This window comes from Chelmon rostratus, chromosome 1 (assembly GCF_017976325.1).
Source record: "Chelmon rostratus isolate fCheRos1 chromosome 1, fCheRos1.pri, whole genome shotgun sequence".
Taxonomy (NCBI): domain Eukaryota; kingdom Metazoa; phylum Chordata; class Actinopteri; order Chaetodontiformes; family Chaetodontidae; genus Chelmon; species Chelmon rostratus.
Window position 1 is genome coordinate 13607131 of NC_055658.1, and position 144179 is coordinate 13751309.

A 144179-nucleotide genomic window follows, 5' to 3' on the forward strand; every position below is an offset into this window, starting at 1 on the left:
TTCCTGTGTATTGTGGGTTAAAACAGACAAGGAGGTAATAGGTAACCCTAAAAACAACAATATGAAATCCCCTTAAGGGAGGAAGTCTACTGTCAGTGCATTCTTCCACTAAATTACCCTCCATCACCTACCTGAGGTTTAAAAAAGCACCTGCACTTTAAAAACACCTTTTTTAACTTGTGAATATTAGGTAATCATAATTGCTGGTGATCTCTATTCTATAACGTGTTATTAAATCTATTTATTTTGCAGTATTTTGTTATTTCTTGACATCCCATTGACAGGGCACATACGGATACCTGGATTATCCGAGCACACTTAATGTGATCTCCACTGAACTGCGGAACTGTGAATCTCCTCAATTACCCACCACATTATGTCAGTGTGAAAAACTACAGCTATAAAATACTGTAAGTAAAAGTAATTATACTTTATTTACTAACATGTACTTTGCTCCATTAAAGGGAACAAATACAAGATGAGGAACAGTTATACTTTTCCACTACATTAATTGTATTGTGGGCTATACACTGCATCAAATGAGGCTTAATACTTAGATAAACCAGGTCAAGATACCAAGTACAAACGAGGCTAAAGACCAGATTAAATAGTGATTCAAACCAGGATAAATATATTCCAGCACATTTATTGAATTGTTCATACAATAAACATATGATAACATATTTGAATTTGATGCATTGCTGTGTAAGAGTAAATACTTGAGCCAGACATTCAGAGTTAAACCAGGCTAAATACTGAGTTCTAAACCAAGATGAATACTGAGTCATATACCAGGTAGACTCAAATTCAAACTCACACAAATAAAGTTGTCTGTTACTAATGTGAAAAGTGAAAATTTGAATGCACGGCATTGAGTTGTAATTTACTCTTATTTACAGTGTGATATTACCTTTAGAATCTGATTATGTCTGCACTGATGAGTGTTATCAAAAATTGCTTAAATAATATGAAAACCTGTATGAGCAAGGCTGGCTTACAAACTGGGAAAAGCAGGTAAATGCCATAAGACTCCAGAACACCAGACACTGTACCAGCCTCAGGTCCATGCTGTGTCACGGTAATGTAATCAGCTGCTAATTTGTTTAGGAATTTGCACCACTGTAGTAAAATTTAAATTATTGTTGGTTCCATAATTGTAATTGTGCATAAAATGTAATTGTGGTCCTGTCTTGTAGTAGGGCACTTTGTCAAAGGTCTATTTTTCATTCTTAATTTTAGTTAATATTGTGTTCACGTGATACATATTCCTGAATAAAGTTGTGTTTACTGAAATTGCCTCAAACTAACTGACACGCTGACAGTAAGCAGCCTCGTTACCATTCTTCAAGCAAAGAAGTACACAAAGGGGGGGAAAGAGGGTCAAAAGGAGCCCAACAGCAAATATTTGACCCATTAACCTCTAACAGTTTATCCAACCATGTGTGTGAGGGTTGAAATTTACAATTCAAAGAGAAACAAAGACAAAGCAAAACAAAAAACCTAATTGGGCTTCTGAAAGGCACAGCAGTGGTTGCACAGTTGTGGAAAGTAACTATGTGCATGTAGTCAAGTACTGCATTTAATAACAGTTTTGAGGTACTTGTATTTCACTTGAGTGTTTACATTTTCTGCTACTTTATTCTTGTACCCCACTTACATTAAGAGGAGCAGATTGAGATTACTGATGCAAAATGCAATCAACAAATAGATGATAATTAGAGGTTAAAATAGGACAAGACTTTATTGATAATTTCATAAGATACCAATCAATAAAGTAATCAAAATTACCTGCACTTTGACCAAGGGCAACATTAAAGTGGGAGAAATGTGACTGCATCAGTAATTATAATCCAGTAACATACATTATTCTGAAATGTGTCATTCTGCATGATGAGTATTTTTATTTTTTGGTACTTTGGGTATATTTTTATGCTAATACTTTTGCACTTTTACTCCAGCAAGATTTTAAATGCAGGACATCGAGTGTGACAGAGTATTTTCAAACTGTGGTATTGCTACTTTTACCGAAGTAAAAGATCTGAGGACTTCTTCCACCACTGAGAGATGTTCTGTTAGAAGCAAAAGTCATACATTCAAATATATACTTAATTGAAAGAATATACAAAGTACCCGAAAGTAAAAATACTCATTATGTAGAATGGCATATTCAACTAACCCATCAAAATGCATGACATGATTTGATAATATTCTGAATCTGCAAAGTAACTAGTAACTAATGTTGTCAAATACATGTAATGGAATTAAAAGTATAATCATGGCTTCCTAAATGTAGTGCAGTATGAGTAATCGCTCAAATAAAGTACTAGTTAATCAAAACTGTACTTAAGTGCTTGAGTAAGTGTGGTATTGTTACTTTTACCTCGGTAAAAGATTCGAGTATTTTTACCACATCACAATGTATGCAAAATCCACTACAACACCGGAAAACTGGCTTTTGAAACGAGGTAAACAGTTGTGTTGCAATGACTGCGCTGGTCACTGGCCACGCTGGACCTTGCTCCATGCGTGATCACTTTTACCTGACTTTGAACGCAGCTCGGAGCTGGCGAGTGTGCCGCCTCTGACGTCGTGGTGCAGGTTTCACTGTTGCACAGGCCGGGCCCAGTGCTGCAGGTTGTCCGGTAGGGTGCCTGCCGAGCTACAAGCATGCCGTTGATGTCGGGAGCAGAGGAGGGGAACGTGAGGAATGGCTGAAAACTGACGGTGATCTCCTGTTAGGAAACACACCAGGACGGTCAAAAAGCCCGTCCGGTGCGTTCAACTGAGGATTTCACTGTCCCCGGATCAGCCGCGTAGCGACGCATTAACAGGCACCGCTCGTTTTTTGTGGTTATTTAATGGGACAACGAAAACGCAAAAAACGCAAGGTACGCTACCGCTCCTGTCGCCAGCCCTGCTACTTTATTTTCATGGACTAATACGACACGCAGGGGGGTTGAAAAATGTTTCACGGCGAGGTAAAGCGCTCGTCTTCGAAGGCAATGTTTGCTTGTTAACACTAGCTAGCCGTTAACGTGGAGGTTTTCCGGTCGGGCTCGCGAATGTATGAAGTGCTCGGACTTTATATCTTGTTTTGAAAAGCGTCGGTTAGCCTTCATCTCTTCATGCCTCAACCGACCGACCACATGAGAAGTCGACGTCCGGAATAGATTGAACCACAAAACAAAAGGCCCCCCCTCCGCTTTTTTATTGAACCCGCTTTCACCTGAACCGACGAGGAGAAAAATGCGTGTGGATTTGTTTTGGATATGTTTGTGGTGCTTCCTTCGCCCCGGTGCCACCGGTCAAGGGCAGTCGACGGCCGTTTGTTCGCCCTCATGCAGCTGCGATGAAGATGGGGGCGCAGACTGCTCCGGGAGAGGGCTGACCACCGTCCCAACTGGGCTCAGTGCTTTCACCTACTACCTGTAAGTATTAGCCAACATCCACAGTGAAATATAACCTCAAAACACGTCTATGCGCCCCTGAACGCCTCACTGTAAAGGCCTGAGTATGGGATATTTGTTGTGTTTACATCCCAAGTGAATGAGGGACATGCACCATCACGGGGGGGGGGTGAACTTTCCACACATGGCTCGCCAGAGAAAAATGTCCTAATGAAGATGTTAGACAATTTCCTGCTTAGCAAGAGTTTCTAGTCATTTTTTTTTAATGTGTCATAACTCTCAAGGTCTTTCCAGAGTTCAGCTCAACAACACACACAGTTGAAGCTTGACAACTTGTCACCAGCTTTCCATTGCAGCCAAAAAGTTAAATCCTTTCCTGAAACAGTATTAAAGCAACTGCCAGTTTCTCCTCACACTGTGATGCAGGGCTGCAACTAATCATCATCTACATCGTCAGTTATCCTTTGGAGTAATCGATCAATCATTTGAGAGCTGAAACAACACGGTAGCCTGTAATCAATCTGTAGAAATCTAACCAGCAGCTGTTTTGATCGTCGATTAATCATTATATGGCATTATTCAAGCAGCATTTTTTGCGGTCCGGAATCTCAAACGTGCAGATTTGATTCTTTTCTTTTGTCACATGTGAGAGTGAACTGAATATTTTAAGGGTTAGCTCTTGTTGCTCACATAAATTGGCAGTTTGAATATTATAACAATGTTAAAATTTACTTTTTTGATGATTTATAGACTGAACAATTATAATTGGCAGATTGATTGATAATGAGCATAATTGTCAGTTGCCACATTTATTGTACAAAATGCCAAAAAAGTGAAAAATGCCCATCACTAGTTCCCAGAACTTGTCCACAAGCTGCTTGCTTTCTCCAAAAAGTATATAAAATGTAGAAACACAGCAAAACCTCACATTTGACAGTGTGGAGCCAGTGAATGTTGAGCAGTTTGGCTTGATTAAAAACTAAATGATTAATCAGTTATCAGAATTTTCTATTAATGGACAAATCTTTTCAGTTCTGGAAAATGTTGATGAGTTGTTTTTCTTTTCCACTCAGTGATCAGCATGGTTTGGTTTTGTCCTATTTGTGACCTCAGCAGTCCATGTGTTACCTCAAACAGTTGTTATTTACCTGTTGTCCAGCAGCAGGTTGCATCCTCAAAGGTATTTTTGTGACCTCAAAGATGTTTACTTTTGTTAGGGATGATAAAATGTTTGTCTGGGTCTGTTTAAATCCAGTATTTCCTCAGTTCGAGCCTCTATGCACTGCATTCCTTCTTTAATGGAACTGAAAGTCTTCTGCGTAAGCTGCTGTAGTGCAGTCAATGGAAATATTGGGTTTAAACATTGGGTTGGCCCTTGACAAACATTTTACTTTTACGGGCAAACAGAAGATGTATCAGGGAGCACAAAAGTACCTTCTGAGGACGCACCGTGCTGCTGGATAACAGGCTGAAACATAACATTTAGATTTTTCCCCCAAAGGTTTGGGTTGGAAATGCTATGTGACCGAATCACAAGGTAATGTAAGTGCTGAGGTCACAAATACGGCCAGATTTGGGTGAGTAATGCTACATGGATTGTAGCCAAGAGTGCCTTGTTCCTAGTGCTGTTTGTGTAGTACAAAATAATCAGAAGTCAAGCTTGTGCCATTAACACATTCTCACCACAAGTCTAACTTAACTACGGCTTCCAGCAGGGCCACTAATTTTTCTAAAATGTGGAGCAAATGGGCTCCAGGTAAGTTAGATCTTTCATGGAGTGGTGCAGATACAGTTGATGATTGCCCCATGAAGAAACTCCTCAGTTTGTTTCACAACCTCTGGGTTAATCATAAACTAAAGTAACCACCTTGGCAACAGCATTGAAAAAAACAGCAACTTATTGTGGCTTTTTGTAATGACCGTGCCCCCTCAAAAGAGAAAAAGAAGACATTATGACTTAAGTTTACATATTCACCCGTCTATTTAAAATGTGTTATTTGGGTGGGAAAAGAACATGTGTTTCGCCGTCATGTTGCGTGAAAGTATAAAGGTTCTGGTTTGTGGAAACCTCGGTGCCGATTCGCCACCTTTTAAGAATGGTGACTCAAGCCTTGCTGCACCAGAACCAACCAAAACTGTGCCTCTTGGAATCAACATTATTAAGAAAGCATCAGGTACACGGGGGAAGTGGATCCATATACCACGCTGTCAAGACATGTCACACTAGGCCTAGCGCATACAGCTCAAGCTCTCAGCGTACGACTCTGGGAAAACATACAGCAATTTATTATGGGCAGTCTGGCATCTCAATCACAACATTAAACAATGTTTTCACAAATGATATCATAGCGGTTACTGCCATTCAGCTTTTCTATTCTATGCCAAAATGGAAAATAATATGTTGTTTTGAAGATTGTGCTATCGTCTTGTCTCGCAGTCGGTTATCTAAATGCTCTGTGACAGGTTTTAAACACTCAACTGCCTAACGTATTCACTTCAAACTCTTAAAAGTGTGTGAAAGGTTGTTTGTCCCTCTCTCTGTCCTACTCTCATTTGTTCTCCTGGTCTCTTGAACTTAAGTTGTCCTCTCCCACTCCCTCCGTCTTTTGTATGTGGAGCACTGGGGTTAGGGATCATGATGGATTAGTGAGACATATTGCAGCTGCAAGAGCTCCTTCTCTCAGGGCTAACGCACCCACAATGGTCTGCTGGTGTATAAATGAAAAATCACATCTACAAGTGTTTTGTCATTAAAGTATTTGAACTGAACTTGTTCAAATTTGCGTGCAGTTATCACGTCTTTAGTATCAGTATGATTGAATAGAGATACTGAGGACAAAACCCAGTCTAACAACAGGAAGGGAGATATGTAAATTGAAGTTACACACACATACAGTATGTATAGACACACATTATAGCAGAAACAGATTCAAGGGAGTTGTTTTGTAAGCATAACAATGCCCAAAGGTCAGGAAAATTCCTCATACAAGGATGAGTGTTTTGGGCTATTTACTCTGTTGTTGTCTACTGCTGACTTGTACCTTTGCTTTAGAAGAAAACAAAAGGTTTACACATTTTACAATAAATCATATGACAACGTTGGAGTGGACTCTTACCTCCAGCCCACAGGGGCTTGAGTTTTGGCATCTGCAATGGAAACAGCCCTCTCACAGAAAAGCAGATGAGAGAAAAGACGAGGCCCCTCAGCCAGTAACAAAGTAAACACTCCTTTTGAAGGTATGTAGTTTACCTGCCACTGAATCACGGCACACGTTTCTGCTATCATGTCTGCATGAACTCTTGTGTACTTTCAGGGAGCAGGAAGGGGTTATTGCAGCCTGCATCTCAGTTGTGTTAGGTCCTTCATAGCGGGAACAAGGTTGAGACTTGGGGAAGAAGGAGGGGTGGCGTCAGGGGTCTTGCACTCTGCTGGTAGAGCTTGCCGGCCTCACCATTGGTGCCCTGAATCCATTTTTAACTGAATGATACTTTTGTTCTTGGTCAGCAGAGGTGAAAGGAGCCAGTCAGTGGTTCCCACTCTCAAAACAAGATGACTTGCGGATGGGAGAATATTAATGCTCTCTCCCCCTCTCGGGTCCCCAACCCTGTCCTCCACTTGCTGGATGCTTGGAAGTTAATTTGAAACATGGCAAATATTTTTTGTGGGCAATGCTTGCCATACGGAGCGCATATTAAAGACTTGTGACCACAACTCTATAGGTGATCCGAGGTAGTTGACATTTATTCGGGTGGACTATGAAGAACTTAAGCTGCAAATTGCACGGCTACATTGAGTTCCAGAGCCAGAGCTGATTCCGACCATTCCAGACAATGCTTGTGATTCCACCAGATGCACTGTGGGGCGTTTCAGAAGCATCTTAGGAGCGGTTCTCCACTCTGCTCCGCGGACAATATGTGCCTCGTCTTTTTATGACGGAGGCCACGTCAAGTTAGACAGAGCAAATCGAGATGGACAGGAAGTCAGCCACAGCAACAGCAGAGACAGTCCGGTCAAGTTTCAAAATGAAACACCCTCTGCAGATTCATGATCATATATCAACAATAAGCGCAATCAAAACAGAAAAAAAAGAAACCCATTTACCTATGACAGAAGCACAAATATCAAGGAAAAATGACCAAATTAAGAAAATCTGAGCAAGTCAACAAAACTGCAGTCGGAACACGTTTTACATCCCACCATTCGTCCAGTAAATAACAGTGCAGAACCTTCCTTGTTTGTGTTATTAATGTGCTGTAATAACGATAGCTTTTAAATGTCCTCTTGCACAAATTGTGTACATGTTCAGGATGTGTTACATTACCTGTTACACTGTATGGTCTTTGGGTGTGCTTGAGCATCCTTAGATGTATATTTTGAGGAAATTATGATGCATTGCACTGTTGGCCTAATAGGGTGATATATTGTTTGCCAGGGTGACACAGTTAGTCTTGTCTTGTGTGCAGAGATAAGGCTAGTTGTGAATTAGTACCTGATTATTCATGACTCTGTTTGGCCAGATTTTCAAGGCAGAGTTTTTTCCAGAGTGATAGAAGACTTAGCCTGGAATGAAATGGAGACTAGGAGAGGTCTTCATCTTGTCAGTGTCATTTGCTTTACTTACTTTCAAAGTTTAAATTGTTGAGGAGACAAGGGAAAGCTCTGCCACCCCTGGTAATCAGGTTTCACATGTTTCATAAAGAGATAAAGTTAATAAAGTTAAAATAAAAACAAAGGAAGTGAACTTGTAATTTGCATTCCAAGATATGTAAATTCTACTATGAAGATGCAAATCCATTGCTAGTACTGTTAAAAATATTGTATGTAAATGCAACTTCCACTTAATTAAATTTAGATATCTGTATTAGGCTCTTCCTCCTCTTTCAGCATTAGATAATGATACATTTTTTGATACATTTCAGAAAACAGGGAAATAGTTAAAGGCCAAATTTCAGTCTTGATCAAAGTTAACTATATAGTCGAAAATCTTGAGCAATACTAAGATATTTGACCACCGAATGTTTACAGCTGTCCTTTAACACCATTGGCTGTGCAGTGACAGCAGCCCAGCAGTTGTCAGTTTACACTGGATCCATTCACCTGCAGTATTGCTGTGTACTCTGAGGCATCTGACAGAGCTCACAGCCCCGCATAAAGTGTTCAACTTCTATTCCTGAGTAAAAAGGGAGGAGGGGGGCAGTTGAGGTTAAACACACATTTCAGGTTGCAGACACACATGAAATGAAAGCTCTTCTACAGGCCAGTGTAGGCAGCTGTATTGGTTAAAATGATTAATTGTTCAAACTTTAAAACATCAGAAAATAGTGAAAAATGTCATTCATTCCCAGTAAAGTACCATCTTCAAATTAAGTCTGTGTGACCAACAGTCCAAAACCAAACAATAGTAATTTTACAATGATATGATATAGAGAAGAGTTGTTGTTTGCTCTGCTCCTGCTCTAAAACCTGCATATTCCTTTTTAACATGATAATAATGGCCTTCAAAGGAGCATACCATTGTGAGACACTGAATAAAAGAATGATAGAAAATAAAAAAAGGAATGTTTTAATTCCCAATGACTAGAATCCTCACATCTGAGCAGATGAAAACACTTATCCTTATTGCCCTTTTATCCATTACTAACAAACTGTGACTGAAACCTGAATGAGAACATGTGCCAGATCTTGCCAGGAATCTGTATTTGTAATGGCCTCTCTTGTAAATTAGATTTTTTTTCCCTGACATACTATAACTTTTTTACTTTTGATTGGCTGGCTGGGGTTCTATAAAATCATATAACACAACACATAGTACATTGTTCGCGTTAACAGCTTAACCACCGTCAGTGTGAAAGGTTTATACTGAAGATAAGCACAGCAGCAGGTCTTCTGCTTTGGTGAAACTGGCCTAGCCATGTGTTTAAGTCAGTATGACACGTGCATTTAGGTTAAATAAGGTTCGTTACAAGTCTTCACAATAAATGGAAAGGTGTGTGGAATGGACAGCCAGGAGCACTAACAAACCAGGTGGTATCAGTGACCTTGATAAGCACCACACAGGTTAAACACCTGGGACTCCCCACTGGTCAGTTAGAACTGGTATTCTTCTTCATGTGAATTTAAGGTGTCTCACACACACCTCTGAACACTATGAGAAGACACAGGTCAGTCACTTCCACATACTGGGAAAAAGCAGTGATGACAGAATGTACTGCATGTTTCACTTTCGCTTTCACAACAGGAGATTTAGTCTTGAGCAGCACGACACGCAGGAACAACAGGCCATCTAAGTCAGCAGAATATTCATGAATACAGCAAAAACTGGCTGCAGGTTTTTGTCGAAGGCTTTGGATGGGAAGTCATTGTTAAATTAGCCAAGTGATAAAAGTGCCCTCAATTGCTTTTTTTTCCTGTATTGTAAGCTCATTCAACTTGTTTATGCCCTATTGTTTTATATATGATTGTGCAACATTTTTTGAACATTTTTACACAACAGTGTGGGGTGGAGTTAGACGGGTGGATGTAGTTGCTGTGTCTGGTTTCTACTCGGCTTTGTCCTTTGCATAATGACTGAAGTGTTGTATTTTAGTTTTTAATCAGACCATAATATATTTCAAAGCATGTGCCTTTTTTCTAGGCGTGTGTTTTGTTTTGTCCACTCTGCCATGCAGGCCTGACTTATGACGTGATTGTTGTTGGCTCCCGTAGGACTGAGGCGAACTGTTGTTATTTCACTGCAGTTTCTGACATCTTGGATACAACCTCAGTCAGGTCCTTTCTTTGTTGCTTGGTTTGGTCAGGTGACTAGTTCTAGTAAGAGTCTAACTTAGTGTTTTTCTATCTCCACATAATGAAGTCTATTGTGCTTTTGGAATTGTAGTACACAGTTTCCCAACAAGCAGATGGTTGTCATATGGTTAAAGTGGCAGAACAACATTTACACCAATTAGTTATTAGGTGTAAATATTTAGGAACAACTAAGTTCTTTGTACAAGCTAATTTGTGTGGTTGTTTAATGACTCATGAATCTGTGCTTAGTAAACATGCTATGACCAGGACAAATTATAACTTACAAACAACAGGTGTAACTGGCTGCAGATCTGTGCTTCATTTCTGTGTTTATGTTCTGTGGACAGTTGCAATGTGCGCTGTCTTTTGTGGAAGGTAATGTGGTCATGTTTTATATTAAAATGTTATCCCGTAAACTGAATAGACCACAGGTCAGAACTGTAGCTTGAGCGAGGTCTCGAGAATGTTTCAGGAACAATTTGGAGTTTATTGTCTCCAGATTACTTACAAAGAAAAACCATTTTCAGATGATTTTATGTCAGGTTGTAGGACGTTTCAGAGATGTAACAGACGTGCAGAGATTAACCTACATGCTTTGCGGCAGGGTAGAAACAGATGACGGTTCAGTTGCATAACTACTGTAGATTCAGGACTAAAATGTATGCACAACAGCAGAAATATGCAAAGTTTAGGCAGCAGATTCATAAGGGCCCATTTTTATTAACTGTTCCCCACATTCATTCTGAGCACATTAACTGTATACTTTATCTAAGATAACAATGATATTAACAAGACGAGTGCACTCACTATAGTGCAGATCAAAATCCAGATAGTGATGTTCAGATTGCAGCTGCGGACTGGGCAGGTGGTGTCATAAAAATTAAAACATTCTGATAAATGGTGGGTGGGTTGTAGGTGGGTGAAATACTACATCATTAACGAGGAAAATATTAATTACATCACCTTCAGTAATCTTAGAAATGACAAGTACATTTCCCCATTAAGAGAGACACTGGCTGTGCTAATTAACGTACGAGGCACAGCAGCGTGACTTCACCGACACACCAACAGTTTCGATTAGGTTTCTTCTACACATGCAAAGCTCACTCGCACACAGTCCAGTTCCAATGATCAAACTGTTTGGAATAAAGGAGCCGTTCTACAGCTGAATCTTTCAGGTGCTAAAAGTGTAACCCTGTTGCACTTGACAGGACAGAGGAAACCTGTTGTTTGTTTGTTGTTTTGCTGCCTAAATGTCCCACGATATTTGCTGCAGTGACATTACTGTGCGCATGGAAACCAAAAGTACACACAATAAATAAGACACTGGAAACTCTCACTACTTGACATGATTTAAAAGGCAGTATAGCCAACGGAGACGGTAGAGGTGGAGTGAAATATGTTGGTGTGAGTCTTTAAATCAGAGAAAGTAAGCTGTTTGGTTGAGTGGTGGGTGGATGAATAATGTGTACATGCGATTTGATGACATCAGAGCAAACCTGATTTTACACTGTAGCTAGTGTTCTACACTATAAGTCAACGAGTTAGTAGTTAGATTTTAACCAGAGTGCAGGATGATATAAGCAGTGAGTCAATTTGCCAATCTACAGAAATCTATCGTGATCGATACATTTTTCAGGTAATTTTCGAAACATTCTCAAGTTCCCACCTCTCAGTTGTGAGAATTTGTTGCTCCTCTTCATCATATGTGATTGTACATTGATTAACTTTGAGGTTTATACTGTTGGTTTAACAAACCAAGCAATTTTGAAGATGATAAGACTGATTTATATAGTATTTAAAATCAGCATTTCAAGTCAATTACACACAGTTTTTAATGGCTGTGTGTGTGCTAGTGATTAAAAAATGTCATGTGTAGTATTTCTATGTTAACTAACCACAAGTTAAGGCAGTATATTTAAGGGGTTTATATTTTGACTTTTAGAACATGTTCATACTTCACTTTAGCTGTCATATTTTCCTTCTCTCAAAGCATGTCTGCTACTTTTGTCAGGTTCTCTGCTTCCTCTCTGCTAAAGCGAAGCCAAATGGCACATGGGATAGAAATTTACTGATACCTGTTTGTAGAAGCGTTTAGGCTTGTCACCATTTATCGCAGCTGCATTTTTAGTGTCCCCTTCAATCTGTCTTAGCAGGGACGGCCAGAACCTTGATGAGTAAAGCAGCCAGACGCAGAGGGAGGGAGGAAGTGTGATAGAGTCTTGCAGGCCTCCCATTCTCCCCAGCCCTGCATGTGGTTCAGACTAGTCAACAGTCTGCGGGAGATTTGGTCAGACAGTTTAAAATGTGGTTAGGGATGCATCCATTTGACCACCAGTGGTGGCAGATCTGCAGCAGTCCTTGCAGAACACCACCAGAGATGTTGTCAGGGTAGGGAAAAAAAAAGGTAAGTCGGTGGATGTTGATGGAAGTGTTGTTGTAGCTGCACAGTCTATCTGGTCTGGTAATTGGATAACCAGGTAAGTGGAGATGGGACATACAGTAGGTCGCAGGGATGATGAGGGTTCTGTCAGGGCCAGCCTTTTAAGGCCGCTGTGCCTCTGTGTGTGCGTGTGTAGTTGCGACTGCAGAGGAAGGGCAATATGATCCTTGTAGGATTCAGGGGCCCACACACAAGGTCCTAGAGAGATCTGGCAGTGAAATTCAAGATGGCCAGTTGGAGAGTGAAAGAGGAGGGGGGCAGGGGGTTGCTTCATTTGTGAATCCCGGATGTTTTTTCAGCCTTGATATGCGCCGTCTCTTTACACGAATTTCTTTGAAGCAGGTTAGTGGATTCCTAATCAAGATTAGATTGTATATGTCTCCTCAGTAGACCCAAGACAGCGTTTTGTCTCCTCTTTTACTGTGACAGTCCCTTACTTTTCACTGCCAGTTGAAAACACGGCACAGCTTTCCTATAGTTAACACATTTTCAGTAGCTAGCATATACCTATCAGTGTGGTTTTTTTAATTATCAGTATGAAGATGTAAACACATATACTTGTATTAGCTGTGGTGGGGAAGCAAATCAAGTCCTGTGTGCATATTTTTCATGCTGCTACATGCCTATCTTTACTTGAAGTTGGTTTGAGAAATGGAGATCCCTGGGGCTAAAGAGAAGGGCTTTTTCAAGGCTTTTTTTGTTGAGGTTATACTCATGCAGGCACAGTCAGAAGACATAAAAGTGTCATAAGGGGTGGGTGACGCAACTACCTTATTGTTTGTGTACATAGTTTACAATTACAGTTAAAAACCTCATTGTGTTAATTTAGTTCAAACTTTATTTCAGACTCAGGGTCCAGGTAAACAAAGTGATGTTTTATAGAACAGCTTATATCTTAATTACATTTTATTCTATGTTTTTTTTTTTTTTTGATGAAAGAAGGCTTCATTCACAGATGATTTCATTTTGAGACATTGGAGGATCAAGTCAATCAGAGAAAATCTTGTCACTAACACTAATTTAACATTCACACTTTCCAAATCAGGGTTAAAAAGCACTTCACAATAAGAAAAAAGGCGATTCAATGAAAGGCCTCTATATAAATATTTAAACCATAAGTGAGCTGTTGCTGGAAACGGTTCAAAAACTAGTTGCATGTTTTAAAATGTTTTTACTGTAATTAGAATATATAAAACAGATAGTTGTAGCAGTCTCCTGTGACAAAGTTTCTTTATCAAGATCTTAAAGGCAAGGCTAACAAATGCTGATTTAAAGGTTTCAATCAATGTTTCTAACTGATTTTTGGTTTCCACAGTGACCTGAGCATGAACAACATCACTGAGCTTCCAGCCTATGTATTCAAGAACTTCCCCTATCTGGAAGAACTGTGAGTACATGCCCCCTTTTTTTCCGTGGTTAATGATGTATTTACTCTGTACAATGTTGACATGAGGGCCGGGCTTTATGATATGCACCTGGATATTTGAGTTTGCACCACAAAGCACACAGTATAGGTGCACAACATGCCCTTCTTCTCAGCTGAAGGAGATAAGGGCAGCATTACGTGAGGTTACGAATCACCCGCTGTTCATGAGTTGAACAAGGGCAGTTATAAAAGGTGCAGTAAGGCTCAATTAAAAAGGTGAGGTGAGACGACATGTATTGAAGCTACAGTCATGTGACATCCTGTGTGGATTTTTGCTTTTAAAGGATTATCGGGGTGGTAACAGCACATTTATGCTCTGGGGGTTTGTTGAGTGGCATACATATAACCTTAGTGGGTGTTTGTTATTTCTTCGCTCTTTAAATAGTGCGCTGTCTGGCTCAGTGCTGCTGCGAGTTAGAGATAAAATCTGTCTACCTGATATCAGGTAACATGCAGCCCTGAGAAAACAAAATGACCAGTGAGTGAACATTATCCAGAGGTTCCAGCTCCACTTAGCCTTTCGCAGGCATGTTTTTTCAGCGCTCGTGCATCTTTCAGCCAGCCGAGTCTTCGCTCGCTTCTTTTCCATACACCACTCCAATCTGCTTTGTTGACAGGCAATTTACTTTTCATCGCATTGTGTGGAGGAATGCAAGGCAGGAAGGAAGAGGGCAAAACAATGGTTTCCACGGCAACACGGCTAAAAAACCCACCCAGTTTTGCTGCTACTTCTTTCTTGTCTCAGATCATCATAATGGATGGACTCTGGGGTCTGGTTTTGAAGAAAGCCACTTTGACTGACATGTGCCCACGGTTCATACGTGTTTTTGTGTAACCTTTTTCCCGGGAACAAATCTGCAGGCTTGTCTCAGTGAACTTTGGTGGATGACTTTTTCGCTCTAGGGCTGCAGCAGCGTCAGTGAACCAGAGCATGGGCCCTGAGGGCAGAGACAGTGAGAGAAGGAGTTGACAGAGAAAGAGATCAGGGAGAGAAAAGAGAGCGGGCCATCCTCTTACAGGACAGGAGGCGAGACGGAGGAATAATATTCCCTCCGTCGTAGTCACGCAATCTCCTCCGCTCTCTTTCTTTCTTGCCGAAGGCGCCACAAAGCTCAGCAGACGTGATGACAGGTATTCTCTGTCTTCTTTGTAGTTTGTTGATATTCTTGAAAATAACCTGTGACTGATAGGCACTCTATACATCTTAAGTGAATTACGGTAATGACACCTGCGTCGGCCTTCTCACGGCTTTATATTCGTTGACAGACTGGTTTAAAATATTTCTGCTAATTTTTTCTTGTTATTTTAATAATGTTTTTATGTTGCTTTTTGAGTTTCAATTCATATCAACTGTATTTTCTTGTCTTTTTTGGGGGGTTATTGCATCCATTTGTATGAAATTTGCTCTTTCAATAAAGATGAGGATGATCTATTGTACTATGTTAAATTGAAGAGGACCTCTACACTAACGTTTTTGTTTTTTTCTTTTTGGCATATGATGTTAATACAGATGATCCCTAACCCCCATCACACATTACATAGCCATGAAGCCACACCTCCTACAGTCATGGACCCCCCCATGGTGTTTTTGAATACATTGTGAGGGAGGCTTCTAGCTGAACTTTAGGGTGTAGTTCCTATGGACTCATTGATTGGTTTGACTTGCACTCAACAGTGTAATGAACATAATTAGTAGTAATGATGATTATTATAGAGTTAAGAAGTAGGAGGAACCACTGGTTCAGTGAGTGTTATTCCCAGCAAAATGTTCTTTTGCTGAACATTCAGTGTTACGTAACATAGTTTAATTTCTGAAAAATCATGTTTGTCTGTCCGTCTGTTATGGCAGATGGCTCCAAATATTACAATATCCAAGAGCCTCTGTCACTGTTGCCATGACAAAGCTAGTCAGAGGCATAAATCAGAGCTGTAGCAAATTTGAAATACTTAATTGTTGCAGTTGGGAATGAAGCAGAGGGCTATAGCTGCTGATTTGATCAAAAATGAAAAGAATTAATTTAAACTGCATATTGTGATAGATGTTTGTTCAACAGTGTAATATTTAGGTTACCGTTAACCTTACGTCAGTATTTTCAAGTTTGGTGATTTGGACGTTTCCTGCTCGAATGCACCTTGGGAGTCGTACTTCACTTCTTCCCCACAGTCTCGTACTTTAAACTCCTTTATCAAAGAACAAGATATTTTCATGTGTAACACAGCTGCTAATTTTTTGTACTGATGAAAGTTTCATACTGATCTAGGCCTTAGAAGGGCTCCAACCGGAACCCACGGAACATTGTCTGTGGGAAAAATGAACGTGACTTTTTACTTCTGGAACGATGGGCGCCTCGAATGTCTCCTCCCACTTCACAACTCTGTTATAATTATATGATTACTGAGATTTTGATTTGAACATTTTCTTTGGCAACATGAGCAAAGGAAATAAAGTCAAGGGCCAATCATCACAGCTACCAATACCAACAGTGGTAAAAAAGGTGTGTGTTGTACATGTGAGAGCATGTTGTGGGGGAGGGGTGCTTGTTTGGGTTTTGCCTGTATTGTTACAGCTATTTTTTTTGGTGGGAAACTTAGCAAACCACGTTTGTAGCCCTTTTCTGCTGTCAGAGTGCACTGCAGGGCTCTTTGTGAATTTGCTATTGACAGAGGTAGACCTGTGGGAGTGGTGTTGCACAAGGAGAGGATTTAGCCTTTCCTCAATGAGATTTAGCACATTCTTCTGTCCTCGTCGAAGCCTGGGGGGACATGTACTGCATTTGCTGAAAGACACAAGGGGAGGAGAAGCTCTTTATGTTGTGAAACCTGATGGATATCTGAACCATTTGTCAAACCATGTTTGCATGTGGTGGTTAGTGGCTCGTGTCAGTGATTGCAGGTTCAGGTTTGTGTGAGTTTCCAAGGAGTGAAGTCACATTGAGTTAGCCACACGGGTCACTGTGCTGGAAATGAACAAAAACGACTCAACAGCCACAGACAAGATTCGTTTTACATTTTGAATTCATAGGCCTCCATACGCGTGACAACTTGTACTATAGTAATGACTAAGTGCAGATTATGGTCTTGGAATTAAAGTCTATTCTCAAAAAGCTGTTGCAAGACACCCTCTTGACAAATTGTGGCTCAGTAGAGACACAAATGTTCACATTGATAGGTTGATTGTGTGGTTCTGTGAATTGTGGAATTCAGCTTTGGAAGCTGTTCACTGGGTTTGTCTTAAAGTCAAGTCAACCTGAGATGACAGCCTTTTTATGAAGCTGGCGAGCATTCACATCCCAATATGACAGCTTTTGTCGACTGCAGTAAATCAAGCAGTAAATAGGGCCTGCGATTGACAAAAATTTTTCATTTAATGTGGGTTCAAAGCATTTTTTCTACTGTTTATGGAGGCATCGGATTAAATTGTTTTTCACATGAATAGAGATACAGTACATCTTACTCACATGCTCTCCTGTCAAGCTCTTGGAAGATTTCAATTTAGAAGCACAGAAAGATTTAAGTCAAATGCTTCAAGCAATTTTAAGACTTCTAAAGCTCCTTTGGGGCTTGCCATCTTCTGTGAAACTGTTTCAGCTGACTCTGTCACTTCCATTTCTAAAGTCGACCAGAGATATGTATTTTGAATTTGTCTGAAACCAGGTCTCCATCCAAATGTAGGGGCATCGACTACTGTTATATGAATATTAGGAGTTGGTTCATTTAAATAAACATCTGATGGTGGTAATTCTCTAATTCGCCATTAAGCCATTGCAGAAGAAGAAGGTGACATAGTTAAAAGAGCGGCAGTTCAATCTTAAACAGTGGGAAATACTGTGGAAAACATGATGGATCGTGATGTTTGTGTTTGTTTCATATATTAATTTGAGGAAGGTTACAGCCTCCTCATCACTCCACGCAGACGAGGTGTTTTCATTTGCTGCCATTTTTCATCTCTTCAGTGGAATGGAAGCTTCAGTGGGCGTTTTAAGTCAAATGCTTCATGTAAGTCATGATTAATTCACTGAGTCTGTTTCCATTGCACTTTGTCACATTTTGCTTTTATTGATACACCAACTTTTCCTCCTCAGCCAAGACGTTTTTTTTTTTTTTTTTTTTCCAGCGTTTGCACACAGCTTTTCTTATGTGCAAGTTGAAAATGCAGATAAAAACAGGTGGATGGAAACCCACCTTGTGATAGCAAAACACAAGCCAGCACACAATCCTGTGGATTAAACGTTTTTGAAGCTTTGTACTGATCACTTGTCTGGCTGAATAACTCTGCACTGTAGACAGATAGTTAGAAACTCATAAGCCCAGCAACATTTAATGCTACAAAGAACCCACAAGACAACACTCTTAAAGTAACTGGTTTCAGTGCTTCCTCTTCATTGACATAATGGTGCAGATGATGCACAGCTGCCACGAGTGGTGGTGCATAATGGCACATTATGTTTTCTGCAGCATAAATGGAGTGGAGGTCAGATATGCCTTGATCAGGTTTAATTCTGATCTTGGATCCTGCACTCAACATCTGCAGCCTGGAGACACTTTGTGAACATTTATTTGGGTCAGCTTTTATTTATTTATTTATTTATGTTTTTTCCAGCATTTTTCAATGGTGGGCCAACCTAGTTTTACAGGCTCGGTGGAGGTGCCGCCTCATACCTTGTCAATGTTTTAAGTGAAGTGTTTTATTTTTGAGTATTTTATTTCTTATAACAATAAAACTTGTTTTAGGGGGCAAAGATGTCATTTTTCTTGTTAGCTAGTAAGAGCTGACAGAATTACAGCAGCTTATTTTATTGTAAAACTTGCTTGGCAAAAAAATACTCATATACACAAATGCATACACAAAATGTATGCTTTGTGTTGCACTGTGAGACCTAAAATGTAATTGATGGGTTATTCACACTTCTTATCAGCACAGGATGTCTATTAGACTGCTACTCACTTGTGTTGATTATACTTTTTGTGATTGTAACAAGGTAATGTTTATTGGGATTCCAACAAGCCTTTTTTTCCATTGTTGCCTACATTAGATGAAATATGTGTAAAAATAATGAAACCGTTTTGATCATAAACTTTAAAAGGGAAAGCTTTCGTCAGGCTGAATACGTTTATTGGAGGGCAGAATACAGTACGTACCTATGCAGCAAGTAATTCACTAACTATTTCAGCTCTGTTGGTCTCATCAGGGACTCACAGCTATTCATACCTGTCAACTCAAAGTTTTTGCCTTAAAATTCATGGCATACAAACAAAAGACCAGCTTTGAGTTTACATGATGGCTATATGGTCTTCTGACACAGTGAGCCTTGATTCTCAGGCTCACACCCAGCTTGTTGCAGGGACTTCAGCCTGACCTGACTCATGTTGCAGAGTGATAAATCTGCTGCTAATCTCTCAGGCCAGATATTCTTCTTGGGCTGTGTGTCCCAGTCAGCCTGCCCCGTGCTTATTTACACCCCTATTTCCTATACACTTCCTGTTCCCAACAGGAAAGGGAGGTGTCCCCTAAGCCCTAAAGTAATTCATTCAGGGACTGAAACAGCTGCCCAGTGATAAATGCTACAGGCAGTACAGCATGTATCAGCCCCCGAGGGGTGAATTAGTTTTTCACTCTCTCTTAAGGGAGCATTGAGCAGTGATGGTTGGGAGGCTCAGAAAGGGATCTAAGGAGGGGATATCCAGCAACAGTTCTAATCTCTTGTGGGTGACAGACGAAGTGACAACAGGCCATGGCACAGACTCATGTCTTTGACACCCCAGGCCCCATGTTCATCATCTGAGCTGGAACCTAATCTGTTGAGGGGTTGGGTGTGAAGACATTCTCAACACTATGCATTACTTTATTCAGAAATAAAATATACTCTGTGATCTTTTGCAGTGTGTTCTTCTTTTACATAAATGCCTCCTGGAACCTTTAAGCATTTGAGAAATCTTCAAAATATAAGTTTGACTCTCTCTCACCACAGACGACTTGCGGGGAATGACCTGTCATTCATCCACCCTGAAGCGCTGTCTGGACTCCATCAGCTCAAAGTCCTGTAAGCATACACCCTCCCTGCCACCACCACCACCGTCAACATACACACACACACACACACACACACACACACACACACACACACACACACACACACACACACACACTTAAGGCTGTGACAGCGTGAAGTTTTCCACACACTGGGGGAGAGAATAAATATTGCTGTTAGTGGTAACATTGTGCTACTGTCAGTTATTGTGACCCTAAACTTAGTCATAGAATTTACAACTACTTGGACTAGACAAAATGCACTTCTTCATCCCTTCCTCAGCCATATCTGTGTCTGTGAAAAACCCTAACAGAGCTTTGCATTCAAGCACTGTGTAAAAATTAGTTCTGCATAATTCCCATCGGCAGCACACCCTAGTGTGCTTGCACAAACTCGAACTCATTGAGCGCCACACAAAGCGCTTCCCTGTTGATTCTGCACTGAGCCAAAAGTTCAAAGTCCTGTTGATCTGCAGATGAGGTCTTGGTTACAGGACTGAAAACACAAACACTAGGACTGATCATATCAAGTGATTTATTCACATTGTTACTTGTAATTAAACAAGTGAAAACCAATTGAAGTATTTTGACTACATGCAGCTCAAACAAATCCATCAGATTTTAGTCAGTCCATGACCACCATTTTTATTTTATTTAATTTTTTCTCTTTTCTGACTTGAGCTAATAATTTGGTCTTCCTGCCTGCCAGTGTTGCATTACCGTATTAATATTCTATGCTGCCCGTGCTGTGAGGTTTATGTACAAGTGAAAATTGAGGCATAGTTATAATCTTTATGACTGAGCTTGTTTAAGGGGTGCATTGGTAAAGGGTTGGTTTAAATAGGTAATCTGATTTGGAAAAGGTTTATTTTATGTGCTCACAATGAACCACACTTTGAAACACAGAAATAAGAAGAATCAGGAAAACTCCATGAAGCAGTTGTGTCTTCCAAAGTGAATAAACCAGTGAACCAGTGTAGATTCACATTAACAACAAGATACAGATGAGACCTTCAGAAAGCTCACTAACACATGGAGTTAGCCTTGAATGTATCTGTCAATACATATTGTTTAAGATTTATGATAGAAGAGAAAGTGTTCATGTGAAATCATTATTTTGCCATTTTGCCTTCAGGATGCTCCAGAATAACCAGCTGAAGACTGTGCCCAGTGCAGCCCTGAAGAACCTTCATTCTCTCCAGTCTCTGTAAGTCATCTGTCATACGTACACACATGTATGTGCATGCATACACATGTGTGTGGGCTATTGTCTACTCAAGAAGCTGTTTAATTTCAAGTCCACCCCCCCCCCCCCCATGCATTTACCATATTAGGGAAACACTCACTGCTATTGTGGTAGAGACTGTGGTAGAGGTTTTGATGGATAAATGTTGTTTTACTAAGTTCTAAACTGCCAAATATGGAAGACAGGAACTACAGCATCTTTTGAATTGCTGATGCAACATGTAAATGATCAAAATGTGGCGGTGCTACTGCTGCTGCTGCAAAAAGCAGTCTTTCATTTTTACATGGAGGAAATCTCTATACTGTGACAGTCTCAAACGTAATATCACAGCAGCAATGTTGGTGAGTTTTATGAATAGCCCCTTTTCCCTAAAAGTTGCAGTTGATGAGAAAAGCTTTTTTTGTCCTGAATTCCTGGACAGGAAGATACGCTGCAGTCATCAGCGCTGTTGTCAGAGAAATCACTGCAGTGTATTTACACAGCCTTCTAACCACATTCTACACAGTTACTCACGAAGACAAAATACAAAAAGCAACAACAAGAGGAGCACTGCAGAACAGTTTATCTACTAATGTATGTAAAGATCTCAGCGTTTGGTGCTGAACATTTGCAAAACAAATTTATGCAAAAACAAGTCTATATGTAACAAAGAAGTTTAGTTTGAGGTCAGTGGCCACTGATTTCTCAGTGTGAATGACCAGTTGTGTTCTCGTGTTGAGGGTCAGGGTGTTGTACTTGCTATGTCGGTCGGTTCGTTCACCATTTTAGGCCAGACTAAAACATCAGTTTTAGCTACTGGATGATTCTCATGAAATGTTGAACAGACAGTCATGGTTTCCAGAGTGTGCAATATGTGTGTGAAGTAATTTACATGTATTAATCAACGTGTGAACGGATTGTAACAGAACAATGACACCTTCATAACTTTCTTCGTTTCCTATAACAGTGTTTGGACTGATTTCTATGTAAAGGATGTTTTGTTTTTTGTTTTTTTTTTTCAAAATGTGACCTTATGCATGCTCCTGCATGCCTCGCTTCTGCTCCGCGTCAGCGCAAACAGTGTGTAGCACTAGCTAACATCCACTACTGTCAAGTAACAACACAATGTCCGAAATCACATTACTGCAAAGCACGTGAAGTATAGTGTCAAATTGTGGTTTGACTAATGTAAGCTAACGTTAGCTTGCTTGCTAATGCAGATGAATTGTTAGCCAGCGAACCTTGCATGGATTACATCAACTAACTTGTCCAGATTCCTGGGGCTAATCCGGTGAGTAAATGGGCTAGTTTGCTGTTTGCAAATTCCTCTATCAGTTAATGTTACGAAGCAACCAACGACGGATCAATGCAGTGTAGCTAAGTTACAGCTAGCTGGCTAACCTTAGTTTGCTTCTTTGTTAACATCAGTGTTAGCAAAATGCTATCCAAACTAACTAATTTTTCTTTCTACTAGTCAAGAGCAATGCACAGCACTGTACAGTTACCTAGTTGGCCAGCTGTTTGTGGCTTGGCTATACAACGTGGGTCTGGCTTTGTTTGTGTCATGGATTTGGCTGATGGAGCCAAACTAGTTAGTATCATGGAACTAATGGGCCAAAGAAATATGGGCACATTACAGATAGCAATTTTATTCTAAATATGATTGGAATTTATTTTCCAGCATTTATTTCCTGTATATTGTTTTGGCAATACCCGCAGCTGATGCTTGCTCGTGCCTACAGAGTGTGAGTGTGAGCAACAGGATGCTGACTGCAATTTACTTAACAGCCACAGGTGTCATTAATAACAATGGTTTTCTAAAAGTTACATATATAACCGTTAAGATGTACTTTGTGTTCAGTGCTAATTACTAACATGCTGAAGTAAGATTGAGATTTTTAACACAGTACCTCTTGAAACTTTTCTGCTCCAGGAAACAGAAATATGCATTTGTGCCCCATGTTATTTGAATTAAACGTTCACCATGGAAACACCAAAATATATCGTGTCACAGTTATAGTTGGCAAACTTCAGCATTCATACAGAGTCTCCTCATCACTGCTGTTCCTGGTGGAGTCCTGCTCATGTAGAGATCAAATTCGGGCAGATATCTGACATTCATTATCAAAATTTCCCTGTTTAATATGTGACTGCATCACATACGGTGCAGTATTTCAAATGTTACACTCCTCTAAGATGGCATTATGATGAGAGTGAAGACTTTACTCTTCCTCCAAGCTGAGAATAATAGTTGAAATGTCCGTTATTTACTCAAGACATTGCTGATGTCATTTAGGGGCGGTGCCATTCATATCACATACTTTACTCCTGCTGCAGTGTTTGTTGTGCTGTAAGCCTAGCAGCCGTGTGCAAATGTAGGTCAGTCTTATTCAGCAGATCTGTAGCTAACTTTTTCTCTTTTTTACGCTGGATAGTTGGGTTTTCCAGGAGCCTCTGTGTTTCCACGTGTTTACTCGTAACTGTCAGCCCTCTCGCAATTTCCTACTCCATTCGCCCTCAGCCTTAGCATTGTTTCTTTACAACTGCTGAATGTCAGCTTCACTGAGACCAAATTGTGTACATGGCTCTATTTATGCTACCACCCTCCACCACTGTGCCTTTGAGTTTGACAGGGACTAATGGAGGAATGGATCCAGCTGGAGAAACGTGCTGAAAATCAAGTTTTTAGCTATTATCACCCCTTGATATCCCTCCCCTTGTCCCTTGCTTCCCCTCTTCTTTTTTCCTGCCTCTCTTCTTTCTATTTAACAGATGTCTTTTCTCTGTGAGGGTTTATAGGTCTGTAGCTGAAGTAATATGCTTTGGCAGAGCCAGGACTTGGTTTGTATAAAGCCTTGGAGAGCTAAATGTCAATCAAGACTGTTTTTCTTCCAGCCCAGACACTTGAGGAATTTTGAGGGAGGGCGAGACACCCAGTGAGGGAGGACAGCAGGAGAAAACAGTGTGGTGATGATGAAAAGAACACTTTTGCATTCATAATCTGCTTAAATAAAGAATATTTCCGTTTTTACCAAGGAGCTATTGGCTTCTGATCAGAATTTCATCAGTTTGCAGGGTCAATGGGGAGAATATCCACAGCATGTGATGTAAGATTTGGGAAGTCACCACTTAGAATAGGTCAAGTTAATATATCATATTTACCATAGTAGCCATTAAACATTTATATCATCCTACTTGGGGTACAATGTGTGTCGTTCAGTTGAAGAATGACGAGTTGGAATAAGTGGGTGATTTCAGGTGTTTTAGAATTTCTCAGAAGTGAGGGTAAAAAAAAAAAAACTGAGTTAGACCATTGCAGTGTTTGCAATAATGCAACCATTGTAGTGGAGGGTCTTTGCAACAGGAGAGGAACCACAGTAAGGCCCTTCAATTTTTACCAGTCCGGCTTTTGTCAAACCTTCGCTAAAAGTCACAAGTTGTTGCTAATGACCAAAGAATCAGATGAGTCCTCAAGAGTTTAGCAGGATTCTGAAGCTGAGCTCTACCTTCTGCATCGAGTGGAACCATTTAAGGCGTGAACACCAATCATGTGCCTTTTTTTTGGTGGTGAGAATGAGTTGTGCAGTGAGTGGGCATCAAAATTAGGTTCTGGTCATTGTATTAACAAACCCCCAAGACCTTTCAGTGCCTTGAAGAAGCCGAAACATTGGTGTTGAAATAATTGGAGCTTAGTTTGCACTTATCTGCTTTTTAAGTAATTGTGTGGAGACCAAAAGTAAAACCCAGGATAAACTAAATTGACCTTGTCTCCGAGATGGATTTGGAGCTGCAGGAGGAACTTTCTGGTAGAGGCTGTTTGCTGCTTGGCTTGCTTCAGATCCACCATGGCCTAGAAAAGTGGCAATAAAATGAATGGAAAGGTCGAGTTAAAAAGTTCAATATCATACCAATTTAATGAATGCTTTTTCCTTATTCCTCTGTTCTGCAGTCGCCTGGATGCAAACCATATTACCACAGTTCCAGACGACAGTTTTGAAGGACTTCAGCAGCTGCGCCACCTCTGGTTGGATGATAACAACCTGACGGAGATCCCTATCGGTTCTCTGAAACACCAAGCGAACCTTCAGGCTCTGACGTTGGCGCTCAACCGCATCTTGTACATACCAGACAACGCCTTTGCAAACCTCACCAGTCTCGTTGTGCTGTAAGTTATATTAAGCTACTGTTCTAATTGTGATTTAGAATGAAAATTTGCACTGCAGTGTTGAAGACCAAATGTTCATACTTGTTTCACTAATGTTTCTGTCCAGTCAGGCCTTTGCCTCAGTGTGCAGGGTGGATAAAAATGATGGCACCAAACCATCCATTGCATTCAGCTGTATGCACTGATCTCTTCAGGTGTACTAAAAATAGTATATAGATGGTCAATAGTCAATATAAACCTGAGTCAAAAACACTATGGTATTTAACATCACCGCTTAACAAAACCTAAAAAAATAACAAAGAAAAAAACAAAAACAAAAACAGAAACACGATGTTTGTAAATGGGAAAGTAGCCAGGTCATGAAACCATCAGTCATTGTATTAATGCAAAAGTTATTTTGACAATTACATACCATCATATTTCATCAATCTGTGCTGGTGAGAAGTCTTTTAAAACCAGTAACTATAACAGTTTCAGAGTCCCTAAAGTGAGCTTGCCCACAACACCCCAGGAGAACTTGCATGTAGTCTTCGTGGACCTATACTCTAAATAACTCAGCAGGAACAACCTGCTGGTGTGCTTTCTTAAAGCCTCAATTAACCAGACACACTGCCTGAAAACGTTCTCATGTTTACTGAAATGACCCGAGGGAGTAGCTGGAGTGAAAGTCATTGGGTGTTAGTAGATGAGAAGATTTCTCACGTTGAAAGCCAACACATGCAAATTCTCTGCAGTGTGACTACACAGTAATGTCTCTTTTGCTTCTGGTGTATGTTGTACACCATTATATGGTGTATAATGAGTGGATGGATTTTTATTTAATTATTTATTTTCGGTAATGTTCAGGATTTTTGGGGTTAATTTCTAAGTGAATAACTTAAAAATCTCCCATCTACCAGACAGCGTGGGTCACCATCCAGTTGGTAAAATACGACTGTGCTGCAGGTGCTCCCCTTTAAAGAGGCTGTAATTTCTATTTCGCTGTTCATAGATCATCTGCATTATACTGCCACCACACATTAATGCAAAGCACCTCTCCTTGTGTTCTGCTCGAGCTCTGAATGTATCCTCCGAGCGACTGCAAATCAGATTCCAAACACAAACATACTGTTGTATTTAGCTTACCGTTAATAAGTCAACAAAACGGCTTGCTACTCATACCCTGCTGCGTTTTTGCATGCAAGCGCTTTTACAGTGAAATGTGCCATTGGGGTTTGAATTTGAATGTTAATGACACAAAGTTGCTCGACTCACAGCTTTAATGTAAAATCAAGATTATCTTGTTGTTTTATGCATGGTGGGAAATGGTAAAGCCTTCCATGAGAGGAACTTCTGCAAGTATGCGGTGCATTAAGCATCTGAGGGATTGCTCCAAACATTTTTTTTAAACTGCTGCTGTTATACATTCACACACACACACACACACTCTCTCTCTCCAGCACATGCACACAGACACACGCACTGAGTGGTATTGCTGCAAGGTTAGTATAAACACATCAGGATAAACAGGAAGAATAGACCCTGAATCTATTAGGCGAAGAAAACCTTCTGGATACACACATACAGAACAGACACCTGATTCTCACGTCACACTCTGCCATTCAAAGATTATCTATGGAACATTTAACAAAAGTTGCCAAACAAGAATGGATGAATGTAAAGAATAATTTTACAGCAGGAAAGCTTCACAGATGTATGTAACAGCTTTTGCTTTTCCAGGCATCTTCACAACAACAGAATTAAGGAGATAGGAGACAACTGTTTTGCTGGACTCGTGAACCTGGAGACACTGTAAGTGCACTGTCATATAGTGTGTGTGTGTGTGCGTGTTTGTGCGTGCCCGTGTACTTGCTCCCCCACCCACCTCTGCTCCAGTCCTCCAGACATCATTGTGTCCACTTCCTCCTTTAATTGCTGTAGGATAAATAGAGCAAAGTACATGATGCTTATCAAATCTGCCCTCCCACTGTTCACTTCCTCCTGCCACAGAGCCACGAAAAATCTTTTAGTGACAGCCTTACCTAATGGCAGACAGCTACTGCACAACACACAGACCGACACAGCAGGCCAGGGATGTCCTGACACTTTTTGTTTTTTTGTTCTAAATCCCAACCTGATGCATTTTAAATGAAGCATCTGCTGGTGCGCAAGCATTTACAACACATCACAGTGGACAGTTACCCACAAATCAGTAAAGGCACTGATGCATTGTAGCTTTTCTGCAGTGTTGTCCACTGGTGTTTTATAGCTTATAGTGTTCTGTTGGGTTTTTTATTGTGTCTGTGGAGAGACGAGGTTGAGTAGCTTTGACACCTGAGAGGTGTGCACCATGTTCCTTTAACAAAGCAGGTAAAAAGAAATACTGACTCTTGCAGTCAGCGTGGATACTGTATGATTGAATTTGCTGTTTATTTGCTTGTGCTGCAACGATAACCATTTATCGATTAGTCAATGGACAGAAAATCTATTATTTATGTCATTTATCAAGAAAAAATTGCATATATTTGCCTTTTCCGCCATCGCAAATGTGAGAATTTTCTGCTTTTCTCTGTTTCATATCATTGCAAATTGAATGTCTTTTGGTGTTGGACTGTTAGTCAAAGAGAACAAGCAGTGTAAGAGTGGGCATTTCACTAACCAGTTTGTTCATTAAAAAATGAAAAACTCCAGCACTAGCTCCCTGACTTACTTACAAAATAGTGTGTCAGGAATAAGATTCAGTATTTTAACAGATTGCAGTGTGATGTTTTTTGAAGTGAGCTCTGATTTAAAATAATGGAGCAAGGATCAGCTATTAGGATTATGTATTTAAGCAAAGTTTTTGTACTGGTCACTGATCACTGAGCACTGCTAGAAAGCCATATATTTTGTTATTAGGATTATAACAATGCAGGTAGCCCTCATTATTACGTAGTGGGCTTTAGGAGGTTGGATTTGTCAAAATGCAAGCGACACAGCTGACTTCCTGCATCTCTATCTGTCTCATCCTAGAGATCTTAACTTCAACAGCCTGATGGTTTTTCCCAAAGCAATAGAGGCCCTGCCCAAACTCAAGGAACTGTGAGTACATCGTCCTGTTTCTCCTAAAGTGAGGGGCCAGTTAACCCATCACAGCATGGACATAATGTGATTCAGATTAGACCTTTTGTCAGCGCTTGATTTGGTTGAGCTGTCTGTGCCTTTTTGTATCATTCCTTTTCATGTTCTAATTTTTGGTTTTGCATATGTCAACTTCACGTACTCATAACTTGGTAGTCACATTGAGCAGTGTCTTTAATCTCTCTTCTTGACATTCTTCCTGCAGAGGTTTTCACAGCAACGATATTGCTTCCATACCTGAAGGGGCCTTCCATAACAACCCCCTACTGCGAACTATGTAAGGTCAAACTCCCCCTCTGATTCACTGACACTGTGTAAAATAAGACTAAACACAATAGTAGCTCGAATTTGTACTGTGCACCATGTACAGCATGCTCTCTGAGAAACACACATATACAGTATTAGCTGATACAGGATACAAGTGTGAGGCTTCAGTAGATGAATGTCCAGAAGATGGTGCCATTCTCGCATAGTAAATGATTTTGCTTTGAACTCTCCCCCTCTGCTCCCGCTGCCCTCCAGACATCTTTATGACAACCCTCTGTCCTTTGTGGGCGCGTCGGCTTTCCAGAATCTGTCTGACCTGCACTCCCTGTAAGTCCTGCTGTCAGGCATGACTCCTGACGAAAAAGCTACTTAAGTGTGTTTTAAAGGGCCCTTGTTACATCCATACCAAGCCCCGCTTTGATGACTTTGTTCTCTGTGTCTTTCAGGATGTTACGAGGGGCCAGCATGATGCAGGACTTCCCCATCCTTACGTGGACTAATAACCTTGAGAGTCTGTGAGTGAACTTGGATGCAGCATCTGTTCCTTTTTGTGCTTTTGTGTGTCTCAGAATTGGCTGATTCTGTGTTTCATTTCCAGGACCCTGTCAGGAACCAAGATATCATCCATCCCCACTGATCTTTGTGAGGATCTCAAGTTGCTTCGGACACTGTAAGAAATTTTTCCTTTCCTGGCACCTGCTGTAGCACTTAACACATACCTTTTTAAAAATAATTTTACCTGCTGAAGATTTTATGACTATTAGGAAGTGGTCAGGACAGTAGACATTGTCCCAGTATAGCCTGATGGGTAAACTATGGTTTTAACACAGTTATAGAGAGAATTTGGATTCCATTCATTCTTAAAACGTCGCATTTTAGAAAAGTACACACTGAGGTATATGGAAATTACTTATGGACCAGTTATAGTTTCATTTTAAATGGTCCCAGCTTGCTCATTGTTTCCGTTTATCTTCGTCCGTCAGAGACCTGTCCTACAATGAGATCGAGGAGCTACCAGCCCTGCAGGGCTGCGTCCGGCTGCAGGAGATGTGAGTGTTGAACATGTAGAATGCAGTTTACCAATAATTTCAAGGATGGTAAAACTTAACAGATTAAAAGATTAGAATGTAAAAACATAATGATATCAATGTAATACTACCACTACTACTACTAATAATAATAATAAAAGGTCATTATTTGCTTTTTTATAATCTGTTCTTGTTTTTAATCTACAGAAGCTTCCAGCACAACCATATTCAACAAATTGACAGGGACACTTTCCAAGGCCTCTCTGCTCTCCGTTTGCTGTAAGTCCACTGTGTCACACACACTCAGTAACACACACCGGATGATGTATAAACAAATGTTTTATGCCTCGATTGTGAGTTCATCGCGTTGTGATTTTACACAGAGACCTGAGTAGGAATGAAATCCGAGTCATCCACAAAGATGCTTTCCTCACCCTCACCGCACTCACCAACCTGTGAGTATGGCCTGTGTGTTATTTCACCACCTTTCATCATAATGAGTGCAGAATTCCGGTTACATATCATCATGTGGTTTGGCTGTCTGTGTTGCACAGAATTAAAGTGCGTGTGTGTAATTACCGTTTGCAGAGATCTGAGTATGAACTCTCTGACTGTGATTCCGACGACTGGACTAAGTGCACTCAGTCAGTTGAAACTCTCAGGAAATCCGCAGATGAAAAATGTGCTGACTGCAAAAAACCTGCCCAAACTCAGGTGAGGAAGAACGTCTGTGGTCTGCTGTCTGGTTCTTTTTTTCTGAAGTGTTGAGGATAGAGTGGATAGAGACCACCGGGGAGCTCGGAACGTCCCAGATTTGATTCCAGCTGGGGACTTTGTTGGACGTCTTTGTCCCTTCGTTATCTGTCATCTCGCTACTGTCACTTTCTAATGCAGGAAAACAATACCCAAACAATATAAAATAATACATTGTTATTGCTGCATTGAAATAAAAATGTTAAATTAAGTGAAAAATAAATTTCATTAAGGTTCCAAACCGGAGAAAAGGTGTACAGGTTAGATAAAGTCTTTAGGATTTAGAAAGGATTCTTTTTGAACAAATTTTCTAATGAATTGGTTTCAGAAAGAAAGATCACATCACAGAAACAGCTGATTTCTAAAGATTGATCTTCTGGCCATCAAAATTGAGTTATAGTGGGGAGGGTCGACATGGCAACATAAGGCCCCTGTGGTCCTGAGGAATTTTTCAAATCAGGTTTGAACATAACTGTATTTTTCAAACGGAAGTTTCTCATGGTCATAGTAATATCTGAGTTTGCAGCGTTCTTGCATCTAAAACACACTTGCCGTAACGCAAGCAGGGCAGGCAGTCCAAAACGGTGATGTAGAAAACACAGCATGCAAGCTGTGCTGCACAAACTCAAACCAAGCTGTTGGTTTAAACAAAATACATTGGACTAATCCTGTAGAGAACAAAGTGCGCAATGTATAAGACAGTATATCTCCCTCTCCGTCTCTCTCCGTCTGTTGTGATTACATGTGTGTGACAGACCGGACAGAGAAACAGAAACAAACTCCACCTTTTCTCGTGCGTTTAATGAGAAAGCCAGCTGAATCTGTTTTCTCCACAATTGTAGACACACTATGGAAAAATCCAAATATTAGGGCCAAATATTTGCAGACAAACACATTATTTATACTTTTCCCAGTATGGTGTTCAGATTCTGGACCATCTGTATTTTCATTAACACAGAACCTCAGCAGGATGTTCACAGCCTTTCTAAATGATTATTGTTTATTGTTTGTAGGTCCATCTCTGTCCCTTACGCCTACCAGTGCTGTGCATTTGTGGGATGTGACTCAATGACGAGTTCTTCTGAGGAAAATGACGTGAAGAAATCTACAGGTGGGAATGCTGCAGTCAGAACCTTTTCCTCTGAACAGTTTGTTTTGTGTTTTATTTACGTAAAAGCAACTAAAATCAGCAACTGAGATTGTTGTACATGAGCATACTGAGAGTATTCTTTATTCCCAGACCACCAGATATCAGATGTAGATGTTAGATTTAATGGTAAATTATTTAACTCACTCTGGCATTAACCTGCAAGCTTAATTTTTAACTGTTCGCACACTGTGTAGTGCAGATCTCTCTCTATGTGCATCTGGGAATAGTTACAACATTATGTTGCATTTCCCACTTTACTTGTCATGAAAAATGTAAAGTTGAAGCAAGCGAGAAAGTGTGTTTTTGTGAGCACATGGGCTGATTTGCTGCTGTGGACATTCACTTCAGTTTTCTTAAACAAAAATTTGCTCGAGATGCAGATATTAAAAAAAGAAAATAGTGCATAGCATTTAGATAATATGTCAGTTTAACACCATGGCAGAGTAACAGAAAATGAGCTTTTGTACGATCTCGTGCTTATTTTCTGGGACAGTTAAGTCGTAGAAGTAATTAACTTCAGTTACTGTCGATGGTTACACAGCAGAAATAAAGTCAAACAAAAGCAGCTGTTAATATACTTCCTCCTGTATACACCTGACTATTAGTTTTGGCAAGGCTACTGTTTGTGTTCTCACATGAAATGTTTTATTTTAGGCGGGGAGGATGTGGAAAGAATCTCAATGATTATGCATTGCTCTCCCTCACCAGGTAAGCATTTAACAGCTTTTTACATCTTATTTGTCTGCACATTTACCGTATTTTCCGCACTATGAGGTGCACCGGATTATAAGGTGCACCTTCAATGAATGGCCTATTTTAAAACTTTTTGTATATATAGGGCGCACCGCATTATAAGGCACATAGAAAGAAACTACCGTACTGTGGTGTCTGGGGTTGCGTTATGCATCCACTAGATCAGGGTCGGCAACCCGCGGCTCTTTCATCCCTCTGATGCGGTTCTTGAAAATAATTAATGAGCATTTATTTAAAATGTATTTTATTTTAGTTTGTTCGTTTTGAAACTAACATCGCGCGCGCTCTCAGATGACAGCTTGCGATCCTGTGCTGTGCGCTGAGGTTCAGGAGCAGAAATCACATTAACCATGTTTGATTAATATTTTAATTGCCTATTATTTAGCATATATTCATATTTTTTCATTGTTCAGTGAAATAGTCATGTTATTATTCAGGTTGACAGCTGACTGCACGCGCCAGTAAAAGGATGACGGCACCGCATAGAATGGAATGCCCTTTACACTTTTACCGCTGTTACTTCAGCCACGCCCCCTGACTACGATAGCCATAATTAACCAATATTGATCCATATAAAAGGCGCATCGGATTATAAGGCACACTGTCGGTTTTTGAGAAAATTAAAGGCTTTTAGGTGCGCCTTATAGTGCGGATAATATGGTACTTTTACCAATCGGCGCTAAAGAGCTTTGAATTAAGCTACAAACTAAATCGCTAAATCAAGTGTTGGGTTTTGAACAACCACATTGGTTCTGTCCTCAGGAGCCTTCAAGCCTTGTGAGCACCTGCTGGGTAACTGGATGATTCGGCTGACGGTCTGGTTCATCTGCCTGGTGTCGCTGGTCTTTAACAGCCTGGTGCTGGTGGCCACCTTCTCCCCCACACACAGATCGGCAGGCCATTCCCACTCCCTCTCCCCGGCTCTCTCTCCGGCGAGGCTGCTGATGGGGCTGCTGGCGCTGGCCAACCTGCTCACAGGCCTGTATGTCGGCGTGCTGACCGTGCTCGACGTTGCTACCTGGGGCTCCTTCGCAGAGTTCGGTGTGTGGTGGGAGATGGGGCCGGGCTGTCAGATCACAGGAGCTCTGGCCGTCTTCTCGTCAGAATGGGCCATCTTTTTACTTTCTCTGGCGGCCGTGGAGCGCAGCGTGGCCGTGCGGACGATTCTCGGGAAGGTCATGATGTCGCCCCGGAGGAACGGCGGCAGCCATCGCGGATGCTGGAGAGGAGATCGGCGTTTCAGCCTGGCCGCAGGGCTGCTGGGCCTGCTGGCTGTGGCTGGAGCCTGCCTGCCCCTCCTGACCTCCAGCAACCAGTCCACCTCTCCTCTCTGCCTGCCCTTCGCTGGTGGTGAGAGTCCAGCTCTGAGTGTCACAGTCGTTCTGGTGCTGCTCAACGCGCTGGCTTACCTGTTCACTGCAGCTGTGTACACCCAGCTGTACTGCCACCTGGGCAGAGTGGAGCTGGCAGATCCAGAGCAGACGGGTGCCCTGCGACACGTAGCATGGCTCATCTTCACCAACTGCATCTTCTTTTGCCCTGTGGCGGCCTTCTCCTTCGCCCCACTCTTGACTGGCTCTACAGCCGGCGGCCCAGAGATCGCCAAGTCTGTCACCCTCATTTTCTTCCCGCTGCCTGCGTGCCTGAACCCAGTGTTGTATGTGTTCTTCAGCCCGGCCTTCAGGGAGGACTGGCTGAGACTGCGTGGCCGCGGAGGTCTGAGCAGGGAGGCGAAGGCTAACAGTGAAAGTCATGGAGACGATGGCGGCGGCGGGTCGGAGCTCACGGACGGCGGCTCCTCCACCCACCTGGGTTTTGACTGTGGGGTGTACTCACAGCTTTGTGGAGAGACAGTTGTATGCGAGCAGTGCGAGGCAGCGCTGCATGCCAGGACCTGCTCCTCCCCCTCGTCCTCCACAATCTGTAGACACTTGGTGAAGTCGCACAGTTGTCCCACCCTCCTGGCGGGAGCTGCAGTGTGCCAGCGCGCCGAGGGGTTTTGGGCAGACAGCAGCACGCCCTCCGCCCAGTCCGAGTACGCAGACGAGGGGGACTCGTTTGTGTCGGACAGCTCGGACCAGGTTCAGGCCTGTGGCAGAGCCTGCTTCTGTCAGAGCAGAGGCCTTCCTCTGGTACACTACTCATACAACATACCTCGAGTCAAGGACTAAGGACGCTTCAGAGCGCCAGTACGTCTGTGTGCACAGATCTCTCTGTCATGTGAATTTAGACGCTACAACGATATGTAAACATTTTTATATCAAACGATAAAATGTGCCAACTACCCTGCTAAAGACTATTCAGCAAGCACTTGTGTTTGTATTTAGTGTGTAAAGAGAGATGCAGCCGATCATTTAAAGGGAACTTGGTATGGCTTTGGAACTTGGAGAGCTGAACTGAGCACGTCATGTTACAAACTGGTCGACAAAGGATCATGCAAAGGAAAGTCTTGCCGCCAGTGCCTGCCTCTTGCTCTGATTGGATATCATGATGTTGCCAGCCTCAATGTACGTGTCGAAAGAGTTTGTGATTTCTCTGTTACACCTGTACTTATAAGCTTTTTTGTTTTTAATTGTTATACATCTTGTCATTTTTTAAAGCTTCTCCACAGCAACTGTTGATTTTATACTTTGATTTTTTTTTTACATAAATGTAGCAAATGTAATAATCATTGTAGACTTTTCTGTGTGAATGTAACTTTCAGGTGGTCTCAGCCACCAGGGGGGAATAATGAAACATCAGCAATAACTTCTGCCCTGTCTGCCCGTGATCCTAATCTATTGGTGTGAGAATGGTATAAGCAAATGCCAGTCTATAATAAACACGTCTTTGCTTTAAGTTACTAAGACTAAGAATGTGATAAAAGTAGCAGATATCACTGTTTTAGCAACAACTATGCTTGGTGGTGGTGAAACATTTTATTTATTGTTTGAGCAGCAGGAGTGTGTGGGTGGAGATGATTTCAGGTGTATGAACGGCAGCCTTTGAATGATATAATGGAACCCAAGCGTAATTCGTCACAAATACATTGCACCCAAATAGCAGTTTAGGTCCAATAATTCCAGTTATTTGAAAATCTGGGCCTTGTTTTCTGAGTTTGTGCCATCACGCTTTTTGATTTGGATCTGAACTGTTTTATTTCTCAGCTGCAGACCTCCATATTCTATTTGAGACACAACAAACATGCAAACCTTTTCTTTTTAGTACACTAACACCTAAATAAGATCTGCTTTTACCCATTCACGTTTAAAATTTCAAATATTAAAGGAATAGTTCAACATTTTGGGAAGTATGCTTATTTCCTATCGACAATAAGGTGACATGATTAGTACCGCATGTCATATATCTCTATGCTAAATATGGAGCTACAGCAAGCAGCCTTAGATCTAGCCTTAATCTATTCAAAATAGAAAATTTAAACAAATAAGATGTTGTGAGAAGGTGTTGTGAGTAGTTAGCTTTAGATGTGATGGTAGGCAGATTATGTTACCTTTGGACAGAGTGAGGCTTGCAGTTTCCCCTGTTTCCAGACTTAGTGCTAAAATAAGCTAAGATGACTGACTGCTGGCTCCATAATACAGATATGAGAGTGGTGTTGTTTCTCTCATTAAAATCGGTGCACAAAAGAGAATATTTCCCAAAATGTCACAAAAGAAAAATACACTAAACTTTGGTTTTATTTTGAACCACAAATAGTTGATAATAACTGTAATTACAATAAAAATGGCTGGCAGCAAGCATCAACCAGGAAATTGCAAAAATCAAAATCGTCTGTATTCACGGTAGCCGGACTCCCCAGAAGAGTGATAGCTGACGTGCGTTTCTGGTTGATTTAAAACTTACCATTAAACATAATTTGGCTTGCGAGCAACAAGTTAAACACACGAATACCGTCCAAGTTAAACACGTGAATGTAATCCCACTCTTCCACTTCATCCAACACGATGTGAACGCAGCACAAGACTGGCAGCCAGCTGAGTCAACAAGAAAGTGTACCAGCGCTGCCAGAAAGTATGAAATGGAGCATTGTAGTTGAAGTGTTGGTGATCATTATTCACCCACAGATGTTAAAAGACAAGTATCTGCAGCGTGGTTTTGCTTTAAAAGGATTTTTTTTTTTTTTTTTTTTAATGCGTGCATGTGGGCACTATGTGTACCTGTCAAGGTATTTGGAGCTCTACAGGGAAGTAATTGGCAGATATTTGACCACAATAAATGGGCATGATGGTGCACAAAGGAGGAAAGTAAGGCCTATGTTGAAAATAAAAGGAATTATCAAGAAGCTAATTCGCTGCTTCCATTGTCTTTTCAGTACAGTTAAGTTATCAGCGAGTGACTCAAACACTTACTGTAAGCTCACATCAGTCTGTATAACCCAGAGCGTTATTGGAAAGCACATTAACGTGGATCTGTTTTCACCCTGAGAGCTGACCCGAGTGAGACTGTGTGTGACGAGGGATTGACTGATGTTTGGTGTGCTGGAGCATGACTGTACACATTAAGGTGGATACACCCTTGGAGCATGTATCCACAAGTACACGTCATGTGAGTGCTCAGGAATTTAGACAATCTAGGGAAGCGTTTTCTTCCACCAGCAAGACATCCCTGTGTCCTTTTAATGCATCACTTCATTTGAATCCCGTTGGGTTTTCTGTTTTCACATAGGCATCGCACCAGGTGCGTCACATCTTGCACCAACCAAAATGTCCGTTGATTGTTTGAGATGTCCGATGTCCCATCTGGTGAAAATGTACAAATCTGTTTTGTACATCTGTTGGTAGTTTGTTTTTTTTGTATTTGTATGTAAATTATTTGAAAAGAAAACAAGTAATCAAAAATGGGATGCTAACTAAGGAAGCTACCTCCTCGACTGTAGTGGCTACCAGCAGTGCTTTGTTCAAGAAAAGTCTGTTTTCATTTGTTGTTATTCTTTGTTTGCCTTCTCATGCTGACACACGTGGTTGTACATCATCATTTCAGATAAGTGCAGATTGTGGGAGGAATCTATGTACTGTATACTGTGATTTTTGTTTTTTAACCAAACTATAAACTATGAATTTTTTTTGTTTTATCTTATATAGATGCAAACATGCAGAATTATACAGATTATAAAAAAAAGAATCTCACTTAATTTCAGTTCAAATTAAATCTTATTTGTAGTTTTTCATGTGAGGTCTCCCCGCGTTGTTTCATTCTGTTCAAGTAGAAAAATAATTCTAGAAATTGTGAATGAATAAAATTGGAAGAACACAAGCATTTTCATTCACCTTTGTGTTCAGTTTGAAACACTGCATTTAATCATTTGGTATATCTGAAATCATTATGCTGTTTGCCATGCTAATGCTGCCAGTTTTAAATAGCTGCATAGATTGATTTTTGGCACTGAAGATAATGTAGAAAAATCTCTTTATCGCAATATATCATAGAAAGATTAAATATTGACTATGATCCGGCATTTCTGTTCTCCCAGCAGACTTCCTCTGCATCCTGGCCTCATGGGAAGACAAGTCTTTCCTTTAACTTTTAAATCAGGCCCCATGTTGTCATGTTTGCACACAGCAGGAAGTGTCTTCAGCCAGCTGCTCTGTCCCTGTTTGAATTCAATAAGGATTTATCATGGTTCTTACCAAACATGTGACTTATCCTCCAAACTGAGAGCCATCAAGGGGTCTAAAGAGGAATGATGTAAACTCAGTTGGTAGTAAAGGTAACAAAGTGTCAAAGTAGAAAAAGAAAAATGGGAAAAATTTCCCCTAAAGCCTTTTTTAGGCTCAACAGATGGGGATCAGTCGGCCCATACCTTTGGTCCAGACTAAGTATCTCAACAACTATTGGATGGATTACCATAATGGGGGCATTCGTAGTCCCCAGAGGATAACTCTTGATACTTTGCTGATCCCTAGACTTTTCCTGTAGCGCCACCATGAGGTCAAAGTTGAACATTGATCCAGTTTAACATACTAAACAGACCAAAACTTTGATATAGAGAGACGATGTATCCTGATGACTTTGGCAATCCTGTGACTTTCGTCTAGCACTGCCATGGTTGTTAGTGAAATATTCGAGCAGCAATTGGATGGGTTGCCATAGAATTTGGTACACACACTCATGTCCCCTCAAAATGACCTGTAGAGCTTTGGTGATGCCTTAACTTACCTAGTAGCGCCATCATCTGGTCCGAATTCACTCTAATCAACACTCTGGTTTATGATGAAATACCTACAAACGAGTGACCTCCCTTTTAGCCTCAGCTGTACTTCCTTTTTTACTGTAAATGTTAGCAGGCTAACACGCTAAACTAAGTGAACATGATAAACGTCATAGATGGTTAACATTAGCATTGACATTGTGAGTTTGTTAGCTGATTGTTGCTGATGTTCAGTGGTGGAAATTACAGTGTGTACAAAAAAATCATCTCTAATTACAGTCCAGTAATATATATTGCTCGGAAATGAAACATTCTGCGTAATGAGTATTTTGAACACAGTATTTATACATTGTGGTATTGCTGCTTTTATTTCCTCCACCACTGCTCACAGAGCTGCAGACTTGTTCATCTATTTTCAGTTGAAGACACCCATGCAAACACTCTTTTAGGGTGATTTTTCCATATCTGTTCACATGTATAAGGCCATTCATGCCATATTCTGTGGCGTTCTCCCAGCCACAAGTCACTCGAGCGCTGAGCTGTAACTTGGTGATGAGTGATAAATAACCTCTGGGATTTTATAAAGAAACACACATGAAATTGAATATGTTCTGTTTAGTTTTGAACCACATGGCCGTTTCATTATAATTTGTGGACTTTGGTGAAACCCCATGTCAAAACACCTGGCAAAAATGGAGGCGCTGTAAGACATTGGTCCTGTGTGTTAACAGCGACATGCACAAGGCTCGTTGGATCTTCTGCAGCTGCATGTTGAGAGGGCGCAGGAAATATTTACATTCAAGGCATCAAAGGAATAGCTGTCGAGTGATGCTGGAGCAGCTCGCGCTCGACGAACCCCGCCATGTGTTCCACTTCACTGACGCCTGTCCTCGGTGGAAAAGGACATCTCAGCTATTCCAGCCCTTCGCACACATCCCTCTGTGGCGTGCACATTAGGAACATGCCTCACACCTCTGGCTTTAGAGAGGCTTTGTTACAATAAAACTAAGCCCCCGACAACTACTCCTGAGTATCAGTGCCGAGCTGATGCTTTAAGACCACGGCTGCTGTGGCTGTCATGATGGCAGTTTCAGGAATTAGTCTCCACCAGTGCTCTTTCACTGCTACAACAGCATAATTACTTGGCAATATGTCTGAATGAAATCACTCACTCTCATGTTTTTAAAGGATTTATATTGACCTTTGTACGCACACACACTAATCAAAACACTACTGTTTAGAAAGTCAGAAATAAGATGACATATCATCACTATTGCTACTTTCATGGACTATTATCTATATTAACTGGACTCCACCATCCTTTCATCTCTACTCTTGGAAATGAGTGTAGAACAGAGTGACAGAGCCTGAGTTATTACTAACATAAATACTAAAATATCCCTTTTAATTAACAGCAAATCCAGTGTTACACATGTTACTAACAATGACAGTGAGGATGACCAGACAAACAAAAAAGGAGGTGGGCTAAATATGGTTTGTGATGCAGGTGAAGAGGTTCATGCAGGAGTCGCTGGAGACAAATTGAGCCTCTCCTCAGTCGGCAGCTCGAACTTCTCACTTCTTTTCTTCTTTAGCAATTTGAGCTGCAAGCCAGGAACAGGAGTCAAGATACAGAGGCCTTTCAAAACCAAATAGTAACCGCATATTATTCAACACTGTGTTTTTAATTTAGCTTAAAAGAAATTCAGACTTCAACATTTGTCCACTTGGGGGCAGCAGAAATAATTTCAGAACACAAAACTGATGTACACATTCAGCAACCGTAGAACAATATTTAGTCTCTTCTGGCTCTGTCTTTGGTCTCTACCAGCTTCTGAGGGAAATATCTGGCTCTTTAGCTGCTAAATGCTCTGCTTTGTTCTCCGGCTAGTCACTAATGTTTGCTGACTGCTGTTTGCTACTGAGGTGAAAGTGTCCAGTGTGATTTAAGAGCTACGAGAGAGGTGAGAGTGCACAGAAACAGTAAGCTGTGAGCCAAGAAACCAAAAATAATGAGCTGAAATAAGCTACAAGGGTACGATCACACAATGCAAAGTTAGAGAAGCTTTTCAAGTTCACTTTTGAAGAAAAAGAAAGACAAGGAGGAGAACAAGAAGAAGATGAAGAAGAGGAAGAAAAGGAAGACCAAGAAGAAGAACAAGGAGGCCAAGAAGAAGACCAAAAAGAAGAAGAAGAAGAACATGAAGAGGGAGAAAACAAGAAGAAAAAGGAGATGAAGATTAAGAAGAACATGAAGGAGAAAAGAAGAAGAAAAAGGAGGCCAAGAAGAAAACCAAGAAGAAGAAAAAGAAAAAGAAGATGAAGAAGAAAAGAAGAAATATGAAAAGGAAACCAGGACAAAGAAAAAGAACATGAAGAAGGAGAAAAGAAAAAAGGGGATTAAGGAGAAGAAGAAGAGAAAGACCAAGAAGAAGAATTTTAGAATGAACCAAATTTGAGAATTTGACCTCCAGTCAAAATGTCGAGGGAGTAAAGAAGTGGTTAATATCGACATCAGATATTTGTCTTTCAGCGTAGACGATTTGACAAATCCTTGTGCAGCTTATCACAGTGTGGGCGCCGCTTACCTCAGGCTCACGTGTCGGTTTGAGACATGACGGGACAAAACATTGTCAGGGTTAGGAGAGGGAGGGAGACTCAGCCTCACTCAGTTAATTTAAACACAAGATACTTGTGCTCAAAAAGAGGATTCATTCTCAGTGAAGAACCTTGGAGCTCTAATCTGCCTCTATACCTGCCAAAGAGCAGTGATTCCTAACACGTCTCTGGGGGTCATCAGGTGGAAACCTCCCTTCAACAGTGTTTCGCCTACTTAGTCCCACTACACCTCCAGGAGGTTAGGCAGTGAACTCCGGCGTCCCAGAGTCACCCCCCCTAGTGCCAGTTCACACTGCTCCTACACAATCCAAACAGCACCGCCACATTCAACTGACCCAGAGATACTCCAGGTAGTGGCCAGTACCGATGCTACCATTTAACTATTGCTAATGCTAATGCTAACCGCTAGGAAGAACAGAAGAAGACAATACAGTTCCGATGCTACCATTTAGCTAATGTTACGTGCTAACCGCTACCTGCTAAGAGGAACAGAAGAAGACAATAAAGCTAGATTCACCTATGCTGTTAATGTTAATTGCTAGCTACCAATACTAACTGCTAAGATACTATCATACTCTCACCGCTTTAGCTATTGTTAGCTGCTACAATGCTACCACAGGCCTAGATGCCACATGTAACTGCCGATTGCCACACTACCATCATCTACCCCTGCCTCTCACCAACTGCACCAAGAAAAAGCGGGGTGGGAATACAAACCCTGGTTCGGGTAGGGGATAGAAAATAAAGAGGTAGAGTCAAAAGATGAAGGTAGGGATTGGATACAGACCCTTGTTCGGGTAGGGGGTGGAAAATTTAGAAGGTGCTGAAGGTGGAGGCCTAAACCACAGACTAGATTTAACAGCCTCTTCTAACATTTCCTTCAAGAAGCAGCAAACCCTACCATTTCCTTCAAAAAGCAAACAGAGCAGGAAAACAAACCCTAACATTTCCTTCAAGAAGCAAACAAAACAGGAAAACAACCAAAAAGATCAAAAAACAAGCCAACTCTGTGTCTTACCACGCAAACTCACCTGAACAGGCCGCATGGTCCCAAAGAGAGACTCTAGCTGGCCACACCCCCACCTTATCTAAACTTCCTGGTTCTCTTCCTATTGGCAGAGCGAGAAGATGGGGCGGGGAAAGCAGAGCAGAGGAGAGGTGTCTTGATCAGACTTTAACCTCTTCTCTTGCCGGGTTAGGCATGCATGTCCTCTGCCTGCCCCCCCCCCCCCCCCCCCCCCTCACTGTCCCTATTTCACCCCCCAACTACTATTATTTCTCCTGATCCATATCCACTGACTAGACCTAGCAGCCTCATCTGACATCTCCCTCACTGTCTTTCTTAAATTTTGCCCATGCACTCCCAGCTCCCTCAACAGTGAAACAGCTGACCCTGCAACAAAACCTCTACACCCCACTTCAACCGGACAGACCCTGGTCTTCCATCCCCTCTGCTCAGATTCTGTCTTTAAATCTGCATACTTAGTCTTCTTCCTTTCATAAGCTGCCTCCACTGAATTTTCCCAAGGGACTGTTAACTCAATAAAATACACAGTCTTTTTACTCATGGACCATAAGACAATGTCTGGCCTCAGATTACTATAAACTATTTCCTGGGGCACAACTAGCTTTCCTCCCAAGTCGACCTGCATTTGCCAATCATCAGCCCCTACCAGGCAGCCACCTACCTGCTTTCTCCCTGACTTAGCAGCTCTATTTTTCTCCCCCTCTCGAACAAACTGCACATCTAACCTCTCCTTTCTAGAACTTCCAGAATTCGCCTGCTTCCTTCTCTCCTCAATGCCTGCGGCTAAGCTTCTCAGCACCTGATTATGCCGCCATGTATACCGGCCTTGTGATAAGCTAATTCTACAACCTGACAAAATGTGCTTTAAACTTGCTGTACCTGAGCAGAGTGGGCACGATTGATCGCCCTGTACCCAGAGACTTAGGTTCTGCGGGGTTGGCAACACATCGTATGTCGCCCCTATCAGAAATTTAATACGGCCTTCCTCCATATTCCACAGGTCCCTCCAACTAAGTTTCCTTTTCTCAACACCTTCCCAATTCAACCATTGTCCCTGTTTGGCTTGACCAACTGCTTTTGCCCCTCTTAACAACTCCTCCTGCCTACGCACCTGTTCCACTACAAGCTTTCTTTTCTCCTTTAGACCTGCTTTATTCCACACTGGTTTGCCTGGGCCAAGCCCCAAGCCTCCCCGGCCAAATTGAACATTTCCTACTATTTCTGCATGCCTAAGAGCTGCCTCTGCCTCCTGCACTGCTGCCCTTGGGTTCCATTTCCTCCCCCCAGAAGGATTCGGAACCACATTGCTAACTAACATGTCCTTACTCCCAGATAATAAAAGTTCTGTCCTAACCTTAGTGCATTTAAACTCCTCTGTTAGACTGGATACTGGCAGCTGAAGCATTCCTTTCCCATACAAAGCTACATTGCTTAAGCACCTGGGAGCACCCAACCATTTTCTAATATAAGAGCTAACTAGCCTTTCCATTCTCTCTGCTACAGATAATGGGACTTCATATACTGACATTGGCCACATTAACCTAGGATACAAGCCAAACTGCAAGCACCACAACCTCAGTTTTCCTGGGAGCCCTGATTTATCTATTCTCTCCAGCCCTTCTGCAACATCCTTTCTAAATTGCACAACCTGTTCAACATCATTCAAGTCCACATTGTACCACCGTGATGAGAGAGATGGATCATGGCTTTAAGATCCATCTGAACCGTCATGAGTGTATTCATAAATACATGCTGATGATGCTAAGGTTGTGAGTTTGACCACATGACGATAAGCTTTCATGTTTGTGTTCGCTGTTTCTGTAGACACTGTGATAGAAGTAGTTATCGTTTAAAAAATGAAGTATCAATTGGATGAAAAGGCGGAGAAAATGGTGGTTACCAGAGAAAGGATGGAGCCGGAATTGGTCATTTAAAAGAGGCCACATGTGTTTGTGTGCTCGCCCGGCAGGATACTTACGGCGGACCTCCAGTTTACACTCCACTGTGTCTTCTCCACTGGCGTTGACTGCTTTGCACATATACACCCCCCCATCGAACAGACAGGGCTTGCGGATCTCCAGCGTCAGAACACCTTGCTTACTGAGCATCCGGTACTTGGCCTCATTTGAGATGTCCATCTTGTTTTTGTACCAGGTCACTTTGGGCTAATAAGATACAGCATGTCAGGTGATATTTTGCACAATACTGACACGACTGCACAATTAATTCTGGTCCATTACAACAGAATAAACACTGGATTCATGTGGTGGATCCTGTTTCACTGAGGACAGGGTGTTTACTGCTTGCTGTGAATCCCCCAAATGTCTGCATGAAGACATTGACCCTGCTGACCTTTGGTATGCCTCTGACCGAGCAGCTGAGGGTGGCGTTGTATCCTGCTATGACGGAGCGGTTCACTAAAGGATGTGTGAACTTGGGAGCCTCTGAGAAGTCGTGCTCCTTGTGGTTGGGCGGCTTGTACGCGATACCTGAGGAGACAGTTTTCTTCAGTTCTGCTCGACCGCATTTATGGCAACTACTCAGATTACAAAATTTATACTTGTGCGTCCTAAAATCAGAACAACAGCTGCTATGAAGTAAAAATGTATGAGCCCACCTGTTTTCTGGATGTAAGCGCAGTCTTTTGTGGTGCAGGGCTCCTGGCTGAGGCCCACCAGGTTGATGGCAAAGACTCGGAAGATGTACTCATTCCCCATGATGAGGTCGGACGCGACGCAGTTGGTTCGCCTGTACTGTTCGTAGACTGTGAACCACTCCTTCATACCAACCACACACCACATTCAGTTTTTCCAGCTCAGTGCATGGTTTATGTTGTACAGGCAGGTGACACATTAAAGAAAACTGGGAGTAAATGAGAGTGAGTGCAGATGCTTCCACACAGTGGCCACTACATGATGTCATGCGATGTCATATGCTGATCAACCAGATCTCAACCCTGCTGATTTTGTATTGATATATTTGGCTGCACACCGTTCATCCATCCAGAAGGGTTTCAAAACATGAAGAGTCTGAAGCTGCTCTGGAGGCTCACAGTTGCCAAAGACCTCACCTCATAATATGTGCTTTATATGCATGTATTTATATCGGACCCTTATCAGACATTTACTTGCTCTGGTTTTAAACATTCTGTATGTGTAGGCTTATCAGTTCAACATGCTTATGTTGAACTGATAAGATCCATGCTTCTGGATCTAGTCTGTTAACTCCCCTGGTTGATGGTTGATGATGACCTGAGTGGGGAGTTGTAATTAAGGAGCTCATGTTTTAGTGTCTTAAGCATAATATATATATAAAAAAAAAACAAACAAATTAGTACTATTGTAAAGGCAGGAAAAAGCTTCATCACATCAGATTTCCTCATTTTTGCAGTTTTAGCCCACAAAAATTGACACTGTTTGTTCAGACAAATTATGTTTACCAATTAAAATATGGCAATAACATCCCACAACAACAATCTAGAGATATCACTGATTTGATTTCAAAATACCTTCATAATCTGCCTAAAACTAAAGGAGTTGTGCTTTGAGTTTAGTTTAAATTAAATTATTTAGCTACATGAATGAAATAGGATATGCGTGGATTTAAAGTACATGTGCCCTCTGCACTTTTATATTTATCAGCTGTCATCTCTGACATCTAACAGGTACACAGCACATTGTTTTTGGTAACATGATAACCAGCATCCCCATGCTTGCTCATAAAGAGATTAAATTAATTTGATCTAATAATGACTACAGCGAAACTTGAGCCATCAGCCCAGCAGGGCAGGAGAACAATGGCCCTGCGTCACTGTACAGACAGTCCGGACCAGGTCAAGGCTACGAGGATCAGATAGGACATTCCTGGCCAACATTGTTCCTGGCAGCTCGAGGTGGAGGATGGTGCCAGTTGCACCCCTTGCCAACAGGTCCATAATGCATCACTTCTGGCCCACAGAGGAGACTGGTTGCACAGCATGGGCTGATTACAGTATGTATGTGTCACAAGAGAGGCTGAAATATCCCTCTGTGTCCATGCAGCATTCGTCCTCCAACATGCACCGACACACTCAATCATGTTAGCACAAACTAAATGCCTGCAATAGTCAGAGGACAAGCAGCTGTGAGTTATAACGACATGGAGACCATTGCCGTCCTCTGAGAAGACCTCAGGAGTTCAGTCCTGACTTGAGTTAGACCAGGTCCAAAATACTTTCAGTTTAATCAGGATGGGCAGTGTCTCGTATTCAGATGTTGTGTGTGTCAGTGTGTCTAGTTTCCAGATGGATCAAAGTAGGCTAGCTACCAGCTACCATCACGCTGTGCCTCATAACCGCGACAAGAGAAAAATCTGCTTTCAGCAGACAGCGTCAAGTGCAGGTGTCTTCTGGTCTCATTCGATTTGGCCTCTTTTCTTTTCAAACATATATATATCTATATTTGGTTCAGGTAGGTTTTCAAACCACTATTTTCAGACTGGGTCCAAGAGGGTTTACTTCTGGGTAGTTGCTTCTAAGTGATTGGACTTGGATCCTAATTGCCTGCCATCAACATAAATAGCTTGTTTTTAGCTTAATTTTAATGTAATATAAAATTAGATGTTAGCCATGTTGCTAGGCCCCAAGGATGCAGAGTCTCACCATGGTCTTCTTGTCAGCTTTCTGGATGGTGTAACCACTTATTTCACAGTTACCGTTGTCCTTAGGTGGCTTCCACTCGAGTGCCACATTGAAGCCCCAGACATCCATGATCTTTAGAGCCTGAGGGGGCCCTGGGAGATCTACAGAGGAGAAATATACTGGCAAAGCCGCTATATGATAGGATGTTACTGACATGAATGCCATTAGTACCCACAGCCAGTGCCCCATGTGTTTAAGCTCCTGCTTACCAACAACCTGCAGTATGACGCTCGCTGTGTCTTCCACATTCTCAATCTGCACCTGGAGATCATACTTCCCCGAGTGTTTTCTGTCTGTCTTGCGGATGAAGAGGATCGTATCCACTTCGCTGTTTCTCACGCTAGCGAATGTGGGGTTTAGAGGCTCCCCGTCTTTGCTCCATGTCACCTTTGGCCTGGGCTTACCCTGCATGACCAGAAAAGACAAAGGTGTTTAAAATGTGTTAACAATATTCATTGATAATCCATCATTTAAGGAAACATAGCTTTACTATGTCGGTCAGTTTGTCGCTACACCACTTTGGTCCACAGTAAAAAATCGCCTTGCTGGCCTTCTATGTAGTGCCACCAACAGTGCAAAGATTTCCCATGAACCATCCCTTCAATTAATTCTTGATGGTTGCATGGGCAGCCATTCAGTTCATAATTTTTACTTTTAGTACGTACTGCAGCTGCCCTTACAAAGTATAAACTGTTGAACGCAGCACGCAAACAATTGGGACATGCGACTTTGTCATAAAATTGCGGCTTAAACTTTGGTTCATATCGTGAAATTTGAAGTAAAAAGAAAAAGCATGTGGTTTGGAACAGGTGCAAAGACTTCGTATGAATTCTGTTCTCAGAGGCTCAGTCTGTGCAGAGGATTGTGGGCCAGCATAGAAGCATGCTGGCTTTCATACTGCAAAATGCGACCGTATGCAGTATCCTGGCATTTTTGGTGGACTGCATTTGACATTGTATGTATTGGGACATACTAAATCTTTTTCTGGCATACCAAATAGTCTGGTAGTATGAGTACTGGAATGCAGAAATGCTAAGATAAAAGCATTCATGATTATGTTAGCATGTTTGCATGCTAGGGAAGAACACAGCCTTTTCTCTGGCACCACCTTCAGACCACACGTTTTCTTTCTACCTGACTACTGGTGTGTAGTCAGATCTAACAACACTAAAAGTGCCTTTCAGTTTTCCATCCGTCCAGCTTTAGCCAGGAGATGTGACATATCTAAATGCCCTCTTTTCATGATTTTGAAGTCAAACATCAAAAATGCAACAAGACATCTTCATGTAAAGTAAAGCATCTTGATGTGTTGATGGCTTCAAGAAGGTGTCTAATTGATGTCTTCTCATGTGCACTGCACCTGGAATGGAATCACAATGTTGACGGTGTCTCCAACTTTCTTGATAAGCGTCTGGCGGAGATTTCTGGGGAGCCAAATTTTTGGCCGTTCTGTGAACAAAATAAGCACAATGAGAGAAATGACGGGGAGGGAAAAATCAAAGAGTTTAAATGAGGAGAAACATGAGTCAGTGTTAGACATACTGACCAGCATGTCTCATAAAAGCCCAGACACGGGTGTTGGAAATAAAGCAGCCGAAGCAAAGAGTCGTCAAAAGGATCAAATCTGCAGACACTCACGCATTATCTCTCTGATGGTGACAGGTTGAGCCAGAGTGGTGGGAGCACTGGGTCCTGCCATGTTGAAAGCTCGCACCCGGAACTGCAGCTTGTCTCCGGTGGTGAGACCTCTGACGACCAATGATGTCCTGTCAGTCAGCCCCTGAATGGCTGGTGTCCATTCATCCGCTGCCACCAGAGAACACACAACAAGTTACAATGGCATGATTCACTCGATTGTTACAATAAATACAGACAGAAGCTCAGCTGAGCCTCTATTTTGTCAGCTTATCATCAGATGTTCACGTGTATCGTGGAGAGAAAGCACAGCACAGCAAAACACATCCAGGTATAACTACGGGTTAAGGCCTCTGAAGTGGATAATTCCAGTCATTACAAAGCTTAATGTGATCATATAATCATCATGCTGACGGCCTGGTAGCTCAGGTATTCATTTAAACTTTTTTTTTTTGCCTTGACTGTTCATAGTTGAGAGCCTTTGGAGCTTCAGATTAATTATGAACCTTATTTCTATGCTTCAGTTTTTGTTTACATGTTTTTTGCTTGTTTCTTAAGTCATGTAACAGTAAAACAACACAAACTGCCCAGTTAAAATGACCACATCGTGAATTTAATAGAGAAGCTTTTTTCAGGTGTGGCAGACATACTTTGGGCTGTATTTGATGAACTGCTTATGAAGAGATATTTTTTAAGATTTTATTTTTATTTTGGCATTTGTACCTTTATTGGATAGAAGATGTTAGCAAAGCGGCAGACAGGAAACAGAGGGTTGTGACACATGCAACGGGGGATGTTGCCACAATATGGTATGGCAACACATTCTCATTCCCAAGTTGTCAAACGCAGGCAACGTTTTGTCGTGCCCCCCAGCATCTCAAATGCACAGGGTACCCTTAACGTCTGTAGGAGAAGCCTGCCAGAAAGTCTTTCAGCCAGAAAGCCTTTGTAACATCTGGTTAACATTGTGAGATGGTTGCAGTTTGGTTAGGCACCAAAACTACCTGGTTAGACAGCCTTTCTCACATGTGCTTAACTTGTTAAGTTTAAGAAAAGATCATGATTTGGATTAAAATAAGTGACATAACTTAAGTATGTTACAAAGTTCAGTGTCCTGTGTTTTACACATCCATCCATCCACAACCGCAATCCGCGACCTCCTACCTATGCAGACTTTTTGGTGTTTATACTACGTCACCTCGCTCTGAGCGTCTAATATTGTTTATACTGGAAACAGTTGGGTGGGTGACAAAACTATTTGATGGCCTGAGCATACGAATGGTGCACGTGTGCATCATAACAATCCAGCTACCTGGGTAGAGGTTTTTTCATCCTTCTCCCGCCTGACAACAGCTTTTGGTAATCTGACTGTGTGGGCTGTTTGGAAGTTTGGAGAGATCAGTTGCTCCACTTCACTGCCATTAGCTGATTAGTGTATTTAAACTTTTATTATACATGCTATAAAAAAAAGTCTCCTTATCAAAAGCATGCAGGCGGGCTGCTCCAACACTTACTGCCCTCCTTGCAGTACTCAACCCCATAACCCTCGAGTTCAGCTGAGCCGATCCTCTCAGGCGGGCGCCACTTCAGCGAGATGGAAGTGTCACTGATGTCTTCGACGGACAGTCCGATGGGCTCACTTGTCGGGGCTGAGAGTTAGGCAGAGGACAGACAAATGGGCTCTGTTAGTCACTTAAAGCATCACTGAAATAAATTCACAATTAAGTAATGGACAAGTGGATGAACCGGATCAGGAGTTGACAAATTATGTAAACTGACGAAAAACGTCACATAGTGCAGGTTTCATTTCATACATACAGTGTCTTCATGAACCACCATCAAATAAAGACTGAGAGTCTCAGTGAACACAGCAGAAGACAGAGAACAGAGATGAAACAAGACACAGGCATAAATAATCACAGACATTTCTTAAAAAGTCCAAAATCAAAAGATTAAATTCATCCAATGGGATGAGACGTTCAAGTTTTATTGTCCTTTTAAGTTCTTTGCCTTTATGTGCTTCAAAGCACTGGAGGGCAGTCTGCTCCAGCTCAGCAGTTACTGGTGGGGCATTAAGAGTTAGTCAGTCCTGGGATCTGCTCTGAATTTGAGATAAGATACTGAGACAGCTTTAGTGGAAGACATTTATCAACACAAAGGATCTTCTGCTTGTTGCTTTTTAGGACCAGACTACTGTTTCATATAGAATGCACTGCTGAGAGTCTCTCCTGTAATGAACCACAGGTTCACAAGTTGTTTTAAGGTGGGATAAGCAGCATGAGCATGTACATTTTATGAATTTTTACTCACCTACGGGTAATAGAAATGCTATCAAGGCAACTTAATGAGGCCACCAGGGCAGTAAGTTCATTGATTTGTTGGATCTGTCTGCCAATTAAAGGGGAATGAGGCTGATCTGGACAAAAGTGCGTGTGTGTGTGTGTGTGTGTGTGTGTGTGTGTGTGTGTGTGTGTGTTTGTGTGTGTGGTTGTATAGGCCCGGTGTCCACTGTCTCTGTCCACACAATCTTAGATAACACACTGGCCAGATGTTTAACATTAAAAAAATGAGTGATGCAAATAAGTATATACTGTATGCAACTGAACAACAGACTGCTGTATCATATATTTGTGGTTGTGATGTCAGTTAACAGTCCATCGGGCCTGAAGTAAGCCTGCTTTTGTCATCCGGGAAGGATGAGCTGTCTGACTGACCTGGAGTTCACAGCTGGGCTGAAGTCTAAGTGCCTGCTGTACTTTCTGTCCCGCAGGGAAGAAATGACATGATTTCAGTTCGCATTTAAAGACTTCATGGTTCATAAGCTACTTCCCATAAATTGCTTTCGCCACAGAAGTGCCAAAAGCAAACAGCCAATGTCACAACAAATGTTAGCAGCAGAGACTAAAGGACTCTGCAAATGAGGGCGCAGTATTATTATTACAGCGGTCAGCATTGGGATTTCAGACGTCTATTCTCATTTAAAGCTGTCGGGGGTCATTACTAAATGTCTATTTAGTTGCATGAAATTTAGTTTAGTTAGGAATAATTCTGATGAGACATTGAAAATACTGATTCCTCATATCAAACACTGTAGATTCAAGCGAGTCGGCTGCTCAGATGGCTGCACTGATTATTCATCTTTCATTTTGAAGCAAAAGTTAAGGCACATCTGGAGCTGTGACCTCCACCGACAAGGAGATTCATACATTTTTGTTTCAGCAGTTGAGCCGTCTGTGCAGCTGGGCTCCAAACAAGTAAAGTACGGTGAAAGCTGCAGCCAGCTCGATGATGGATTAAGACGAAATGAAGAAAGCTCGGACTCTCTGACAGATCCACGTTTACCATGAACGGTACATACTACTGCCAGTTGTGACATCAGCTCCTCGTCGCTTCAAGGTAATATTTAGTCAACCATATATTTTTATGTTGTTGCAACGACCTGTTGACAACTTGAGGACAGACTGGGAGGTGTTGAATTTTAGCTGCAGCCCTGTCGTCGCTGAGGCCAGGAAACAGGACACAGGCTAAGTATACAGAACAAGCAAATGATGTGAACACCTGTCAGAGGTCAAGGGTTTTCCTGAGTGTAGAAAGTCACAGCAGCAGGGTGTGTTTAAGAAGTGGTCAGGGAGAAGGGCAGGGCGAAACGTCTCAGTTTGTAAAGCAACTACAGATTTTCTTTCAACATCTGCAGCACGATGACTAAACCATCCGTAACACTTTCAAACATGAAGCACTGACAAACGAGGCTCTGGAATATGCAGCCAATTTTTCCATTAATGTCATTCGCGCATAAACACAATCGAGTTTCATTCCTCTTTCTAAAACCTGTGTGTGAATCCAGCATCTCAAAGTGAAAAATGCCTACTACCAACAGGCTCCGGCTCTGGCTCCGGTTCAGCTGCAGGAGCAGGCTCCACAGGGGTCTCCTCTGCCGCGGGACCGCTTTCTGTTGGGGGGACACCCTCTGCTGGTGGTGTCTCGTTCTCAGCTGGAGCTCCCTCTTCCCCGCTGGGCGCTGCCGCTGGTTCACTACTGGCTACTTGTTCCTGTTCCGCCTCAGGAGGTGCAGGCGCCCCTGTGTCAGGCTTGCCGGCTCCCACCTCTGCTGGCGCCTCCACTGGAGCATCTTGTGCTGGTTCCACAGGTTTCTCTCCTTCCACCGGCTTCTTCTCAGCCGTCTTTGGAAGTTTAGGTTTTGTCATTCTTCCTCAGTGTGTAGCAGTCCTGCTGCTGATTTAGGCTGCACGTGTTCGCCTCTCCCACTCACATATACAGTCCCTCTTTACTATTGTCTTTGCTGTAGTGACAACAATGCTTCCTCTGGAGCAGCCTCCACGGTAGCGTGAACCCCTCTGTGTTAAGCAGCTGGTCCCAGCAGAGCCAAGCGCTTCCAAGCTATTATTTATAGATGGGGATGCCATGGATAGTTTCCCAATCAGCTGTCTTACAAGCGATTGGCCATCTGGATACAGCGATGTTCCCTCTTAAATCAACAAGTGGAGAATGAGATAGTACTTTAAAAAATGAGTGAGACAATCCAAACCTGAGCCCCAGCTTTAAGGGATACTACTACACGTATTTGGATTTGTTCAGCAATTCATAAGGCTGGAAGTGGAACAAAATGCCACTTCAGTATGATCATCAAGCTCGCTAGTGTTTGAAACTCACATTTCAAGACTTATAAAGCTGTTTGATCAACACTGACAAGGACAAAACTGCTCTGTCAAAGTCAGTATTCCTCTCCATCCACACAAATGTACTTATGTTTTTAGTCTGGCTGCACTACTTTGGAAAATAAATGACATTTCCTGTCCTGTTGGCAGATAATTTTGCTAATTTTAGATAATATTTCCCAGATTTTACCACTTTTTCCCCTTGTTTTTGAGAGCTGTATTTTTTTGCAGTGCAGTCCCAAATGCCAGAATATCCAGGTGTTCTTGTATAGCATATTTTCCTTGACGTATATAAAGTAAAGATTTATTTCCAAAAGAGCGTCTTAAACAGGAAAGTGAATTCTTTCGAGATGTACTGTAGAGCCTCGGCGAGTGTAAGCCTCCTCATCGGTATATGGGATGAGACTTTCATTCCACAAAATTGCTTTAGTTATGAAAGATTGATTAATTATATCTCAGTTTCATTGAGAATTTGATAACCTTTCAGAGAAATAATTTGCATGTGGTGGTGGACACAACGCTACGAATGCTGCATTAGAGAAAAGAGGTTCTGCTTTTACTGCACACTTGTGGAGCTATCAGAAGGCACTTAGAGGAGAACTCAGACAGACACATCAGAGTCTGTTTGCAGGTTGTGGGGAGTACTAATGCATATGTGAAAAAAAGCCTCCAGAGGGAGTTGTGTGAAGGCTCAAGCGATGTCACTGGAGTCAATAGTTGTGCTTCAAGTTTAAAAATGAAAAAAGCCTTCAGGTGTGGAGTTTACCGGACTCCTGCAGCCCACTCCTCCACTCCGTTTGAGGCTGCATTAGCTGCTGCTAGCACAACACACCTGACTGTCCAACAAAACTGTCAGCAGTCCAGTTGCATTGTGAATAATATAGGAGCTAGAATGCATAGAATAAAAAAGCTCAAGGATAGCTCATGGCAACAGGAGAAGCCGCCAACCGTGCACTACTTGAGCCCCGTCTATAACAAGTAAATGAACACATTAAGACTCCGGTGTGTTAATTCCTCATCACCTGGCGCTCAGTATTTGTACTGTGAATTGGTAATCTATCTGGTCCATGTAGTGGTGTAACATGCACACACACCCTCATGACTGACATTACTCAGAAATGACCTGTGGATCATGTACTGTATGTGCAACTGGTATTTTTGCTCCACAGACAATCCGCAGTCTTCTTGCATTACAACAAACACACAGCAAACATGTGCCTGTCCTGTCAGGACCACAAGTCAACCAGGCACCCCGTGACCCGAGCGAAACCTTAGACCAACCAAACAGGCGTGACACGACCCCAGAGTCATCAACAGGCAGACTTCATCGCCGTCAACCATCACATGAGGACGGGGGCGGAGCAAATGTCTGAAAATGATTAACTGAATGCAGCAAGTGGGACGGGAGCTGGTTTAAACCTGCAGATAAACACTCACCGACCGGCACGAAAGGCTGCGAGGCCGGACTGTGACGAGACATGCCGATGCCGTTGACGGCGTAGACGCGCATCTCATACGCCACTCCTTCAATCATCCGCTTGGCTTCGTAGGTTGTTTCAGGATAAGGATCAAAGTTCAGCCTCATCCACCTGTAGCTCTTCTTCTTCTTCCTCTCCAGCACATAGCCTGAGAATTCAGACGAAAGCAAATGATCAACCCGGAGGATGTAAAGAAGAAATTTCCTGATCTTTTTTTATTTTTATTATTTTACCAATAATTGGCTGTCCTCCATCAAACAGGGGAGGATCCCACTGGACCACACAGGAGTCCTCTCCCACGCTGAGGATTTTGACAGCCTGGGGTGGATCTGGAACATCTGGAGGAAAACATTACTCAGTGTTAGGATTTTTTGAAGAAATCCATTTGACATCAAATATTTGTTGCTACGTGAAGCGTTCAAACTACTTTGACTGCTGCTTTGTATGTGCATGCGGTGATTGGCAGCGTTAACGCTCATCTCCACACGGCGGTGATAATGGAAAGTGACTGCTGTCATGAAAATTAACGGGAGAGCTCTGTCTTACCGACAACTTTCACATTGATATCCGCTGTGTCCTCCCCAGCAGGGTTTCGAACCACAACAGAGTAGACTCCCTCGTCCTGCCTCTCGGCCCCCTCGATGGTGAAGATGCAGTGTCCTTTGGTGGTTTCCACATGAACTCGACCGTCTCCCTCTGTGACAACCTACGCAACGAGAACCAGGGCCTGAGTGACTCGTCTCTCAGTGAGTCTCCTCTCGCTCTGAACTGACATGTAACATCATGCCACTCTTGGAGAGATGATAAACACTTTCCAAGGCAAAGTTGTCCCGAAGCATTTGCGCGTGCTCTTGAAAAGCCAACAGCGCATGTCGATTTGAACACACAACTCCAGGCGCCACCATGCAAATGCAGGAACGGTGCTAGACAGCGTCTGAATCGACACTGGGTTTCTCAAAAGGACAGCTGCGTCACGAAAGAATATATTATTGTGACATATATTGATCTGGTTGACAAGAGCGTGACACTAAAATGACCTAAAGAGAAACCTTAAGCATGTAAAGGACAAGCGAAACCTACCATAGCTTGACAACAAAAAAATCTTCTTCACTCATTAGTTACAGATCTTGTCTTGTCTTTTATTGAATCCGACAGTAAGAAATGTGATGTAGTAGAAAAGGATGTCACAGAGTCACTTTTTAAAGCTGCCACACAGAAACATACTTACGGGCCAGCTTCCTTTGACCTGTGTCTGTCTGTAGGAGGGAGGTAGGAGGGTTTAAAACATGCTCTTACCTTACATACACGGACAGGTACTGAGTAACAGCACATGCAGATTTCTGACCTCGCTCTGCATGCTTTGAAAACTGAGCCACGCCCACACACAGTGGTAGTCACAGGAGAAGCTGCTTTTCAAGCTGCAGCCTTTTCTTTCTGCTGGCTTGCAAATCAATAATAACACACAACCACTTCAGTCAAGTAGCTGCAAGATCAATTATGCTGTTCTGTTTGATGGCTGCCTGCGTTCTCTTCTCCCGTCTCAATCGCCTACACAATTGCAACTTTACATTGGCTGAAAATGCATGTTGATGGCGACTTCTCCGATGGCTACCTTTGCACATCCAACACACTGCAGGTGAGGTGATTGTTTTCTTTAGTGTGAAGGACAAAGAGGTGGTAAACCTACTTAAATAGCATGATGGCAGTGCTGTCAACGTACGGACTTGGATTGCAGAGCCAGAATACGACAAGCAGGCATATATTCATAAAGGACATGCACACTTACTTCCCCGTCGTTCAGGGTCCAAGAGGATGTGGGCCCTCCTGCCTCCTCTCCGTGGGGTTTTACAGAACTAGCCTACATTTGAGCAGAGCAAAGCGGTAAAAGCCGAAGCGAACGGAGAGGCCGCGCAACCTCCCTTCCTCCTCAACTCAAGGTAGGCATCATTAAATTAAGTTGTGAGTAGCGTCTTAAAACGTCTCAGCGTCCCAGCCAAGTTTATTATCAGGGAAGAAAGCATTAGTTTATTATCACTACATCAGTGTGTCCACAGAGATGACCTTAACAGTTCAGTTTGTGATTTTTAGGCTCAAAATAGTTAGTTGATAAGAGTGCTTGTATTATACTAGAACTGTGCGACATGTTGTTTAAATATGGCAACATCTTTCTGAATTTTACAGCATTAGTAAGGCTGTCAGCTATATTTTTCATCGTGAAAGAGCCTGAGATTTCAGACCTTACCTACTGAGCTCTGGACAGATGGTGGATGTCAGCCGATGCTGGTGAAGCTGATTAGTAACTCGAGTCTATTTGACTTCTTTACCTTCTCTCCTTTGGTCCAGACCACAGTGGGAGCAGGGTCTCCAGTGATGGGGACGTCCAGACGCAGTTTGTTGCCGGCCACCACCACGATGGTGGACTCGGCAGTGCGACCCATACAGTCCAGGTGGATCTTAGGAGGATCTTAGGCAGTGAGAGAAAGTCTTAAAATGAGCACACCCTTGTATTTCAACTAGTTATGTCTGGCACACTTGAAGAGAGTAAGTTTGTGGTACCTTGGCGGGGCACATAATCGATCTTCACCTCTAGGAAAACAAGAACAAAAGCCAGTGAGTAATTGTGTGGGGAAAATGTAGCTTGTGGATGGATGTTCATTTTGCAGTTTAGAAAATAAAAGCATCGATATCACCCAAGAAATTGAGTTTAGCCGAAAGGTTGAAAGCGTGGCCATCGGGCACAAAAGTGTAGTCTCCCTCATCCTCTGGTTTGACATCATCAATGGTCAGTTTGTGGATCCTAAGAAGATCAGAATTTGTAGTTAAGCTCATGGCGTCATGGTGGACGCCTGCAGCATATTTAATGCATGTGTGAAAGCGGCCTCACCTGCCAATATGAGTGATATTTATTCTGGCATCAGACTTGACTTCTACGCCGTTCTTGTACCAGGTTCCCCTCACGTTCTCATCGGACACCTCGCACTTAAACAATGCCTGATCCTTCGCCTTCACCGTGAGGTCTGCGATGCTCTGGTAGACCTCCAGGTCTTTCTCTGCACAGTCGAAAAAACAAAACAAAAAAACACAGGCTCAGAGTGCAGATAACGGAGGCTCTCGAGACCTTCAGACTTCACAGGAGGTGCTACTGGATGAGATGGCGGAATAAGATGCAATAAGATGATGATGCGTGGGGATAATGTGATAAAAAAATTAGATGCAGCTATTGTATGTGAGGATAATATGGTAATAACATGTTTGAGCGTGAGGTGTTCATTATCTTTGTGCAGCCTTTGTGTGTTGTATCTTAGCAACAGACACAAGGGGAATAGCTAATTGGATTTACCGTAGGAAATAAAGTGGGAAGATATGAGGACCAGATGCAGGAGCCTCGGGCTGTTTATCACAAGAAATAATATACTCGGGAGTTATTAAAGTTATCCCAAAGAAATTGTTATCTGGGCGAGATAACTCACACCACGCTCCTTGTAAAGGTTGCAGGAGTTTCACGTCAGCTCGCTACCAGGGAGGACACATAAGGTGGGAATGGCATTATAATGGGGAGTTCTGCTGTGGACTGAGGTGTTGATCCCTGCTGCGCGATGGCAGCTGGTAATTCTTGGCAGGCTCTGCATTCAATTAACAGGCCAGAGAAACTTAACTGGACAGAGAGCCGGAACAAAGATCAGGTTTTAATCTACACACAACAACCCCTGGGACACACACACACACACATATATCACACATACACATGAATATATATATGCAAAAGTGAGAGCATATATATTCAATATGCTTCCAAGACTAAATTATAGTTTCTACAAGAAAACAAAGAAAAGGTCAAATTCTAACCAAACGTTTATGGCTGTCATGTGTGATTTTTTTGCTTTTTAATGGATGCTTCTGCTCTGTGAACGAATGGAAGATGACATGGTTACTGGGTGGTAGAGCACGAGAGGGGGAAACCAGCTGGGGTTTATGTTTTGCCTACGTCCATGTGCGGATGAGTTTGAATCGTCCCCATCCGTCATTTTTAGATCACCTGTGAATTAAAATTAAGACTTCTAAGCATGTTTATCCACCTTCACTTATCAACCATCACCTGCATAACACGTCATGTCTTCAATCATCATGTTATTGAAATCTGACTGATCTACAAAGAATCAGACTTCTGATAGGCCCAGCAGATATTTCATCAGCATCATCAGGCTGTCATGTAGTAATAAAACATACAACTTACTCTTCATCAAAAATAAAAACTTGATTTTGTGCTTAAAACTTCTAAAATATTAAAGCAAAAGAAAGATGAGGTTGCTGCAACTGAGCATCATGAAAGTGCAGTATTTTACAGATATACTGTACTGTGCAGGATTGGCTGAAAAAACAATATATTAGGGCTGGATATTCTAAATTCAAACATATATAATAGAACTGTAAAAAAAACCCAGACAGTTTAAAAAAGCAGCACTACTGCAGTGGCTGTTCTTGCGTGGGCCCTGGCTGCTGCACTGAATGCACTTTATGATGCACAAGAGTCACACAACCAAAAATTCCATTATCCATGATAAAATTACTGTTTCTGTGAATGGAGTCTGGTTGCTTTGGTGAGGGGGATATTGCAGCAGTTTTTGTTTAAACAAAACAAATCTTACTCTTTAACAAACAGGTTTGTCTCTACAGGGATCATTTCCATAATGTCAAACACAACATGTCAATCTGAGGCCGTCACTAGCAAAAACAAACGCCCGCTTGGATTACATTGCAGCTCGTTTTGTGGCCGCCAGCTGCAGCACTCTTACTGAATACTGGGGAAACTTCAAAAATTGTTGTCTCCATTAGTCACTTGGACTCAAAAACAAATGAATAGGGTCTGTAATCAGATAACAGTTGAGTGGAATTTCTCTGGTTTGTCCGGGACATTAAAATCTTCCAGGACACGTGGGCCGACACAAACTGGAAACTGCACACAACGTCACTTTCATTGATTTGAAATGTCAATATAATGTCTGGAGTTTTTTTTTTTTTTATGCCATAAACTATTGAAATGTCAGGCTGCATTTTGCTTCTTCTTACACATGATGACAGAGCAGCTGTTGAATGAGAGAGTGTGACAAACGCACATTAAGTCAACACAACAAAAACAACAACACAGAAAACAAAGACGGGGCAAACAAAGAGCAGAGAGGCAAACCGGGTCAGACCTGCGCCCTTCAGGTGAAATATGCTCCATGTCTTCTAACTTTAGCTTGCATGTGGACTTATGTCGCCACTGTAACCTTGGCAGAATGATGTAGGCAATGGCAAGAGACACTACATCCCAAAGATAGACAGCATGCCTGGAGTGGCAAGGCCACATATTGGTAGGGTATGAGAATGTGCACTTGGAGTGTTCATCACTGACAGAAGTGGTTCATACTGTACTCAGCGTGACTGACACTCACCCTGCACCAGGAGTTCAGCCATAGACTCGCCGCCGTTCGTTTTAACCTTGTAGTGGCCGCAGTCCTCCTTCGTGGCCTCATTGATGATCAGGACATGTTTGCAGCCATCTTTCTTGAAGCGATACTTGAAAGACTCATCTCTAGTCAATTCCACGCCGTCCTTCTCCCTGCACAGAAATTCACACAGCAACCAAAACTATTGTGATTAACAGTCATGATTAAAAGTGCCATAATTCAACGTATGGGCCTTTGGGAGCTGGTTAGGGATACAAAATAAAATCAATTATATATATGTGCATTATAAACAAAAGGCATATTCAAATAAGATGAAGGATGTGAAGGATGGCTCAGTTTTACAATTAAACATTGTGTTGAATAATTCAGTAAATATCAAAACCACCATATGATAAACTGAATATGGGCTCAAAGGTCTCCTGACTATTTTTGGAGCTTTCAGCAGCACATTGCTGTGATCTCCCACCCGTATAGTATATGGCTTGTTTGTTACAAGACAGAAAATCTGCATTTAGATCTTGCGATGACAGCTGAGCTAGCTACCCTTGTTGCGTGAAGATAGCGAGATTCGACCGAAAGCTCAGAAAACCAGCGAACGGACCGTAGAGCTTAACCTTTAACATAAACTGCAGGAAAATGTTAACAGCCATGCACAGACTAGAGAGATAATTTTAATACTCTGGAGAAGTGGTTTACTTGTTTAGAAAGGTTAGTACATTAGATTTAGCACTGATACTGTGCAGTGATTTTTGGCGACTTTAGAACATGACACTTCTAACCTTTTGTAATGTTAAATTGATCTCAGTCTCACCATCAATCATTTGACTTTTTACCCCACGTATTGATCTTTGGCTTCTGTTCCGAGAACATTATTTTGGACTAAATGAAAGCCCTTATGCATTCGCAGCAACTTCCTCCTCCACATAAAGGTCATATGGGACATACTACAGTGCTGATGTGACCTTTTCGCTGAGGTGATAATTTACGGCTTGCAGCGATACTTCAGTCTGTCACAGAGACAGTGCTCTGCCTGTGGACATGACAAACTCAAATGCCATCTGCTGGGTGTCTGAGCAATGAACGCTGCTGGAGAGAGACTGGAAATTTGCTTTGAACTACTTTTTTAGTGACTGCTAACCCGGAAACAACCCTTTCCCTCTCCTAACAGGCCGATGATCTGTGACTGCAAAGAAGAATATCTAACCATTTAACATTGGCTCCTTCCTCTGAGACTTCACACTCTAACTCCACCCGCTCGCCCTTCATCACCATCTGATCCTCCAGATTCTTCACGATCAGGACGGGAGGCTCTGCAAGAAAACGGATGAGCATGAGAGACGGAGCGCAACTCTTGGTCTCGTAAATGCATACTTTATGGATTTGTTTTGTCGTAAGCATTAAATACCTTTAACAAAGAGCTCAGTGGTGCATTTCTCCTCTCCCACCACACAGCAGTATGCTGCATCGTCTGCCAGGGAGCAGTGGTTGATGGTGAGGTAGCGCATGTTGCCAACACTCTCAAAGATGTACCTTCACAAAGGCCAGGAAGATTTCTTAGAGACAGAACTTTTATGAGCTCAAGCTGTTTTGTAAAATCCAGTTAACGTTAAGTTAAGTTTTATTTTCTCTTGGATGCTTACTTGCTGGTGACAAAGCAGAAGAAGAAGGTACCATCCATGCATCGATGAAGGCGGAGGAAAAAGAAGCACAGAGAAATGAAAAATGAGTGACTGCTCATGCTGTGCAATCACAGCAGGTTTTATAGAGCTGAAGTGAATAGTTTCCATCTCGTCTCTGAATCCTAACCTCCCAGTTGGATGGAGCTCTTGCCCGTTCTTCAGCCATTTCACCTCAACATCTGGATTGGCGACCTCAACGGCCAGTTTTATTTTGTGTCCCTTTGTCACTTGGTAGGCAGGGTCCAGCTTTCTGAGGAAAGCTGAGTTTCAGAGGAGCGAGACACAGAATATTCAGTTAAAGTTAGGTCTATACTTTACATCTTGTCTGAATCAGGCTTTTATAAACTCTGGACAGACCTTCACTTTTCTTCTCTTCTTTCTTCATCTTCTTCAGTCTCTTGAGCATGCCTCTCAGGTCGGTAATGCCATACTGAAAAGCGATCTTCTGATATTCTGAAGCGGGAGCGTGGTGGAGAATCTCCCACACGTCCACGTCAGGCTCCGAGCTTGTCTGCACGGCTCTAATACACACATAGAACCGGAGAAAGATGTTAAAACCGGTTGCTGAGCTCAGACTTTGCAGGGTTTTTGTTTTGTAATACCTCATTAATAGATCACTTATTTTATTCATTATTTTAATTTACTATTGACTAACAAACAACTGATGATTTGTCAACTTCATACATTGTTTACTAATTTACAGCATATAAAATGAGCATATAAAGCATATAAAATAGATAATATTCTGAAGGGCCGTCTTGTTAATACATTTAACTGGGTCATCTTAAAGAAGACACTGATTAGTCTCCTCCTCCTCCTCCTCCTCCTCCTCCTCCTCTCTCCCTCTATGTCTTTACCACACCTGTCCACTAGGTGCCCTCAGCAACTTTTCTACCTCAGCCAATCACCTGACAGCCTTTGAGGGCAGCCTTATGCCTGCAGCTTCCTGCCATCAGCTCAGCTTTACAGTGACTGCTGATGTTTTGCCTGCTGTCAATGGCTCAGAGACTTATTCATCAAGCAAGTAAAGTATTTTTCTGCATCACCTGCCATATTTGCAGTTTGAGTCCAAGATCTGGTCATCACTGCGTCAGTATTTTATCAGCAGTGGAAGGATTTATTGTAGGTAAGTAAAAGTAGCAATGCCTCAGTGAAAAAAAATAATATAAATATCTTAATTACGTAAAAGTACCGAAGCATTACATACTCATTATGCAAGAAATAGCCCAGGTGAGTTTATGAACTGGATAAAATTATCTAAAGCTGTCAAACAAATATAGCGGAGTAAAAAAATGCAACATTTGTCTCATGGACTTTAACTGAAGTGTGAAGTAAATGGAAATATTCAAATCAAGTACAAGTAACTGAATGTCTATTTTATTAACAGCAGTGTCTGTGCAACACAGTTTAACTATTGACTGATCTGTGTGCACATGTGATTACATTTCTACTGTACAATTTATGATATAGATTGGTACAATGTATTTCTTCTTATTATCATTTTATGGGTTAATTATTAAAAAACAATTGCTAAATCTTTAATAAGTATTATGAGATAATACAGTAAAATGTTAATGGTTTTCAGATACATGACTTTGAATGGCTGAATGCTGCCAGATGAAGATGCATGCACAGCAAAGTTTTCCTGGAATACGAGGACAGTATGCGGGCAGTTTCTTACCGATTGGAGGATTTTAAGAAACTGCTGCTCATTCAGAGGAAGAACCCAAGAGGCAAATATGGCAAAACAAACCAGACACGTTAAAACACAGCATTTCAAAGCAACACAAGCATACAGCATATTAGAAATATGCCTTTAAAACATATTAAATATAATACCCAGTGAGTAATTGTTAAGTTTTAATAGCAAGTATTCCAAGCTTGGTCTGGGGTTGTATTTTCAGCAACACAGATCCTACTGAATGATCACAGAAATACTAAAGGAATATTATAGGAACACTGCAGGCAGCAGTGTGTATGATCCCCTCACTCTTGCTGCTTGTCACTTTGATCATGAAAGTGACACTACTCTATGGAGTGTATAGACTTGAATATAGCACAGAAATGAGTGTTTATAGTATATAGTTTAACTGACAGAAAGGCAGGACTAAGAGAAAAAGGTAAAATTACAAATCCTACTTCAGCACCACAGACAGTGTCATAGATTTATCAATACAATCAATACACAGCAAAGTTAGGCTACTTATATTTCAGAGCCGTGGTGGGCGCCATAGATTCTAGCTTACACAAACCTCAGTCAGATAAAGGATCAATGAGTCAGGCAGACGAGACCAACATATTCAACTAAACAAACCCTCTGCTTTGGTCATTTTATTTGCATTAACAAGGGCAATTGTAATCCCTCCCATGCCCATTATACTAGTGGTTAATCAGTGCCTGCACAAATTAGCCTAAATTAGCCTAAATAACATCAGGTCAGTTAAAATAACATGTTAACGTACGTCTTTGTTTGGGGTTTAACATGGTGTCCAATTTCCTTGTGCATGGGGGACAATAAGTATGTGGTAATGGTGTGTGATACACAGAGGTGAATTTTTGATGTGTTGGGAAGGTGACTTGTGTTTCTGAGTAAGGAAAGAGAAAGAGGGCTGTCGGGGAAAAACATCAATAACATGGAAAGATTAGAAATAACTGCTGAAAGTCTATGTCTGATGGGTATTAAAGAATTGTTACTGTTGGAGTTATTCTAGTATGAGTGGGAAGGCCTTCAAGACAGAAAATACAACATGAGTGATAACAGAATTAGAATTTGACGAGTGTGATGATGAAAGTGAGATAAGATAGGGTGACTAGATTTTCAGGACCCCATATGGTGGGACAAATAACTTTAATGGCTGCATATTCATATACTTTTTTATAATATATTTTATATATTTATATATATTTTCAGTGGCAGAGAAATAAAATGATTTGAAGAAGCTTTTGCAAAAGGATACCAAGGATGAACACATAATGTCACCCTAACTTATTGTAATGCATTGTGAGTTAATGCTCAGGCTTGCAGTATCGGTGTGCTGGTAAGTTATGTGGTGTTGTTAGGGGATCATTCCAACTTTTATTTTATCAAATAGAGAAGTAGCTTACTCTCTGAAGACGCAGGACGATCCAGAAAGAATGACAGTGAGACAGAGTTAGATTGTAGAAAGTATCAACTGAAGTGTACAAATGACTGACTGTTTTGCAACTGCTTACCTCTTTTTCAATAAGGTACTGAAGTCCAGCTCTCCCGAGTCTTCTTTTCCATCTGTACTACTGCAGAAATATCAGCCACCAGCAGCAAAACATCAACATCAACAGCACACTTTTTAAAAAGCTAACACGCCACAGCCGTGGTTTGTTTTAAATAAAACAAATTCAGGTTTCTAGCCTTTGACACAATCCTGTTCATTCTTGCTCCAATATGCAAGTGCAGAAGGATATTGATTGATACTATACAAGACAAATATCCAAATATTAAGATTAGGCCAAGATTTAAAAGGACTGTGTTGGACAGTATCGATCTTTAAGACTGAAAGGAAATGAGGGTATTTAAAGGATCAGTGTGTCAGATTTAGTGTCATCTGAATACCCATTGACATGGAGCCCCTGCTCCCTCTGTGGATATAAAGGGCTCATTCTCAGGTATCAAAAACACAAAAATCACCTATTTTCAGGTGATTAAACACTAGTGAAAACATGCTTATGAGTAATATATTCCATTTATCTGCCAGTAGATCCCCTTAAACCTCACACACTGGTCCTTTAAAGAAGTGATAAAGAAGATAAAAGACGTGAATGTACAGGCAGATGTTTTGCTAGGGAGACAGGTGTTGCCATGTTTAAAAGAACAGTTTGACATTTTGGGAAATATGCTTCTTTATTTATACCACTGTGAGCTACCTGTGGAGCCCAAGGTGGGAGGCCATTAGCTTGGATTAGCATTGAGATTGGAAGCAGGGTGAAACAGCAAGCCTAACCCTCTCCAAAGTTAAAAGATCTGCCTACCAGCACCTCTAATTAACATATTAAATCACACTTGTTTCATCCAAACAACAACCAAAGTATATAAATGACAAGTTGTGGTTTTGCTGTAGCAACAGCTTAGCTAGCACAATGACTGAGAAGACGATGATGGGCTGATGTATGAACAAATAGTTAGACCATAGCTAACTTTCTTTAAATCTACAAATTGTCATTTCTAGATTTAAAGCTTCCATCATATCTTACAAATATGAACACGTCTTGTCCCGCTGCTAACTACACTTTGAGGCCTAGATCGCTATTAAGCATTAGCTGTTACGCTGCAGCACATTAAACAGCATTTAAACCTGCCTGCAAAGATCACTTCAGTCTTGGTGTGGTCCAACAGCTTGTAAGCTGGAATCCAGTTTTGTTTACTTTGTCTCTGGCTCCCCTGCCAGGGTTCAGCCGCCCGGCTGCTGTCAATCAAATGTAGACACCACGCAACTGCAGCCACTGAGAGGAAGACAACCATTTCTGTTCTATTTGTCCAAAGACCCTTTTTATTCTATTTAATCATCTAAAAAGATTTAATGTCGAATTAAAAAAATGGTTATTTTATTGCCATTAGTAAAGAGAGAGAGAAAGAAAGTCATGAAATGCACCAAAGGTCCCTCAAGAATCAGACCAAAGATGTTGCAGGTATGTAGTATGCACCTTAATCAATCGGCTTTTGGTGCACTCTGCTAGCTGTTTTCAGTACCATACGTAACACATTGGTTCCAATCTTTCATGTTAAGATTATTTTTGAGGGCTTTTTGCTTTTATTTTGATAGTACAGTCTCGGAGAGACAGGAAATTGGGAAGCGACAGAAAGGGGTTGACATGCAGCAAAGGGTTCGTGGCTGTAAGTGAACCCGGGCTGCTGCAGTAAGGTCTCAGCATGGTGAGCTACCAGGTGGGCTACCAGGGCAGCCCTGCTCCCCAGCTTCACAAGAAGAAAGCGAAAGCAAATAAGCCTGTTTCCCAAAATGTCAAACTATTCCTTTAACACCATGAGCAGCAGCAGTCGTCCAAGCAACAACAATACAAAACACTCAAGGTTAAAGAAAGCGACGGTCACTCGGGGGTCTGTTTGACTCTAATCAGCAGGATGAAAGATAAAGACAAGGGCGCAGACTCGACTGTGTGGTCGTCTCCTGCCTCTGATCCGACTGCAGGATTAGAAGCTGAGTCTCTGGTTTATGTGGTGAAGTTACAACACACCATAGCCGCGCTTCCTCTATGTAGCAACCCTGTAGAAGAGCTCGACAACTGAAAAGCCCGTGTGTCTTAGCACATCCTGAACTTTCAGCGCGATCAAACCACCGTCAAAGCTCACTCTGCCGGGTAGCTGTTTGTGCAGCTGGCTCTGCTGTTTTGATTGGGACCCAGGAGCAGATCAGAGAGAGCTGATGGCTGCAACAAGCGCATGTTATAATAGTTCAATAACCAGCGTATCAAGAGCTGTCTGAGTCAAAGGTTAACACAATGACAGCTACTATAGCTGGCGACTACGCTTTTGAATTTGAGTCCTCCTCTCAGCTCTTTCGTGGTCTTCGTTCTGAGGTCGACCTCTCAAAATTCAGCAGATTGGAGGCTGCGCCATCCACAGCACTGGTTCTGTTTGACTTGAAGGCAGAGAAAGAAACAGGCCACAGGAGAGAGAAGGGGCCCCTGATCCTGCTCCTCATTTCTCTGTCCTTAAGCAATCAGATTCCTCAGAGTTTGAATACGAGCCTCCATTGTTGCAACAAACCCCTTTACTACCTTGTTTGTGGTCCACTTCTCTTCTTACCGGCTTCACTCCTAATAGGTTAGCATGTCCACAGTTACTTGTTACACAAAACACTTTGATATTCCACTGAAGTTTGGTAACTGTGTCAAGTTTATTTTCTCTTTTTAATCTCTTAAATCCTGTTTAGCCAATAAATGTGTTAACCTGACAACAGATCAGTGGTTACAGGTTTGTTCCTAACTAACTTTGCTGCCAACCATATGTGCAAAGTTGTGCTTATGTCTATTTGGCACTTAAGTGGTTTCCAGTGAAGCTATGAACGTCCAAAAGGAGGCAGGTTTTCAATACTCTATCTCATTCATTCATTCATTCATTCATCAGATAGTAATGACTGCAAAACCTCCTCCACCCTTTAACCTGATCTTGGATTCTACTTTGTCTTCCTGTCAGTATGTTGTTCATACAGTATGCATCAGTATGCACGCACAGCAAAGAACAGTGGAAGTACATAAAATGTGACTATAATACATTATATACCCAATTCATTGAGTAAAGCAGTGAATAGTGCAATACAGATAATTTCTTATTTCTTAGATCTAATAAAATGGCTGAAAGAAACATTTTAAAGAAAAAATGGGGCAGATGATAGTAATCTTTTCATAGACGTTTCATGTAAATTCATAGGTCTAATCAATTATTAACATTAATTTTTGCATAATTCTGTCAATTTTTGATACATTTCAATAAGAATGGGTGATTTTAATGTCTGAGACTGTTACGGTAGTCAGAACAACATTGCACTCAGATCACACCCACAGATCACACCCACAGAGATTCCAAGCTGGAATTTTTCTTTGCAATAAAATGTGTAAATATCGACTATTTTTGTCTTTTAGAATAAATTTAAAGCAAAATAGCTGCTGGAACAATATCTAAAATGACTGCTATAGTATTGAACTGAATAATTAATTAAAAGTCAGTTTTGTTTGTAACTGATCAAGAATTTCCATATCAAACATATAAATGTTTGCTTAAGCCCTGTAAGGGAAAGAAAAACAGGTTGACTTTAATATCTTCAGACGCTATTAATGAAATGCTTCATGGGACCAGCAGTGAAAGCCTCGATGAAAAAACTAACAATCCAAAACTCCAAAACTAATCAATAATCAGCACATACAAAGTAACAAAGTCTTATAAAAAAAACTTACGTCCGCCTAAAAGCCGCTCTTATGTCAAACCCTTCCACAGCACAAGACTCTGAAATGTAGAACCAAGAGAATCATATAAATGACCGAGATCACGTGAGAAACACAACAAACGTCCTTGCGTGGTCTTCCAACAGTGGGCCCACTCACCATGTACGGTCAAGTCGAAATTACAGCTGTCAAACTTGTCCCTGGAGGAAACCTCACACCTGTAAGCGCCAGCAAAGTTAGGCTTGGCTGCGATGATGTGCATCTCAAACGTATGGACCTGCAAACACATGCACGAGCAGCAACGTGAGAAGAGGTACACAACACAGTGAGGTGAACATCTTTCATTCAAAACCGTGTTATAAACATGCTTTATGTACAAGACGTTATTATGCTAGCTTCAGATCTGGGATCTTTGTGGAGCGTGTGCAGCTGTTTTTCCCTGCTTTCTGTCCTTGTAAAGCTTTTTCTCACCAAGTTGTTCTGAAATCTGTATGGGCAACATGTCTTCCAGTCTCCCTGTAACATGACCTCTAAGGTAGCGTGCCTGTGGTTCATCACGTTATCAGGATGAGTGACTGAGGCAAGGGTTTGCAAAACTCAGGGTGAAGGGTAAGACTTGCAAAACACCTTTGTTGCCTCAAAGTAAAGTGTGACATATTGCAGTTTCTAACTAATTCTAATAAAAACACATGTGTGCTCCTGTTTTGGTGCCTGCAGCATTAGTCCACCTTGGTGTTGCGATCATACGATTCCTTCAGCTGCAGGTGTTTTCCAGACTTGCTGGCGAGGTCCATCCACTTCCCTTTGAACCATTTGATGGTGGGTTTCTTCAGCAATGATTCAGCGTTGACTTTAGCCACAAATGTGATATTTTCACCTACGCAAAAGAAGAGTGTGTCATGTGGTTTAGCACATTATTTTTAGTCCAGATTTTATACATTCAGTGTCATGTTATATATCTCTGCATAGCAACATCAGATCTAGGATGTACATATCTATCCAGCAAAGTTAAAAAAAACCCCAATATATCAACAATTTGTAAAAATAATAGTTTCAAAATTAAAAGTACTACATATAACAGCTTAATATTATTTCCACAAATTTCCATTGATTATTTCATTCATAATTCATTTATAAATCATACTTCCCAACACCTTGCCTATTGCTCTTGAACACTCAATTGCACAAAATGAGACATCCTTCACTAATCCTGCAACTCTCTCTGAGGGTCAATTGACACATATTTAAGATATTTTCCCATATATTTGTAGAATTGTTGTATTTGGAGCCACTCACCTACAGTGACCTCCCCACTCTGGGGCCTCTCGGTGAAGAGTCCAGTCAGGTCCTGTCTGGTGTCTGGAGGCTGTCCGTCTGAAAATCCAACAGGGTCAGAGAGCCACAACATGAAGGGGGATCACAATTCAAAAGCACATTAGAAATACAGGAAACAGTTTGCATTTGGTGGACTGGTGCTGAAACCAGCATAAGTTGATCTTGGAGCTATAGAGTATTCATCTGTATTCAGGCACATTTTCAGATATTTACCATGGGTGTTTTTATTTCATTCGAAACATTTTTGAACCCAAAAATTCTGACATCATTTTTAAATGGTATTATTTTCAGTTTCATTTCAAGGTAACAAATTGGGTGTATGACACCCAAATAAAAGTAGTCAGTGGTGGCACATTTAAATAATTTAATTCAAGCATCGGGTTTATGAGACACTCCTTATAAAAGGAAATCAGGCAAACATATGGTGCTGTATCCATATGTAAGTGTGTGAGTATGAGACATAAGCGTAACTAATCAAACACGCACGGTATGTTCTGTAATGTACATTTATGTGCCATTTTAAACAGACTGGGTTGTTTTTGACATGTTTGACAGGGAAAACTGAGCTCAGAGAATATGACAGAATGGACAGCATGATGTACGTTAATGACTGAATGAGTAACTCACCCTCGGCTGGAGGAGCATCTTGTGCTGGGGCAGCTGGCTGGTCCTCTGTGGGTGCTGCTGGGGACTTTTCTGGTTCCACAGTGGACTCCCCGGGTCCATCAGCAGGGGCCTCAGCTGGGGATTCTGTGTTACCACCACCACAGAGGGACAGTGAAAAACACTGGGTCCATACAGTTCACCCCTATGCAAAGGCAATACACTCCAGAAAGCAAGTAACCAATTTGGCAAACATAATTCATTTTTTTCTAGAAAATCTGTGTCTGTGCTTTTTTTTTAGAAAAAATCTTTTTCTTTCTCTTTGTTTTAAGTGAGACAGACTTAACAGGAATATTTTGTGTACCAGGACACATAACCAGTAAAATTCAGACATTTACAAAAAAAGAATTAAAAAAATCTATTTGCCACTGTTTTAAACACTGTCTTGATGGAGTGAAAAAATTCTCTGGTGAACATTTATCACCCAAATATTTTTTGTGTCTTATCATCTTCGAATGGCCGACTGATTTTCCATGTGTTATCAGCTGCCTCACATGACTATCCTGAGCGCCAGTCAAGTGGTGGTTACTCATGAGGAAATAATGTGCTGGCGTGAGGGTCAAGGTTGGCGTGCAGACGGCGTAAGGGTGGCTATGATACGAGCCACAGACAGTCTCTTGGAGCACACTGGGCCCATTAGTGTGCTGCCTTTGTTTGAGATTTGTTTCCGGCTTATCAAACTCAAACAAACGACCTCGGCGGGTCACACTGACAGACTAATGGCACAAATGTTGCTCCGTGACACACTTAGCACACAGTCATTCCAGCTTACAGTGCAGTGCTCTGGAGATTTGAGTGAGTGCTTGACACAACAATCGTGACTGAGCCAGTGATCTCAAAGATCCACAAAGTAATAGTTTGACATTTTAGAAAGCTGCTTTTTTCACTTTCTCACTAGTAGTTAGATGAGAAGCTTGACACCACACCATCATGTCTGTATATGAAAATATAAAAATTACAGCCAGGAGACAGTTAGCTTAGCTTAGCTTAGCATAAAGGCTGGCAGTGGAGGGAAACAGCTAGCCTGGCTCTGTCCAAGGGTAACAAAATCCACCAACCAGAGGCTGTAAGGTGCATTAATTAACATCTCTCATCTTGTTTGAGATGTAAAATGTCAGGTACTGGTTTTATGGACGATTATGTCATGAATGTATTATAAGAACTAGATACAGGACTTTAAGACAGCACATATTCCTTTGCATGGAAATTGCTCCGCAAAACAGCCATAAGCCAAAAAAGTTTTCACAACTTCAAGGATTGTTTCCATATCGCTGTTAAACCTGCTCTCCCAAGGCTCTGGGAACGTTTTACAAATATGAAACCTCTGTGGTTTAAACCTTCATGATACAAATAGAAGAAGTTGACTTAGTTTGTGGTTGGGGGGGCTATAGTTTTACATAATGGTTATGGTATGCGAACAGACGCCCTGGTTTGTCTGCTATAGATGCTTATCAGGTTCTGTCCCACTCATTATTACCTAACCAAATGTAAAAACCTAAATTATGCGCCACACGTCTGAATTCAACACTGACTTGTCTGTACGTGTATCCATCATTGTCTAATTGACAAGGCTGCTGCTCGCCCAATGAGTCATAGGCATGACGCCTGCCTACGAACGGAGGAAGGCAGGGGTGAGCCTCCTGGAGCTCGTTAGAAAAGACCAACGAGCTCCAGGAGGCTCGCTCCTTCCCTCCTTTTTGCTGCACCAGAGGCAATGAAAATGCTGCGTTAAATATGTCCATGGTGTTGAAAGGCTCTTAGTAAGTGTGCTAAGCACTAAAATGATTCGGTCCTCATGAAAATGCCCGTGGTGCATGCAGAAGCACATACATATGCAACACTACAAATGTAGTGTTATTCTCCCCTGTTATGATAATGATAGTGGTCGTAATGGTGGTTTCTGGGAAAAATGCTTTTTGGGTCGCAGAGGATTTATTTTGTTGCAGTTCCACGAGTGGCCTCTGGGGCGAGTTTCTGAGATGCTGGTTGGTGAATTTTGTTACCTTTGGACAAAAACAGGCTAACTGTCCTTTACCTTCAGTCTTTATGCTAACCTAAGCTAACTCTCTGCAACACTGATAGTAACATTCCCACAATGTCAAAATATTCTTTTAAAGGTGGAGTAAGTCATTCTTTACTATGTGAGTGTGATTCGTCTCCCCTTCCTCTTGTCCTGTCCTGTGCACCACCTTTTGCTGATTGGCTGGAATACTGTTGGGTTGTTTGTTTCAGAGCCAAGGTTGTGTACAAAACCTAGATTTCTTTTCTGGGCACACAAAGAACAGACAGCTAGCGGGCTAGGAGGAGATATTCACTGAATTTCAAATTCAGAATATCAAAATAAAAAAGATTTTTATCAGAGTGACTCAGCCCACCTTTAAGAGCAAACACTTCTTAGGGATAGACCTCACAAAGCTGTCTCGGACATTTGTTGTTGAGGAACTGTGCAGAAAGTGAGTTGAAACATCAAGTGCATGCAGTGCATCGAGTATTTACAGCCACAATGGTTTTCTGCACTGAGTGCTCCATTATGCTGCGTGTGGGCCGCAGGTGAGTGAGCAGAGACCTCAAACACACAGCTGCACCATCAAAGTCTCCCACCTGGCTTTGATGCGACCTTCAGCTCAAACTTGACCTTTGACCCCCCAGCGATCACTGCATAGACATTGGCATCTTCCTTGGCAATAGCGGTAATAGTGAGGGAGTGCTTGTTTCCATCAGCCGTGATCACGTATTTGTTGCCACTGGCAATGTCCTTTGAGTTACACTGCCATTTTACTTTAGCATCAGGCTTCTCTGTCTCTGCTTCAAAGACCACAGTGGACCCCTCTGCTGCCTCCTGAGTCTTTGGCTTCTTGGCAAATGCTGAAACTGAAGAGGGAGGATGTGTTCAAAATAAAACGTAAGCCTTATAAAGTGTCAGTTGAGAGGGTGTAAGGTGTAATGAAATCATCTTGAGAGGAAAACACTGGTGCTGTAATTGTCTTGATGAGTGAAGTTGATGAAAATTTTATTACATTGTGAGAAAAACAAACAATAGGTTACTGTGGGTTTAATCTTTGCACCTTAAGTGTTTCGTTGAATGAAATAACAGACCCAAAATTCTGTCTGGAGAGAGAGGTGGAGGGCACTGAAGGGTGATGATTAAAAAAAAGACAGAAAGAAAGAAAGAAAAGGCACGGTGTTGTACAGTCTGCCGCACACTGGGTGGGGCTAACTGAAAACCAGTAAATTTGCCTTTTCCCACTCCACGCAGAATGTGAAAGCACAAACATCTGGTTTCATTTTGTAGTGTTGGTTTTCTCTCATGTTGTTTTTGTACTAGCACTAGTAGTAGCAAGACTTGAGAGAGTAAATGTGAACAACACCTGAGTGAGGGAGCGTCACTCAAAAGAACAGAAGTTAAGAGGAGTGAAAACAGACAGTTATTCAACATAAAGGCCAGTTTACCAGAGTCATAACACATTTAAAGGTGTTTCTGAGAAAGCCAACTCAATGCTGGTTTTTACTAAAGTACAGAAGATTTATCAGTCAGATGCATTTTAAGTAAGCTGTCAAAAAAAGTAGTCAATTTACATGTTTTTCTGTTGCCTGAACATGTAAAAAGCATTTTAATACTGTAGCTCTGGTCAATGTGGAGCTAATTCATGTAGTACATGGTAGTTTAATCTACAGCAATGCAACATGTATGTAAAATATTAACCTTCAAAGTAACAGTGAAGTAAACAAGTATATTTTCTTCTACATTGTACATTGTTGAGTAAAAGCACAAAGTAGCATAACATCAAGTACATCAGAATTGTATGCAAGTACAGTACTTGGGTAAATGTACTTAGTTACATTCCATCAGTGCCTGAAAAGATGTGGGTCATCACATAATGAACAAAATCTGTGGCACAGACATGATGTCATCCATCCTTCCATTCACTCCATTAATTAGCATTCAATCAAAACATTGGCTCGCTTTTTGATTGTGGCGTCGAGCGGAACTAAACTTTACAAAAGTCAGATGAAAATAAAACCCAACAGATAATCAGAGACACATCTGGAACGTTATAGCAAACTGAGCATCAGCACACAATCACAAATCTATTGAAACATATCAATAACAGGCATAAAAAAAAACCAGTCAATACATGGTGTTTGCAGTCTGAAAAACCGATCATAGTAAGTTTTACACTGCTTGTGTAAAACACCAGCTGCTGCCTGTCCTGCTTTTTCTCCCTTTGAAACATTATAAAGTGCACAGCAATGTCATTCCGAACACTTGTCATCTTTAAAAAAAGGACCTAAAAATAGTGATTGTAACTGACAGGCCTGAGAGCAGACATGTGTTTCACAGGAACACCAGGTGTTTGGAATCATGACATGTATGTACACATAATTCAGATGCTTATTGTTTGCAGGTTTAAGTCTCGAACGGTTCAGCATGGCATTACAAAACCACGCAGAACAAAAAAAAAACAAAAAAACAAAAACACGTGTCGCTAGATGGTTTAAATATAGGATGCATATGCACTGGCCTAATAAATGAGGCTGGCAGGCTTCAGCTGCGACAGGGGCGCAGGTATCATAGCTGAGGGATTATCTCGACTCTATTTTCGTGACTCTGGACGCAGAGAAAGAACGACGTGCCCTCAGTCTGTCTGCAGCGCTCACTGTAACAACATCTCAGGTCCTGTCAGTCATTCATGCTGCCTTAACTTTCACATCTGTACCACGTTTAAAGTAAAACGACTCTTTTAATCTCAAAAGTTAATTTAAGGACATAAAATAGCTTTGTTTTGGTTTGTTTTGTCAAAGTTTATTGTAGCCAAACTAAAGAGAGTGGAGAGCCGCCAGACAGCAACCAAATTCTACATGAATTTATATTAAAAACGGACTTTTTTAAAACACTGATATAATGAATTCAGTGATGATGTCAGGGGTTGTTTGGTGCTGTAGACTTTTCTGACCTTTTCAAACTCAATTATCAAAGGTAAAAAGTAAACCAAGGTCTAAACTTTCCAGGATTCACTGTAGTTTTTAAACTATCTTACATGATTTTTTTAATCACTATTTAATTCTATTATTCATGCATGCTAGATGCTTGCTTTAAAGGCACCTCGTGGAGCTTTTTTAGCTTTGCCATGGGTCTTCATGAGTGCATCCCCATTTTTTTGTATCATGTACCTTTAATCCGCATTTCTCTTAAACCCAATAACTGTTTTTTTGGCCACCTGTGGCCAATAACAACTTGTGAACACAACATTGTCATATCATCACCTTCTGAGCTGATATGGCGAACTTGTCAGCAAACACATTTAAACATAAGGCGGCCTCTGAGCAACATTATCATTCACCTGGAGTCGTGTTTCTGGCTGCCTGCTAAATTCCAACATTTACTCTATTTCAGCTCTGTTTTGGTCTCTTGAGTAAAATATGTGGCTAAATGTTCCCCTGTGGTCACCAACTAGCCGCTAACCGTGCTGATGTTGCAGTTGGACGCCAAGCAATGAGCTAAAACTCGCTATAAAGCTCTGTAAAGCTGAGAAAAGCTGCAGATTCAGGTGATAATTCTCTGTGGGTTCATCATTACAAGCGACCTCTTTCACACTGTCACGTTTTCACTTCATTAATATGCACAGTTTTTGTTTCAGAGTGGACAATGAAATCCATGTTTTAATTGCAATACAAACCATCCTGGTGATTGCAGGCTGTTGAGATTAAATCACAGTAATGCTACAGACTCATAACTGTGATTATCCTGAACAAGTGACACTAAAAGTCTTGGCTCACACAAGCCAGCCATTTGTGTTGCGCCGAGTCATCTGATATATGACACGTTGGGCTTCTCGCTCCACAAACAACAATCCATTCCTACCGACGAGAGGAGGAAAAAAACTGTGGACAGTCATTTGTCCAGTTGGAATCCTGCGCAGCGTTTTTGGATCAGTGGTGCATTTTGTGAATGCAGTGATGCTGGAAATGTGACAGTGTCGATTTCACATCAGACGATGTTTCCACCTGGACCGTGTGACGTCTAACTGACTTCCTGACGAGGCCAAAGGGGATTATAGTACTATCACACCACTGGAAAACACTTAAGACTACAGATGGATAATTACACGTAGTATGTTTGAGTGTTGGGACATCACATCAACAAGCAACTTGTGCCACTGTGTCCCCTTTACCTGATCTACTGCGTTGTTATAACTTATTTTAAGATGCATTAACTACCATCTGCAGACATGAGACATTTTAAATTTCTATAAATTTCTATTTTATTTTTCCTCCTGTTCACGCCTCATTTGTATGTCGTATTTTTCATGATTATTATAGCAAGTTTTTTTTAAATTACTTATTTTTTAATTGTATTTTGTTACAGAAATAATTAAAAAATATAAAATTCTATATTGTTACTGCCTGGAAGTCATTAACCTGTAAATTTAAGTGTAATACCAGCTTTATGCTGTTGTAGCATAAATCTTACAGGTAATGGTGAATGGCAAAATGACACAAAATGTGACTTAAAGAACACTGTAGTGACGTCATTAAACCAAAAAAAAACCTGATACAAACTTCTATTTTTCAACGTCAAATGTCAAATGACATTATCTCGCCAACAGTCAAGACAGTATATCATTGTTCGTCATGAAAACAGTGTGCAGCTCTCTCTCTTCTTGTGGTTTATAGTTGCTTAAAAGGGGTGTGGCCCAACACAGTAGAATATTTTCTCACATATATCATAATATCGCAGCTTCTGTTTAAGGAGAAGATTGGGCAAAGGAAGTAAGACATACCATCAGATATGGCAGCAGGCTTTTTTCACAGACGTGTGGTCTGACAGCAGGATGACCTTAATATCACAAAGTTATGTTTTTGCGCTGTGCTGTAATGATTAAGTGCAAAAGCAGCTTAATGAGCACACTTACCTGCTTTTTTGACTGGTTCTGGCATCCTGAATGATCTCCTCTCCTCCACAACGTGAGTCACCCTTCCTGAACAGTCTGCTGTCTATCTCAGCCCCCATGCCTTTAATAGTGGTGCCCCCCACCTCCACCCCCACCCTCTCTCATGAACCATCCCACCTCTCCTGCCATTTTTTTTTTCCAGGCTCGACATAATGTCCAAAAAAAAAAACACCCACCCCCTCTTACTCCTCCTCAAAGCACATCCCATCCCAGCAGCAACCTGCCCCCCCCACTCGGTCTCGTCTGTCCTCGGGGCCATATTTCAACCATCCTTTCCTCCAACACCTCGGCTGACTGACAGGCTTTGAGAGGGAGGGTAAAGGATGAAGGGTTAAATTTAGAACTTTGAATCCAAAAAAAAGTCTGTTTGTTCTGCCCACATCTGTGCTGCACCCTGTCACCCTGTCAGCCTCAGAATGAAGACAGGAGGATGGTCGAGAGTAAGACATCCGCAGCTCTGTTTGACCTGCTTGTCAGGGGTGATGAATCCTACCACAGCTGCAGACTCTGTGGAGTCCAGCTTCATTCTGGGGAATTTTTCTGCTTTTCTCTTTGTTTTGGTTTTATAGGATCTCTTTTTCCTTCTTTTCTCTTCAGGCAATATTCCTTACATAGTTTACTGTACTCTACTATACTGTACTATATTTTGTTTTACCCTACTGTACTATATTTTAATGTACAACACAAAATTGTGCTACATTTAGTGATACTGTTCTATACTTTATTTTACTGTGCTATTCTACAGCGCTAAAGTACTTGAGTATTTGCTGTCTGTGTTGTCTGATTGAATGTATGTACTGTATGTGCTTGATACCCCGTGACCCATGTCTGGATTGGTATGCATGGTAACTGTTTAAAGGTCTTAGTTGCATTACAAAATACCGCACTACTCTATACTATGTGTTACTGTACTATATTATAGTATAGGGGGCAGCAGTAGCTCAGTCCACAAGGACTTGGCTCAGGGTCCGGAGGGTGGCTGGATTGAGTTCAGTGTGGACTGGTCAGTATGACGGTGGGCCGGTAGCTGGAGAGGTGCCAGCTCACCTCAGTGGGACTGCTGAGGTGCCCTTGAGCAAGACACTTTGCCCTAAAAGCTCAGGGCACTCTTCCTCTTCTATATTTTTCTGTACTACACTACTCTATATTATAATATACCATGCTCACTATATTATACTATACTGTACTGTTTTACTGCTCTATATTATACTATACAGTACAATACTATGTTTTGCTGCCCTAATCTATACCATACTATATTAAACTATACTATACTATGTTGTTTTATGCTTGTCATAATCCGTGTTTGTCACGCCTGTTTTATGTTGAAGATTCTTCCTTTGTGTTATCATAGTCTGTTTTTGTCATGTCCTGTTTTATTTTGAAGGTTTATATTATATTTCTTTGTTTGCTTTACTTCCTGTGTCTTCCCGCCCTTGTGATTGTCTGATCGTTTTCACCTGTGAGTCATTAGTGGTCCTTCCTTATGTATTTAAGTCCGTGTCTTCCCCCCAGTCTTCGTCAGGTCATTGTCAACTTTACCAGCCATTGACTGAAAGACCCTTGTCTTTGCAATATGCCCGATAGTAAGTGTATTCCTTTGTGTTGTCTTTGTTCATGTCCAGGCCATGTTTCATGTAAGTGTTTGTCCAGTGTCATTTAGTGTTGTCTGCATTACCCTTGCTGTTTGAGAATCCATGCCATAGCCCTATAGTGAGTGTTTTTTCGTTGTGTTATCTTTATTCATGTCTGTGCTTACATTTGTGTCTCTTGATATTGTTCACCTGGAGTAATCGTTTGTCTCCTCTCTTTTTTTGTTTCAGTGCCTCCCATGCCCACACAGCCCAGCACTCTCTGGAACTCTCTGAGTTTATGTTTTTTGGATCTCACGCTGCCAGTGACGACTTGTGTTTTTCGTGTTGTAAATAAACCTTTGTTAACCCTCTCCGTTTCCGCTCCTGGGTCTCTCTCAGCACTAACCGTCACACTTTTTTCTTTTAAGATCCTAATCTAGACAGCGTACACTTTGTACCTGTTGACCTTGCAGTTATCAGCTCGACCCGTCAGCAGATTGCGAGAAGAAGTTTTAGTCGACCACAACGATGACCTGTGCTGTTTTCAGAATTTGAACCTAGAGCCAAATTTGCTGCTTTTAAAACCTCCTGAAGCTTGTGTATAAAGATCGTGATATAGTTGTGATATATTTACTGACCCTTACCCATGAAAATGTACAATTATGACACAGCCGTTTTCTAAAACAATCCATCTGTGTTCTGCAGATGAATAACAGCAAAATTACAACAATCTGATGACCAAGTGTGCTCGTACCCTCCATGTGCTGCTTTGATGTACACGCTGTGATATTATTGTGACCAGTGTGAGACCTGTTGTCTGGCTCTGGTTAAGTCTACTGTATTGTATTGCATTTATTTGTACTGTTATAGATTCTATTCTGCTCTATTCAAGGCCATTTCCTTGTACATTGTCACCTGTTATGAGTATCAATTACAGCTTGACCATTGAGGGGAGCTGTTGGCTCTTGGGACACCAGGTGCTGTAGTATTTTTATATTTACACACTGCACATTGCAATTTAGCAGGTTATTATTTATATTATTTCTCTGTATTACACTGTTTTTGTACTCTATCATTATTTTATTTAATTTGATGTTTCTAGTGTTTTTCATTTAACTGAACTCCATCTGTGAAGGTGGTTTTGAAATGTCGTAATCTAAATAAATATAGCAGAGTCACTTACTTCCTATTTTTCTGTTAAAAAAAGAAGTGTTATGGTGGTGAAGTTGATAAGCATTTCATATGCATCTCTGTGTGTGTCTGAAAATTCAGTTTGCTATAAAGCTGCGTTGTTGTGGAAGAATGATGAATGAAATATTTCATAACCAATAGGAAACAGACTATGATCACTGCACTAATATACCACAATGTTCAATGCAGAAAAACAACTGGATACGTTAGTCTACTGCAAATTCCAGATGTGTCATCCTGGCCCATGCTTACACCCTCTATAAGTCGAGAGCTGGCGCCTGCAGTGTGTCAGCATCCAGCGCAGATATACGTAAGAAGTGGGCGACAGGCCACTTCACCCCTCCGGCCTGTTTTTGCCTCATAGTTCCTCGTAGAACCAGTTATCTTTATAGCTGTAATAAAAGGTGAGAGACCTCGTCAAAAAGCTAAAAAACTGTCCAACTTTATACAGTGTTGCCTCCTTTTAACTTCTTTTTCTTCTTTGTGTTTTACGTCTGATGTGAGATTTCATCACAAACATTTGAAAACAATTTATTTTTTACAAGCAATTCTTAATCGTAACATACAGAGTTTCATGTACAAAACATTTCTTGTCATGTAAATAATCATGATAATGGTCATATCTCATTAACAAATTCTTTGTGTCTCCTTTCGGTTTAAATATTTCATGGTAATGTTGATATATACACACAGTATAGTAGTATTACCCACAGTTAAAAGAGAACTAAAGCATGTCCAGAGAGAGAGAGAGGCAGTGGGATGAAGGTCGGGGGCCAAATGTGACATTACAAACCATAAACTCTCCATGGACAAATAGTGGTTAAATGTCGTGAAACAAGAACTTTAACATTGAAAATGCGTAAACATACATTTCCAGACACAATATGCACTGATATGTGTGTGCAGCCACGTTTAAAAATGCGTACTGGGCGTCTCAGTGACCCAGGGTCTGAGATGCCTGCCATGTAGCTGCAACATCCCCTTCTCTCTTTCCCCTTCCGCCCTGTGACCGTACACAGTAATATCAATTATAGTCATTAAAGGAATAGTTTGACATGTCGTGGTCTTTTACTGTCATACCAGGTGTTAGAGGGGAAGACTGATGCCACTCTTGTATCTATAAAGTGAAGAAGTTTGAATCAGAGTCACAGTATTGACAGGAAGTCACTGCTCCCTGACAAGAACTAGGCCAGAAAATAGCTCAGTGGAAACTGTTTGCGTACTGATTAAACAAAAGATAAAATATAATGTGCTTGTTAGTGAGCTTTTGATGCGCTGGAAGACTTTGACTACTGCTACGTTTGGAAAAAGCCAGGCTTGCTGTTTCCCCCTGCTTCCACTCTTAATGCTAAGCTAAGTTAACCCCCAGCTGGCCATAGCCTAATGTTTACTGGACCGAGTGGCATCAGTCTTCTCTTCCTGGCAAAGTCAGTATGTTTACTACTTCCCAAAAATCAAATAAAATCATAAAATGTATAATATACCCAGATCTGGAGATGTGAGCAAAGATTGCGAATACATATCCAGATTTGAAAGCCAGTGTCCTGATGTTTATGCTCTCTAATGTGATCTGATTACAGATTAGCACCTCGTATATATAATGTTCATTCATTTGTGTGGCCGGCTGCTTCCTGTGGCTTTTGAAATGTGCACTCGTTTGCCAATTTATTTATATTGCTGCACTACAAAGCAGCTCGCCGCCCCCGCCTGGTTGCTGGCAGGGTTTAGAGGGCGCGTTTACATCCCTCATGGTAAATCCGAGGCAGCTAAAAGGGACAAATTTCACAACAGGAGATTTGTTCTAATGCTTCCCATTCACAAATCTCTGTACACATTTGCAAATGGCAGGTTGCACATTTTCATAACTGCTCCTGCTACTTTGAAGCATTCTATTCTCCAGACATTCAGAAAGAAAAGCCTAACTGAGCTTTCTATGCTATTTCTTCTCTACTTTGGATGACACTAAGAGGTCTTCCAACATGTCGTGCTGTACAGAAAGAGTCTTCAGGGATGTGGAAGTCTCTTGTTTCGTACCTATATGCTGCATTAGCTAGTATCGCCATAAGACTGATCCCACTGTACAGCAGAAATGGGACTATTCACATGGGACTATTTACCAGTTTAGCAAGTTGATTAAGCATCTAACACCAGAAACTACACCTCCACTATCAACACCTGTCATGAGTAAATCTTGACATTTCAGTATCCCTCCTACCTACATATATGGTTTTCTCTCCAGATGACTCTTCCCCAGCACCTCATCGCTGAACTGGTACGTCAGCTTCTTCTTTATCTTTTTCACCTCTCCAGTTTTGCCATAGTTGCGTAACGCACGTGCCATCTTCTGATAGGTCATTTTTTTGCGGTTTCCCTTCTGGACTCCCCAGCGATGTGCGAGAGCCTCCTTGTGTTTGGAAGAAAACTGGAATGTTCCTTTGTCTCTGTCAATCCACCAGATACTGTCCTTCATTTCACCGTTTCGTAAAAGGTCCAACAGGAACTGATACAAGCGGATCTTCTTTTTATTGCCTTTGGGAACATCAGAGAGTTGCAGCATTATTGGTTTTAAACTGATCTGCACCTTGTAATACCATCACATTCAAACCAGCTTAAAGCCCCATTTGCTGGTACTGGGATAATGATGCTATAAATGGGTCGGGTTAAAGCATTTTTTGCTAGTTTTAACCACATCACCTCTCTACATGACAGACATGAGGCAAATTAGTAACCAAAAAAGCAGGAAGTAACTTTACAGGACAGCAAAAAAAAAAAAAAAACCTCTACAGTTCTTAGAAATACTTGACAATTCGTGGAACAATTCATGAGTCATCTTTTTAGTGTTTTCTCCATTGTCACAGTGCAAAGCGATAAACTGCGAAAGAGGTTAAGATGTGACGTCTGTGGCGTCCATGTTTTTCACATCGCTTTACAAATGGCAGTCTGTCCCAGTACGGCAGAATTGTTCAATACACAAAATCTTCTCATCATTATCATGATTGTTTCAGATGGACACATGGAATCATTTCCAGAGTTACAGGATTCCTTGTACACCTGCTGGATTATTTCCACAATCCAAATACCCGGCCTTGTAGAAGGAGGACATTCTAGTTTGTAACAGACAACCGCTTTGTCTTTTTGTTGCACTTCCGTCGAAGATGCATGACTAGCAGTGTAGTTGTGCAACTAACTCATCCTAAAAGCGTATCTTAAATTGTCAGCAGAACACAAAGCTGACATGACTCAATGTCAAGCCTCCAGTGCCCCGTAGTGAGGAAGACAACACTGGCACGTTATCCAGAAAGGGGCATTTAGAGCAGCTCTCATTGTCCCCCGATGAGTGGAAACCACTTATGGCAACTTACTGTACCACTTAACAGACAATTCACTGCTAAAGCAACGGCACACATCTTGAGATCCAAGAGTCTAAAGCTTTTCCAGTGACCTAGCACTTCTAGATATACCATGACCTGGATGACTGAGAGTCTTCACATGGCCGGCACAGTTGGTGTGTCTTAAAGTATCCGTGTTAACTGCTCAGTATAGCGAAGTGCTGCTCACGCAGCCCAGTATGAAATGGCCCAGTTCCTTACCCAGATCTCCCGGTGTGACATAAGTCATTCGATCTCTCTGACACTCCTCATCAGACACCTCCAGCGGGGGACTTCGTCCTCCACGGTCCTCGTCATCAGAGCTGCGCTGGGACATGTGTGTTGGATACGCAGGCCGAGGGAAGAAGGGTACCTACAGCACCGGAGTCAAAGTTCATTAGTCTGCAGTCAGAACATTTGCAGCAATTTAACTCGATCACATGAGAATTTCCTTCATGTTGCTTCAAGGTGTTAGCCTTGATTCCATCCTGTATGAGAATGTTACATATGTAATCTGAATTTGTTGGTTAGGTCAGTGTGTCTATGTTTGGTTACACAGTTACATTAAATTAAATAAGATAAAGCATAATATTATGGAATCCATCAGAACATGTTTGGAAATTTGGTTTTATTTTGGGAAAACAAAGCTAAACTGTTTGGCTTTAACAGGTGCACTCGTCATGATGGATGTCTGGTGCAGTTCTTGCTCTTAAAGGTTCACTTGAGCTTCAGAGACAATGCTATTCAGTGGTGGAAGGTAACTAAGTACAAGTACTGTACTCAAGTACAATTTTGTGGTACTTGTACTTGAGTAATTTAATTTAAAGCTACTTTATATTTCTCTTTCATCACATTTCAGAGGAAAATGTCGTACCTTATACTCCAGGACATTTATTTATCAGCTCTATTTGCTATTTCTCAGTCTAATATTTGACATATAACAAACATGATCAGTTAATAAACACATAAAATGCTCAGCTGTTTATGAAATAGTTAAAATTAGCTCCACCGTGACCAACTGCAGCATTTAAACAACACTTACACGTTAATGCGTCATCAAAAAGGTCCAATCGTATAGAAATATGACACCCACACCCACACACCCACACACCCACACCCACACCCCCACACACACACACACACTTTTCGGTCTGTATATTTCAAGTGTATTTCATTGTTAATACTTGTGCTTGAGTAAAGTTTTGAACTGCAAACTTGAAACTTACTTGTAATGTAGTATTTTCGCGGTGTGGTATTGATACTTAATACTACCACTGAATACTACTTGAATACTACTTCCACCACTGATGATATTTATCTCTCATTCTTTTTCTTACATTTTAAAACAAATATGTTTTTTCACTTTCAAACAGCCATGTGTGACACGTGAAGTATTTTAGAGTATTTCAAACTGCAGTTTCAGAGAGGTTGATGTATTAAACTGTTCGTGGAATCAGACACATGCTACACACTGGATTCTTCTCACTGTAAGTGAAAGAGTGAGGCCCATACTCTCTCTGCATGAGCTGCGATGTGTGGACGCTGCTGTTGCTGTATGCGTGGGTGGGCAACACTACATCCTTTACAACAAACAGCTAACGTTGGAAACCTTCTCGTCAATGCCATGTGTGACACATACAAACATATTCTCCCATCAACAGGGACAATTCACTCGCTCAAGTGAAGCAATCATGTGACCTAGAAGCACAAACAGTACAAACAGCTGCTGAATTGAAACATTTCACAGTGTTAAAGTTAGTTGGTTTAAGTTCTACCATTGGGAACACTGGGAACAAATGAAGTTTTATACTTTATGTTTGATGTTTGATTACCTCACACATACTGTGTCTGCTTAAAGTAAGTGGAAGTAAAGGGACTTGGTGAGACACACTGTATTTTAATGTGGTCCAAAACTAGAGATCTCTGTTCTAGTTCACTGGTTCATTGGAGGCGTGAAGCAAACCCTGAAGTGTTAGACCCTTCTGAGCCTCCGGACGCTATTCAAAGAAAATGGCACTTAAATTAAAGAAGAAAAAAGGATAAAATTAAAGTTTTTCTTATAGCTCAAAGATTCACTTCCTGATTTCTGCCACAGGACCATAAAAGGCCTCCAGCTCCCTCACTGTCCTCACTAATTTAGAGGCAAACAGTGAATGATGTTAAGGATGTCCGCAGTGAGCTAGAAGCAGTGAGCTAGCTCACGTCCGCAGTGAGCTAGTGAGCGAGCTAGTTTAGAGGCGTTATTGGACACCAGACCAATCAGTGAGTGTAGGTCGTAAAGCCACAACATGGCATTTTCCATCAACTAGTTCAACTGGAATTATATTTTTACTACATTAGCACCAAAAACACAGAGAGCTTTGTGGTATTAGTAGAATTAGTGGTATGCTCAGGAAAGCCTCACTTCAGTCATCACCACTGTCATCACTTCATGAGTGATCACAGTCATTACAAAGAAGTCTCTGACTAATAATGCAGTAAATAACACCACCCCCCGTAACTCCAAGGTTACACTGCTTTAATAAAAAAAAAAAAAAACAGTGTGTGTGTGTGTGTGTGTGTGTGTGTGTACTGTACGTCTGGTCATTTGTTGAAATGCATAAATATTCATTTTGTTGGCCACAGGAGGACTTACTGGCTGCTGTAACACGTGTGGATGTGCACCGAGGTTGGGATCGAGCATGTTTTCTGTGTCGTATCTAATGGCCTCATGACGTATGAGGCCTGGCGCGTGCAGGGCCTGTACGCTCTGCAGCTCCGTGAAGTTGGCCTCTTGGTGGTTTTCGTACTCTGCGGGGTGTACGTGAGGGTGAGGGTGGTAGTCCCAGTGATCTAAACAGAGCAGGTGAGAGACAGAACAATGGCCACAGCTTTTTTGTTGTGTCTTGTGATCACAAAACGAAATAAACTCTGGAACACATTTTTTATACGTTCTTTCGATTTCACACAACACATGTTTTAACAGTGGCTGACGACTCATGAACAAAAGCCTGCACGTATGAGAATTCACCTCTAACCACGGGACATGACAGCAAGCTGCTTACTCATAGTGCTGGAGTTTGCATAAACCCGGGTGAAATGAGGAGAATAATAGAGAATTCAGCATGAAGCTCTTTCCTGTTTGTTGCCACACTAGTGGCGTCACCACAGCCGTTGACTTTAAATTTGCGCATAGGAGTGACTTCACATGCAGACTGTGCTCAAATTAATGGATCAAGCTGGGTAATTGAGTCACACGCTCACTGTTTTCATCCATGTGCTGCCTTATTTTTTATTTTTCAAGGATATTAGATACAGGCGTGAGATATTTAGATGTTAGACATTAGATATTTTTATCATGACAACTACTGAAGCTTTCTCAGGGAGCTATAAGGTCAAGTACTTTTTCCCCCCTATTTAGATTGTTTTGGTGCAATATTCAAAACAGTTGACAAGACAAGAGAAAGTAAAGCACCTCTCATGTCTCAACAAAGCCCCATGGGGCGAAAGTTGTTCTATGTCTGTAGCCGTAGCAGCCGAAAAGAAATGGCATCTGTTTCCTGTGTTCCATACACCCTGCACTCCAGCTGCACACACTGCAGGTTTTTTATGTACAATACAGCAGTGTGTCACCGCATCAGGTCAAGATGATTAATTTGGAGAATAAGATGACTGTAAGACCAAAAGGGCGGTATTTGTATTTACTTAAGACTGAGGGGGAAACAAGATTCACGTGAATGGATTTAGTTCATGTCATTAGCTTTTTTCTAAAATGCATTCAAAATTGTTTTTAATTCAAATTTAAAAAAAAGTTTTAGATTCTGTTCACAGGAGACAAATGACGATGCTGAAGTAAAACTCACCTGCCGGGATGTCTGCATCTAGGACATACGGATTATAATATTCTGCAATTTGATGTCTGTACATCTCAGGATCGTACATTTCTTCTGAGTGCTGCAAGAGGAAATAAAAACAGTTTCAGCCACAAAATATCATGAGAGCTAAATCTCTTGCTGTAGGGAGTATAAGGCAGGCAACATGAATTATATCACAATGCATATAATCTAATGTTCAATCATTGTCTCTAATTATATTCGAGTTTATAAATCAGGTGAGGAGTTTGTGATATTTGTGTTATAAAAATGACTTTTTTTTTCTTGCCACTGCTGTTCTGAAACTCTCAAGAACTCTTGAGTTTCATTTTCATGTCTCCCGTACTATAAAAGACTCTTACAGTTTGTGTCCTGCATTCAAATTGAAGTTGAAGTCACATTAAGTCCTCTAATTTGAAATAATACCGTCGTCCACCCTCCTGACTGTTAGCTGTGTTTCTGTTTGATGCTGCATTAGAAACAAACTGCTCGAGGAGCATTTTTCAAGCCTCAGATGCGACAGAGTCCCCTGAGAGACGAAATGATTATAAAATAAAAGATACTTACAGGCGGGATGAGGTAGCTCTCCATTCTGTATGGATGCAACATGGAGACCTCTTCTCCAACGGAGCGGCTCTCAGACGCTTTGCTGGCAAAACTCCTCACAGCCTTTCAAAACTTTTGCGGCACCATTGCACAATGTTTCAAAATTTCCTCTCAACCAAAACCAAAAAAATGTCTCTTTCTCTTATTCTATAGCATACACTTATGAACTCCGCTACTCCTGGAGGCCTCCAGCTGTGTCAGATAAAATGGAATAAAGAAGGCCCGCCGTTTGACTGCAAAATGAAAAAGGAACTTTTGACTTCTGTAAAATGTCTGCGGGTGGGAGCAATAGAGTGTGTCTGCTACAGGTTCCTGGCCATTGATGATTTGTCAGAGGAGACCATGAAGCTCCACATTTTGTCAGGGTCTGTGCACTGTCCCCTCCTCTCAGCAGCCAATCATCATGCAGGAGTAGCCTCACATACTCAAATACTGTGATAAACACAGGGCACAATAAACTGCTGAATATTTCACATTTTAAGTTTGGTTGATTTTATTCATTTACTGTGACTTTAAGATGTTTTTTTTAATTTCAATTGTGATTCGCTTTGGGCTCAACAGCAGTAGAGTGATCAAGTGGAAAATGTGGTTGTTGACATTAAGGCAATCATGAGCAGCATTATGAGCATTTAATAAACAGTTTATTACACACTTTAATGAAATGGTGGTCAGTCATGAGGAAATTTACAAGTTGTAACTATTAATGTAATTTTGCAGAGCTGGTTTACCGGATAATGACTGACAATATAGCATGTATATATGTCTTCATTACAGGAAATTAGAATCGTTCATACATTCTGTATATTATAAAACCACATAGACATGTACAACTTCATTACAGTGTCTTTTAAACCTTATAAATGCTAAATTAGGCTGTTTCAATTAAAGTGCTACCAAATTACTATTCTTATAATAACAAACTGGCTGTGTTCATTAAATGTATAATATGCTGTGCTTCATAACCAGTCATCAGAAAAGCAAAATCAATTTAGCTTTAATCATAAACTCTATTGACCATGCATGTTTCAGCATACAAAGACTTTACAGTAACTGTCAACGTACTTTCATAGTGTCAATAAAAAGCACGATAAAGCATGACGATGACTTTTTAAAAACCTCCTTTTCATTTGAAAGATGTATTAGTGCACAGCAAAGGCAGGGTGCAGTGAGATGATGGCTGCTTATTTTTAGTTGTCAGTATGTTGTTTGTGAAGTGTGCCACATTGTAAACAACCGTGCGTCTGGTTCTGCAGATCTGAAACTGACGGACTGAAAGTCTACAATGTGACAATATGACTAAAACGTGTTGGTTGATGAGGTAAACAGAAGTTTGTCGAGGGAAAATGTGAACACGCAAACATGACCCCCCAAACCCCCCAACACACACACACACACACACATACCAAGTCGCTTATTCCAAGTCTTCACCTTAAAAACTGTGAGTTATACATTGCCACACACACACACAAACACACACACACACACAGCTGGAAGATAAGATGAAGGTACAGTATCTGTGTATTTGTGACCACACTGGGGAAAAATGGAGATTATCACAGAGGGGGTCCATCTGCTGCGAAATAACTGTAAAAGTCTGTTTGTTTGCTTCACTAATGTTTTGTTATACAGTACACTGTGGTTCATTATTCTGTCTAGTGTGTGGCATCACAGGGCAAAATAAAAGTTGACCATGCTAGATATGTGGCTGCCACTTTCTGAACACAAAGCAACTGTAACAACTGAAGGTACTGCACATTTCCCAGATGCCAAGATAACGGCTGAATGGTACAGTAGCAGCGTAGCTCAAATCTGAGTGTATATTGTTAGCGCTGCCTGTTTCAGAGGAAGACTGCAGCCTTGTGATAAGGCAATGCGCTGAAAATATGACTTTGTGTAGATATCAAAATACTGAGGTTATGTCTCTAACCACAAGCAGTATGTTTGCTTGTATGGGAGCTGAGATCTCAGCTGCACATCAAAAACAACTGATAGCCAGGCACATTAATCCCGTAGGTAGGCTCCTGATGAAGCAGCAGCAGCTAGTGATTCTCACCGGAGATGTTTATAGGAATAAAATAGCTGTGCTGTGTGCAGATTAAGCAACGTGTATCTTCTAATGCACATTCTGTGTCGCATGCTTTGACTAAACTGTCAAATAGGATGACGATCTGTCTGTTGTCACTTCAGGGTGTTTTCATTGTTAACTGATGGAGTATCGTGGTCGTGAGTCTGCTTGGGGAGCAGTTAAAACCACGCAGACTGTGGCCAGCCACGACCGGCCCCATCTTAATCACAGCTGGCTGAGCAAAACTGATGACATATACAGTAGCATTTTCCAAAGGTATTAATACACAGAGTGAGCTGCAGCAAGCCAGGCACTATTTCCATCACAACTATTTTGAGCAAAGCCAAAAGATAATGTGTTTTTCTTACTTTGGGGTGACTTTTTGTTCATTTTGAGCCATGAAATAAACGAAAAGCACCTGTTTAAGATGCACTCTATGTCTCTGCTGATGTTTCACTGAGTAGAATTCAACTCAAAGTCAAAGGTGATTTAAAAACAAAGTGTTGACACTATGTCATGCATAAAAAAAGTGATGTAGAGTATTTGCAAGTATTAACAAAGTGATGCTAACATCAAATGATTATCAGTTGGTAATAAAAGGCATCATTTTCAGAGGGTATTTAAGTAAAAGTAGCAATAACAGTGAAAACACTCTGTAGCAAGTAAAAGTCCTGAATTCAAAAGCATTACTATCAAAATATACTTCAACTACCAAAGTAAAAAGTACTTCAGAATATTATGTATTATTTTATTGGATTATAATTACTGATGCATTAATGTTTTGATCAGTTTAATGTTGTAGCTGGTAAAGGTGGAGCTCATTTTAATTACGTCCTATACTGCTGAGTATCTTCATCTCCATTAATGCATCAGAATTTATTTGTTGATGATATTTTGTATTAATAATTTGTATCTGCAAAGTAACCAGTGACTGAAGCTGTAAAGTAAATGCAGAGATATTAAATGGAAATATTCAAGTTAAGTACAAATACTTCCAAACTGTACTGAAGAGCAGTACATGAGAAAATGTGCAGCTCGTCATTTTAAGTGGAAGCCTTCACTTTGAAGAAAGGCTTAATGAACACAGCCAACAGACGTGTCACAGAGTTATGACAGAGTTTGTGATACACTGAAGAATAAATATTCATCTCCTGCCTTTCGCTCAAATTCAAATTCAATTACTGCATATTCATCTGTGATAGAAACAAAAAATCCTGCACACCATCCATCACTTGTATAAAAGAGAAGGAGGAGTTGGCCAGTGGTTTAAAGGAAGTTGCTGTAAAGCTGCACACACCTAATCCATATTCTAATCAACATTTCATCATAATACAGTCCAGTGAACATTTTAATCTTCATAAATGTGGATCTTATGTTCTGTTAGCTCTGTTGGATTGCATTGAATTTCAGGTGTATCTAATAAAGTGGCCCTGGAGTCTAAAAGCACCACTGACAGATATTCAGACTTAAATATTTTCCTTCAACCATGGAACCATCCAGATTTATTACCCATATGTATTCACAGTACTAATGTAGTGAACTGCAGGACAACAGTCCTGCAGAGCATGTGACACTCACACAGTGTTGTTTTTTAGTTAATTCTGTGTCAGATATGTGTTGATTCACATCAGCGCTGTTGTTTATTCACCCTCAGCAGTTCACAGCCGACAGAGAGGAAGCAGTGATGGAACTTTAAGCACAAATACTCATTTACCACAACCCTGGGATACTGGTACTCTCTTTTACTCCGGAACTTCCTTTGATGCCTTTGCACATACTATACTTTTTCTCCACATTTGGGCTTCAGCTGCAGTTACAGATTTCTTCTTTACTAATGATGTTTCCACATCTGTGTGTGTCCTACTCATGTGATTTCTTGGTTGTTTCACAGGCAGAGTTTATGATGTGATGGCCCTGCCCATGAGGAGCGCGAGCACTTTGTAGCAGATGAACTAAATTGAAAATAAAATGAGTTTTTAAATCATGGGACAGGATCTGTTTTTACTCTTTAAATCAGTGTGATGTCTGGGTTTGATTGTTAAGTCTGCGCCGGTGCCTTTATATGTTTGTCCCTGACGTCATGGTTCTTCACACACAATTAAAAATACAAAACTAATGTCATTGTGAGATGTGCTTCATTTGAGAATGCAATAAATTTTTTTTGCAACTGCACAAAAAAATGATTCGGTTGAGAAAATACGTAAGAATATAAGAAAATACGTGACTTTACCTGGTGTGGGTCAGTCGAGGTATTGACTAAAGAGACGGTCAAAATAAAATGGATTGAAAATATAGATTTCATCACAGTTTCACCTGCTGAAGTGCAATTTAAAACTGTTAAATCAAGTGATATTGTGTTGTAATTGTTACCATATCAACTTGAGGACTTGAGTCTGGTTTTGTACACAGAGCTGGTATTAGTCTGTTTGTCTTCCTTGTGGCCTGACAGATCAAGTACTACAGTGCATGCAGACGCAAAAGTGACATACTATCAAATGAGGAACTGGGAACTTGTCTTTCAGATTCAGTTCCTTGAAGGCTGCTTAAATGAATTCATGTGATCAGGATAATCCAGAACTCTGTAGGAGTTGGTTGCCTTGCTGGTGCATTTCCCTCTGATTTGTGTGCTACATGATGAGTGCTTAGTGCTTAGCCTCTGTGCAACCCTCTCACCGAGGGTTTAGCAGTTCAGCCTGCACCTCCATTCCAGGTCCAGGCGCTGTAGCTAAAACTACATGTGTCAACTGTGACAAAGTTGACATTATTGTATCAGACATACTTGAAACTAAAGTAAACACAGGGCAGTAGGTAACACTTTTGTTTTTTTTTTACACCAAAATCATTTCCTCCAAAACCCACAAACCCGCTGCCTGTCTGTTTTTTTATTCTATTCAAACCCAGGCAGTGTTTATTTAAGCCTCTAACCCTTCTTTTTCACATTTGGCTGGCAGATTGCAACATCATAAAAAGGCCGTAAACACTCCGACAGATCACATGGCCTGCATTGTTTTTCCAAAGTGTTTCCATATGCCACGTGCATGTGATTTTACAGTGACTACATCACTGTTGTGGCTCTCAGTGACTCTGACGACCACTTTATTAGGTACACCTGTAAAACTGTATGCAATCCAACAGCTCAGCCATGAATTCTACCTTTACAATGATGATAATATTCAGTTTTGATTCAGACTGTCAGACAGGTTATGTCAAACTATATGTTTATTATCACAGTTTGCACTGGTGTTCAACAGGACTGCTTTACTTTATAGTGGCATGTGTTTCTAATGACACATTTCATCATAATACAGTCCAGTGAACATTATAATCTTCATAAATGTGGATCTTATGTTCTGTTAGCTCTGTTGGATTGCATTGAATTTCAGGTGTATCTAATAAAGTGGCCCTGGAGTCTATAAGCACCACTGACAGATATTCAGACTTAAATATTTTCCTTCAACCATGGAACCATCCAGATTTATTACCCATATGTATTCACAGTACTAATGTAGTGAACTGCAGGACAACAGTCCTGCAGAGCATGTGACACTCACACAGTGTTGTTTTTTAGTTAATTCTGTGTCAGATATGTGTTGATTCACATCAGCGCTGTTGTTTATTCACCCTCAGCAGTTCACAGCCGACAGAGACAGAGAGGAAGCAGTGATGGATGAACTTTAAGCACAAATACTCATTTACCACAACCCTGGGATACTGGTACTCTCTTTTACTCCGGAACTTCCTTTGATGCCTTTGCACATACTATACTTTTTCTCCACATTTGGGCTTCAGCTGCAGTTACAGATTTCTTTGCTAAGTAAGATTCTTACATGCAGCACATAAGATGTGATTATAAAAAATTATGCATTGTTATAAAGCAAACTACTCGGCAATGTAGAAAAAATACTTTATATTAGCTCTGCTTCAACTGACTACAAAAGGACAACACTACTTACACATCAAAGTGTCAGTAATCAGCATTTTTCTGCATTGGGCAGTCTTGATAATCTAACATATTGTGGATAATACTCATATTTACTTAAACTGACCCTGTGTAAGTTTTGCTGAACAACGTACTGCAACACTAGCACAAGTAGAGAAGAAGACGCAAAACAAGATATAACTTGTGAGCTTTGGAGGGTCTGGTATGCAGATTTTGTCAAATTTGCAGCAGCCTAGCTGTTCCAGCCTTTGTGTTAAACTAAGCTAACCAACAGTAAATAATAACAAACTAATAGAAATTAAAATAAAACAGACAAAAAAACCCAAAACCAAAACAAAACTATGGCTTGAACTATGAAAGGGTTAATGCATTGGATTGCCTTAGCCTTGAACAGGTGTTGGTGCTATTGTTTTCACCGGCACTAACTCTATAAAAGCAACAAGCTGTAGCACGTAGCATAAAGTTGTGAAAGTTGTTATATTTTTTTGATATACTTGTGATCTGCAGTAGCAGCTTCATGCTGTGGTCCCGTCGTGGGGTGTAACTCAGCACTTCACAGTTTTTCTGTCTGAGATCACGAGATGCATATCTGCGATGGGTACAGCTCACACAAGTACACAAGTGGTTACATTGGCACCTCTTAATACTCAGCCATGCAGTTCGGCGCCTCGGGGCTGTTGTATTGGGGTGTAAATGTTCCCATTACTATCTTTGTATGCACTTATTTTAGGAGGCCATGAACAATCTGAAGGAAGCACGGTCTGCTAGTTATCAAATGGTACTGTTGCTGATACTGCTGCAGCTTACTTAACACTTCAGATCAGAGGGATTATGTAAGGACATACGTCTGTTATTTATTGGCATCTGACCCATGAACTTTTAGCAAGCTACGCTAAAGATGTAGTCATTTCCCAACAGAACTAGACACATTTAGTGTGCTATTATACTTTTTTTTTTGTTTTTTTTATGCTGACATTCAGAGATTTCTGACTCTCCCTTTACTCAGTCTCAGAAGATTCACAGCACAGGGTCACAAGATTGTGCCCACACAGCCTTGCAGAGGGGGAATGACACGCATGACCACTGACAGTGGAAAAAAACAGGATACAGGGTACGTCGCAACAGGAAGTATTGCGCTCCTCCTCTGCAGAACATCAGTTTGACCAGAATGACTGCAGCTTGATGTCCACACTCTGTAACTCCTGTGGCAGTATGTAAATTTCGTAATCGTCTTCGCTCACCATTTCTTCTCAGATAGTTGAGTAATTCAGTTGAAACAAAAAAAGTTTTTGCCCTCAAAAAAGAAAGAAAGAAAGAAAGAAAGAGAAAAAAGTCTCGCAGGCAGGCTGTACTGTTCTTTATATTACATAACTTACTTCGGTTAATTGTGTATCACAAAAAACAATAAATCATCCAAGACAGCATAATCATTCATTGGCTTTTATGAAAATAAATACATTAATAACTACTCTTAAATAACTGAAAGAAGCTGAATACAACACTTCTTGATTTGTGTGTTTTAAGTTAATGCAAGATGGTACAGCCTTCCACATGAAAAAATGTAATTGACGATAATATAAGATCACATTAGATGACAGGATCTGTTTATATTTGTGTTTGACTAAATCAGGCTGTCAGAAAGAAGATTAAATAGTTGAAATCTTGTATTAATTCAAACATTCAAACATAAGCAAACAAGCGAAAAATACAGTTCTGAAGTTATAAGTAAATACCCAGGTAAAATGTTGTTTAAACACATTTATCAGGTCAGAAACTCAACATTGTAGACCTACAATACACAAAGTTCTACTAAAACACCATCATATCGGCGCGCTCTTGTAAGGAAAAGTCAGGATACGCCCACAGTCTCCCACAGACGTCTTACCGTCGGCCTCTGCACAACATCCATCAGTGAGCTGAAAAGGTGTCCACAGGGGAGTTGTTGAACTACTGGAAGCAAATTGCCAAAGGTGGTTGAAAAATGCAGGCTTTCTATATATCTCTGAATTAGCAGGGGAACTAAAAACTTCCTTAATTCTGCCAATTTAGGTTGGTACCATAAGGCTTCTTCTTCTTCTCCTTCTTCTTCTTCTCCTTCTTCTTCTTCTCCTTCTTCTTTTTCTTCCTTATTAAAACAAGAAGGTGACAAACTCTTCCTACCAAACAAGTTTTGTGTGCGTATCTCGTATGAACTCCTGATGCCGATGAGCTCACTCGGCCACATCTTGACATAAAGCCTGCGGCCTCTCTTACACTTACTGAACCTGTTTTCATTTTCAGATTCACTGTATATTAGTTACCAACACATAACGACACAATTAAAGCGAGCTCTTTGTGCACAGCACTGCGTATTCGCTAGGAATCTATTTTTAATCTGTTTCTTTTGTTTCCAAGTTTTCTGTAAGGATAATAGATTTGTATATATCCAAATATACTGACAGTTCACTGTGACCCAGGTTGCATGTAAACATAGAAGAGATTTTAGAGAAGTTTGGCAGCACTTTGACTTCAATCAGCTACAAAGAACTAGATGCTTCCGCTTAATCTCACTCGTTTCAATAGAAGGCACAGACAGCTTGCTGTAATTTAACAGCTACGTTTCAAAAAGCTGAGGGTTTGAATATAAAACAATATTTCAGCACGTATTTGCAGCACAAGTTTCATGAAACAGGTGCACGCATTTGGGTGTGATTTATTTATTTATTTTTCATTTGTGAGCGTGTGACATGCAAAGCTGGAATAACTAATTGATTCATTTTTATTCATCCTCACTGAATGAATGAGAGGAGCTCATTTGAAAAACAAAGCAGCTGCTGTTGATGTTGAAGAGGACCGAAAACCACCTCGCATCTGCACAAGGTTCAGAGCTGCAACCTGCAAATGCAGTTTTTAAGTTACTCACAAGTCACATGCTGCAAAGAGTTTTTAGAAGGCAACATAGCTTGCAATTATATGTATACCTTGCTTCAGTGCAAAGGTCGGCATAAATAGATGCATCTTGGCCAGATACCAATCAACACAGTAAAACTGCAGGACGGAAATAATGCAAATTTTACTTAAGTTGAAAAAAAAAAGGATTGCATGTGTTAGATGGCTTATTACTGACAGCCCTGCAGGGTTCACGGCAGTGTTAGCTACAAATTACCTGCAGACTGATAACATCTTCTCTTTGACATGGAATACAATTTTGCACTGCCCAGTTCTGAGTTTTTAGCAGTCTGACAGGCAATCCAGCAGACATCTACAGTGTTGAATCAGCCTCCAAACGTGGGGCCCAGCTTACAAATGCCTTCTGTTTCACACTTAATGCTTCTGAATCTGCAATAAACAAGAGTATATTACGCCGAAGATTTCAGTTCTGTGGGTGGACAGTGCACAGAGAAGGCCCATGTTTCCTGACTGAGGTTTCAGTGGCCATCATGTGTTTCACAATGACATGGAACGGTCGCTTGACATGCATGCAGGGGACATCCAGCTCTCTCACTTCTTATTCCTGATTCCTCATTTTCTCTGGACTCCACAAGATTTAAAGTCAGACCAGGCTGTGGGTATTATTAGACAAGGGTGAATCACAAGGCACACACACACGCGCGCACACACAACCATTCACAGTGAAAAGGGACTTTTTTCTATCCTTTTTACATAACACATTAGAACAGCTCTGCAGTAGTAGGCCTATTCTGTTGTCTCAGTTTGTTTAATGTAATCTGAGTTGAACTTTTTTATCGAATATCTTCATTCCCAAACTACACACAAACAAACACGCACATTCACCCATATAAGGCTTCAAGCCCCTATCCCACCAAACAACCGAGTTCCTCTTTCTTTGTGTATTGCTCAAGTCAGACAAGGATGACTCAGTGCAGATATTAATCATGTTTTTTTGTTATCTTCACATCTCACTGTGCTATGTCCGCCTGTCAGTTAGCCAGTCTATTTCTGAAAATATGAGAACTTTGAGAAGGTTAGAAATCTTAAATGTTAAAAACAAAGTCCCTAAAGACCACATCGTCCATTTGGCTCCGAATAATACATCTCTGACATGAGTTAAGACTGCTAATCATCACACGTTTCACACGTTTGTACATTTAACCTGTTTTATGTTTATTGATCACTATGGTGACGGTAAACCTGAAAATGCTGACCAATGTCATTCATTTTCCAGCTCATTCAAACTCACTTTAAACATCTCAGACTGTGGGAAAGTAAATGAAAAGGTAAGTGAACAGGTTTCACTCTTTGAATGAAAAGGGGGGAAATACAGGAGGACATGGCACCCTCCCTCACCTCAGAAGGGACTGCTGAAATACTTTTAGTGTCTGCTTGTAGCTACAAGTGCTAAACAACTTTAAAAAGTAGTTCATTCTGAGTCAGAAGATAAAATGTACTTGCTGTTGTAATACAATGAGTTTTTTCTTCTTGGCTGTTGTGAATTCCTGTCACATGCACCACCTGCTGGTGGGGCACTTTATTAAGGGAACTCACTGTACAGTTTGACCTTGGGTGCTCCACCAGAGGTGAGGTGGGGCTACAGGGTGCCGGCCACCTGGGGCTTGTTGCACAAAACCAGGATAAGAGATTAAGCCGGGATATGTTGGTTATCCTGGATCAATTTATCCTTGATCTGGTTGCACAAAAGCGGGATAGGGGGAAGTGGGATATGTTTTGACATAATTTACCATGGAGATATATTCTGTGGAGCTAGCCTGCTCCAGACCAGGCTAAGTTCCAGGATCTATTTAATCTCATCCCTTATCTCAGTCAGCAGTTACCACAAATGGAAACCAATATTTATTCCACCTCCCACTGCACATTCTTATCACATTCAACGAGACCCACTGTCATTATTTAAACATTTGTGATCATTAATTGCAATCATATATTATATATGCAAATACTATGCTATGCATACTATGCAAATAATGTATAAAGCAAAGAATAACTTACTGCAAGGTAATGTTCAGAAATGGTTTTGTGAGAGAGGGATATTATAAATTAAGGGGTGAGTTAAATTTTAAGATTCTTAAAGTGCGCACTACATTGAAAAGTTTTGTGTTACGATCTGTGGAGTAAAACTATGGAACAAATTCTGTGTAGAGATAAAACAAGAATCTAGCATAATTTAGTTTTAAAAAAAGGTATAAAGAATTGATTCTTGTGAGATAGTCAGGACTAATAGGTATTTGGGTGTGTTTTGTTCAATACATAATGTAACTGTCAATGCCTGCATACTGTGCATGTTATTTATCAGAAATTGCTGAATATATGGATCATGTATAGGTTGAGGATGAATCATGATGTTTTAGTCATGAGTTTTTTGATAAAAATGTAATAGTACTTAAGGGGTAGGGTTTAATAAGTTTACACTTCTTCCTACTCCCTTTCGCTCATGTAATCTGAGATCAGCATGAATTGAAGAGGGTGACATTTTTTTTCTTCTTTATTTTTATCACTTTTTGTCTGTTTGCTTTGTTTTGTCATTACATGTTCAAAATAAAGGAATCAATCAATACAATAATACAGATCATACAGTAACATGATGACATGACGTTCCTTTATTGAATAGAGTAAATCAAAGCAAGTAATCCATCAGTTCCTTTCAAAAGTGAAGTCACACAGTGCTCTACGAGATAGAAAGCACAGAATCAAAGCATATTATTCATCACAAGAATAAATACACATTCTCAAAGGTCTGTATATAAAACACCCTGCATGTCTGCACACTGGAATAAATGCAGGACAAATCCATACTGAACAAATGAACAGACAAATGTCAGGCCTGTAGACACACAGTACACAGCACAATAGGCCAAATGAATAGAAAATAATACCTCTGCTATTGCAGGCCATATTCAACTTCAATGTACAGAATGCACTTTAACTGAAAAAATTTAAAACATATTGGTCTCTGATCAGCCAACCACTGTCGTCATCCGGGAAGATGGCTGGATTGTCCCAGTCCACGTCTGAGGGCACTCTGGGGGCCCTCTCCTTCCTCTGGCAGGCCAGATTATGGAGGACAGCACAAGCCACAGTAATATTGCATGCTCTGTCTGGACTGACCCTCAGATGGTGCAGACATTGGAAGCGCGCCTTCAGGAGGCCAAAGGTCATCTCGATCCGAGCCCTTGTCCTGGCATGGGCATTGTTATATGCCTGCTGTGTTCCCTGAGGGTCTGCGTAAGATGTGAGGCAAAAAGGCCCACAGGCATACCCTCTGTCCCCCAGCAGCACACCAGAGCATTCACCTGTGAATGCAAAATCATCAATAGAGGGACATTCTTGACACAACCTTGATGTTAAAAGTGGCTGTTAATCGAGGTCATGTGGCTCACCTTGTGAAAGGCGCCGATAGACTGCAGAGGGCCGAAAGATTCGGGAATCATGGACTGAGCCAGGCCACTTTGCCACAACATTGCTGATCAGGTAGTCAGCATTGCAGACCATCTGAAATTTTAAGATGTAGACTATTAAACCAATCAATGCACATCACAAGCAATGTACAGTGTTCATTAATGTCATAAAGTCATGTTCACCTGAACATTAATGCTGTGAAAGGATTTCCTTTTCACAAAATTTCCCTCATGGGCACCTGAGGGGTTAGGTATGCTAGTGGTGATCCACCTCCCGTGCCTTGCTTGTGGTTTTTAATTGCTATAAGTACAGACAATATGTGAGCAGGCACCCTCTGGGTACAAAGTATGTACATGCATAATATTTGTCAGGGCACCTACTGTTCAGCAGGATGTTCTTGTACTTAATCTTGACTTGCTGCCAAGCTCGTTTGGGCCCAGTCATGTTTAATCTGAAAATAATAAATTAAATTTAAAAAATTAACAAAGGACACATACACACACATAATGAATGAAACAACAGAGGAGCATGAGGAACAAATACAGAGCTGCATTTACATGATTTTACTCACATCTGCAGTCAATTTTACTGGCAGTTCCAGCTGTTTCATAATCAGAATACAACTACGTTTTTGGGGATGTTAATAAACTATTTGGATTGTAATTGTGACGGTTTCAGTGGAGTAGTGAGTGTGTGTTTGTGCAATACTTACGCATTCAGGCGATCTGCAATACCTTGCCACGTTTTCTCTTGTTGTTTAATGACAGTGGCGGTGTTTCCTTTTTTTTTTAAATTTAGTCTTTCACCTCTTCATATGCCTCCATAATTATCTCCTGCTCCAACGGGGAGAAGTTTGCTGCACGAGATGCCATGGTGAATCAGTCAATCTGTGATTGATTGCGGGCCCTATTTGAGGAGCTGTGTGCTGCAACTTATCCAGGATTGGTTTCACCTGGCTTGATGAATCCCTGTCTACTTATCCTGGCTTGGCGTTTGTGCAACCAATTAAGCCTGAACTCTGTTGTCTTGGATTGGTTGAGCGAGGCTCAATAACTTATCCTGGATGTCTGAATCCTACTTTTGTGCAACAGGCCCCTGGGGACCAAACAATGGGAGCAACCCTCTAAAAAGCTTGTTGTGTACCTCAACAGACTTTATATGTGAAGAATAGATTAAAATATTTTTACTGATTCACTGCTTTTGTTTGAAAGATGTTTTTGGAAAAGTAAACATATCCTTTACTTGAATAAAAACTATTCATATGAATGATAAAAAAAAAATACTCCATAAGTAAAAGTCCCACATTCAAAAACCAACTTAAGTAAAAGTACACAGATATTGTCAGCTAAATGAACTCATACTGTAGAAAAATGGTGCTAATAAAAACATACTATATGAATTCTTCTATTGTTATATTGATGCATTTATGTGCAAGGAGCATTTCACTGTTGCAGCTGTTCAAGGCGGGGCTAGATGTACTGTATATACAGTTAGATTAGCTCAGTGACTCCCAACCTGGGGGTGGAAAGATGAGATTGTGGGACAATTACATAGATGCAGGAAACATAGTTCTGCTACGCAAATCTGTATTTATTCAGTTATTTCTACAAAACACTGAGAAGGTTACCATGGAAATGTCTCTGTTTGTTCCACACAGGTGTTTTTGGATCATTCAACTACTTTCTCTGTCTTTTGTTGCTCCTGTCCCAACTTATTTGAAATGTGTTGCTACATCAAATTCAGATATTTGCAAAAATCAGTGAAGTTGATGAGCTAAAACATTAAATATATTTGTCTTTGTACTGTTGTTGTTAGAAGTGTAAAAAGGGATTAGCAAATGGTCACATTATGTTTTACACAGTGTGCCTACAAAAGTACTGTATTTCCCTCTGAAATGTTTGGAATAGAAGTACGAAGTAGCATAAGATGGAAATATTCAAGTAAAGTACACAAACCTCAAAATTGTACTTAAGTATAGTACTTCAGTAAATGTACTTAGTTACTTTCCACCACTGATAAAGTCTGTTTTCCTGTGATGGCTACAACAAAACCATTTAAACCAGTGAAAGAGACGGTGGAGGTTATGAAGCCATCAGTGTGACCAATAGCCTCTACTTTCAATCAGAAGCATGTGTGATCATTGATCACTGGAACTCAGTGTGGTGATTATAATTGATAGTTGGGGTGTAACAGATATAGGAACAGGAGCTATTTTCTGTAAGTTGGTGCAGTGACAGAATGCATCAGGATGAGTATATTGCCTGTTCAGAAAGGTGGGGTTTTCAGGGAAATTTTGGGTTGAACCCAGATGCAGACACGAGGTGGCGCTGGATTTATTTAACAAAAAAAAAAAACCCTCAGTGAACTGTGAAGAAACACAAGGACACAAGGACAGATGGGCCTAATATAGGAAAGAAGACACCACTAGGATGCACTGGACAAACACAAGAAATGTGGCATGGTGCATGGACACAGGACAACACAAGGAAAAAAAACTTACTAGGAACGGGGGTAGGCAAAAGACTATGACAACACACAAGAAACACTTACAAGGAGCATGACATGGCAAACATACACTGACAACAGTAGAGGACAGAGAACAAGACAATATGAGGAACACACTTACAGGGGCTGTGGCTGGGCTAATGACAAGGACACACTTATATGGACTGGGGCATGACTGGAGACAAAGACAAAAACTAGAAACAAACTACATGGACGGTGGGAAGTCTAGGAAACAGACAATACTAAAGACGCAGGACAAACATTTGCAAAAATGCAGCAAAGATAAAGAAAGACAAACCAAGGAAAATGTGAAATACGGCACAGACATGAACAAAGATAACACAAGGACTCATTTACATAGAACGTGGCATAAGGTAAAGGCAAGGTTTCAAGGGACAACGGAAGGTAACACAGACAACGATCTGACAAAGACTGGGGGGGAAGACACAGACTTAAGTAGACAAGGGAGGACAACTAATGACACACAGGTGAAACAGATCAAAGGCAGGAAAACACAGGAAGTAAAGCAAACAGAAACATAGCATGAACTTTCAAAATAAAACAGGATGTGACAGAAACAGACTATGATAACACAAAGGAAGAATCTTCACCATAAAACAGGCGTGACAAACACGGATCATGATACAAAAGAAAACCAACATAAAACGGACGTGGCAAGCACGAATCATGACAGCCTGTTTGTTTCAGTCTCCATCATCTTTTTGTTCAATAAACACATCCTACAATAATAAAGTCATACATTGCAAAACTGCAGTGTAATCCAGTGAGGCCCTTGAGGACAGCACTGACAGCATGCCTCTCTATTTACTGACAATTTCTATTCATGTATTGGGAATATTCAGGTTTTATCTGATGGTTGGTTGTTCTTGTCACTTATGTAGCTTTAATTATGGTGTTTTGGTGTTAGTAATTTTAGGCCAAGGTTGCTCAGAGCCGAAGAAGATTTCATGTGGAGACAGTCACATATATCAGGTTAGATATCTTAAATCAGATTGGAAGACTTCTTTAGTCCCGTACAGATTGATTTTTAGGGCTCACTGATACGCCAATAAAAGCTAGATTTGGCACTGACCCACTTTGGCTGATGGTGTCTTGAATAGGTCGGATCCTCTGTCATTTGAATGCTGTACTCTTGCAAGGTGGCAGTAACCCAAACTGCTTTGATGGGGAACCCTGTGTTTGGATATGTGTAACACTTCGAGGGAAATAGTAGACCGACTTATATTTCATTTACAACACTGTACATCTTATATAACACTGTGAATTTAAGAGAGACAAACTGTGGCAATGAAATCCAATCCTGGAGCGACTCCAAATATGAAACAGGCCTTTTTATAGATACAGACATTTGTATTTGTCATACTCGGAAAACAGTTGTTAATAATAACACCAACAGTGGCTCTGTTTACTGAACCGTCCCAGAAAAGCCGTGACAGTGTGACAGTGATCCAGCATGCACTACACCACAACCTTGAAACTGAAGAAGCTAAACGGAAGCATTAACTTCAATATTTACATCTGTGCTTTTCCTACAGTATCCTGTCATGTTTCAATATCTTCGGTGAAAGAAGGCCTACCAACAAAATATAGAACTTTATTGATCTGAAAGGGCATGTTTGTGCCCAAGATGCTCAGTATAGCCTTCATAGTTAACTACATATGTAGTGTACATATACACATACAAAGTGAAACAATTTTTTTTTTTAAAAAGGAGAAATATATATCCTTAAGGGCCCCATATGAGAAGACTGTTTCTGTCCAATATACAGTCTGTTATAAATTCAATATGAGTGAATATATATGGAAAGAAAAGTGTTATAGAAGTGAACCACACACATTTGGAAGAGCTCCTTGGACATAATTTTGGTGAAGTAAAACTAATTTTGGTATAATAACTCAAGAAAGAAGGAAAAGTATTATTCTATATTATTTTTCTTTAAGTTAAGCCTTTACTTCCAAGTCAATTAGATTGGCCTTAAATTTAAAAATAAGGAATCTGTGACTTTGTGAAATGTGAACATCCACCCCTTTATTGTAAGCCAACGTATGAGCATGGCAGATTTCCTCATTAGCTTAATTATCTCCACTTTTCCCCCCACTATTTCAATAATATCCAACAAAATAAAGATCTCCTTATATTTGCCTGCTGGAGGCTGCTCTGCATGTGGAAAAAGTTTGAGTCCTTTGGGACAAAACATGAAGTTACTTCCTGATATTTTGGAGGGGCGGGATCCATGTCCTGACTCTCCTCTCCTGTTTATCCCCCTCAGCCTCCAGGATCCTGATACGTGGCTGTTTAGGGAAGCCGTGGTGACCGGCGGTGCCTCTGAGCTGCCCGCAGCAGCTGGGAGTCTGGTGGAACTCAGCGGCGCAAGCCTGCCGTTATCAAGTCGGCCTGGATGGCAGGGACACACTGGTGCAAAGACTGCCGAAACCACAAGGTATTTTAACATAAAATGTCCCACTCGTGTTGTAATTTGGTGTTAGCAGTTTGCAGAGGTTTCCCGGCCCCGTGCGTTTGCACTAACTTAAACTGACGCTAGTTTTAGCAGGGGAACCGTTAGCGTTGATTTGCGGTGATTGCGGAGCTAATCTCTGTAGCGAGCTGAGTGCCTGCATGGCTCTGAGTGCGTTTGGCGGCTAACGTTAGCTTGCTAACTTTTCACAGACGTGAGAGTTAGCTAGTTCAGTATGTCGTCGACAAAAAGGCTGCTTTTCATTTACGGCTAATTTGCCGCGTTGTTTCGCAGTTTAGCGCCGTGGCTTTTTTTTTTTTTTTCCTGTATATTTTAACGTTATATCGCAGCACAACTGTTGGGAGTTCACTGGTGCTTCATCTGGTCGACTCTCGTCTTGCTAACTCCTAGATAGGAAAATGATGAGCAGCATGTTTAGATGCTTTGAAACACGAATAACTTGTCTGTTGCGGCCGTTCAGCTAAAAATGTCTAATCATTTGCAGCAAGTTTAACGCTACTTGCACTACACCTCATAAGAGCCATGGCCAAATATCCACAGACAGCTGTCTGGAGGAAGAAAGCACAGGAGTCTGGTATTTCTGGAGTTTTCTCTCTCTGGCACAGCTGAACTTTTAACACAACTTTAGCTTGTGTCAGCAGGTCAGAGTACCAACGATTTGCATCAGGTTTGAGTTTAAAAAGTAACTAATTACTTCTTGATTTTTAGGTAGTTTGAACAGTAACTGTGCCAGGTGTAGCTGTGATTTGGCCTGTGTGACGGCTGATTTAAAAACATGCTCATTTAAAACTTTCGTACATTGCTGAAAAGGTGCAGGAGAAGCCTGTTTGTCTGAACGTGTGCTCCTCTCTTGCAGCGTTACTGGTTGCAAGTGCTTTTCGGACCGTGGGACGGATGAAAGGTGGAAGCTGTAGGAAGCCCAGCCGGGCTGTAGCTGCTCTGTTTATACCAATTATCCTGCTGATGCTGACCTTCAGGGCGGCATCAAGCAGCCAGAAGATGTCACAAACATCTATGGCACATGCAACAGCCACGGCTGCAGGGCCAGGTCCCGGCCTGACAGATGACCTCCCAGGCCTCCGGGCAGTGGCAGACTTCTTAGTCAGCGAACACGCTCATGTTTGGCTTCTGTCCCTGGTGGGCTCTGTTGCTGTAGGCCTCAGTGGGATTTTCCCCCTGCTTGTCATTCCTATCGAAGCTGGAGCAGCCCTCAAAACCGAAGGTAAGAGATGGCAATATGTAAGCTAAACATGCCTGTGAATTCCTTCGTGCCTCTCAATATCTCACTTCTGGCAATAATGATAACACAGCACGGACACTGCTGTAATTTGCAATATTTTGCAGGACAGTCATCAATGATACATCACTATATCTGTGTAACTGAGGAGAGAAGATGCCCTTTAATTTTTTTTTTTGAGAGGCAGGAATCATTGTATCAGTGCCATGAAGAGCTAGTCATCGTAATAACATAATAACTTTATTTATGCCAGCATTAAAAATAGGTTTAGTATTTAGGTTTATTCATTGTAGAACCTACAGATAGGCCACCCGTCTGCCACATCATCCACTATCCACCATTCTTACACTCACAAAACAACACCAGTGCATCACCAAGTAGTTCAGCCAGCCCCAGACCCAGCTGCACCTTGTTCATAGTTTTAAATTGTAGATTGTGCACATCTTTAAAATTCCTGTGAGATGGGCACTTGAACTTCCTGGAAAACAACAGCCTGCTGGAAAACAGAACATCTCCACTTGTGACCTCATGAACTTATTGCATTTTTTTCTGCACAAAGCCTAAACATACCTTAAAGTGTAAATAGACGCCGAGTAAGTGATGTGAATTTAAAGATGCTTACAAACATTATTTTGACATGACAAACACAACACACATGTCAGACTGTCGGTTAAAAGGTCACCATGTTCCACACCAAATCAAGTTGAATGGAAAAAGGAAAACATAAAAATGCATGTGTAATTAAAATCACTGCATGTACAATTTGAGCATTCTTATGTCTCGCACTCCCACAGGTACCTTTAAACAAAAGTCCAGCCATGCTAGCGGCTATGTGAGGCTGTACTGAGGCACAGTGGCACTTTGACCTAAATGCAAACATCAGCATGCTAATATGCTCACAATACTAACATGCTGATGCTAAGCAGTTATGTCATTAGTTTTGCAGGTGTTTATTAATAAAACGTAAAACATAAGAAGTATGGACTTGGATGTCTGAAACTGTTTCATGGAAATCTGTCTAAGATGTGAGTAAAGGGGTCAAAGAGTCACCAGAGTCATTAGGATACATTGTCAGTCAGGAAACATGTACCAATGTTTGATTAAATCCACTCAGTCAATGTTGAGATACCACTGGATATGTGAAAACTTTAACCTGCTGGTTGCGCTTGATAAGAAGTCAGATGACCACCAAAGTTCGTAGGGTTCTTCCTTTGGAGACCATGAATGAAAATTTCAGAGCATTCCATCCAGTACTTGGACTAAAGCAGTGGCACTTAGAGTATATGTGAAGTTCACACAATGTGCGTCTCAATCCACTTGTTTTATGTGCATTTTCACTTGGCACATAAAACAGTCTTGTGCTGAAATGCTTCAGTAGCAGGCCAACGTTACTGTAGGTCAGTTTTAGGCCTCCTCAGTGGCCCCACCCACTAGAACGTGGCATTCCACATGTATTTTAGTCCGTGGGTTTTCTGACTGGAGGGTTAGTCATTACCGAGGGAGCTCCTAAAGCATAAAAAAAACTCTGTGGAAGCCATGAGTCATCACTGTGTTTATTAGCAGCCTGAACCAGAGACACTTATGTGGATTTGTGTGTATGTGTCATGTTTCGAATCAATCAGTAAAAAAGGTGCAATTCCAAAAATAGATGAACAGTTTATTGCTGTTAATTGTCACTTTTTCTCTCTGTCTTTGTGTTTTCTCAGCTGGATGCCAGAAGCTGAAGCAGCTCTTGAGCTTTGCTATTGGTGGTCTCCTTGGCGATGTATTCCTTCACCTGCTTCCAGAGGCGTGGGCACTCTCTGGCTCTTCAGGTGGGTCGCCCTTCCACCAACACCACATCACCACCTTTGAATTTGAAGTATTTATTATTTGTTTGACCCATTCTTCCCTCTTAAACATACATGAGAATGAGATCATTGTAGTAGAAATAGGCTAGTGATCCGTTTTTCAGGATAATGTAAAACTTTATTATTACTACTCCATGTTCTTTCCTTGCTAATGTTGCTTTTCACATACAACAAAAGCTGGTAAAGTTCTTCAGATATGATTATTTTGAAATATATTATTAGGCATTTCATTGTTTTCAACATGTAAATATTTACTGAGCATTAATTTATATTTATTTTCTGTAACTTTTGGTTTAGCAGTACCACTCACCCGTGTTGCAGCTCAGTCGTCACTTACTGTATTTGCTCTTTTATTCTTATGTACAGTCTCTCTGCTTCCATCCTAGCCGGTAAACAAAACCACTACATGACTCAGGGCCTGTGGGTAATCGTTGGCCTGTTGGCCTTCCTACTCCTGGAGAAGATGTTCCCAGACCAAGACAGCCAGGAGGATCCCACTTCAGATTCAGACCTGAATTTTAACTCTGCTGTGAGTATTTCAGCTGAAATAGTGTGTTTTTAGATGAATCTGCCAGTTGCTGTACATGTGATTCTCACTGCAATCAGACATGTCGACACAAGCCTTCACACATTTTGTTTTCATAGCTATGCTTAGTGCGGACCTCTTGTAGTACTTGGTCTGCATATTTCTGTCAGTTTTTTGTGTGGCTGTAGCACCAGATGACCTACTGTATAACCAGCCTCAGTGATCTCATCTAAATTTAAAGGAACAGTTCGACATTTTGGGAAGTATTCACTTTCTTGAGGAGAGTTAGATGAGAAGATCAATATCAATCTCACGTCTTGTCATCACCGTGAGGTTGCCAGGCAGCCAGCGGAGACTCTGGGATATTACTGCACTCGGCCAAGAAATAGTGCAACACAACTAACAGCTGCGCACACATGAGAGTGGTAATGATCTTCTCATCTAATTCCCCGCATGAAAGCAGATAAGTGTATTTTCCAAAATGTCAAACTCTTCCTTTAAGAGCCTCTCAGTATAAATGATTATGAAATGGGTGTTTATCAGTGAGCAAACTAACTATGTGAGATATTGTGTCTGCTCTGTGCCGGCTTGAAACAGCTGTTCATATTTATTGTTATCACTGCCAGGCATCAGTCTGGAGGAAATCATGTGTGTGTCCTTGTGTGTATCTGTCCGCAGCTAATCCTTTAGATCACTGGACTCAGACTGCTCTGTTTTATATCACCTCTAACTGCTGAGTCCTCACCCGTCTCTGTGCTTTTGTCAGGGACAGCGTTGTCCAAGACAACCCGGCAATTGGTTGTCTTTGTTGTCATTCTCATCTGGAATTGGAGCATCTGCAGTTTAATTTCATACTTGATATGTAATGATACAGTAAAGTTCAGCATGATGTGAGATGAATAATTTCCAGTTTTTGCTGTCTTCGCTGCCATCTTGACTGGAAGCTTGCAGAGATGTGCAGACAGGGAAGGTTAATTATAACAGTGTTGGGCAAATTATTTTCAAAATGTAATCGATTAGAAGTTTTATATCATTAATACACCTCTTCAATGAACGTCCAGTCGTAGGATGTGTGTAAAAGCTGTCTCATCCTCCCTCTTTGTTTGCCAGTGAGGGAGAAGATTGGAATCCACAGCTCAGCTCCTCCACTGTTGTCTATTTATAGTGGTCTGGTGAAGCAGCTGCTTTAGCCATTTCAGCGTCTACAGGAGAGCACTCAACTTTTAGACAGAGGCAACAATAGATAGGGACACATTGTGACAGTATGCGCAAGAGACAGAGAGGGAAGTCATATGTATTTTATTCTTTTAAATGCTCCGTGCAGGCTAATCTGAGTCAGTGTTTTTCATGGACGCATCATATGTGTGCAGAGATTTTATCACTTTCCTGTTGTAAGTTATTATTTTCATCATAAATAAGAGTCACAAGGTGTTTTGAAGTGACATTTTAGCTCCAATCTGTTTTACAGCAGGAGGAGGAGGATTAATAGCCCTGAAAATACAGCACAATTTATTAGTTCGTCATGCTTCAGTCATAGACACGAAGCAAATATTTCCTTGCTGCGACCAGACGACAGCAAGCCATTTCCCTCTCACTTAATTTGATTATCAGTCTAAATGGCAACGCAAGTGGTTTCTGAGTGAGGGAACAAGGAAGTTGGCTGTTCTCGGAAAACGGAGGCTAAGATGAATTGGTCTCTTCTTCCATATTCAAAATATATACATGTTTGAACAGTGCTGGGATTTTTGGGTCATCTGTTATGTCTGAAAAATAAAGCAGAAGTACATTTTTTTTCTTATTGCTGCACATGAAGCTAGAAAAATAATCAGGGCAGTGGGTGAACCCTTTGACACACAGTGGGAGCAACAATAAAATGGCTGTTTATTGTACCGTGGAATTCAGGCTACCATTAACTCACTATTTTCAGTTATTCTGGTGCTGTTTGTGGGCAAGGTGGACAGGGTGGCTCCTCAGGGGAGGACGTAATTGGAGCATACATTTTTTGAATGAAAAATTTAAGTAAAAGAGGATGAGGTCATGGTGCAAGTGGGGACAGCATGTTTATTTTTGCCTTGTTTTTCTTTGGATTTTCTCCACAGACGCAGTCTAATTCAGTTTTCAGTGGAAAGGCAGTGGCATCACTCAGAAATGGGCACCACGCTGAGTCATGGAAATCCTCCAAACAACAGAGTCTGCAGGAAAGATCAGAGAAAATCAAGGTAATGCTGACAACCAAAACATTTTCCAGTTAACAAAAAAAAAGGTGCTAAATGACAGAAAGCGGTGACTGGGGGTGACCTCTCGATATCTGTTGCTTATGTAAGAGATCCTTGTGGTTCTTCAATCCTCCATGTAGTTTTTCACAACCAGCAACTTAGTTGGCTCAATGAAACCAGAAAGATCAACTTAACGCAGTTTATTGGCTCTTTGAAATTGTACAGTTCATCCTACTCCTAACACAATTTTTAATACAACCCAACAATGTTTTTATTACTGAAGGTCTTTGCCTTTAGACTGTGACCCCTGTATACCCTCAACCTTGTGTTGCAGTCTTCAGCAAATTCCTTTCAATGTGTTGCACAGTGCATATTTGAACTCGTAACATATGTAAATGTACCTTGTTTTATGTGTTTATCATTGTTATCATTCATTTTTATCATTTTCATATTTTCTTTTCATCAGAAAAGTGTGTAGTTTTGTTAGTGTAATCACAGATTATTTGTCTATTAGAGTCAGATAAGACATCTTTAAGCTTATAGCTAGACTTTGGAGACAAATAGCTCAAAAAGAGCGGGGGCTAAAAAATATGTAAAAGTGACTGTGAACTGTGTCTGTGAACTGTGTCCCCCACATCTCAACTATTGGCTATTTAAACTTGTATTTAAATAAAAGTTTCCCAAAATCCCCCACGTAAAATACATGTCAAAATGTTGAAAAGAGGATGAACAACATCTAGTTAGCACTAAATTTGAGAGTCAAGCCTGCCAAGCTGCCAATCATGCCAGCAAAACTTCAGGATTACCACACAAAAGCAACTAAATGTGTCAGCTGTGAATCAGCTGCCGTCATAATACCAAATAGCATGGTCTAAGCTAACCGTTCATTGAATTGAGACTTCCACAAAATGAAACGTATTAGAAAAAAAGCCCAGAGAAATCCATCGACCCATCTATTTTCTTTACCTGCCTATCCTGTTGAGGGCTGCAGGGGCCTGCAGCGTATCCCAGCACACATCAACAGCAAAAGTGTCCCAGAAATTCATGGTACATCACCAGCAGCTGCACAAGTGTTTTTGAGTTTCTTTGTCTTCTTACGCTGGACTCAGATTCCAGGTTTCCTCAGAGAGACTGCACATTTACAGCCTTATTTTAATGGCATCAGACAACAAAACTGGGAGCAACTTTAGCCAACACCACAAGACCTATTCAGAAAATGTTTAAATTACCCCCTATAAAAGCTGAAGTCCAACTAATCTGATTTAACCACAACTGAATCCTCAAAGAGAATGCTGTGACTGATAAATGTAGCTCTGGGTATTGTTAGTAACAGTGGCATCATGTTTTATGTGTCACAGACAAGTGGGTACCTAAACCTGCTGGCCAACTGTATTGACAACTTCACCCATGGACTGGCAGTAGCAGGGAGTTTCCTGGTTAGCAAAAAGGTAAGAAGCTGTGCTAACCATTCCTTCACCCTATGCTACATTTAGAGCAATATGCATGTAGTACATACACACGTGGACTTTTTTCTGTTTTGTCGAGATTGCAGCATATGTAATTCATGTTATTTCATACAGTCAAACCTTGAAGCAGAAGTTCCAACACTGGATGTCACAGTTTTAACTAGGCAGTAGTTGAAACTGTGATACTGCCTTAGAAAACAAGACCATCAGTGAGGAAATTGCATTTTAAAGCAGAAAGTGTACTGCAGTTTTGGATCTGGGCCTTTAGTTCTCAACTGTGTGTAAACAGAATTATGTGCTAAAAATGTGCACACCTCTAACCAGACTAGTTTAGCAAATTCCTTGTGTGAAATTGTGATTACATTCTTCACCATGCATATTTAGACATGGACTGCTGGTAAGACCAAACTGGCACACATTCATGAACTGACAGTCATGGCTATAACAGTGCATAAGATGACAACAGGCGTCTTACAGTTCAGCATATAGGACAATTAGGATACTTGAGGTATCCTAATTGTTAGTGTCATCATTGATTGACCCCATAATTATTACTTCTTGTTCACCATCTGCCAAAACCCCCCCACAAAATTCACTCAATCTGTAATGATGAAGAACTGTAACTGCATATAGAAGTAGATGTACTGTAGATTTGTAACCCTACCAGGGAAACTGAAATCTGAAAAAAGAGACTCACTAACAAGACGGCCATGTCAGACTGAATAAGAGACATGTTGTTAAATATCCATCCAGTGCAAATATTAGGCTGCATCTGCTATATTACAGGTGCAAATTCAGTTGCTTGCACTTAAAAGATTTAGTATTAAGTAAAAGAGCTGCAAAATGGCAGGGAAATTTGGATGTATAACACCTTCCTTGTGAATACAGTGTTTGACAGAGTATACAGGCTCACTGGCAGAGCAGTGGACCTGTTGTACCTTTCCAACAGTCATGTAGTAGACCACTCATGGACATTCATTACAGGCTACAACAGCCTTTTTTAGTTTGAAACTTGTTCTTGTCATATTATCGTTCAGGCTTGTTGAAAAACTGCTAAACTGCAGTACCATGTATTTGTGTTGCTTCAGTTATATTTGTGGCTGTGGGAAGGAGCGAGTCCAGCTGGAGAGACATAAGGCTAGCAGCATGAACTATGGATCAATGTGCCAGAGAGGAAGTTCACTAGATGTCTCAAACGTACACATACAAGATATCTCACCGGTGTTTTCTGTTTACTCTCATGCGTATTTATCACAATGTTGTTCGCCACAGTGAAATGTTTTATCAAGCGCCACGGTTTTTAATGCTTAATGGCCGATGAACATACGTTAAACTTAGATCATCAAGCGCCACGGTTTTTAATGCTTAATGGCCGATGAACATACGTTAAACTTAGATCATCAAGCGCCACGGTTTTTAATGCTTAATGGCCGATGAACATACGTTAAACTTAGATCTCTTCTTAGTGAACAGCACTGAAAAATATCAGGATAATGTAAATTTGTGAATTCAGCTCATTAAAGTCTTATCTTAAAGGGAACTGGTCATTAGGATTGCTAGCTGCATGCAAAAACATTAGATTAATTTGATGTGAACAGCAGTTGACGTCTTTGGCTATTATCTCAGAAACATTTTTAGCTTTTTTAATTTCATTTTAAAGATTTTTTTTTCAAAAAAAGCTTAATTATGCCTCATCATTTTGTCAGCATTTGTTGTTGCTCTACCTGCTGTTGTTAATATTACCTTATTACCTATAACCGGTTTGCACCCACATGTGATGCATTTGTGCAATTACGCTCCTGAATTCTGATTGAAACAACTGATAGCCCTCATCATGCTCGTCATCTAGGACTGTATAAGCTTTACAGCTATTTAAGAAGCTCTTCAAGTTTTTACATTGCATTTTATATCTTTATCTCTGTCTCCTCCATCCATTGCAAACTGAACACGTAGAGATTAGCACTCAGTGTAGGTGGTCCCAGGTCTTTCCCCCTTGATTCTACAGAGCACATTTCTTTTAGGAACTAAGACAAAGTGGTGTTAATGAGTCATTTCTTGCAGGTTGGCTTCCTCACCACGTTTGCCATCTTGCTCCATGAAATCCCCCACGAGGTGAGATTACAGAAATCTTGGTTAAATTGTACAAAATCATATCTAAATTTGGAGGGTTTACATGAAGGCTTTGTGTTTACATAGCTGAAAGCGCATAGGGTGAATCAGGCTGCTGCAGTGGCTGTAAACACGACAAATGTTTAGCCATTCCTCGCCTGTGTCGTCGTCTGCAGGTGGGAGATTTTGCCATTCTGCTGAGGGCCGGCTTTGACCGGTGGAGCGCCGCTCGCATGCAGCTGTCCACGGCGCTGGTTGGGGTCTTGGGTGCTTGCTTCGCCCTGTACACTCAGTCACCACAAGGTACAGGTAAGGTTGGACCAATTCTCAATATGCATACAATTGTTCACATTATTGTTAACTGGAAATTATTTTACAGCAGCCAGAATCAGTCTTTCCTACTGTGTCTAGAAAACGCCACTGCCTGGATATTGCCTTTCACCTCTGGAGGCTTCCTCTACATAGCCTTGGTGAATGTGGTGCCTGACCTGCTGGAGGAGTCCAGTTTTAGGTATGTTGCATGTTTTTAAATACTCATGCCCTCAAAGCTGGGATTGGTAAAATTAATCCAACAGAAAAATCCCATCCCATCCCTTCAGGCCTGCAAAGCCACTCACCCAAAACACATAAACACACAGAGTGATGGAAGGCTGCTTCTTTTAATAAATACATAAATAAACAGCTCTGCTAAATGCCACAATCATACAAACACAAGCAAAATAGCCGTTGCGAATGTATCTTTCAGTCTGAATCGGCTACCCAGGCCTGACAGCTACTGCTTACTGCTGTGGGTGTGTGCTTTGTGCTGCTGTGTTAGCTGCTGAACAAGAGTCTGTCAGCTCAGGGGGTGTTTACCGGAGCTCAGCCCATCATTGTCATCGCTAACAGTATCAAACTACCTCATGTCTCATTCACATGTAAGAAAACACCTCATATTATGATAATGAACAAAAACGTTGAACACGGCTTTTGTTCATCAAGACCAGAGCGACTGGAATAACAGCTGTCAGCTAGTATGTTAGTACTGGGAAATTCTGGCTGCGCGTTCTCTGCCATTCTTGTGCAACTAGCTCACTATAGCTTTAGTTATACATCTGCTTGGCCTAGTGGAAGACTCCAGTCATGTGTATTGAGTGCAGGGGCAGAGTGCGCACAGGTAGGCGAGTACGTAGGCAGATACATCCAGTCGTTTCATTTGGGCCAAGTTTAACTATTGGATGGGCTTATTCCAATCCTGCAACATCCTTGATCCTTGATTTTTATTTATTTATTTTTTTTTTATTGTTGTTGGGATATAAAGAGAATTTTGACAAATATTACAAAAAAAATGCCTCAAAAATACATGACCTACTCTAGCTTTCATGTTTCCCTGTGGATTTTTATAAATAAACAAGAATAGTAAATAAACAAGAGTTATGTTTATCCTGGCACTTGTGTTCACATTACAAACGAAACCCACATCTGAAAACATGACTCAATAGCGCTGCCAGTGGCCAAAATCTCCACAGGGTACCTTTAACCTGTTCTGTTATTGTTGGAGTTGAACCATAGTGGCAGTGTAAGAAGGAGGTTTACTGTAGAAGAAAGCTTGTTGTATCTTGTGTGAAGTGGGTTCTGTGGTGTGAAAATGGGCAGATGGCATATTTCTTTAAAGTCCTTGAATCAGTCTGAATCTGTCACCTTTGTTGTTGGCGTTTCCAGGCAGTCCCTGCTGCAGATCCTGCTCATTTTCTGTGGCGTGGCTGTCATGGCTCTGCTCTCTGCCATTGTCGACTGAACATGGAGGAAACTCCCCCTCTCGCCTTACCAAACACTAAAACCCAGCACTGGAGAGAAATCCTGTTCTCCACCTACACCTCATGTCTGGAATCCTTTATTCACGGAAACTTCATCTTGATTCAGAGATTACGTCATCGCCATGTCACACTTAAACGAACATCAGAAAGAATAACGGCACTTTATGGATGGATGGATGACTGAAAGAAAGATCTGCAGACAGGACATTTGCGTGTGGCGGACTTAAAGATCAAGGGAATTCAGAGGGTTTGTATGGATAGCTGTTACCAAATTGTCTTAAATTGTTGATCAGACAATCATGTTGTTTTGCACATACATTTCCGCAGGTAAACCTGATGTTCCTGCTCAACACAGCGGTACTATTGGACCTCCTCCTTTTAAAATGTACTCAACCCTTGTATGTATTGTTTTGTATTGGTACTGTTGTGCATCTCCAGTTTCTGATCTAGCTGCTGCATATTTATTGAAAAGGAGACAAGCAACATACAGCTTTTTCAGACATGCACCACCACCACTCCATCATTCTGTCGTGTTAAGAAATAAGTGCCAAGAAGTCAGGGCGGTCTGTTAAACGAGTGTCAGGTCTGCACCAAAAGCTAATTGTTTTTCTGTTTGTGTCTTCCTCGCACAGTACAATCTGCACCTTTTTTCTGCACAAGTTGGTGTTTACACACAAAACTCTGCCGGAATAAATATTTGTGATAAAGTTGAAAGAAGAAGATTGGTACTGTTAATACTCAGTTTCTGACTTGTTGCAAAGAAGTCTGACAAAGTTAACAAAGTTAGTATGTTGTTGACAAGGCTCTTGGTGAAAGTTTCCAACCCTGAAGAAAGACTTGTATAACTATATATATGTTTAAAAAAAGAACTATGGAGAAAACTACGAACTTTCATAAATGTCTCTTGTTGATTAGCTTTATTTTATCCCCATTTGGTTTCAGGTAATATTGTTTGAGCAAACATACCCCTCCAGTGGTCATAAGCTTTGTTTGCTGTAGAAAAGTTTTGTATGATCGGCAACTCTCTGACGCCTGTCCCCCCTTTTAGAAAGCTGAACATTCTTCCAGTACAGGACGCAAACATTCGTCAGGTGTGTGTGTGTGTTTATACATAAATATATGTTCTTGCTTTTATCTCTACCACCATCATTTAGCAACTCCTTCAAATATAAGTCCCAAATCCATTCGTATAATACTAGACAGGTTGATCATCTTCACCTTCCTCTTTACCAAACGAGACATGGTCAGTCATCATACTTTACAGGTATGGAACTCCAAAGTGCTCATTATCAAGAGCTTGTTTAGAAATTTGTGATGTCTAATTATTTATTGACATGTATATATATTTGTTTTCTTGCTTCTTTTTCACTGTATTGTTTTTCACGTATTTCTTTGTTTTCATTGGATTGCTGCCTACTGATTGGTTAGTTTTTCTCCTCATTTTGTGTGCTTCTTGTTATTTTTATTTTTTATTTTTTTTTGGGGGGGGGGTGCTATTTGTTTTTCTCCTGTGGCTTCTCGACCTCTCCTGACACGTCTTTCATTTTTTCATTATCTGGATTTTATGCAGTCTTATGTGTGTGCAAATAAAATAAAATAATGCTGTTTATTTTCAGCTTTATGCTTTATGACAGAAAGACCACATGCACCAGCAGACCAGTATGATGAACTGGGACACAGGCATTACAGTGACCTCAGTGGGATAAAGACAAACTGATATTGACGGGTAGACCCGCGTTAAGGTCCTGCGGCAGCCCAGTGTGCTGAACTGACCTCCCTGCACAAATGTCCACCGTGAGCATAGTTTACCGCAATGAACCTACGCCTAAAATGTCATATGGGAGCGGAGGGACGGCAGGTATTGATCGTGTGTTCACAGTTGTCCAACACAGTCTGTTTGGCAAGCTTCTGTTGCCATAACGACTCCGCCGCAGGTTGCCTTCCTTAGTCATCAGCCTGTGAGCTGCCTATTGTCTGTGGGAGCCTTCCTCAGTCACAGCACAGAAGGACAACAAACAACCACTATGTACGCTGTGATGGAAGACATTCAGCAGGAAACGGTGCGAGCACGAGCAACAGATCTTTCATTGATACTCAGCTGAGCAACGATAACTTCATAGTGTCAGATTCCTGGAGTTTAGATGAAAATATCTGATGTTGTGGACGACAAATCTAACGGTTTGCTGAGGATGAGAGTAATCCCCTCAGTTGTGTTGTGGTAACAATTAGGCAACCTTCAATTAATATGCAGAGAGAAGTTAAGTTTTTTAGAGTGACTTCACTGACTTCCTGCTGACAAAATCCTGAAGTTCTCCATCAGCTCTGTGATTTCATGTCTGTGCTGAAGTCAACAATGTGGCAAGATGTCATGGGCCGAAACTAAACGTCTCCTACGCTCAGACGTTACAAGTTATACACACATGAAAACGGTCAGTCATGTCAGTGTTTTATGCTGTAACGTGGTCCGGTGCCATTAGGGATCAGTTCCAGTAAGCTTGGTAACAGATGGTCCATCATCACAGTGGCCGGGTCTCATTTTAGTGTGAATCCAGTAGAAATAAGGGTTTAACAGTGCAGGTGTGTTTAAGGATTAGGCGTCATTTGTTAGTCAACACAGGCATTTAATGCAATGCAAATGTGCTTTATTGGCAGTTATAATTAAGTACTGCCAGAGCAGGTTGTACAAGGTTTACAATGGTACTATAACAAGCCAGAGCACATTATAACACAAAGCATACTACACCATATCACATAGTTGCATGATGGACATAGTGCTGTGGAGTGACTTTACAACACTATAGTAATGCTGCCCACTTCATGGCTAGACAGATACTATCATTGAAAACAAATGTAAAAACCTGGAAAAGCTGCAGCAGATCTGAGTGCACATCTTTAAGGTTAAGTGAGCCTTTATTCCTTATTATTCAGATGTTTTCATTGTTGCCTTGAAGTCCCTCTTTTGTCTTTTACCGTTTTGTGTGTGTGTGTGTTTGTCCTAATGTTTGTTTTTTACTCTCTGTTGCACTTTTTCCTTTATTGGCCCCACAGGGCCCCCAGGGGTCATTGGACCAGTCTGTGTTAAGATTATTATATAGAAAATTATTGAATGAATCTGTAGTGGTGAGAACCGAGGTTCACATGCAAGCTTTATGTGTTGACCCTATGCCCGACACATGGGTAATTTATAGTAATTATTATTTTCAATGTTCAAACACATGAAAATCTGTGTTTAAAAAAAAGAACATTTTACTCACATATAAAAGCTTAAACTGCCACTTATCTCATATCTATTAGATGAACTGACTGAGTCGTAAAATCCACAATAAAATCACCAGTAAAATCAGAACAAGCTTTGTTTTGCTCAATAAATCACACCTCCGCGTAGGTTAAACAAATGATCATTGATTTAAAAGGTTAATTGCACAAGATTAAATCCTCCCTCCCTCGCACCTGTGTTTTAGCTACATGTTTACCAAATCCAAAAGGTGACCATTCAAGCATCACAAACGATCACTCCCCCTGAGCAGAGCAGCACTCTCCCGTCCTCCCCATCCCGCAACAACCTGGAGGAGAGAGAGCGCAACTACATCACTGCCCCTGCCTCCTCCTCACAGCGTTGGTCGCCATCCATCCCCTCTCCTCCTCCTGTACCATAACAGATGGTGGGAACAACATTGCATCCACCGGGTACCACAACAATAGACCGCAGCATCCAGTCCGGACGACGCTGGCCTTGCACCATCATGCTCCCAGTGCAGGACTGCGTGAGGCTCTGAGTGCCGTCGTGATTCATTTCACGCGGTGCCGCCACCACCGCCACGGCCACGGAGGAACCTTCTTGCGACTGTTTGGGCTCTCCATCGAGCGGGGAAGATGGCCGCTATGAAAATATTAACAGGCACAGGGCTCTTCCTGGCGTTCTGTGCGCTGGGGCTGCTCGCCATGGCGATCTGCACCGATTATTGGTACGAGACCGACGCGAGGAGACATCGGGAGAGGTGTAAAAACTATGCCAACAAGCGAAACGACCCGGGGTACATCTACATTTCACCCCACAACCTCCCCCTCCAGATGCCTCCAAAGAGCCTGGAGAGGAAAGGTAGCGGCCCAGATGCTGGTGCTCTCATCAGGGGGAAGCGGCACTTCCTGGCCGCAGCGTCTGCCATGGAGTCTCACTGCAGTCGGCAGTTTAACTCCACCATCTCCGGGCTCTGGAGGAAGTGTCACCGGGAAGGCTTCGACCTGGAGACCGAGGACCTTATATACAAAGGTAAACAGTCTGCAGGCTGGCTTTTCTTGTGCGCACCAGGCCGTGATGCTCAGCGATGAGCTCACACCACAATGACAGGATGGCACCGAGGCGCACACTCTCCTCCTCACAGAGCTGCATGTAAAGGGTGTAAAACCAGATCAGGATCAGGATGTCTTTGTTAGAAGCTTATGTCTCTGTTCTTTATAGGTGCATTTCACTGGCCGTGATGGTGCTGAGTGAACCTGCTCTTGCTCAGTCCCTCTCTGAGATAATGGCCGGTCTCATTTTGCATCAATAAGAGACCAAACAACGTCTCCCAAAGGTTGCTGTCAAAAGAAAGCGTGATGTCATAGTGCAAAGGATGCTGGATCACTGAGGGATGTGGGTGAATTTTGGGACACGGCAGAGAAAACACTCTGTAGCTGCAGCCTTCCTTGTTCAACAACAATGAGAAGCCATATTTCAGGCCTCACTCATTTACTGTATGCATTACCTGGTCCAGACCCAGGTCCTGAAGCTGATCAGACACACAGAGGGGAACCTCCCTGGGTGTGTGTCACAAGTAGTAGATGAGTAGATACATTTTTATTTGTTAGTATAAAAAACAGCCCAAATGGCAGATTAGTGATGGTTTTCTCTTCCATTGACTGAAAACTGTCAACACGTTTCAAATTCCTTCACACTTTGTTATAGAAATAATGAAAGATGACACTTTTTTGTTAGGTTTAACTATTGGAAACTGCAACTCCAGGGTAAAATCATCTACAGTGTAAACTTTCAGTTCTGCTTTTAGTGTCTAGGAAATGTGTTTATATCCACACACACAGTGTACACGATGACAGCACTGTCATGTTTTTGTTAACTTGCTGTACCTCTCAGTCTTACAGAGCTAGACTTTGAGCAAGACATTACTCCTCTACCTCTGCAACACATGCTGCCTGCATAAGGCCTGTTTTTTTACCTCTTGTGTAGAAAGGTGTCAATTTAGTCTTACTTGTATTACAAGCTTCACAAAGATCTTGCAGTGCGGCTGTACGTGCACGATATTTTGTCCACACCTTGTACTGTACATGCTGATCAACTAATCCAAAATGATTGTGGTCACATGACTACAGTGTCTCTTAGCTCCTGCACCTCTGGGTTATTCAAGATTCTGAGCTTCCGATACTGGCTTTGATATCTGAGCAATTTGATACATATATTAATAGTGTTTTCACAAGTTATTTACAATCTGCCACTAGATTTAAAGAGCCAGCTTCTATATAAGGACTAATAAATATGTGTAGGGGAACAAAGTGGGAAATAAAAAGCTAAATAAATAGAGCTTTCCTGCGTTTCCCACGTTCACTACATAGATGATGTGTTTTCATGAGCTGGTACACATGTCAATGTGCTGTGACATTTAAAACACACATAAACAGCTTAATTGAACAACAAAGTAGTGCTGAAAAAACCTATAATGGTGCATGCACACCGCTAGCTTAATGGCGATCATGCCCATCAGTCTGAAAGCATGAGAGAGGTCAGACGTCAACAAGCAGGCAGATTTTTGTGGGATTCCTTTGAATTACAATGAACTAAACCGCGTTGGGGAATGAACTTCTGCTGCACTGCTGACTGTGAATTTCGTGCACAGGTGCAAAGGTGTCCAATGTTTGTCTAACAGCGATTACAGCCTTGATGATGACAGTGATGTCAGGAAATTAACAGTTTCTGTGTTAGGCAGTTTCTCAAGTATGTGCTGATACACTGTTAAATTACAGCTTTGATCACATGCTAGTGATCCGTGCCGCAAACTTAGTGTTGATCTGCACTTTTCATTCAGTGTTCAAAGGTGACGATTTTTGTTCATTCATATAGCCGTTATGTTTTGGAGAATGTGTGCAAAACAACATCATTTAACACTGCACACTCCTTTCACACCCCACACAGGTGTTTTCACTTATTTTGGCTGATTAGACCTTCAGATTAAAGCAGTGATATGATGGGAATTACATGCAATCGTCAGACTCACTGTATCAATAAGAATTATAAAGATGCAAAGCTAACAGGCGATCAGGCAGATGTCAATCAAACACTGTCCTGAAAAGATGTCCAATCAGGCAAAACAACTAAAATCACCTGTCTGGATCATTTAAAAATGGCCAAGCCGCCACCATTTTGTCAGTTATTGCAATCATAAAACGCAATTTCTTAAGAACATTGAGTATGAACTGAAGGTAAATTTTAGTCCTAATAGAAGTTCTGGTGCTTTGTAGATGTGATGTACCGACGCTCAGGGGAAAATGTGTTATTCATAGTTTCCATTTGCACACATGGTACAAGCATTACATGAACAATGAAGTTCCACAGACACATTGGCTTTGCTACATCACATATGTCCGTCGGGAAAACACTAAATATTTGGATGTAAGTGGCACCCTGATATATAAACGTCTTTCTTCAACAGTAGCTTTGGGTGCCTCAACAAAGAACATTCAGATCAAAGCCTGGAAGATCACAGATCTGACTCTCAAAGAGTCCAAAAATCAGAGATTAACAAAGCTTGACAAAAAGCTTTGGCAAAAGTTACGGGAATGTCGTGTAATTGTGTTATGAAAGCAGTGAACTCCTGTTACAACAGGAAATATGTCTGCTGTGGTTGTAGCCTTTGGAACTGTGCTGCAGAAAGAAGCCCTGCTTTCCTAAAATTTGAAATGATGTTAACGAAACTGAAACATAAAGCTTCTTTATGTCTTTATGTATGAAGTAGGAGCTGGACTACATGCTAGTTATGCTGGTTATGCCACATTGTGAATGCAGTTCATTGCACTGACCATCAAGTCAGTGTGAAGAGATTCACTTTAAATGGGCGCAATTAAGGTTCTTTATGCAGCATAGAATAATCCATATTCCATATTGTTTCCTAATCCCCCTCAATAACAATGTAGGAGTGGTTGGGAACATGAGGTTAATAAGGCTATCTCAGTAAATGAAAACTCAGTGAGGGCGTAAAATAAATATGAGGCTTTTCTATCATGGGTGTATATTATTTCTTAATCCCATAAGTGGGCCAATAGTTCAGAATGAGATTTTTACTTAATTTCCTTCTTTGTCACCTCTCTCTGCGCGTATTTAACGTTTTTGTGCTCCAGTTGTAATTGTCTCCATCGTTTTCTTCTCGCCAGGAATTATTCAAAGATGCACCCCAGTCAAGTATCACTACTCCTCGTCCATCCTACCGCGAAATTTACCCATCAACATCACAAAGACCATACGACAGGATGAGTGGCACGCACTCCGTAAGTCTGTTTGTCCGTCTTTGTGGAGGTGGTTGAACTCGTTGGTTTGTTGGTTATCTGTTCTTTGCATTCTGTGTTTATCCACACTCATTATGTTTTCTCTGCTTCTCCTGTATTCACTTGACAGACTGTCTGGGTAATAACAAAGAAAACAATGAACAGAAAAGGTTGAGAAAATCCATAAACTAGTGTCTGATAATGGCTTCGTTTTAAATGTCTTTGTTCAGTCTCCATTTAAGGATTTTATCCTCAAGACAAACTCTCCTTACCTCCTCGGAGTTTAGTTGACTCAGTTTTCTGAGTAAAGGTGAAATTTGGCATCCCTCAAGGCACAACTTTGGGCCCTCTCTTGTTTTCAATGTGCATGTTTCTTTTAGGTCACGTTATGCACTGCGCCAAATATTCAGACATGTTGAATATTTTAGAACAAATTAGTCTTGTCTCTTGATTTGACGATTTCAAAGATATTTATAAAAAACTGTCATTTTTTTCTGTACAGCTGAACTAGTGAAATAAATTCATGCCATTATCTCCCTGTGCTTCAGTCCTCTATAAATCAGCCTTCCATCTGCAGTTGCAGCAGTAACGTTATTAACAGCAGCAGATGAGTGCACTCTACCATAAAGAAATCACCTGGTCACCTGTTCACTTCTTTATTGCTTCAAAGATTATACTCATCAGTTTTAAGGCACAGCTGCTGGTCGTTCCTGAACGCATCAGTGACCTGATGAGCCCTTTTCCCCTCATCCAGAGTCATGACCAGAGGTTATCAGGTCATCACTATTACACCCCGGCTGGCTTTCGACTGGTTTATCTGAGGACATATCAGTGTCTTCTTTTAAATCCTCCTTAAAATGCTTGGGTTGGCTTGTATTTCTGACTGGATATCCTTGTTCAAAGAGATTGACTGAAGGAGTTGCAGACCTTGGATTGCATCAGTAGTGATTTTCAGTTGTTAAACTTTGAAATGAAACAATCAGTGTTGAACATGCTCAACCAAAAACATTATCTAAAATATTAAATTTACTGTTGAATTATTCACTATTCTTATTCTTATTTATGCATACCTATACTATACACTCCATATATATCTTATTACTGTTTATATCATTAGCATCCATTGCAGTTTTATCCTCCATCCTCTTATCCACTTTGTCGGGGTAAAGAAATGTCATTTGGTAAGAACTACAGGGCAAATGGAGGCAACTAGCACACTTCAGATTTATTAATTTAGCTTTCATAATTTAGTCTTTGAGTAAGTCACCAGCAGGTCTGCTGAATATGCAAAAATTTCAACTTTATATCCTGATAAGCACAGGTTTTAGCACACGTGGAGAATATTTAGTTGGGTTTAATTGTTGTTTCTCATGTTTTCCATCACCAGTTACGCTGCGGACACTTGAACTAAAGCCTTAGCCTCACTGTTTTTTAGTAATTCTTTGACATTAAAATAAGAATAATACTACTGCCTATTAAGGCTTAAATCTGATTATTTGTTGGGTTGTTGGATGACACTTTTTCTCATTGATAATATTATTAAAACAATAATTTTCAAATGACCTGTTTGGTCAAAAACATTCCAGCTTAAACACAGCAAGATGATTTTCAACATTCATTGAAAGGTAGAATAATAATTTTCCTGTTTCTTTAAGCATATTGTGACCATGCTGACTTCTAGATTTGTCCATTACATTAAGCTTTTAGAGTCGTTGTATTTCAAACAGGAGTCTTTAGTTTGAATGCTCATTCTTGGATGTTTTCACTTCTGCTTGCAGATCTAAGAAGAATGACGGCTGGCTTCGTTGGCATGGCTGTGTCCATCATTCTTTTTGGCTGGATCATTGGAGTGCTGGGATGCTGCCAGCAGCATGACCTCATGCAATATGTAGCTGGGCTACTCTTTCTCATGGGAGGTACTGTGAGAGCACATATGCCCACATTCACACACATGCATGCAGACAGAATCCAGATTTATTCCGTTTCTGTATTTATTTGGTGACAGCTGAGAGCATCTTTGGGTTAACATGAGACAGTAGATCAATGTCCTGCAGTAATATGATTCCTGTCCTGCAGTAAGATGCACAGCACATGCACACGCACATCCTTTTAAATCACCGCCTGTCTCTTCTGCACACACAGGAACATGCTGCATCATCTCCTTGTGCACATGTGTGGCGGGAATCAACTTCGAGTTATCCCGCTACCCCCGCTACATGTACGGCCTCCCTGAGGACATTAGCCATGGCTATGGCTGGTCCATGTTTTGTGCCTGGGGGGGCCTCGGTCTCACATTGCTGGCTGGCTTCCTCTGCACCTTGGCCCCCTCCCTGAGCACACCCGCTCGCACGACGACCCACAAGCCGAGGCAGGAGAATGGAACCGTGTGACAGAGGCGCCGCGAAGCGACCGAGCCACCGAACGCACAAACCGCACCCTTCCAACCTTGATGTTTAACTCTGAAACAGTTTTTGTCTGATCACCATCTCGCACCACCCTCGACATCTCCATCCCCCTTCAGTGTTCAGTGTGCCTGAGAAGGAGCAGCAACATAACGACAAACTTCACACACCTTATCTCCAAAATCCCTGAGGGACCTCCAGGAACACCAAGAGTAACACCCACAGTGACGTACGTGTGGGGCATGGCTCTCATAGCACAAATAAGACTTTTTTTTTTGTTGTTCAGATGTTTGACACGCTGACTTTACGGCGATCTAAAAGTGACTGTTTTCTCTGAAGAGAATTTGTCTTAAAATGGTGCTCTCTCTCTCTTAAATACATGAAGCCACATACTCTCCCACACACACACACACACACACACACACCAGCACCTTTTCCACACACACGCTGTCCAGATGAATCATGGGAGAAATCCTCCAAAAGGAACAAACACACAAACATCAAGCCAGAGCATCATGTCAGCGTTCCTCTTTCAGTCGAGTGATGTGTGCTGTGTCATTGTTCGTAATGAAAAAAAAAAAAATCTGGCGTTGACTGCCCATCGCTTATCTTTAGTGTAGCACACTAACTGATATCAAACATGAGCCCCGGGGGGTGACGCCTGCAGCCCCTGCAAAGCACGAAGTGCATCGAGCAGCGCGGCCAGTACGATAAAATACACAGAAGTCAATTTGCATTGAAAGGCAAATCGTTTGACGCTTCTTTAAAGATTCTATATGTACAAATGCATCTCTGTGTAGATCCAGATCATCGTTTGTGTAAAGTAGATTTTGATTAAGAATGTTTGTTTTCTGTTTGTTTAGAGGTGACGACGTAGAGAGGATGAAGAGTTACAGGATGGTGCTGGGAGCCTGAATCCATTATTGGATTGAGCAACATAAAAGTATTTTGTGGTACCAAATCTGACAGACCAGACCCGGTTGTTTGCTGACGGCTGAGTCATAAATTAAGAAGAGCAAAAACAAGAAACCAAACTGTGGAGGAAGTGTTTGATTGCTCCACTGTTTACCCTCAATACTGGTCAGCCTTTTTGCATAATACAAGCAAGTGAAGGAACTTTAAAAGGCAAAAAATGCCACGCCAGTGATCCCACTAGACACGCAAGCACAAGTCGCGTCCTGAATCCATCACCTGGCACAGTAACATAGTAACATCACGCACTGGTAGAGCGCCTCATGTCTTGGCTAAAATCTGGCTCAGGAACAGCTGAAACAATAAAACAAGCAGAACACGGAAGATAATTTATGTCATGGGCATCGCTGTCCCACAAATGGAGGAGCTGTTTGCTCTCTCACGTGGACGTCGGTGCCATGGAAAACAAAACAAAACCAAAAAAATGAAAAAAAAAAACACATAAAACATGTTGATTTAAAAACGAGTTAAAGCCCAGATTCACAGTTCATCTATCATTTCTCAATCAGTGAAATTTATTGTGTACTGACTTAAAAAAAATAGCACATAGTATTTTTATGTAGTTTGCATAGGAACATGTGAATTATTCTTTTTTTTTTCGCGCCTTTTTGACTCAATCATTAGATTTAAAAAAAAATACCTCCAAATCTGGTGTCAAAAAAAAGCACAAGTAATCATTTAGAAAGACTCTTGACTCCAGCGACATACGTTAGAAGCTGTATTCCAAATACACACTGTATGCTCATTTGTGTTTGACAATATGAAGTGTACTGACCCACACTTTAGGTGTCGTGTTAACAGACACCATAGTTCAACAGTTACAAAAGCTGATGTGTTTTTTTCTTTATACCAACAACAGCTGCATCTTAGTAGTAGTAAAAATAAAGTAATAAATTCATAGAGAAACATTGTGGGGTTTAAAATTGGAAGTGCTCTTTCAGAATGAACAGTTGGTATGATGTGTGGTACACACAGTGAATTGTGTGTTAGTAGTACAAATCAGTGAAATACACCAGTATCTGTGTACTAACTTACCAAACTGTACACTTTATAGTATATAGTGTGGGATGGGGGCGTGTGAAAGGTTTTGAAAACAGAGTGTAGCAGGTAGGACTTTAGTTTGTTCAATGGAAAAAGAGAAACTCTTCTCTTGGCGACATGAGTGGATGATAATAACACAGCAGGCAGTTTTCCGTTGCGTAAATATATACTTTCCCCTCCCCCAGTCATTCTAACTAGTTTACTTTGAAGCTTTCAAGCTCACTGCAACTTCATGATATGAGAATATTACAGCCATGTGTGATGAAGTTTTTATAAATGTTGATTGCTGGAGATGAGTCATGAGATATTCTATCAACTATGTCAAATAACTTTCTTAGAAAAAAATGTGTTATAATGTGTATTGACAACACTGTGTGTGATGTTCAGTCCTTCCACCGTCACCATTAACCTCCTCGTGAGGCTACCACTTTTCAGAAGTCGAGGAAATTAACTGAGGCATGATTGAAAACTGTTTCTTCAGTGTCTTGTTGAATCTTTGCACTTTGCTGGGTCTCATAAAAGTCTGTGAAGCTGAAGTCCGAGCAGGTGGAGTTACACATTATATGTCTGCAGGGCCACATGTGGGAGCAAAAGATGATCAGAGCATGTATTAAGCACCCTGTTTTACAAAGAATTTGGGTTTAAACCATGTTGTGTGTTTAGGGTCAGTCGGTCTTGGCTCTTATTGTGAAAATATTTATGCCAGAAACAAGGACATACCATAAATATAAAAACATTTATATCTATGGTCATTACACTGATAACTTGAGTCAGTGTATTTTGATGTCCTGCGACTCACAGAATGCTGTTTGTTGTTTTGGTTTTATAAAGTTTTAGTTTGCACCCAAACTGAAACGCAGTAATATAAGTATTACTGTAAGCAGTAAACTGTAATGTGTAAGTACATGGTGCAAGTATAATGTGTTGTTAGGACTGAAGCACAATTGCACACAACTCTTACAAGTTTTTTTGTGTATCAAAGGTGGGAAAATCTGACTTTTCCTGTACTGATGTGCCACCACTGCACACGTGCAAGTATTAAAAGCAAAAAATTTTAAACGCCCTTGAAATAGTAAGAACGCCAACACATGACGATGTCTGTATTTTAAAAACAAAGATTTTGCATTGATTGGATTGGGTTTCGATACAAAAGAGCAGCAGCACACAGTAGCAAAATTTACAAAACAGTGAGAATAATGTGCTTAAGAGAACGAATGAGGTCAGCACAGTGTAACAATGTATTTGAAATTGTTGTAAAAACTCTCTCAAGTGGCAACTTCCTGTGTTTCACGAGGAACTTAGAAACGTACTCTGTGCAATGAGAGATGCCCTGTGAAAACGCCACCGTTTAGAGTGGCACTCGTTTCAGTAGCACAGCTATTATTTTCTACAAGTCATTTATACTGGTTCAAACCACTGCAGATGTTACGTGGGGACTAAAAAGACATTACAGTCTTGCATGATCTCATTACAGTTAGTTTCTTTCAATATATTAAAACTTGTGTCCATTTTTAATTAATTTATTTTACTGAAATAAAATATGTAATTATTAATGTGTTGTGACTTGCAGTGTTTGTGTCTGAATTCTGCACTTTTGCTCTCCGAAGTTGCACACTTGTCCTCCACATTGATGTTCCACGAATGTAATGAGTGACTCTCCAAGTCCTGTTGATGAGGCAGAAATGTGTTTGGTACTGTTGTATCTGTGGGCATGAAGTAGTTCATTTCCAGTCCAAAGAAGACATGAATGTCCTCGAGAGGTGAGACACGATCCTAGCGGCAGTGTTGACAACACCTTCCTTCAGACAAGCACAGAGGCCAGGCCTGGCCTTTTGTCACTGAGGACATGGTGCCATCTAGAGGGAGGACTCCATGTTCTGTGTCTTTGCCTTTTTCAGACTGAGGTGCTAAGCTCACTCTGCTGTAGGTAAATGATGGAAAAGGAAATGAGAAACAAGAAACATAAAGGTGGCTTTTTGTATCTATTGTGTAATACAGAATATCAAATAAATGACAAAATTATGATACATACTAATAGAACAGAATGTTAACAGCTGTAATTTAGGCTGTGCAAGATTTTCCTTCTTCAATACAGCATTCAAACAGAATTTTTTGAAGTTTATTCTAAACAGAAAAGTTTTCTCCAGTAAAATAAAGAAAATGCTTAAGCTCAGACATACAAATTTAAACTACAGTACCGTGATACATCAACACACAGCTGTATGCTTACTAACTAAACAGTACACATGTATCAACTCCAATGGCATAACTGCATACAGTGCTACACAACGATTATTTTCATTGTTGATTAAGATGCAGATTATTTCATTCAACCAACAGTTTACAAGTCAAAGGTATTCAGTTTACTGTCATGTATGACAAAGAAAATCAGGAAATCCTCCCAATGAAGAAGCTTAAATGAGCAAATGTTTGCTATTTTTTCTTGAAGATTGACAGAGACGACTATTTGTTTAGTAAAATTGTTGCTCATCCACTAATCGTTGCAGTCATGCATCTTAACTGCCAAGTTCCATCAGCAGGTTGTATGATTCACACAAATATCTGTTAAGAAAACGTTCAGAAAAAGCTGGATTTCCCATAAAACGTGAGGTAAAAGCAATTTGAGCTATATGTTGAATCGTTAACCTTGTACCTTTTGGTCTGATTAAGTAAAATGTTCACAGCTGCTGCCCAGAGAAGCAAAAGTGAGCATCTTGAGACTCTACTTCTTTCCACGGTAATGGGCGCCGACCACCATGTAGCTGTCAGGTGAGATGTTCAAACTGGGCGGCTTCGCTTTGGGCCTGCAGACCCTGACCTCAGATCTGCCGACCGGCCCCGCTCCTCTGCAGGGGTCGTGTTTCTGCAGGTAACTCACGAAGGTCTCCCAGCCTCCACCCACGCGCACCATCACGTGACGCTCATTCAGCATCTGCAGAGGTGACACCAGACAGTACAGTGAAGGAGGGGATGCTGGGAAGTAAAGACTGCATGTATTTTCTGGCTGATATATTGCCAAGATGTTTATGAATTCTCAATTATATGAAAAGCAATCACCCCCTCCACACACACACATGCACGCACGCACACACACACACACCAGTCTAATATTTACAAGCTTCTCATGCATGTGTAGCTCTGGCTATGAAAGGCAAATGATCTCCCAGATAGCTTTGTCAAAATCTCATTAAACCAAATGAAACAACACCTCGTGGCACCAGCTGAGCACACACGCCGGACTAATCCACATATGAGCATGCACACACACACACACACACACACACACACGCACATGCAGTGACGCACAAAGGCGCACCCACACGGATCTGCAACACAAACCACCTAATAAACAGCATCTTAAATAAAATGACGGCTGTGAAGCTGGTCTATCTGTCAGCAGTGGTTGCAGAGAGGTCAGTTGTATCTGAATCAACACATCCTTCACAGACAGCCGTCCTTACAGCTGAAAACCAACTGCTGCCATGGCAACTACAGCCACAATATAAAGCCTGGTAGAAAAAAGTGAAAGGAGGGATTGAGATGAGTTCAGCGCAGACCCTCAACTCCCAGCGGACATTAACATTCCCAGGAGGCCTTGCAAAGCCATCCGTTGTCCTGTCAGCACCAGCCCAACCCTTCTTGCCTTATCGCCAATAAACCCTTCATTACAGAGCCATTAAGAATGTGATAATACAAGCAGATCCACTTTTCTAATGTGGGGAGGTGTGTGTGTGTGTGTGTGTGTGTGTGTGTGTGTGTGTGTCACATGTACAGGCTGAAAAATCAATGGTACAAGCACAGGCGCCGCATGCAGGCTGCCGATGCAGGCGGCGACAGAGGAAAGCCCAGACACGGCCGGCCTCAGCTGTCATCCTGCAGATTAAAATGTTGAGGACGACAGGGGTCAAGTCTGACATCCTGAATAAAGCACTCTCCTGTCAGACAAGGAGGGAATGTAATCCGGACTCATCTTCATTCTCAAAAATTCCACAGTTGAATTTCGAAAAAGATGAAATGAATCAATCCTAATACATATTACGTTTTGTCAGTGTTTACTCTCATTTTTTCAGTCAAGTTGCTTATTTCTCTAATAAAACTGGAAAATTTTAAAGCTTTTAACTGATGCTTTTCTTATCACTTAAATGCTTTGCTTTATATGTGCTGTGTCTAATTAAGTAAATCAGGACTGCTTTAAAGCAGGGACTCATGTTGCCCACTAATACACCAAACTGACATTTAATGAAAAACATCCTGCATGTTACAGTATTGTTACGTCTGTCTGTACTGTAATATTCAACACAAGCCCTCTTTGTCAGGCAGACTCCTTTATTTCTGTCTCTACAACTCCCCCCTCCCCCCTTCAGGTCTCCATACAAAGTGTGCTCCGTCTGCAGCCCATAAACTACCGTCTGGATTCCCCTGTGTCCTCCCTGGCAGCTCCATTGATTCCCTCTCTCCTTTCCTGCTGAAAGATGCATGAGTGTACTCAGGGAAGAGGAGTCATTCACACACCCGCCAGTAGGAGGCGTGCTTTAGCCGCATCCACTCCCCTCGATGCTGCTGCTAGGTACAGTCAGTTCTTTGAAATGTACAGTAAAGAGACCATCTAAGCCACATCACGGTGTATGAGCTGATGCAGAAACATGTGTCTTATCTCTGTTCAGGTCTGTGTTGCAAAAGAGATCTTGATCTCAATGAGACCACCTGTATGAATTAAAGTTCTATACAATATATACTGTATGCTTGGGCTGCTGTATCACTCAGTCAATCAATCAAGTCTACAGTGATAATAAAATAAAATTTACTTGACTCATTTCGAAGGATGAGGAGAAAGATTTAGGTATCGGTGCACCATGGCTGCAGACTCCACAGCCTTTACAGGTGTTTCACTCTGAGGACTAAAACAGCATCAGCTCTCTCTCTGATCAACTTGATCTATAAACTGATGAAATTCAGGAATGATCATTTTTCATCCATTCTTCCTCCACCGTAAGGTCAGAGTCGTCACGTACAGAACAAAGAACCTCGAGCTTCTATGGGGTTGATGTCTTGCTCAAGGACAGTTGAGAGAGGAGGAGGATGAAGCAAAATGCTAGACAGCAGCTGACAAAAAAAAAAAAACCTCATCGCCCTCATTTTGGTCCTGATGTTGCTCGGATAAAACTATTATTATTATTTTTATTTTGTATATTTATTTCTTATGTAGATAAGATGATTAAATAATTGATGTGGCATGATATTGTGAGGCGTTTGAATGTCTTTTCCTTCCACTGACACAGACAGTGTCCCTGCTACAAAGCTGAAGGAGAGCCTAATTGGGCACAGAGAAGAAAGAAAAGCCTTCCTCTTTTCTAACACCAAAGAATGGCGGACCACTCCAGGGCCAGCATGACTGAATAGCCTCCAGAGGGAATAGAAGGTGGGGCTGGGGGTGGGGGGGTAGAAAGTTTACATGTGAGGAGGGGCGGTCATGCTCAGCCGCTCATTAACAAGCTGTCTGATTAAACCCCTCGCTAATGACTGTGTCTCAGTAATCAATAGTATCTGCTCTTTAAAAAGGTCTGTACACACTGAATGGCACGCTCTCCTAGGAGCTGCACAGGGGTTATCATGGAATATGGTAATTGAGGATTACGGCGCGTCTCCCTGCACATATGTAGGCAGCTGTGAGCTTCAGGGTAATGGATGGAGTCAGGGTCGATGGGCTGCGCCGCTCTATTCACACAGCTGAGATGTGTTTGCCTGTCAGCGGTGAGGAGAAAGGGGAACGGAGCAGTGCGAGAAGCATCTACAAACTAGTAATTACAGCTTGAAACTGACAGATGGACGCAGAGTTATGGGGAAACATTGTATCTACAAGAGGAGATGAGCACAAAAGGTCAACAGTCGAGATGGAAAAACAGATCCTTGATCTATCGAAATATGAAATAGATTCATTTTTCTCTTTTCTAAACATTGCATGAAGCACATTCTGCTGGATATGGACATAAACTATTAGCATGCTTCAGTTATCAGGTCTTCATTGCCATCCTTTGCTGTTCAAACACGTGCCCTCGTGTTAGTGACCAGTCTGCTGTGGAGAAACAGGTGTGTTCTGTGGCGTGGAAGGGTGCATTACTTTCTAAGTGGGCAGTAAAAGTCTGCTGTCAGTGAAAATGTAGCTGTAACTCCGCTGTAAGCAAACCGACACTGACAGCATTGATTACCAGTTTGGAGAGTGTTGAGTCAATACAATTAACAAGGCATTAAATGGGTTTCAACTAGTGGCCAATTACCACCAAAGCTATGACTCTATTTAATGCAGAAGATATACATTAGATCATTATTAAGATAATACGTTATATACAGCGTGCACTAAACATACTCTGAAGCTGTTATATTTTCTTTCTGTAAGGATGGATGGTTCTATACAGACAGTGAAAACCTTCTTATATTTGAAACCCTCCCCACTCATATGTGGGCTCGCACTCCCGAGCGGGCTGCCATTTGAACCGCACACCGCGGTCATATCTGCGCAAAATCATCCTGAAAGAGACGTGTTTGTTTTTCCGTCAGGTTTGAACTCTTTGCTGAAGGTCTGTGTACTGAATAAAATCATTGTCAGCCCAGTCTTATCCTGACCATTGGTTGCCAAGCAACCCTGCCTCCCAGAAGGCCATTCCTCGAGCCTTTGTACAGACGCATACGTGTGGTGCACGACTCCGCGAGGCTGAAAAGCACCTACGTCTCCATCCCAAATGACTGCAAATCAGTTGCTCTGACACGCTGCACTTGTTGCTGACTCAGCTGTTGATTAATAACCTGAAGGCCTTCACACCTCACATTATTATGTGCTGCAGCATCCATGACGCATCTTCATTGGTTTATAAGTGATGGTATTAAAGATTCAAGCTGTAATTACACACATTAGCTTTCACATTGGTGTTTTGGATTTTACCTCACTGTGGGTTTCATTTATTCATTTTACTCCTTTAACACCTTATTGAACAACATATCAGCAGTATTGTCAGAAAAAGAGCCAACTTTGTCCTTCAGGAAATACATTTAGACACTGGTTTGTTTACCCTATTTTGATGTGAAACACAATCACTGGCTGGATTATGTTCAGTGTTTACCCGAGCGTAGGAAGAGCTAAATTTATCATTTACGTACAGCGTATGTACATATATTTTTGCACTGCACATGGAGGGCGGAGGTGAGGGTGGATGGTGGTCACACACAGTGCAGGGCTTTGATACAGGAGAACATGGTGCACATCCTGAGGCCTGCGTGTGGTTAGATTTAGGCAGAAGTACGATTTTAACAGAAGGATTTTGGTGACTCGGCAGATATGCTGATTAACAACATTTTAATAATTTCCAGAAGAGAGGATTGGCGTGAACATACTTACCCGTATGTACAGAACTTTATCCCCGACACGATAGCACCCTTTAGGTTGCTTCTCGACAAGGAACCTGTTAGGGCAGCTGCAGGGGGGATTTTCGATAATGTTTCTCACCTGAAACAGGTCAGACAGAAAAAAATCAAGGCACATACATTCACCTTTAACGACAAGATTCACTTCTCTGGGAATGAAATACATACAATATCATCCAAAATGTTGTTGGTGCCTGTGCTCCTCCGGCTGGATTTGCTGGAGGAGCGAGGAGTCAGGGCTGCAGGTGGGGAGGCGATGGGAGGCGCAGCTGTGGGAGTGTGTTTGTTTATTGTGTTGGTGGAGACTTTGGCAGTGGATGCCACGGTTTGGCCTGGTGAGGGTGCTGCCAGTGGAGCTGAAGCAGATGTGTTAGTGGTGCAGGATGAAGAGAACAAAGGTGTTTGTGTTGAGGCTGTGGTTGTACAAGGGTTAGAGGCTGAGAGGGAGGGCTGAGGTGGAGGTAAACATGTAGGCACTGGGTTTGTTGTGGCTGATGGAAGATCAGAGGCAAAGGAAGCGGGGAGGGTTTCAGACAGACAGGTTGTGCTCGGAGTGAGGGGCACGGGCAGAGGAGGAGGAGAGGGGGCTGGGGGCAGGGATGAATACAATGATGTAGGAGGAAAAAAAGAGAAGGGCAGACAGGATGATGGAGATAAGCACCCCGCCTCCTCCCTCTCGATCTCCCTCTCCAACTTCACCAGCCCTGGAGGCTCCACGCCGTACCTGAAAGAAAGGTTTTACAAAAATACATCAGCGATCGTGAGGATAAATCAACAGTAAATCTCACAGTAGAGACACCCCATTTACCAGGGGAAAGACTGTGGAGCAGGCTAACTCAACTCTGAAAAAACAGAAATTAATATTTAATTCTGAAAAATAAACAGTTTTAAGTGTTAAAACAGGTGCCTAAAAGTAAATAGTTAGCCAAAAGTAATGTTAATTTCTTTGACATCATGATTGTTGTGGCACATTCTGAAATCACCATGTTGGTGTTGTTCCAGGATCATCATTGCAACTGACCAATCACGGTGTTGTGATGTTACAGCTGTGCAACTTGGGAAGGGTCTATTTTGACTCAAACCATGATCTTATTCTAAACCTAACCGAGTAGTTTTGTTGCCTATACCTGAACCAAACCACTGAAAACACAAAAAGAAAGTAATAGTAAAAAGTCACCACTATCAATAAAGTTCCAGACAGGTGAAAGTCATGTGCATCCACTGTGATCTGCTCCCTGTGAGGACTTTCAGTTGCAATGATGGTCCTGGATCAACATCCAGCTGAGTTTCAGCTGTGATTTGCTTTGCAGGAGCTGCACCATGGGTGGGGCAGTTCTTTTTTCCTAGTTACCTGGCTGCAATCCGTCCCAGCTCCATCAGGCACAGGCACACCTCCCGAGGCTGTTTATGGAGGACTTCGTGCAGCACATGCATGGAGTACAAACAAAGAGAGCGGAGGGGCGGAAATAAAAATAAAAAAAAGTCACTTGTATGAAAGGATAGATGTTTCCGGAGATAAAAGCCTGTCTGTGTCAAAGGAAAACAGGAGATGCAGTCTGAACAGAGAGGGCACATTTCAGGAGGTCTCTATTGTGCATCTCAATCTTTGAAGCTGAGCAGGAATTCCTGATGCAGCTGAGGGCATAAGGGCATGAAAGCTTCAACAAGCCAGCTCTTACCTCCAGTCCACTGTGCAACACTGAAAAGGGGGTTCTGCTCTATTCTTAGTTCATTTTTTAAATATGCCAGTTGGTTGAGCATGCATAAAAGGATGTACAACTGCAAAGCTAAATAAAAACAGTAATGAGAGAGAGTCACCATCAGTAACAGTATTTTGCTTTCATTCACCTGCGTTTGAGATCCACCATTACATCCTGGCTGCAGCGAGAAAAGGAGGTGAGAGAAAAGAAGAAGAAGAATCATCTGCTCCTTCATGTCACTGAGGCAGCAACCTGAAGCCTGTCAAAGCACAGTGAGCTCACTCCCCCCGTCACTCAATTAGTCAAGTGAAGTAGGTTAGTCTGCTGCCTCTGGGGGGGGGGGGGGGGACTTATTGTTGGTGGGGATTAACCTGCACATTATCATTCTCACGCATCTGCCGCCTTGCGTGGACATGCCCGAGTAAGAAGTGCATAGAGAAGAGTCTGTTTAATGATACAGAACCGTGTTTGCATATTGACTGCATGTCATCTTCACCTCAGGCACACGGAGCATCATGCAAACAGAAGGCGTAAGAGGGGAATGAAACTGGGAGTCTGACATGCACAATCATAGTGAGTCTAATGCATTTGGAAGATGGAGTGGAAAGACTGAAGAGGAAATGTGATGTTCTCACTCAGCTGAAGGCAGATAGACAGTGTTGTGACTTGTTTTAGTATCTCTGCCTCAATGGGATGTAACTCTAAAGATTTTAATGTAATCACTAACACACTACAAAGTGCTGCATGACTTAATTCACTTACGTTTAGCCTCATCACTTTAGGTCTCTATTGGCAAAAGAAAAAGAAGAAAAGGTCCGAGCTCCTGAACTCCTTAATGTCGGCCGCAATCTCCGATCTGAACTCACCCAAATCCTCGGACTCAAACAGGTAAGCCTCATCAACGCCGGTCTTTCGACACCAGTAGAGAAAGTTGGCAGCGTTGTCTCGGGCGAAAAATGATCCAGAAGTTGCATCTGCTCGCCAGTGGATCACTCTTCTCATGACGGGCTGTGATTGGTTTCAACGTACGCACACACACAGAGGTGGAGAGTTTGCAGTGGAAACACAAAAATGGATTAATGCTGGTTATATGACAGCGATAGCTACAGGTGAGGAGGCTTCCTCTTGTTCACCCCTTTCTGTGTGTATGGAAGACAAATCAGGAAGACATCTCGTGCAAGGTGAGGCTAAATAACAGGAAACATGAAAGACATGTACGACTGCAGACTGCACCACCAGACACTGACATCAACAACCTCAGTCCTGACCTGCTTCCATGATGTGCACAACAGAATAAAACCCTTCTGAAATGAGCATTGTTGCTTCATTAGTTTGCCTTTTTACTTGCATGGTGTGCTTTCGCACGGGTTTTGCACGCATGTTTGTGTGTGTGAATATGTGTGTGCGTTGGTGTTGCTGCAGCACCTTGCCATTGCTGGTGTGGATCATCCTCTCCTGCAGCAGCTGGGCCAGCTGACAGAGGACGACGCCGTTATCCAACCTCTCCATCAGACTGTCTGCTGTGAGGTCCACACCTGAGGAAAAATACCTGCATCTTTTCAAAGGAGTAGCTTAAAACATTCATTCTATAGAAAAAAAAATTATACTTAAAATATTACAAGCTCAGCTCAAATGCATCAAAAACTTGTATTGCTGTCTTGTATTACAGTTTTCAGTCAGCAAGTGAGGAAAGATCAGAATAATGCTGATAAGAAAGGAGGTGAAAATGCAAAGGAGCTGCTGATTATTTCTGCCAGGTGTCTCCCTGAATCATTAATTAAAGTACATACATACATATGAGTAAATTTCCAGGAATCTTTTGACCACATGACCATATATTTATTCATCTCGTAACAGTAAAGCCTTGGTTGATGAGCTGGTCATCCTTTTTGTAGATACATGTGCCACTCCTAATTATAATTTACATCCATATTGCAGTAAACACACATCTGCATAGAAAACCTTTCTATCCAAAGGAAGACAACACTGATTATTGTTTAAATCTCCTTCTTATTAATAGATTTACAAGATACCAAATGCAGCCACAAGAATTCTTAGTCTGACAAAAGCGTGAAGCAGCAAATAATGAGGAAATCAGCTTTAATGTATTCGTCCTCACTCATCCAAAGCACTTCTCTGATTGTAAACCTCTTTGTTCCACAAGCACCTTTGACATACATTCCACTTTTTTGTTGTAGCATCAGCATTCTGTTTGAGTCTTGTCACTTTCCAGACACCTTCCAACAGGTTGTGGCATGTGCAGACCCTTTATGTTTCCCCTTGCGGTGCGATAAAGTGGGAAGAAACATCCCTTTCCCTGGAGTTCCAGCCACAGTTCTTCTCATGCAGAGGTATTTAGGATAATAAGTAGGTTAATGTGCCTCCGTGTTTAATGTGACGGCAGCTTTTTGACCTGTTCTTCAAAATGAAAGCCCCAGTTCCAAACTCCCAAAGGTCATTCATCTGTAGATAACTGTGATAATGTGCTTGAACATCCCTTAAATATGTTATACTAAAATTCTGAATTTGCATGCTCTGTTTTAATGTAGCTGCACAGAGTCAAAACAACAAGTGACTTCTTGTATTTGGTATTTTTTTTTACTGTCGCTGATAATCAGACAGTGGAGTTAACATGAGTTTGGCATCAATGGTGGTAAACCGTCTCACCCATGAGGGCGTTTAGCCAGAAGGCCAGGTCTTCTTTCATGGGCAGCAGGCTGGCGTCATGGCGGTAAGGCAGCCACTGGTTGTACTCCTGAGGACTGGAGAGGCCAGGTCCAGAGTGTCTGTACTTTTGGCTAAGAAGACAGTTCATCCCCAGCCCGGTCAGGTGCCTCGGGCTCAGAGGACTGTCAAGGCTGGTGTTCAATGCTTCCACTTCACCATCCATGCTTCCAGTCAGAGTTTGACGGACCTGGTGGACCAGATAACAGATGTTGTTTTTTTATTCTTTGTTACTGGTGTGTAAACCAATGTAAGAGAAATGCACAATCACAAAAAAATCCACGGTTTTGGCAGTCGAAGTTAGCCAGATTTAATGGGTATAAGTAATTTTAGTACAAATTCCCTCTTTCAGTTTCAGACATGTTGCCTTGCTGAGCTGTGATGAAGGACGCTCAGACTCGAAATGTGAGACTATCCTTCAAGAAGGCAATGAATAATGAAGACATAATGGTTTTTAGAGTAATGATGGTGGGACTGCAAACACAGAGCTGTCTTCCACATGTACAAAAACAACAACACGCTGAAACTAATTTTACACTCTGGCTTCCATGCACAGTCCTTATACTCACAACTGAACAATCCACACAATCATTAATCAAAGGGATTAAACTGACTGACTGCAGGTTTAATAAGACGTATAGCTACAGCCCCGAGCCGGTCTCCTGGTGCCGCTGCATGGCTCATTTGTCCTGTTCCCAGGACAGCCTCCATCATAAAGCTCAGCCCCATGCAGAGACATGCTCTGACTGCCGGTAATATTCGCTGCTAATCAGCTGGAATTAAGACAACAACACATGCAGTGGGTCACTGGGTCTGCTGGGTAATGTACAGTAGAGTTGTACCAGATGACTGACTTCAAAGTTTAACTATGAAATATTCAGACTGAAAACAGCCCTGCATTAAAACAATACAAGGGGCTGCAGAGGTTAAGGTACTGGTGAGACAAGAAATAAAGTCCTGGAAGTCCAGTTTGAACAGTTAAGTTGAGGTTTATAATACTTTTAGACTGAACTCTACAATATTGGAAAGCGATCATGCTGGCAATTATTTTATCTTTCATTGTGACAATCACAGGGTAAACAGCAGAAAGTAATCCACCAGGAATGTGAGCGTGAATGCTGATGTTTGGCAAGAATATTATTTACCAACATCTAAGTTCAGTGTGTAAGCCTGCTAGCATTTTCTGCTTAGCAGTAAACCCAATTTCACTCAGAACCACAAACCTCTTCAGCCTCGTGGTGGTGCTGGAGAATCTGCAAAGTCATTAGGATTCATCCTCCTCATGACGATGCAAATCAGTCTGGACCAAAGTGGTGGGCTGAATGAGCGACTACAGCCTCTGCCACGGCTAAGAAAATGTCATCTCTAACAAAGACGTTATCTTTAGCAGAACAGTCAAGCAAAAGCACATCTGGAGTTCAGATGTTCCGGACCCAGACAGGCAGCATCACAGCCAGCCTTTTGGACTCAGTTGTACACCACCTGTGTTCTTGCATGATACCTGCGGCTCGGTGTTTATCGTCATTACAAGTTCTAGTGTAGTTTACCGTAAAGTTGCTGACATCGGCAAAAACCTGTCGACAAATCCCTCTTGCATGGTTACGGAGGAAGTAGGGCAAAGACGTGCAGTACGAACATATGTCAGTGAATTCTGGGCTCGGGCTGCGTGAGATAAATGTGAGGATGATGTAGACACACGATTCTGACTGGGCCTGGTGAAAAGGGACTTTTGTAAACACATCATGCGGATGTGGGACAGGTATATGTGGAGAGGGGCTGCCTGCCAAGTTGGAGGCTGGTTTACAGGTTGACCAGCAGGGCATGAGAGAATCTGTCTCTAACAAAACATCCAGGTGCAATATTCACACCTCCACTACAGGATGCCTCTGCTGGGAAGGGAAGGCAAAGGTCACCCACTGGCCTAGCTCTCAGACACTAGCGGCCTTTATACGCCTGCAGAGCTGAGGGTCCATGTCTGTACATACACCACACACACTGCTGCACACACACACACTCGCAGGCCCATGCATGTAACAGCGTTTCTATTGCAACTCATTTACTTTGCACAACCTTTAATGTCAAGTAAGACTTGCTTCAGCGATACTTCATAGCCTTTAATTGTGTTTTCTCAATAAAAGCGAACAGCCTCACAGCCTAACCGGCTGTTAGTGGGGAAACAGCTAAAATTACACCCCAGCCTGCCTGAAAAATGTGTGTGAAATGACGGATTTGAGCTGAAGCGTTGGCTTGAATACCTGAACATGTGCTGTGTGTGTGCAAGATGACAGGGTGATTGATGACTCGGTGTCGGCCTAACACTGGTGTCTCCTGAGTACGAAACCAAAGCTCCTGACTGGTAAACAACTAACTTCACAACTAGTTAACAAAATCCTGTTTCCTTACATGACAGGCGCAGCTCTCATGTTGACTTTGGCTAAAAAAAAAAAGAAAAAAGGGTGAAGCAGGGGATCTGTCACTGGAAGAATCATCTCTTCTGTCAGGAACATGCATTTTGTGAATTTCAGCATTTGCCTTGAGTTTGCACTTCCTGTATAACCTGCAGGCTTGTTCATTCTGCTTTTGTCTTCAGCATCCACTCACTCAAAAGAGAACTAGTCGTGAACTATCAAGGTTAATAACTTGAAGTGGATGACCAAAAGCAGTGCTGCCAGCCGTAGCTTTGAGTCAGAGATCTGCCGTCTCAGGTGTGACTTGTAGGATTGTCACAGCTTAAAAGAGGTCATGTAAAACTAGTGAAAGAATAACAGATCGAGTGGATGCTGCTGCATAGCTGAGGTATAGTTTTCAGCTATAGTGGCGCTCTCACCCCGTGGCTTTCCTTCAGCTGCTTCTAGACTAAATAAACCTCATATCAACACAGGATGGAAAGGTCTGTCGCCTGCTGCTGTTCCTGCACCCTGAGCAGCGGAGGGTCACTGTACCCCAGCTCCAGCAAAACATAATAAAACACCATTTTGGCACCAAGATTCAAAAAAAGAATCCTCCATTGATTGTTTTAGTGTGAGGTAGATCAAATAAACAGTGATCACCTCAGAACAGGCTGCTCATTGAGCTCTGACTCAACCTTTTTGCTACCGAGGCTGTGCAGGGTCAAACGCTGTGAGCATGTCGGAGGATTCATTTCTGCATTGATATGCTGGAAGCTTGTGTTTCAGAACTCACATTTAAACACATATCTTCTTCTAAACTCAAATGACCATGTTTAAAAAAAGAGCTTATTCTAGAAATGTTTTGCTCAAAAAGAAAGAAAGAAAGAAAGAAAGAAAGAAAGAAAGAAAGAAAGAAAGAAAGAAAGAAAGAAAGAAAGAAAGAAAACTTCTTTACATTTTCCATCACAACCATCAACACAAGTGGAAACAGTGAAATCATCCATATCAATGAGGGAGATACAGTTTCATATTTATGTGTTTCTACCA

At 41.3% G+C, this 144179-nt stretch overlaps 6 protein-coding genes across 7 annotated transcripts in view; 3 read left to right on the top strand and 3 right to left on the bottom strand.

Annotated features, from left to right (window-relative positions):
* The first annotated feature begins 2643 nt into the window (after nucleotides 1–2643).
* Nucleotides 2644–37703, top strand: lgr4 (leucine-rich repeat containing G protein-coupled receptor 4). Its single transcript, XM_041938801.1, has 18 exons — nucleotides 2644–3428; nucleotides 13953–14024; nucleotides 20033–20104; nucleotides 21227–21298; nucleotides 25266–25481; nucleotides 27201–27272; nucleotides 28473–28541; nucleotides 28786–28857; nucleotides 29103–29174; nucleotides 29294–29362; nucleotides 29446–29517; nucleotides 29831–29896; nucleotides 30083–30154; nucleotides 30259–30330; nucleotides 30464–30589; nucleotides 31642–31739; nucleotides 32433–32486; nucleotides 33294–37703. The coding sequence occupies exons 1-18, from the start codon at nucleotides 3247–3249 to the stop codon at nucleotides 34700–34702; spliced, it is 2937 nt and encodes a 978-aa protein (XP_041794735.1). The 5' UTR covers nucleotides 2644–3246; the 3' UTR covers nucleotides 34703–37703.
* Nucleotides 37704–39974: 2271 nt separating this feature from the next.
* On the bottom strand, nucleotides 39975–77791 carry mybpc3 (myosin binding protein C3). Of its 2 annotated transcripts, XM_041941908.1 has the most exons (33): nucleotides 77767–77791; nucleotides 73454–73723; nucleotides 70817–70939; nucleotides 70151–70228; nucleotides 69583–69731; nucleotides 69014–69131; nucleotides 68867–68915; nucleotides 67691–67729; nucleotides 65135–65194; nucleotides 63603–63629; nucleotides 62279–62442; nucleotides 62049–62181; nucleotides 61883–61885; nucleotides 61648–61772; nucleotides 61447–61552; nucleotides 60228–60394; nucleotides 57677–57842; nucleotides 57483–57589; nucleotides 57349–57378; nucleotides 57117–57256; nucleotides 56579–56650; nucleotides 55339–55498; nucleotides 55026–55130; nucleotides 54752–54940; nucleotides 50153–50287; nucleotides 48642–48809; nucleotides 48364–48452; nucleotides 47213–47408; nucleotides 46965–47104; nucleotides 44943–45102; nucleotides 44678–44814; nucleotides 44304–44490; nucleotides 39975–40283 (listed from the first exon to the last, which is right to left on the bottom strand). In XM_041941908.1, exons 1-33 carry the CDS (start codon nucleotides 77789–77791, stop codon nucleotides 40255–40257), a joined length of 3846 nt encoding a protein of 1281 aa, XP_041797842.1. In that variant the 3' UTR covers nucleotides 39975–40254. The 2 variants fall into 2 exon arrangements, with proteins under 2 accessions (XP_041797842.1, XP_041797926.1); XM_041941992.1 differs by lacking the exon at nucleotides 67691–67729 and having other exon boundaries at nucleotides 70817–70930.
* Nucleotides 77792–81085: 3294 nt separating this feature from the next.
* Nucleotides 81086–89759, bottom strand: spi1b (Spi-1 proto-oncogene b). Its single transcript, XM_041938055.1, has 5 exons — nucleotides 88357–89759; nucleotides 87781–87871; nucleotides 86574–86770; nucleotides 84161–84311; nucleotides 81086–83099 (listed from the first exon to the last, which is right to left on the bottom strand). The coding sequence occupies exons 1-5, from the start codon at nucleotides 88396–88398 to the stop codon at nucleotides 82786–82788; spliced, it is 795 nt and encodes a 264-aa protein (XP_041793989.1). The 5' UTR covers nucleotides 88399–89759; the 3' UTR covers nucleotides 81086–82785.
* A 15825-nt stretch (nucleotides 89760–105584) lies between these two features.
* On the top strand, nucleotides 105585–118562 carry slc39a13 (solute carrier family 39 member 13). Its single transcript, XM_041937787.1, has 10 exons — nucleotides 105585–105721; nucleotides 106614–106979; nucleotides 108701–108808; nucleotides 109231–109373; nucleotides 111470–111589; nucleotides 112945–113034; nucleotides 115114–115164; nucleotides 115338–115470; nucleotides 115573–115672; nucleotides 116863–118562. Exons 2-10 carry the CDS (start codon nucleotides 106652–106654, stop codon nucleotides 116936–116938), a joined length of 1149 nt encoding a protein of 382 aa, XP_041793721.1. The 5' UTR covers nucleotides 105585–105721; nucleotides 106614–106651; the 3' UTR covers nucleotides 116939–118562.
* A 2268-nt stretch (nucleotides 118563–120830) lies between these two features.
* tmem276b (transmembrane protein 276b) lies at nucleotides 120831–126877 on the top strand. Its single transcript, XM_041941495.1, has 4 exons — nucleotides 120831–121227; nucleotides 124377–124490; nucleotides 126266–126403; nucleotides 126630–126877. The coding sequence occupies exons 1-4, from the start codon at nucleotides 120831–120833 to the stop codon at nucleotides 126875–126877; spliced, it is 897 nt and encodes a 298-aa protein (XP_041797429.1).
* A 4102-nt stretch (nucleotides 126878–130979) lies between these two features.
* gas2b (growth arrest-specific 2b) overlaps nucleotides 130980–144179 on the bottom strand; it is a 13369-nt gene continuing 169 nt past the window's right edge. The window contains exons 2-8 of the mRNA XM_041939747.1: nucleotides 140686–140932; nucleotides 139444–139553; nucleotides 138885–139026; nucleotides 137670–137733; nucleotides 136487–137042; nucleotides 136293–136400; nucleotides 130980–131834 (exon numbers count right to left, since the gene is read on the bottom strand). Coding sequence (XP_041795681.1) covers nucleotides 131625–131834; nucleotides 136293–136400; nucleotides 136487–137042; nucleotides 137670–137733; nucleotides 138885–139026; nucleotides 139444–139553; nucleotides 140686–140908 — 1413 coding nt within the window. The 5' untranslated portion in view covers nucleotides 140909–140932 and the 3' untranslated portion in view covers nucleotides 130980–131624. The remainder of the gene's footprint in view (nucleotides 131835–136292; nucleotides 136401–136486; nucleotides 137043–137669; nucleotides 137734–138884; nucleotides 139027–139443; nucleotides 139554–140685; nucleotides 140933–144179) is intronic.

Coding starts and splice junctions, on each gene's coding strand:
- spi1b (XM_041938055.1), bottom strand. CDS start 88,398: ATGTTGCATCCATACAGAATGGAGAGCTACCTCATCCCGCCT. Junction 87,872..88,356: donor AGAGCTACCTCATCCCGCCT/GTAAGTATCTTT, acceptor TTCCTCTTGCAG/CACTCAGAAGAAATGTACGA. Junction 86,771..87,780: donor AGATGCAGACATCCCGGCAG/GTGAGTTTTACT, acceptor TGCTCTGTTTAG/ATCACTGGGACTACCACCCT.
- lgr4 (XM_041938801.1), top strand. CDS start 3,247: ATGCGTGTGGATTTGTTTTGGATATGTTTGTGGTGCTTCCTTCGCCCC. Junction 30,331..30,463: donor CTCACCGCACTCACCAACCT/GTGAGTATGGCC, acceptor TACCGTTTGCAG/AGATCTGAGTATGAACTCTC. Junction 30,590..31,641: donor AAAAACCTGCCCAAACTCAG/GTGAGGAAGAAC, acceptor TATTGTTTGTAG/GTCCATCTCTGTCCCTTACG.
- tmem276b (XM_041941495.1), top strand. CDS start 120,831: ATGGCCGCTATGAAAATATTAACAGGCACAGGGCTCTTCCTGGCGTTC. Junction 124,491..126,265: donor GGATGAGTGGCACGCACTCC/GTAAGTCTGTTT, acceptor TTCTGCTTGCAG/ATCTAAGAAGAATGACGGCT. Junction 126,404..126,629: donor GCTACTCTTTCTCATGGGAG/GTACTGTGAGAG, acceptor CTGCACACACAG/GAACATGCTGCATCATCTCC.
- mybpc3 (XM_041941908.1), bottom strand. CDS start 77,791: ATGCCAGAACCAGTCAAAAAAGCAG. Junction 68,916..69,013: donor TTTCGACTTGACCGTACATG/GTGAGTGGGCCC, acceptor TCTACATTTCAG/AGTCTTGTGCTGTGGAAGGG. Junction 50,288..54,751: donor GCAGCCTTTCGTGCCGGTCG/GTGAGTGTTTAT, acceptor CCTAACTCTCAG/CCCCGACAAGTGAGCCCATC.
- slc39a13 (XM_041937787.1), top strand. CDS start 106,652: ATGAAAGGTGGAAGCTGTAGGAAGCCCAGCCGGGCTGTAGCTGCTCTG. Junction 108,809..109,230: donor GGCACTCTCTGGCTCTTCAG/GTGGGTCGCCCT, acceptor CTTCCATCCTAG/CCGGTAAACAAAACCACTAC. Junction 115,165..115,337: donor TCCATGAAATCCCCCACGAG/GTGAGATTACAG, acceptor CGTCGTCTGCAG/GTGGGAGATTTTGCCATTCT.